Genomic DNA, 121,896 nt, shown 5'->3' with positions numbered 1-121,896 from the left:
TATTTCTGTAAGAATATAAATATATAATGAGGATTTCCACCGAGAGGCCATATTTTTGTTTATGTAGGAAACAAGTAAATTGAATTCTGCTGGAATCTCTCCATACAATGGATGCTCCAGGAGTTGACAGTGCACAGATTTCTTGCGAGTGCCACGTTCAGAGCAAATTAACACGGCATTAAAAGCCAGTTTCAAGACAACTCTCTCACAGACACGAGGTATTGGCTGTGAAACAGAACATGAGACATGAGGCATCATTTCTGTTTATTTGCCTTTCTTCAAGAACTCTAACTCACCATTAGGCAAAGGAGTGCATACAAGATGTACAAGAAAAAGATTAAAAGAGACCTCTTTATCACTGTATTCTGTGGCATGAAGGCCCACAGCCTCTGGGTTTTTTTGTATTTTTTAAAAGGATATGTTTTCACTCTGGCTGAGGTGTTATAGTTCAGAGAACAACCTGCTGTCTACAGGAAATCTCTTGAGAAAATTAGAAGTGAACACAGCTGTTTGCTAGGCTGTTTCACTGGACGAACACTACCAGCTGTACTAGTAGCATTTTACCAGACACTTGTCAGCTTGCGAACCCCTAAGTTTATAAAGACAATAGGAAATTCGACTGCAGAGTGACAGGGACAGGGAGAAGTGGTTGGAGTTTCTTTCCCCTCGCAGCAGATTCCTGCCTGCTGTAAACTTGTGTTTGTGTACTTCAGTACAGCTGTGATGACCTACAATAGAGGTTCTGCCCTAGGCATATAGAGCTTGCCCATAGTCCAACTCAGTGCGTTAGTAACTTTCATAGATAATATTAAAACCCAAGGTTTGTCTCCCAATGTCCTTCACATGATGCTCTGTCTGTTCACGTCCACATTGTATGCTGATGAGTTGGAACAGCCTCGGCCAAAATCAATAAAAATGCCTTCAGAATCAGAGTCGATCGACTCCAAAATCTGATCCACTATGTTCTCAGGGCTGGAAGAAGGAACTGGAATCAATGAAGGGTCCCTGTCCAACTCAAAAGACCTATGTGGGTCGTCCATCGAGCGGAAGAGTCCTTTCTGTTGCTCAACTGTGCTGAGTTTGCTAGAGCATTGAACTGACCCAGTGCTGGGCCTCTCCTGGTCTCCTGACAGCGAGCTTTTCGTGGCCGTCATGGAGCTCTTGGAACCGTTGTCCATGATGGTGGTGAGGTTGGAGTACCCCTGTAGCTCCAGGCAGGAGGTCATTTCCGAAACAGAGTGCCTTCGGATGCCCGTTCCATTGGCAGCCATGCCCTCAGTTTCATACTCGGCCACTGGTGTCAGCAGTGGATTGTTGTAGCTTTTCGATCGCACCACAGGGTTCTTGGCAAGGATGTCACCAGATTTTGAACGCCTGAAGAAGCGCTTCTCTGTAAATAGAGAAAGATCCAAAGACTTACTTATCTACAAAGTCTCACATTTTTGTGATACTAATAATTGCAAGTGTTCAAAAGAAAAGTCAAGTCCTAAATATTCATGAGGTTTTCTTGAATGACAGAAACTTTTTTTAAAAGAATACATTTTGCTGGTTTTATAGACGCATAGGATTCAGATTTCCTGGATTCCTTCAGCATATTGAAGACCCCAAACATATCATAGAATCATAGAATGGTTTGGGTTGGAAGGGACCTTAAACATCATCTATATCTTTACAAATAATAGCTGAGATGCCCTTATATTCATACAACTTCAGCAGCTGGAGTAAAACAGTAAATATGGTGGGAAACCTGATATACAATTGCAAGTACTTTCTTCAGACAAGAACAGAAAGCGCAATTCTGCTGTCGTTCAGGCTATTAAGTTTATCACTAACTTCTAGTAGTCGAAATCTAACTTTTCCACCCACCCTGGGAAAATCAGGTGTCTTCAAATTTGGGGCACAAGGGTTTAAGACAGGCAGTCTTACTAATAATTCTGGAAAAACTTAGATTCAAAGTATGGTTTGGAGACCACATAAGGAGAGAGCACCGAGAGCGTTTGGAAACCTTAACCAGAAGGCAGTGCCCACCGCAACGTTTCTGGGGAATGAACCTGCACTCGATCTGGCAGCGATTGTATGAATGTTGCTGTTGACCAAGCGGGCTCTTCCCAAAGAATGAGCGGCAGGTGGCAGCAAGCCAGCACGGAGATCTGCCACCAGTGGCTTAGGGCTGGAGTGCTCTCCGGCACCTAGACCAAAATGATCATCATGAAAACTTTTTGCAGACTTTGCTGTTCAGACTCACTTGTGCAAAAAAGAAAAAAAGTGGTGTGAATAATAGGTCTCACTTTTGAAGCTTTCTCCCTGCTACTCTCATTTCGGCATCGCCATGAAAGGGGCACGGCTGGAGAAGGGAACTGAGTTATGCTCTGGAAGTCAACTACAGCCACTGCATATAAACTGTTGGCTTTAAATTAGGATGCTGGTATATGTTCCCCTCCAAACCATGCAATTTTCTTTACAAATACCAGTCTCTTCTAAAACTATACTTATGTACAATTATGTGCTTACCTGGACACAAATTCCAGTCATATGCTGTACTACTAAAAAGCCAGTTTCTGTACTTAAGGTTTTATTTTGCAGTTGTTTCTGCATCAGCAGTGAAATCAACTGGGCCAAGTTCACTTTTGGACTTTTTCTTTGTTAGGAGTTTGACCTGGCAAACAGAAGAGGTTCCCTGGGGCTGCCCTACCACAGGAACTCTGGCTTTTTGGTCACACCAAGGCTTGGCCGGAGGAGAAGGCTGGGTGTGCTGGCCAGAGGGGGAAGAAAAGGGGTCAGAGGCCTCACCAGTCCCAAGGAAAATATGTTACAGCTGTAAATCATACTACCAAAATAGCTGGACAGAACTAGATGCGTTCGTTTAAAAGCAGCAGAGACTTATGCACTCAGCTCCCTTGGATCCAGGTTCACTGACTATACTAAGACCTATTCAGGGGTACTGCCACAGACCGCAGTAAGGGGAAGTGCTCAGTCCACCAAAACCTTTCTATCTTCTGCAGTCATATAATACAACATTTATTTTCTAACAACCCACTTCACTGGACTTTTACTCTCTTCGGGTGCATTTTTTCTGTCCTGACATACAGAAGCTTGTATTCAGAAAATGTCGGTTTGGGGCTCCACTTAAATGCTTGTGGCCTTTTAATGGCAAGCAACGAATACAAAGTAGTGATCCTGAACCATTTTCCGTAAATAACTGGCCTCCACTTACTCACATAAAACTGATTTGTTTCTTAAATGCCTACTGCAATAAAACCATTTTTCCATTCAGCTTTCGGGGAAAATCAACTACCTTATTGACCATTTCTGACAAGCAAACAGATTAAATTGACTGCGTAGAAAACACACAGTTGAACCTATTTCCCACTCTATTTTCTCTATTCAAGCAGGCCATCGCAGTATTTACATTAAAATACTCAGGTACTACCACATTTCCTTTTTGAGTTACGCAGGTACTATCCCCCTTGCATTTTCAACACATTGAATTATTACGTAGGATATTCAAAAGACCTTCATCTTGGCCAAATCCTGCCTTTACAGAAGTCACTGAATGCTTCCGAACTCAAAGAATCATAGAAAATAAGCTGAAAGGGACTCAAGAAGGTCACTCAACCCAGCCTCTGCCACCAGGCAGGACCACGTTTACCCACTTCGCTCATTTTGGATGCCTATGTATGCGACATGTCTGTAGGGCCTCGAGCAGTGAAGATTCAACAGCCTCCAGAGGAGGTTTATGTATCATTAGAGATTTTTCCTTCCACGTAATCTGAATTTCCCCTGCTATGTGTGGTCCACTCTATTTTTCCCATCTCCAGTGGGATGGAGAACAGCTTATTACCTTCCACTCTGCAGAAAGCTTTTACACGTTTGGAGGCTTATCGCTTAGTCTTCTCTAAGACAAATTCCTACTCTCTTCCCTGCTTTGAACATATGATCTCTGTCCACTAATGAACAAATGCTACTCAGCACTCTAGAAATGGCTTCTTGCTTCTTCCTCTCACTATCCATAGAGCATCCTTTGTTAAAGCTCTCTCATTAAAAGGTAGAATGGAAATGCTAAACACACTCTTGATTCACAGATTTCTTAATGAGCACTGTTATCATGATCTTTTTTCACCTTCTGCCACTGGCAAGTTTCACCGTGACTTTGCACATTGCAAAAAGCATGGCCTTGGAAAAGGAGCCTGACTGCGTTACGTCAATACTGACAGTCTCCTCTCGTGTGGGCCCTAGCCCTGTGTGGACCAAGATTTTGGTGAAGCCCTCTGTGCTGTGTCAAACAGAGACTCTGTTATTCTTACCCAAGATACAGGAAGAGTGTGTGAAGGGTCCGTCACTGGAATACAGACCATATGTGCCCAAGTAAGGAGAAACAACTTTCTGGATCAGAGATTCCAGTTTCAAATAATCTTCAGTCACACCTTTCGACTCGTGAACGCCCTGAAAGAGAGAAAATACCTAACATGAGCATTGTCCCCTCCAGCCACAGGCCCTCCTTGCTCACCAGGGCATGCAGAGAGGCAGCAAGCATTTTCACTAAGTTATACAGCAAAGGTGCACCGTGATGCGATACTGGTTTGTTACTGCAGCTGATTCCTCTTACTGTAAAGCCAGATGTGAGTCGAACCAGAGACTCACCATGCGGGCACTGCACAAATGCTCACAAAGAGGGAGTAGCTACTTCCAGGACACTTAAATCCAGAAAGGTACATCCTGCTTAGTGCAAAGGCACTCGGGGAGGATGGAGAATGCGGTCTCCGAAGAGGAATTAGAAACAACCCTGAACGTTTTGTTATTACAATCTTATACCGACTTCGTGAACGGACTACGGCTGAGTGCTGCACCAGCGGCTGGTACCACAGGGTGTCACTGCCATCCAAGCAATACCAACAGGGTTAAGAAAAAGGTGAAACTGAGACTCTCAGAAATATTTGTTCCAGGATATTTTCAACAAGAAATATTTATAGTGAAGAGGTTTGTATCTCTTTCCTCACCCCCTCCATGGCACTTGCCATCATCCAGGCAAAAGTCACATGAAAACTAGCAATGGTGAGACTCACCCATAGGCAAAATCTTTTGCTCTTGGCTGTTAATGCTGCACTTCCATTCATGAATGGGCTTATAAGGCTGCAGAGGTGACAGGAAAACCCTGTGGAGCTGTAGTCTCCCTTCCACTTATAGCTGCAGCATGCGTGCTCCTGCGTTGTCTGAGCAGAGCCCTATATACTCATGCACGGGATTCCTCTCGCAACCCAAAGCAAATTCACGTTTTAGTGTGTTGCTATGTGGCCATACGTTTTGACGTGTCTTGTTGCAGAATTAAGATCCTAAATGTCATACTCAGCAGGAAGTTTGCTTGAATTTAGCAGAATTCCAGATTTCATAATATGTCCCTGAATTATTGTAAAAAGAAACATGTTGGGATGAAAGCCTCCAGAAAGCAATATGCAGATCGAATGAGTAAAATTGCAACACTTCCTTCGGCATGTGAAAGGATCCTGATGTTCAGGATGTATTTGCTGCTCAGTGTGATTCACCAAACAGTGTCTACGGGTGACTATCAGCCTGCAACATGTTTGTGAATGGCTTACTTCGCCTCCTGGCTGCTGCGCTGCCTGAATGCCGCCTGGCGTTACTTGAGAAAAGTTTACGAATGGAAAATAAATGATGGCCAACAGAGAATGGATAGAATTTGGATTCCAATTCAGCAGGTTTTAAATAACGAATAATAATTTTTGGAGATGTGCTATGTCCCGTAGAACTTTGGGAGAGTCACAAATACACATACGAACACAAGGGCGTACGCAGTGAATCTGAAAGCTTGCAAACACCAAAGTAACAGCAGAATGAGCCCACAGATATTCAACTAAGTAAAACCAGTCAAAAATAACATAGGAATAATTCAGAAGACTTAGTGAAGGTGCACATATTATTTCAAAGTCATTGTTGGCCCATATCAGAGAAAATGTTTCAAATAACAGGAGGAAGGGTCTCAATTTTTATCATGGTGAGCTCTGCTACAGGGTTTCCCCTCCTGTGTTGCTGGGATTTAGCCAAGATCTTTTCAGCCCTCAGAAGGGCAACATGCCTGCTACCTTACTACATACTCACGATCGCATCAAGCTCATAACCCACTGGCAAAGGCCAGCGCATTAGGCCATCCACTCCAGGCTCCCTACGTTACCTCCAGAACAGGTCTCCTAAACGTGATATACAGTACTAGTGGCAAAAGCCAGCGATATTTAGCATTGCTCATGCCCAGACTTTGTGGTAAGGCTTTATTTACTTTTCTGCCGTTTAAGTATTTTTGACACTTGTGAAAGAGGGTAGCTAAACATCAGCTGTGGAGAATGAAACCCAGTAATTCACTAGTACTATGGTGCCCACAAAATAACTCTTACCGCTAGCAGAACTGCGACGCTGTACGAGTGATACAAGTGTCCTTGTCCAGTGGCATCGTAACACTGTCTGATTTCCTATCGGCCTTACGTGCCTGAGAAGTTCTTTTGGTTTCCCTCTTGGTTGTGAATTATCTGTTCTCCTATACACTCCTTCTTCCCTGATGAACACCTCAAAAGCCTGAGCTGTATTCCTCGTTGACTGCTGCTCTGGCGGGCAGGAGGCTTCCAGCAGCTCTCTTGGGTTGGGGTAGGCTCCTGGGGTGAGCAGAGAGGATGGAGACTGAACCCCCAAGCTCCAGCTGCTGCGACACCCCTCCATCACGGGGCTGGGGAGCAGCTGTGCTGGGGCACAGATTGGCCTTGTCCCCACCACCGCTGCCCCGCAGCTGCTGTGCCTGGAGAGCCCGATGGCTCACTGCTCCCAAGAAACACCCTCTTCTCTCAAAGACTCCTTCACCACTTGCATCAGCTTCTTCAGTCTTGCCCTCAACCTTCATTCCTGCTCTCCCAAGAGTGGTGCTAATCTCCACCCCCCTTTTCACGTCAGCCTCTTTTAGTTCCCACCTTTGAGGTGAAGAGGCCACAAAATACCACCTATACAGTGTACAACCACCCAGTATTAACACAGCCTGCCATTACAGAATCACAGAATAACTAAGGTTGGAAAAGACCTATAAGATCAAGTCCAGCCATCAACCCAACACCACCATGCCCACTAAACCGTGTCCCACAATGCCACATCCACACGTCCCTTGAACACCACCAGTGAGGGTGACTCCATCACCTCCCTGGGCAGCTTATTCCAGTGTTTCACCACTCTCTCAGTAAAGAAATTTTTCCTGGTATCCAGCCTAAACCTCCCCTGGCGCAACTTGAGGCCGTTTCCTATTGTCCCGTTGCTAGTCACTTGGGAGAAGAGACCAACACCCACCTCTCTGCCACCCCCTTAGTCTTATTCCTCAGTTCTGCGATTGTCCATGGGATGCTTTTCAAAACATACTGAAAAGTCATAAAACATCTGGTGTCCGCTAGAGCCGTGGTGACTTCTCCTCTGCTCCGCACCTTGGCACAAACGTGCCGTATCCACCTGCAACATCCTTCCTGCGTTAGCCATTGTTCCAGGCCTTCCTGCGGGCGCCCGATGGGGCAGTTCCCATAAACCATTTTCTCGGTGTGGAGTTTCTGTGAGAGCAGGAGTGTAACAGGCTGCAGACCATGTCCTGAACTTGTAAAAGAACGTTTTTCCTGCATTTCTTTCTGCTGTGTTGTTCAATGACAAACATCCTCCGGGCCTCTGTTTAACCAAATACAATTACATCCCAATATTCAGCAAGGACTATCTCAGCTTTCCAAACCCAAACTTTCCATATGACCTGAACGACACCATAACTTATTTACGAATGACCCCAGCCCGAGTGGCCCAGAGGAGTGTCTGCAGGCTCAGAGCTTCAGTGGGAAGGCACTTCTGGTGGAAGTTTAGGATGGAGCAAAGTATGGTTACGAATGCTTCATATATCCATATGTAAATACAGATAGATAGATGCACGTGTATAGACAGCTACACATCTATCTACATGGATATCTGCATATATAGTTAAAAGATATATGAAGTCCTTTTTAGATCCTTTCCCAAATTTGTACATGATTGTGATTTATAAAGGCAAAATTAGCTTTAGAGCAAAGCCAACTTGGGGTTGTTATCTGTGTCACAATAGTTTCTGAAAAACTGACAGCAGGACTTAAAAGTCACCAATAAAATAACTTCAAAAAGTATTCTCCTGTTATTTTGGCAGCTCATGGTTCTTCTTATACTTACTGCTTGATGCCTTACTAGTTTGGTATGTCACTATATAGCAATAAAGCAAAAGTCATATCTAGCAGGCTGGCTGCTTAGCTTGCAGGAAGCTGTATCGTAATTTGGAGGAAAAAAGAAAACTTGGAGCATTATCAGTAAAACAGAGACTCTATCCTTATCTTTAATGCAATATTTGCTCTGCAGACATGCAAAAACTTACTGTAAAAGATAGCCATGACCTTTCATGAGCCCAATTTCATTTCAGCAGGAGAGTTTCATGCTTCTCTGCAAGTGTGAGATGTATCTATTAAATTCTTTTCAAAAACTTTGCTTGACCTATTTATTTCTCAATTGAGGGCCAAAATAGCTCAATATTAAGTAGCTGCAAGTACCTCAGCACTTCTGGAACAGTGTAGCTGCTGGATCAAATCCTCATCTTGGTCACGCTGTTTTGAAATGCGACAAGAGTCACCTCATTATCTTTGGAAGGATTATAATGTAATATCATGACAAGAGTCTGCCCTACTCTCAAGGCATGGATAATGGGGATTTGAGTCCTGAATATGTGAATACCATTGCAAATGGAAAAGGTCTATACTCAGCATCAAGAACAGAGACATGTATTTCTGCATGTAACACAGTATCCAAGTCCCTTTCTTCATTAACCTGTAATTCAATCATTTAGAAACAGAGAATTGTATATAGTAGTTCAAAAGCATTAAAAGGACCCTATGCACTACTATTTTTGGTATGTAAATCTGTAAGCACTCCCAGAAGGCCCATATACCCTAAAGACTACAGGTTATTGAGGTAGCTACTTTATGAAGTTACTGCCCCATCTGCTGAACCGCAGCACCAGCCGCCTGTGTGCCCGCCGTTGCTGCACTCCAGCATGTTGCTGGAACAAAACATTCCTTGTGTTTGGGAACAAAACCCCATCAGTGAAAACCAGAAGTCATTCCAGTGAGAACGGACACACCGAACTGCTCAGGTTTCCATCCCTGTTAATTCCGTAAGTTAACCACAAACTCCTGCTGAGTTTTTAAAGGGCACAAGGGCTTCTTATGAAAGCACAGAGGAAAGAATAAATTCGTCTTTCAGCACTGTGAATAAACAGATAAGTTCAGAAGAATAGCTGTGGGTTTTGTAACCCCACGTAAGGCCACAGCATCCTTTTTCAATATATAAGACTTCTCTAAGCCTCGAAGTGGTCCTAAAGCGGAGGCCACTCCAGGCAGGCATTTAAGGACTTGAAGAGTCCTCCTCAAACACAACCTTAAAACCTGCCTGAGGCTAAGGTTTATTACTTCAACCTTTTGCATGCTATACAACAAAGATGGAGTGCTTTGAAGATTTTTTAATGAACGTATGTTTGAACAAAAAATACTACTAAGCTATTATCAACATCGTATCTAAGCACAGGCTACATGACTTGCAAAGCTGCCAGAAACCTAAACCCTATTTTGGTAACACTTACCACGATTTTTCTTTTTTAAAAAAAAAAAAAGTATCAAAGGTCCTTGCTTTATTTTACAATGGCAATGAATAACCACAATCACAAGTCTTTATTTCTGTATCCTGTTCTCTTAATTTTTAACACCCTGCTCTTCTCTTCACAGGCAGTGAACAGTGATAGCGGCACGCAGGCGGGCAGATCTGCCATCGATCCAACTCGGTGTAAGGCATAAGCCTGCCTGCAGCCCCTGTCCCTGTGCAACCAGGCGGTCATTGCCGCATACTCCCCAAGGCTCCGGCTCCATCCTTCTATTCATCACCATAACTGAAACCCTTTAATTTTGGGGAAAAAAAGACACCTAAAATACAACCAGATAGTATCAGCGCTTCCGAACGAATGCTCTGAAATGACCACAAACCTGGCTGCACCAAGCCCAGCCCATCGGGGGGGCATTCAGGCTCTGTCTTGCAAAGGAGCCCAGAAATTAATCATCCGCCTCCCACCACTTTTCACCTGCTGTTGGCTACTTCACTTCCTCAGGCTCTGGTAAAAAACCCAGACATGAAGCAATCCCCAAAGACAGTCACAGCAATGAAAAACTATTTAGGCTGCTGATGGTCTGGTATGTCTCATTAGGCAGCCCGGCAAAATCAGGACACAGAGTTTTAGGCTTCCCATGCTCCTGCGAGCAGATATAGGACATCTTATGGAAAAGACCTGGCTCGTGAAACCCTGGCATGTGGCAGAAAGGGAGTTGGTTTTGTGTATCGTTTGCTGCTTATGCCTCTTGCTTCTCACCCCAAAAACTGGATGCAGAGCTGCATGTCTCCTTTTTACCTGTATTAGGGAGCAAAGAGGTGGCAAAACCTCACTGTTTTGGTGGCAAAAACTGGTGGCAAATCCCCACTGTTAATAGCCTGCCCAGGGAGACCAATAATGAAATCCAGCCCTAGGGTAGGGGCAGAGACTGCTCCTGGGCCACGGAAGGGGCTGCACCAGTTTCTGCCCTGTTGCTTTGTGAACGACAGCCCGCTCACAAGTGCTTGCTAGCACAGCACTAAGTAGAACAAAGATGAAATTTTCTTCCCAAGTAATCCTGATGGGCAGAGCAGCCACCAGCAGAAGAATGGTATATTCACCACTTCATCCAACTGTCTTGAAATCTGGGGAACTGCTGGGTTACATTGACTGAAAAATGATTTATCCTAAAAATCCTGCAATGCATCGCCCTCTTAATGGCAGGTGAGGCACCACACCAGAGAACTGAGCACATAAATCACAATAGTTGGAGACAGAAGAGTTACAGCTAAAGCTGCCATGTTCTCTGGCTATCAGGCACACCCAAAAGGGATGTCTTATGCATGCCAAGAGGCTAGAAATAAACCTAGCTGCTGGCTGTTCTTTTTGCTACCTGCTTCTCCTGGCTGCTTTTCGTTGATTCTTGGCTCATGTTATTGCACTTCAGTGTCTTAGCTGGAGCTCCACGTGGCCATCACTCTCTTGGGCCTGACTCCTTTAGTTTTAACCCTTCGCTTTGTCCCCTTGACAAGTGCTGTTTCATAATACCCCACATCCATCCTGACCTCCTCTTTCAGGCCCTGGGCAAGCCCCCTGTCATCTGCTGAGCTCCTCTGCTGTATGAGCCTCTCTGTATTCATCTGTACCACAGGCTTCTTCAGTTCTGGACAACTGCAAGTTGGCCCAGGTAACCCCTCACTCACTCATCTGTGTCTGAAAATAATCATAAACCACTATTAAACACCAAACTGCTTTTAACTGAGCCGCAGTAACTTAGTGTCTTGCTGAGTACTTATAAAAGGTCATAGATCCTTTACAGTTTCTAGTTCTGACTAATAGCACCCATCACTAGTGACATCCAGAAATGGTGGTCTCACTCAGTTGCTTTTCACTTCCCTCTTTAGCACAGAGTATTACAGGACCATTTACCTAATAAATTATACATGAAAAAGATATCTCCAGTGTCTAACTGTGCTCTAACAACTGGACATAATGGTGGGAACTACTTCACCCCCACCTGCAACTGTAGATGTGCTGAAGTATACACTGGTCATTGATTAAATGATGTAGCACTCAACTTTAGCTTTAATGTTTCAGCTGATCAGCATGTTTACATGAGTAAGTACTGCTGTAGAAGACTGCCTCCTATTTCAGTTGACAAACTGATGGATAGCTTTTAAATGAAAAATAAACCAGAATAAAAGAGAATAAAGTAAAAATAAAATAAAAATAGAATAAAATAAAAATAAATAAAATAAAATTAAAAAATAAACCAAAACAAAATAAACCAAAACAAAATATAAAATAGAATTTGTCTTCCCCCAGGTCAGGGTGAGCAAAGCAAGGCAGCCTTCTGGAGCCAAGGCCAGCACCCTGCCAGGAGCAGACATGGCACCGAGGGAGGCACAGCACGTCTCACCGCTTGACGTGGGAGCAGCTCTACCACAGGGGACACCAAGCAGGCACAGCCGCGAGCCAGATCCGCGGTTACCAACTTCTGGACTCAAGAAAGAAAGGAGTAGAAGCCCGACTTCTAGACGATTTAATGAAGTCATTTCAGCAGTCATTACTCTCGGTGACTCGATGACCCAGAAGAGCGACGTCCTCTGCCCACAGGACAGAAAGCAGCCGTATACGGCTCAGCTGATGGCCAAATAACACACCCTGAACCTCAGTCCGCTGGGGTGTCTCAGCCTGCGTCTGCTGAGGCGTCCTTAACGGCTGGCCTCCACCCTGGTCGACCAACAAAAGCCAAGACCTACTGCTGAAGCTGTCCTGACCTGGTGCTACAAGAAACAAAAGGTGCTGCAGGAAGCGTTTACAGGGTCAAGCCCAAACACGAACTGAGGTCCTGGCCTCATGTACTGCCCCGTCTTAACCACACAGGAAAACAGCTAAGAACTGTAACTATTTTCTGCTTAAAAGCAGCAGATTCCTTGGATGAAAGAAAAACGGATTAAGAAATGCATTTATTTCTTTAACTGGCAACGGGTCAGATCAACATGACTGAAAGAAACACATGTGCAGCGGTGATAATCTGTCAAATCCTGGGCAATAATAGGTGCCCAACTACTCCCAGGGAGAACTGAAATTAAAAGTCACAAGACATACTATTCTGTGTCTGCCTTGCGGTATCTGTAGCGAAAACACACATAACTCAGCCAATGCTGCTGGTGGAGAATTGATAAGGGTGCGCAGACTGCAGCGCACACCCTGGTGACCACATAAACGGCACGATCTGCTTCTTATTTTAGTCAAAGAGATAGCAGCAGCCTTGCTTGTAAGAGATTTGGAAACCAGTGCCCTTACAGGGCATGACTACTTGTTATTCCACTTTGGCGCATGTAACACCTTTCACTGCATCCTATCTAACCTTCTAAAACTTGAGCAATGCAGAGCAACCCAGACCCAGAGCAGGCATGAAATCACTGTGAGGAGGAACTGGGGAGAAATGGGCCACTGGTCCTTGCCACGTGCACCACTGGCAACACAGCATGTGCTCCCAGGTATGTTATGGGCCACATTCTGGATTGAGGTCTGCATCCCTCCACCTTACTTTGAATAGACACATGCACATACTTAATAATATCTAATACCTAATCATCTAATGTTTACTGATCTTGTAATGCTCACACACAAACTTATAGCAGCAAAGTTATGTTTTGGATTACTTGGTTGAGAAAAGGCTTCAGGAGTGGTCCCCAGATGTGTAGAATTTTAGTTTTCTCTAAAGCACTGTGGCATTTTCATTGACCAAGCCCACCCAGCCTCATGCTTTGGAGGAGACTACATTGGCTCTTGGAGCACGACTGTTGCCCAAACAGCCGACGCTGTCATCCTGCACACTACTGTTCAGAGCTGCTGCTCTTACTGCACTGTGGAGCATCATCATGGGAGTCTCCTGCTCACATTTCTTCCATCTTCAGCTGACTTGCACAACACTCTACTGAAAAACTCAAAGATCTTGCTCTTACATCCCCTGCAGCAACTGCCTGGGCTCCAACACAACATCAGGAAGCCCACGTAGGTGGATACATTGGAAACCCTCACCCCCAACTGCCTACCTTGTTCCCTGGGAATCAGCTCTGCAGAGCAAATCTCCCAGTATTATACAAATGGAATTCCATTCGTGGAGCAGCATCTGCCCTCCATTTACACACGGAGTAAATGCAGACTCATGAGTAAACTCATGGAGGTATCAGATGTGATAACAGATTCTTCTCAGCCTTTGCAATCTTGACACTGAGGGTAACACAGTGTGTAGAATCAGCCATACAGTGTCAGACCAAAAGTTAACTAAATTCAACATTTTCTTGCTAACAGTGACAGTAGGAGAAGTCATGAAAAAAAAGAGGAAATAGGGCACACTCAGCGCAGGCTTTCCTGTAGGATATGTTGGTGCTTCTGGCAAATAGCGATGTAAAAACTTGCTGCATGGGACTTTGCAGTAGCCCTTAAGCATAAACAATCTGTACTAGAAATTATTTAACCAACAAGATGAAGATGGTCAATAATTGATAGAATAACTAGTTTCCAGAAATAAAGAACCAGCCTAACTACGGAATCCTCTGAACAAAGGAGAGGATGGATTTCTTTGGTACTTTCACTCAGTGCTTTCCTCGTGTAGTTGCAGCTTTCTTATTTAGGAGGTGAGTGAGTGCAATGCTGAACTCTTCTGCTGTTCAGGACCAGACTGTTAGCAACAATTATTCAGCTTAACTCTGAACATTAATTGAAGTTAGTGGAACTATGCTCAGTCACATCAGCTGGTGGTCCAGCCCAAGCCAGAAAGGGTGAAAACAGAGTGAAAACATGAGACGTGGAGACACTGATTAATTTTTCCACTTACACTGATGAAATCCCGATGTTCACAGAATCACAGTATGGCTGAGGTTGGCAGAGACCTCTGGAATCATCCGCTCCAAGCCCCCTGCTCAAGCAAGGCCACCTACAGCCTGTCGCCCAGGTCCATGTCCAGACGGCTTTTGAATGTCTCCAGGGAGGGAGACTCTACCACCTCTCTGGGCAACTTGTGCCAGTGCTCGGTCACCCTCACAGTAAAACAGCGTTTCCTTATGTTCAGACGGACCCTCCTATATTACAGTTTGTGCCCGTTGCTTCTGGTTCTGTCACTGAGCACCACCAGAAAGAGCCTGGCTCCATCTTCTTTAGATTCCCCCTTCAGGTATTTATAAACATTGATAAGATCCCCCTGAGCCTTCTCTTCTCCAGGCTGAACAGTCCCAGCTCTCTCAGCCTTTCCTCACGTGAGAGATCCTCCTGGCCCTTTATCATATTCATGGCCCTTTTTTGGACTCTCTCCAGTATGTCCATGTCTCTCTCGTACTGAGGAGCCCAGAACTGGACACAACACTCCAGGTGTGGCCTCAGGAGTACTGAGTAGAGGGGAAACATCACCTCCCTCGACATGCTGACAGTACTTTGCCTAATGCAACCCAGGATCCCATTAGCCTTCTTTGCAGCAAGGGCACGTTGCTGGTTCATGTTCTTCTACTAGCTTCAATAGCGTTTTTGAAGGACTCTCCATCCAAAAGCTTCAAGTCCCATAAAAACGTTGAGTTAAACTCTGGGAGCTCACTTAGAGGGACTACGAGATCAATTGATCCATTTTGAAGAGACATCTGGGTAAGAAGAAATGCCCTGCATCAAACTAACCGGGAGCAGAAAGGGGTCAAGGTCTGGGAGTTTAACCTTCCTGCCCCTGCTTCTAGCCCATTGGTCTGTGTTTGCCAGGATAGAAAGTTTCAGGTACTTCCTCCTGGTTTCCCTGATGATTCACGCCACTTGCATCCCAAGCAGACACCTCAGACATTTTTTAGCCTTTAAAACAGACTCAAAAGAGGTTCAAAACTGCTTCAAGCAGGGACTAAATTTTGCTTTGTCTAAGCCTGTGTTGACTAAGCTGAACCTGATCCACTTAAACTATGTGTGCCCTCTTCCCCATGGGGGTTTCTCTGCAGCAGTCCAAAGGCAGAACGAGAAAATGTTCCTGGGCTGGGGGGAAAGGGAGAACACACCTTTGCAGACTGGAACAAGCTGGAAGAAAGCAGTTTCCCCACTCTGAGGGGTATCTCAGCCCAGTGGAGGTGGCTAAGAATTCATAATGGACTCCTTTTCAGTAAACCTCTAAGACTATGCTATGTGTGTTCACAAACAGGTATATCTCAAGGCGGGAGGAAACGTGAGAAGTAGGACTTTCACATCAAATTCTCAATTGCTTTAAGTCAGAATAAACCCTGTTAGGTTAATAATTTTATACTGGTTTACAACCACGGGAGGCTGTGCCCTATGCCTACATGTCCATTCCTAGGCACCGGTATCTTTTTTGCGTGTGTTGGACAGATGCAGCTGCACAATTCATGGTTGTATCATTATGAGCCCTTGGTAGTGTCACCTCACATCATTTTTTCCTGTCTTCATTTTATCCTAAGCCAGTGGCATACTGGTAAAGCCTAGAATATTTGAAGGGTTAAATCATGTCTCGTCTCATCTCTGCCTCTTGCTTTTGTCATAGCAACAGCATTCACGGGAGGGAGAGGCAGAGAGGCTTGCCATTGCCGTATTGACAGAAGTCAGCACTTCAGATCCCTGTGACTGCTTCAGAAATAAAGATCTTGTCATACTCACTTTAATCTCCAGCAAGTGCCAAGTTATGTCAATGTCAGCGTGAAAAGCTGCTCTGTCTCTCTCTTCCTTTCATTGGTGGCACTGAGACACAGACAAAAGATAAGGAAGACAAAACCCCCAGACACGGTTTGTGTTAGGCTGGTGAGAGTGTTTCAAATGGCTCGGCTGCAGAAAGATAGCAATGGGATTTTTCTTTCCAGAAAGGATGAAACACTAAGAACAGGCTAGTCTTCCCCTGACCCACAGAAATCCCATGTATTATTTTTCTTTAAATGCTTATCAAATATTTTACATGAGACTGCAAAAGACAAAGCAGAAGACGAAGACTGACGATAAGTAAAACATATGAAACGATTACAAGTAAGGAAGTTACTTTGAGGCTTTAAATACAGTGCACAGGATCCTGCAGAAGCTGAACAGCCAGTTTGCTAATAAAGATCTACCAAAAATAATGGTATGCATTTCTGCCTTTCATAGTTTTAGGGCTAGAGGTTGTCTGATTCCCGGCTAAGCGACTCCCCTGGGCACAGATAAGAGCTGCAATCATCTCAGTCAAATAAGCTAATGTGACTTTGAAACAGCCCACCATATGAATCTATGCAGAGGTGAGTGTCTCTGAAGAGCTATTTATGGAATAAATTTGAACTGGAGTTAGTTTATCTGCATTTACAAATGCTTTGGCACTGCCACATTACACTCATGGGCAAACACACACGTGCACGGAAGCGCATGTGCAAGCCCATGCAGAGATCAGCCTGCGAGTTACCAAATAATTAGATGTGATGTTTAATGTCCAAGAGAATAAAGCTTCTCATTTCTTTTTAGGCTCCCTCCTGAAGTTCTTGCTGATCTATACACATTAAGCTCATCTAACCTTGCTGGGGAATTGATGACTTTTAACTCTGAGCATTCAAGTCTTTAACCTAGTCTTGGCTCTGAGTGTTTTCTCATTTAAAATTTATTGCAAGAAAATCCATCTTGCATTTATTTTCAGGTGGGTACTCAAACAGAAAAAAGGATGGCAGAGCCCTCCCTCAGTGCATCCGGGCTCTTTTGAAGAGACGTCCAAGAAACGCTTTTGAAGAGCTGCAAACATTAAGTCGACTGCTGTTACCTACTTGTGAGGATTTCTGGTACTGCCTTTCACAGCCACACTCCCCTTTTAAATCATTAATGAACAATCATCCCTCAGCATCCTCCATGCTGCTTCATCCTTTGCAGGTGACTGAATCTACTCCACGCATTTTCTTCTTTTCCGAAATACTCTTGAACAGACTGAGCAGCCGTGTCAGCTGTGCCTTCTGGATTTGTTAAATTTTTGCTATTTCTGCTAGTGACACAATTTTCACCATCACCAACTCATCCCTGTGAGCCAGAAAGCAGCAGGTCATCTCCAGATCACCCATCTGTCCTGGCTTGAGAAGATGCGTGGTTCAGACATCGTCCGCGGGCAGCTGCCTGCTCGGGCAACCAGCCACTCCGGGCAGCTGCTTGCCCTCAGCCTGCTGCTTGTGCAGGCAGGGAGCCACCCACCAGGACAACTGGGAACTGAGCAGCTCCCTCCTGAGCGAGCGCTTCGTGGTTATTCTCTTGCACAAGGAGGTCGAGCTTCCATCGATCCCAGAACATACTAGGTTTGGAGCCCAGGTGCCCGGCAGCCTGGGCCTGCGGGAGCCCTCCTGGCTTGCAGCAAAAGCTTTGCTGAAAGCAACACATTGCTACAGAACAATTCAATTTCAATTAAAAAGGCTTTGCCAATTCAAAATACTTGGAAAGCAAGTGACTGGATCTAGAGCGGAAACCCTCTCTCAGCAACCCAAGGTGTAGAGGATAAAAGGAAACAAAGAAATACAAGCATGCAAAATCTGAGCTTACAGCCAGACAGCACTGAGCAGTGCACTCCCCAAATGCAAACAGTACACGGAGTAGGGACGTGACCACAGGAGTGACTCTAAAGGGCTGACCTTCCCTCCTTCATCCCCATCACCCGTCAGGGACACGCACACCGGCAACTCCACGTTCTGGCAAAATTCAGCAGCGTTCAGCAATTCCTGCAACAACCGTGGTAGATCTCCATGTAATGGAAGTCTGCGTGGTTGAAACCAACAGACGCCCTGACCTACCTCTTGTGGATATGATCATGCTACTGAAACAAGTGTCTTTTTTTCCCCCCCCAAAGCTGGCTGATGCTTTAATTTAATTCTCATATCACACAGAGATATGAGACCTCTATAGACTGACTTCTCCTTGCTTCTGTTTTAAATGTTAACAACACTGCTACATATATAACCATATTCTAGAACTTCCCAGGCAAAACTACTGTCCCATTCCCCATACATGGGTTTTAGCAGAGCTGCATTAGCTTCATACTGCCTAAACATCTGTCCTCATGTGCTTCAGACATTTTGAGAAACAATGGAAATACCCCACCGCTTCTTCCAAGGTTTTGTTCTCTTCAACTAAACAAGGAAACTGCAAGAAAGACTCGTGAGTGGTACAGGAGGAATGAGGCATTTATTTCTTTTCTTGGAGCCCAACAGGCAACCTACAACCAGAGGACAAGGACCACATTGCCCTTATTCTCTAGAGGACATTCGGACCACTGAGGCCGACATTATTTGTCAAAAAATCACTTCTAGTGTTTGTCTCCTTGTATTCCCCATTTGTCTGTCCTGATACATCTACTATCTCTTGCATTAGGCTGCATGATCTTTAGTCCAGAGACCATATTTTTACTGTGTTTGTACAGTGGCCAGTGCATGAAGGCTCTTACCTATCCACGCTAGCAAAAAAGGAGGCTTAGAGATACATGGCGGCCAGTAATAGAAGCAGCTGACAGCTCTTAGCTGCTCAAGGAGAAGAAATTTAATTGCTTTTATGTGAGAGCCACTCTGAGTGCAACAGCTGTATTTTACAAAATACCTTTCTGAGAGATTTCAGTCAGGCTCAATGACAGCTTTTCCTCTTGCCAGCATCGGCTTGATTGCAGCGCACTTGCTTTTTGCTTTGCATTTGGATCAAAGAGCACTAAAGAGCAACCCCCTGCCTAACGACTTCAAACCAGAGGCCTCTCGATCCATTTTGAAGAGCACAGGAGTCGGGAGCGGTCCCCTCCCCACGCCCCTGGCTTGCCGCACCACAGCTCCCACCCTCTTTCTGATGGATGGTCGCTTCTCAGCCAAACCACACCGCCACGGGCAGCCGGTTTGCGTGCGGCAAAGCCGTAACATACTGTGGACGCTTGGCGCAGCTGCCCGCACGCCTGACTCGCAGGCGCAGCCTGTCACGTCGTTGCCACATCGCGCTGCAGAAGTTTCGCTGCAACCACTCGGTAGCTCACTGGCAACAGGAGAAGGCTCCCAACAAGTAATGGTTTAAATCAAAGAATGTGGTCTGAATCCTGCTCTGTCACACGATTAACTGTTTACCTTTTGATTGTCTGTAGTAATTGGGTAGTGGCAAGTTAACGAACTTCACAGTACATGTCGCATATCACCGTGCCACATAGTTGTTTCTTCTGCAGCTGCAGCAGAGCTAAGGGCTAGACTGTGAAATTACCGATAGAAGATAATTAACCCCGTCCCCTCGCCATGGGAGAAAGGATGCCTCCGAGAGACTCCTTCAACCACTCCCCTATCTTTCGCAGATTGCAACGCGCAGCCTTTTTTTAAGAAATACACCACAAAGCAGTCACCCTCTGCACAAGTCCCTGTGCCATCAGCCTGGTACACGCTGTCCCCATGGGCTGCTGGCTCTGGTGCAAGCAACCGCAGACAGGAAGAGGAGAGGCTTGGGGACAGGGGTCAGGTGGCACTGCAGAGCAGGAGCTTCCATACCTTTCACAACTCTTTCCCTTCTCAGTGCATCTTCTGGGGAGAAGGCAGAAGCTAGGACATTTCATATAATTTGTTTTAGTCACCCTGTGGGCTTCAATGGAAACACGTCTTCCCATAATAATAAAATTCTATAGCATGGACGGAGAAACAGGCAAACACCAAAACCCCAGGAGAAACCACTCCTGATGGAGAGCAAACAGCTCCCAGAGTTGCTTCCAAACAATTCATACCGGAAAGAATTCATTTTGCTCCTCTCTAATTACAGGGGACTCTTCCACGAAGCTGCCATTCACATCGGTGTGGGGAAACCCCTCCGTGCCTGTGGTGGGGGACACCCCCTTTCTGGGAAGGAAGTGCCTGGCCATGCCCCCACACGAAACAACCCTGCACAGTCTTTCTGTTGGAAATGTGGCTTTTGCCGTTCTTCTCATGAGCGGGGCCAGCTGAATCCCAGCAGGGCAGAACGGGAGGTGCTGCACCAGCGACCCCGACCACAGCATCACCTGGTCTTTGCTACGCACACGGAAACAGCTCGGTCAGAGAGCATACGGTCCTCCTTCTTTGTGCAGGGTGCCACCACTGCCGTAGCTGGCAGATACCACCCACGGTGCTGCTGGCACCTGGGATGGCTCCCAGGTCTGTGGTCAGCCATAACAGCCGAAAAGTCACTGCCACCTCTTGGGGACCCCCCCACTGTAGTCCGCTGGGCAATTCAACAGCCGCGATTCCCTGGTGGCTTTGACTACCTGGGGACACTCAGGAAAATGAAATTATATTCACTAAATTAAGAACAGAAAGCTGTTTAGATAAATTGTGCTCATGCCTCTGATGTAGAATGCCTCCCTTCCTACCCCTTTAATTCTCAGAATGAGTGTCCATACAGAGTTTTAATGAGGTTTAATTAATCTTGTTTAAAAGGTAGCTCAGATTAACCTTCTTATGTTCCCCCTGTAGACAACCCATGAATTACAGTATTAAAGCACCCTGCCTCAAAGGATTCTTGCACCGTGGGGATGTTTCCTGCTCAGAATTTTTCAATAGCCAAAATTTCTATGCTATCTTTTACGCCAGTTTTAGTCTACTGGCCCAAATGGGTCCACAAAAGACATTTGTACAAACTAATGCAATTAGTTAAAACCTTCTCTCTCTTACTCGATAAAATTATAGGGTCTGCAGGGACATTCTAATTCAAGTTAAGAATGATTTTACTGATTCAACTCTATTTTGTTAAGGATTAAGGATTTGTCTACCGATGAATTTGTACTGGTTTTAATAGGGCAGTTTCATTAATGGAGGCAAACTCCAGGAGACAGACGTGTATTTTAGTATGGTTTAGTTGAGGTTAAACATGTATCTAACTGACTTGAGCTCACACTTACAACTCACACTTAGGTTGCACAAGTAAATTATTGTGGGCTAAAGTAGTCTCAGGTGCTGTAGGCAGCAGCTACACCATAACTCCGTGCAAGCCCACTCTAGCCCCAAGGTAAGCGTTGGCTAATGTGAAGGAGGACATAACATGTAAGCACTTCTCACCTACCACCGTGCAAGACACCACATGGGCAAACTGCCGAGCACCCGATGGACGCTAACAGCATAACTCAGGGCAGTCTAGACAACTGCTGCGGCGTTTGACCAACTCCACCTGAAGCCCTACCTTTGGTTAACTAACTGGTATCCTTCACAGAAGTGACATTTTACTTAATGCGAGGTGCTCTGAAAACGCACTACAAGCGTACGGCCAAAGGGAGTTTGCACAACGCAGACTGCCTTCTAAAACAATTGTGTTTAACTGGGATGGACGAGGTTGTGGTCATGTTCCCTTGAACACCGTCTTTCTGTTAAGAGGAGGGACAAGATGCACATTTGAATTACTATGCCATGGTGTTCATGAAACAGGTTTATATATAACAAAGCAAAACAACTACAACATTTTATGTTGCTTTCCTATTTTTCCGCTGCTTAAGGTTACAGAAGTGGCAACACGTAGTGTTGTCAAATATGTTGAGAGCTAGTTTTGGAGAGTACTTGATATCAAAATAAAACCTGTTCTTTTCATATGGCAATGGACTTCCATTGGCCTTAGTTACAAAGAGCAGGGGAATTGCTCTTGATTGACACGCAAGCAAGCGAAGGCGGTACTTTGGTTAGTACAAATAGTGCATTTAGCACTCCCACCTGGCACCATGAGCCAACCAAAGTATCAGCACCTCTGTGATGTACATTTAGACCTTTCTGGTTCCCCTGTGTTGCACTCAGGCTACTGCCGCTGCCACTTTTTTGAACTCTCCAGTCAGTTCCCAGCTTCTTGTCTTACTACCACAGCACATCCCAACCTGCTTGAGGCAATATCCCAAGATGTAGATTAAATAATTCTAGCGTTTTTGCTGCTTCCATGCAGAAATGATTCCCAGCACCACAAAACTAGCACAATAATAAAAACTATATGAAGAAATTAAAAATCAAATATGGCAAGTACTCCTCACTAGCAAAATGGTCAAGATTTTCTTTCAAAAGGATCTTTTTCCTCCCACAAATGAATGCTATGCCTTGTTAAAAATCATGGCAATACAAATTCATTCCAGGCTAACAAACCTGTGTCAATTTAATTACTGCAAACTGCACTTGCTGATAGAGACAATAAATAAGACAGAGGATATTGCACTGTTTCTACAGAATACCCTGAGGTGTAAATCTTGAGGGCCAGATTCTCAGTTTCACCTGTGTCAATACAAAGCAGTGGAGGACTCTTCCCTTTGTGTCAGGCAGAGTCCTGGCTGTAAGATTTCTTACCCAACTCCTTACATGCCTATGGGGCTGATGCAAACAACACAGACAAGCCACCCTTTCACCAGGAAGGAAGAAAACGCATTTATGCACAAGCCAGGGGAAGCACAGGTTTTTGATATGGTGATTTATATTTAAATAGGGTCTACAGTACAGTTATTTATGGGTTTCCATTTTTTGTGTCTTATAAACCAGGAGTTCAGAAAAAGGTAGAGGAATTAAAAGCATCTTGAAACCTCACGCCCGCACCGCTTTGTTCAACCTATGCTTCACGTCTCAGAGACTTAGTAAGACAACCTCTCAAAAGCAACCACCAAATTTGAAACCTTATGGCCATAAAGAATTGACCCCCGTTGACACACATTGCAGTGTTAGAGCAAATCTGTTCTTCCGCAGGCAGGACCCTGCAGTTTTCCAGTAGCAAAGGGTATTTTGTTTTTAACCACTATGCTGTCTTTGGTTTGCTGTGTGGCTGCTGAGACGGAAAACCAGCAGTCTTTGCACTTGCTTTCAGTTCTTGCAATGTGCTTTAAAGTGCAAGGAGATAAACCTACATTTAGGAACTTTCCAGAGATAACAAATAGGTCCCACCAGACAATTTTACGTATTTATTTTGTCTTCCTTTACAGAGAAAGACAACAGGCAAGAGAGTTCATACGAAGCTCAAAGAGGCCAAAAAGGAAACCACAGGTTTTATTTTTCTCTTCAGAGCTTATGTTTAGCGAGGCCTCATCCCTCAGCACAAGAGACATTGTGCTGTGCTTTTCTAGGGTTTTGAAATACCTCGGGTCACCCAGAGAGATTCTGTGAACTCAAATAATCCTGATGTTAACCAAAAGATGCAGATAAACACTCTGAATCTTCTCTTCCTACTTTCTCAGACCTCAGGAGAGATACCTGGAGATAAGATGTTCCAGTTTCAGTGGCAAAGGTCTTCTTTGACAATATGTTTTGGGAAATAAGTCAGATTGTTTATCCTCCAGTGATAGTTCTGCGCTCTCTGGTTCACAGAGCATAAGGGAGAAAATTCTTTTCTAATGTTTCCTTCTGTTTATCCCTCTCAGTCCACCTTCCTAATTCCACCCAAAGAGAAAGGTCACTAAGGTGAGACTGACAACTCAGTGTGGTTACGTGAGCTCCTGTGCATCTCTCTGTGCTCCAAACCAGTTTTATTTCTTCTTTTACTTCTCTCAATCATGATTTTGTTCTTGAAGGCCCTAAAAGTTAAACAGGAGCATCCTAGAGGCACTTAAGCTTACGTTGACTGTAAGCAGCCACAAAGGATTAACGTTTCAGTTTGTGCTTTGTAACTGGGTCAGGCTATGCCAGCAACAGAAAGTTTGAGTGGTGTAAAACCCTTCTTCCACACCACGGTAAGACTCCCACTGACTTCAACAGCATGGGAATATCACTCCTTCCCCCAGCTCTGGGGCACTGCTTCTTTCCCAATATATTACTGGTTTGTAATTAGTCCAGGTTATAGCACTGGTGAGATGCAGAAGTGGCTCTGCTGGATTGAAGAATCCAAGTCTAATAATTAACCTGAGGATTAATTTCTGATCCTTTAAATGAGGGGTATCCTACAACAAAGCTTCAGATATACAATCTGCTATTACAATACTTGTAACAGCTTTATCCCAGAAATGGAGGTTCTTCTTTCCTTCAAAGAGGGACTGGATAGAGAAGGTATGAGATTTTCCTGCTGCCCCCACCCCTTTTTAAAAAGAAATCTTTGCTGTCTTAGATGCAAAAAAATGGAGGTATCTGGCTCTCTGGGCAAATTGTGAGGCATGTGTCAGGTTGGTGATCCCTTCTGTCCCAATGTATATCCTCTATCATGTCACTGTATGCCAGAGGACTGCTGTGGATGCTGTATCACATGCTAGGGTATTAAATGCATGGCTGGCAAGCATACCTCCAGCAAATAGTTTACTGTGGACAGAATGAAAGATTTGATGCAAAGAAGGAAAATCAACAACCCAAACAATGAAGTAAGGGGCTCAACTTCATTTCAGACCCTTTTATTCAGGAGGTCTTTGGCAGGGGCTGTTTTATTCTCCTTGCCAGAGGGTGGCCAGCTGAGCAAGCAAGGAATGTGCACAACTTGCAATAGGTCAGTAACTTCACAGATGTCAACGAAATCACTCACATGCTGGAGCCAATGAAGCCAACCCCCGCTCAGGTAAAACGTGTGCTTCCTGAGCTTTGCTGAATCAGCACCTACCTCCTGAACAAAGTCCAGGGACTGCTGCAGCTTCCATTTCCTCTTTAAAAAGCTTCCCTTCCCCTCCATAAGGAAAGTGTCTTCTCCTGACAAACGGACAGAGCTCTTCCCCTACACCGTGACAAGCTAAAACATGAGCAATACCAGATGCACCCTGCATTAGTTACCAAATCTCTGCTGCTTTAATCCAGTCTAACAGGACAGACTGGTGCATGTCAGCATGGATCTTTGTCAACCTGTGACCTTCAGCTGACATTACAGCTGCTGTCTTGAAGAATATGACCTGCTCCTTAATTACGTAACACAGCTGCACAAGGCTGTCACGGACAGAAACGGGGAAACTTAGCGCCAGGTTCAACACGTGGTCCAGGGTCAACATCGCTAGCTATGGGAGTCTGGTCCAGTGTCACCGAGTTTGTTATGGAAGAGATATCCACAGCAGACAGAAATAGGGATTAGACAATGTCCACATCAAGACTTTGTCTCTCAGTCTGGGAAATCCATGCACAGGAGCCCGCCATGTGCTCTTTGGACAGCTGAAATGTCATCTCTCTTCCAGCCCTATTCACATGTTGAGTTAATCTAAGTCAAGGAAATTCCATTATTATGACATAAATGTATAAAATTTGCTTTTGTTTAATGTGACATTTGAGTTTGGGAAAAAGCCTTTGCTCTGAAATCCAATTATTGACTAACACTGCTAAGCATGTAAATAGCTCATTCCCAGATCCTCTTCTGACCTTTTCCTGTAATTTCCATTAGATTTTAAACCACAAGTTTGGCAGAACTATTGCCGTGAAAGGACTTTCACCAATGCTACCAGACAACCGTAGGTAACATGCAGAAATAAACGCCCACGGGCAAACTCCCTCTCACTTTGTTATTGATTTCCATCAACAGCTTTGCAATGAGAATAGATTTAGCCTTTTACCCTAAACAGGCATCCACCTTGTTAACACCTCTGGTTGTTGAAGAAAGCAGATTTGCAAAGAAACTGTTTCTTGTAGCACTACTCTTGGCAAATGACTCCACATCACCTCCTATGAACTTTCTAAATCAGGCTGTTATTGAGTTCCCAGCTCACCACTGAATTCATTCGAAGCCGGATCTTGCTCACAGCCAACACAGACTCTCTAAAGAAGAAACCACAAAAAAGCTAGCAGATCTGTTAGCGACAACACTGCTGAAGCCTGGTTTAGAATGTAGAGTTTACCTTCCATCTAAGAAGGGATAAGGCCTGATAGACAACCTTCCTGTGATTTAAGGTTTTCGTGAAGGTACTCTCTCATGTGGAGTCTCTGGTGCCTATTAGCACAGCTGGGTTCACAGTGCAATTACGTGAATTGTTTGATGTCTCATTATGCAGTTAAGCCCATGCTCCCGTTTCTCCCTGAGGCTCCTCTCCTCTCTCCACACACTAATTTCTATGAAACTTCTAGGAATCTTAATATCTCCAATATCACTGTCATTGTGCCACCATCAGCCAGCAGTTTCAAGAAGCATTTGGCAAGTTGGAGGTTAGGGAGAAGGAGACAAGGAGCAAGCAGGCAGTCCTATCGCATTAAGTATCTTTTTCTGAGAAAACGAGGTTAAACACACCATTATAGACTCCAACAAATGTACCCTGTGATAGCAAGGATGAAATACCATTTCTTGACCCAGTAGAGAGAATCTTACTCCTTGCTCCATTTTCATCACTGGCCTTTAGATTATCCTGCTCTTTAAAACAATTTCAGACACAAAACTAATTCATACGGTGATGAAGAGCAAAGAGTCATTTTAACGGTATCCTTTCATTTGCTGTAAATCTAGTTGTTTATTAAAAAAAAAAATCACTGGCCAGGAAAATCTCAACTTCCTCACACCCTTAAGAATCCACTCCTGGCTCTCTCCCTCCCTTCTGCCTCATCCCCCTTCTCCTCAACTCAAGCTCATGCTTTTCTTTAATTAAGCAAAAAAAATTAATATCTTAAACTTGCCTTTTGCCTGGAATTCCTCTCTGTATTTCTCCTCACTACTACTAAAAAAAATAATCTAACACTGAAGGCAAATACCAGTATCTATCTGGTGATAATGTTTTTGTATGAACAGCTTTGATAGAATTTGGTTCCAGTGACCCAATATGACCATGATTCAACCATAAATTGCATATTCACTTTGCTGCCTACTCCAGATGTGAAGCTTCATATCCAGAACCACTAATGCAGCAACATGCAGCATGTCATGGAAGTCGTGTTATTACCACATACACTGGTCTGCTTGCAAAACTTCCTATTTCAAAGCCCACAGTTTCAAAATGAGTCTTTACTCTCACACCCTCTGGATCTTAAGGCATGAAATCTGAACCTCTACAGTCTCTACTTTTAGATATTAGGACCACATTTAATTGCACAGAAGCTCTGGCATTCCGGGTAAGAAGTTTTCAATAAATGAGCAAAATCAGAGCCTGCTTAAGAAGACTTCAGCAATACAGTACAGAAAGACAGATAAAGAAAACAGCCTGAGAAAAGTAACCAATTTACCTGGAGTATTAGCAGCATCTGAATAATAGAAGGTGGAACTCTGGCTCTGGAACGTGATAATGCATCTTCCAATTTAATGTTGAGGGTAATTATATTCCTAAAGTGCAGAAGAGCCAGCTGCCGAACCGAGGGCTCCTTCCCCTTAGAAACAGAAACAAAGCAAGATGGATTATGAGCAGTGTGAAAATGAGTTTCAAAATCCTCTGTCAAAATTCCTTCCTCCACTTCTGAGGGATTACAAGAATGGTAAACCTGAATGAAAAGCAGAGGAAACATAACAAAGGACACAGAGCAGCCTACAAATATGCACAGTGAATTTGATTTGGCAGTAATGAATGCTGCAGACAATGGCTGAGTCTGACTGTGTATGAAGATGATGAGGGGTTGAGGTGGCATGTGGGGGATCATACTTGAGCACAGAATATATACGAATATTTTGTACTTCAACAGAAATGAAATGTACCATATGTTCAAAAAAAAAGAAAAAAAAAAAGTTGGGTTGAAAAAGAGTTGAATTTCTATTATTTCTCAAGAATTTGAGTACTGGCTGGATACTCTCTTCAAATTATGGTGGGAATCCTGACTCAGCCCACCTGTGGATCCTCCTTTTCTCTACGGTTTAGGAGACTTCACTATAAGGCAGAAGCAGAGCTGAAGTTTCATATTGCATTTTCAAAGACATCTTTTCAAGCATCACTTCTCATTGAAAAAAATCTCATCTGAAGAATACAACGCCAGCTCTGCCTGCAGAGGTTAACACCACTTGCCTTATGCTTGATGAGAAGTTGTGTAACTGTTCCCATTACCAGGGCTTTTTCCTTGGGTATATATGGCTGAACATATGTATTCTTGCCTGTGGTTCTGAGTGCTGCCAGACAAATATTAACCCTTCTGGAAGGGCTGATGTTCAGCTGGTATTGGCTTACATTAATTCAGAATAAAAAAGCCTGACCCCACCCCACCCATTCCTTTTTACTTTGTTAATTATTTGTACCGAAGTAAAGGTGGCCAAATCTGCTTCAGTTGCTAATGAACAGAATTTACAAGAGCACATAAGCACCAGCTGGGCTTTTGGAAGTATCCTTAGAACATCAGGCACCTAGATCTACTTGAAATTACATGGGACTTGGCATTCTTACCCCCTCCAGGCTCTTTTGAAAATTCAAGCAATTATTTCCACCTGAAAGGTGAGGAAACTTGTGTTGCTAAATTATTTTCAAAGGCCTCAGAAACACAACAGTGAAAAGGGGTATTTGGTGCAATTTTCAAAAACATCTGAGTGAGTTCTAATTTAGTCAAGTCAGCGTGGAAAAACAGCTTGAGAGCCTACCTATATCTCTAGGTTCCCAAATGCCTTGGATTTAAATTATGTGGCACTTAGAAAAATCTCCCATCGTGTTCTAAGAGGTTTTTAATACCATATTATGTCTATTGTTTTAGAGTTTCTGCTGGTAAGACACAAGTCAATAGGTGAAGTAGCCCTGTATGTTTTTAGAGCTCTTCTCTTTCAGAATCAAATTCTGTGTCAAGCTGCAGCTTTTCCACTGAATTCAGATTTTATGCCTGTAATTAACTGCAGATGCAAATGGTAATATCAATACCATTTGGACAATCATTTCAGGTATGAAGTCCACTTGGAAAAAACTCCACTTGGAGAAAGTTTCCAAAGTTTCCCCAAATATGTTTAGGCACCAAACTCCCGCTAAAATCTGTAGGCATCTAAGAGCAACTCCAGAACGTCACTTATACCTATCTGGTACAGATTTCCTTGGGACTTCAGTGATAAACAACACCCTGTGGCCATCACTAAGTTAGAAGAGTGAGCCTCATCCAAAACAGATCAAGTACCTATTGTGGATTTAAAATTACTGGAGTCAAATTCTGTGCTCAGGTAAACTGGTATAACTTCACTGACTATTGCTGGTCATTTATAGTAGCACAGAATTTGACCTTGGAAATACAATTCCTTTTCAAAAGCGGAGATACTTCAGAGACGAATTCACATCACAGAGAAGGAAATGTATACATTTAAGTCAACACAGCTCCACTTATTTCAATGTGTGCATAGTTCAGTTTATCATTTGTAATTTTTTTGACTTTTAGTGTGAGTTGACAGAAGGACTAACCATCCTCCCTGCACTCCACTCCTGTTTTCAAAGTTCCCCTTCATCTTTTTCACCCAAGCACTTCAAACCGCTGTTTGCATAAATAACTTATTTGCATGACACAGCTATACAGAACAGCTGCACTGGGAGGCTGGCCCAAGGAGAGAGAGTTAAGGATTGCATCAATCTGTTGATGAACCAGTAAAGTTGCTTTTTCCAGTTTTTCAAGATTCTGTAGTAACAGAGTAATATTTCACCTGCACAGGATAGAAAATAGCCTGAAGCATGGGCAGGACATCACTGAAGAAAAAATCCCAGGTTTCAGCTAAGGTATCCAGTAGTTTCTGCCCTGCAAAAACACAAAATAAACTAGTGAACCATTTAGGTTGCAGTCAGTTAACTGCAAAGACTAAAACACGCAGAAAACAATGTGGATCTGCTATTACACACAAAGATGAATCATGTAACAGCTACTATTAGCAGTATGGAATTAGTATTCCTTTCACTGTATCGGATCATTCATTATTTGTGTCTTTGCAGATGACACATTTAACATTCTTAGTAAACTCAAGAGACTTTGAGGTGAAAGCTTACTCAGAAAAACCCCGTGAAGAATAATAAAGAATAATAGCTCAGGTTACCGCCTCCTCTTCTTGCCTACTGGACAAGACTGTGGAGGAGAGCAGTAGGATTAGGACCCAGCAGGTTAAATGTGGAAACATTCCTGCAGAGAAATCTCCCCCACCATGCTCCCCTCTGCCCTCTAAGCCATAAGCCAGCAGAGCAAACTGTGCTCTGTGGAGGTCCTCCACAAACCATCCCCTCAGACTGATCCCTTAGCTTCCCTTTATCTCCACTTACGTACAAAATCTCACCCAAGCTCTATGGAAAAAGAGAATGGTGTTGCGGCTCTACTTTACACTGTAACTTTCAAAGGATGCAGTCAAAACCTGCTATGATGTGAGTTCCCCATGGTCCTCGCAGCAAGGCCACCTCTCTCTCTATTCCCTCCCCAGCTGCAGCCACCTGGAAGCCTCCCCAGTGGAGATCGGAGCAGCTCTGGCCAGGTCCTACAACCGAGTGGGACACGGAGTTCCTCACAGAACATTTCGTAAAACACAGAGGCAAACGAAGGAGCTGAGATCTACGGGAAAGGAAGTCTGGCTCCACAGCTGGATGCTGGCTTCAAATCCCTGTTCCCCAAAACGGCCCGTGGGACCTTAGGCAAGCTCTTTACTATGTCTGTGCCCCTACCCCAACTGTGAAAGGAGAGCAATGCCACTGCACCTCCACCAGCGAGTATTATGGAGATAAATACATCAATGATTATGAGACATTCAGACAAGACAATATGACCTATAAGAAAGCAAATTCAATAGCAATCAATCAATATTACTATTGGTGTCAGAATCATATACTATTCTTAACTTTTGTATTACAGCATTACTTAGGGCCTCAGCCAGGGAACATTTTGCCCAGAATTACACACGCATCACAAAGAAACTCTGCATGAAAGCATCTACACTCCAAGTTAGCAAGTGCCAATCATTTATCACGGGATACTTGATCTCCCTGCGTTTTTAAGCACGTGACAAATAGCATCAGCTCTGGCCTGTCTGCAACTCCTGAATTATTCCTGGGTTGACGACTTTAAGTGCTTTCAGTGACGAATGTGGATCACCATGCTACACTGCAGCTGCTGGCCTGTGAACCACGCCGAGGTCTTCGTTTCTGCACCACCAGGCAGGAGTTCCTTCTGTGTCTGTACGCACTCGTGCACAAGACTGAAAAGGGTGTTCTTGTTTTCAGTTTTTTAAAAGTTTGTCTTGCATTAGTTCTAGTGAAACACAGCAGGGAACCAGGTCCAAAATTCCTAGCAGCTGTAGCAGTAATAATAATACATACCGTTGCATTATAACCTCCATATACTAGTGTTTGAAACACTAAAGTGTTTCAAAGGTATAAATTTGAAGCCCAACCACTCTATGCTTTGAGGGCAGAGTTTTAAAAAGAGTTAAATACGATAGTTGCCCACAAGTTGAGGTTAAGTGGAAACTAAGCCCTTACAAATCTGGCTGCAAATGTGGGTGCTGAACACTGGTCCTTTTCAAATCTTGCATGAAGTCAAATTACCCTGTTGAGATAAACATGCCTTTACTGTCACATGCTTCTTTCATCTTGTGGGCAGCTTGTTTTGTGAAGTGATGGGTTTCTGTGCAGCAGCTCAGAAAGGCTGTTTCACCAGGCAGGCCTTTTACTGGGGGCTGCGGAAGAATTCCTACGGTTTGTTGATGATGAGCATGTTTCACCCGGAGGAACGTGACTTCCGTGTCCTTTCAAGAATATGTTTGTTTTACTGGCAGGCAAAGATTCCTACATTTACCATATGCATTTGCCAGATTCCAGGAAACTGGGTTACTCTAAACGCTCATTTTAATGAAGCACAATATAGTCAATTTTGTATGACATAAACACGCATATAGTACTTTTCACAGTGCTTCTAAAAGTTAATTGAAACTCCTGAAAGAAATACAAGAATAAAAAAATCGTTTCAAAACAAAAGCTAAAATTTTCAAAACCTCCTGCGGGACAAACCCCCTCCAAAGCGTGCTCTGAAGTGATCTTTTTTCTCTTTTGAAAACTTCAACACCACCTGGATAGGGAAACTCAAACCATGGGATGCGAGACAACCTGAGATCTGAGGGCAGGACCGCAGCTGCTGCGGACCCAGGAAGGGAGCCCGCCCTGCTCAGAATGGCAGCTCCCTAGATTTCCATGTTCCCAACATTGTCTCAGGTGTTTTGGGAGCCATGGGATCACTGACTAGGGGATGGACTCTGGGATGCTGCTGCCTCTGCTGCCAGGAAACCCAAACTCCAGCCTTGGAAACTCACATCCATCAGCAGCTCCCCCTGCAAGCTAACAGAAAGCTGTCTGTCAGAAAGAGCTCTGCCTCTGAATCAGATTCCTAAATTACAGCTACCCTCCTGTAACTTGCCAGTTTTAGTGAGCCGACATTTCCGAGGACGGACTTGGAAAAAACATGACCAACCTAATCCTCACCTTACCAGCATTTCTGACCATATTTTAAGGGACAACCACAAAATAATACACCAAATTCAAAACCAAAATAAACTTAACAGCTTGCTGAAATTTTTTATTTGCTGAACATGCTCCTACATTTGAAAGCCATTTAGTGGTCTCACATTTCAGTTTTTCATCTCAGCTTGGATCTCAAACATCAGAGATGGTATTTTTGATTTTCAAGCTAGTAAAACCAGAAGAAAGTGGGTTTGGACTTTGGTAGGTCTCTGCATCTAATGTCCTGATTCATAATTAAAAAACAACTTCCTTTGTGATTTACAAAGCAGCTATGAAGGCCTCGAGAGCCTTACAGCTCCCCTTTTGCTCTCCAAGCTGTTATTTTATATAACTGAGGAATTCTGTGTTCAGCTTAGAAGAGTTTGGGTACTTTTTTTGGAGTATTTTTTTTAATGTGAAATTTGTTCTCTTTTTGCAGTCTTCAGGGCTATTGTTTTTTCATCAGAAAAGCTGGGTCCCATACCACCATCTTAATCTGATCAACTGTACTGTCAGTAATGAAAAGTCACATTTAGGCTTTATAGATAGCTGAAACTAATGGAAACAGTTGTCTCCAGGCTACTGCCTAAACAGTATATTTAGACTAAGTGGTATTATGACTGCAGCTTTGGAAAAGGAAAGACGCATTTCTTTATAATTGCCTCAAGACTCCCCAAAGATCTTTAGACTGTTTACATGGGCAATAATTCTTGAAGATACTGCGAAACCATTTCAGCCTCTGATGACGTATGCCTATGTCTAGGACAAAATGGCATATTTAACAGTACATCTAAATGGCGCACAATAGCATAGGACACGAAATGAGGGTGACTGTAAAATGACATATCAGGTAGAGGTTATCCTTGATGTTTACTTCCATCATGTCTGACCTCATTTATGTAAGCATGAATCCAGAATAACCCTTAAAACAACCTGCAGCATTAATTTGGACTTAGCCAGACACTTCAACTAACTGGGATCTTAGTGCTTGGTTTTTTGTTCATTAAGATATCTCACTCTATTTTTCCACTTTTCCTTAACATTGAGCAGGCTATAACCGAAGGAGAAGGAAGCATCCATGCTGGAGGTAATCTTTCTTTTAGTCCCTCGCTGCTGCTCTAGGCCCTTACCTCTCCTTCATGAAAGCCAATGGGAACACCAAGGCGGGACACAACAACAGATAGCAGGAATGAATTGATACAAGCTAATCCATAGTCCCAGGAAGATAGTGGAAAGCATCACACTGCCTCCAGAATGCATTTGCTAAAACTCCTGTGACAGACGTAGATAGCCATGCTAAAATCCAAGTTACCTTCATAAAACCGGATCTTGTCCCTTAGGATCACCATGCCTTTTGTGAGCAGCTGATTCTGTAAATAAAATATAGACTACCTTTACTCATTCTGTATTTCCCTACACCCACCATATTTCACATTTTTTTCATTCTTAACTTTTGACAATAAAGGGGGTCTTTTCTTTTAATAATCAATTATCAAAGGACTCCTCCTGTGTCCATCTTGCTTAAATGACTTGGGACACTCGTCAAATGATGATATAATCACCTACTGCTTTCAGGATACAGCACATATTCTGTGTGGTACAAAGTGCATCTCAAACTTCAAATGGCTGACCCACAAAGCATGTACTCTGCCTTAGAGAAGCACAAGGAATACTGCTTCAATAGACAGTGTGTACTTACTGCTAAATGTCTTTCCTACTAACTATACTACAATTAACTTAACTGGTTTACTCAGGAACTTAAATTTTAAGTTAAAAGAGAATGTCTAAAGTCTACTGAAAGACAGCAATGTCATACAGAAACACAGTGACTGCATAAATCTATTCCACGGCTTGGGCTTTCACTATCTAACTATATAAAATCCAAACCTCATTAGTCCGTAAATGTCAGAACACAGAGAAGTTAGTGGACATCTCTGTATGGTTTTAAGGGGCTCCAGATCAGCATTTAGAGTGGGTGGAATGTTTTTGCTCAGTAGCATATAACGCAATCTGATTTAAATGAAAGAAAACACATGCCTACCTGTAGATATTCAGTGAAAAAGGATCCCAGTTCTGTTTTCAATAATTGCCTGTATTAAAAAGAATAAGAAAAGTATCTGTGTAACAAGCAAATCGTATTAGCTGTGCACTGCATGGAAAAGCAGAAGTCACTAAAAGCAAAATATGTTCATATGAGCACAGAGCCTGTCAATAACGCCTAACTAGAAATTGAGCAAACGGGGTCAATGATACCAAGACTTCAACCAGCATTTCTATGTGTTGAAAGATAATCTGCTGCATTTTTAGATGGCTCAGTTGCAGAAATACATATGAAAGGACATTGAGACTTGACGAAAAGAGGATGCTTTCCATCCTACAGCTAACCCTTCTAAAAATGCTCGAGTTGTTCTCCTGCTGTGCTGGGGTTTCACCAGCACCCGGCATTGCAGACGTGGGAGAAGTCCTGGCCCTCTCTGCCCATCCACAGGCCTGAGCCAAAAACCGAGCACATGACTTGGCTGACATGTTCAGAGCCAAATCATCCCTGTCTTGCGTAAGGTTGAAAAAAAGAGCTATGACAAAATGTTTAGAGAGAAACCTGAAGCAGGATGATATTCTGTGGGTTTTGTTGCAGGCATGAAACTTGGCCAGTTTTCATTGTAAGGGTCACGATATTCCAGTCAGGAGACCCACAGCAGCTGAAGTTTCATACGGTTTTGGTGAAAAAGCAGGTAGGAGTTTAACAGTTTAGCTCTGCCTTTCATGATTCCTCTACACTAAAACCTACAAGCAATCTCAGAGAGCAAACCAATCTCACATGCAGAAGATTCCCACAAACAAATTCAGAAACTGAATTCAACCCAATCCGCCAGCCCAACCTTTGTATCCAGATAAAACTCACTACATTGCTAAAGAGCTGTATGTCATTTAAGTCTCACATGTCGGATGCTAGATGTACTTCTCTGCACTCAGGTCGCTATTTAGATGCGTAAATGAGAGCTCGGACCTTATGAAAATGTAGCCCCAGCTGGGCTTTCTGAACATTTGCAAATCTGGCCTGGAGCTCTTTTGAAAACCTGTCTCTCTGGGTGACCACCTCAGGTCCCATGAAGAAATGAGGTCAATTTCAACTTAAAATCGAAAAGCCCACTTCAATTAGGGTAGTTATGTAAAAGTTATATATTCAGTGGCATGTTACCATCTATCCCTTTGGGTTATGTCTTTAACTAACAATAACTAATTAATCAAATTATTTAACTAGTAAACAAATATACATCCGGTTTAAAAAGTCCAGCATATCCCTACGCTCCCTAAAAAAGTCTGCAGGAGTTAGATCTGATGTTTTTAACACCACATGCTTCAGCACAGCCTCTTGAGATCTTCTGAAAGTTCAGGGAAAGGAGGAGCAGGTCAGTCTTTAGGAGGCCGAAATACAGTATCTTATTTATTTATCCTTAAGCACATGTCCACACTGACCTCATAGCACTCCGTGGAAACACTCTAGGCATAAATGAAATAGAAAATAAACAAAAGGAAGGGGTTTTCAGATGCTGCTAAGCATCAAAACCCTTTTCTGCTAGAAACCTGATTAATTCAGACAAACTATCTATGGACAAAAATTTCCAAAGCCAGCTCAGGCTTTAGCCATAGGTCTCTCATTCACATAAACGGCCACTTTACGGCTAGACCCCTTGGCATGATGTTGCAACATATGGGAGAGGACAACCCTTGCAGTGCCCTGAGACTCCATCCTCAATGGTACCCGCTGACAAGCCCTTGGCAGGGGTTAAAACCCACCTCCCCCAAAGACTGTTAACGTCTTAAAGCCTTAAGAGTACGTCAGTGAGTACAAGGATGCTCTAGCCAAATCGTGCCATGCTGGGGATTTACTGTCCAAGGGGTGTGATTTTTTTATGGACCGCAAGCGATGACACTAAAGGTTTTTCTTACTTTGAACATGGATAGATGAACCATTTTCAGGTTAAAATAACAAGAAAGTTGCAGTTTTGAATTCTCCTATGATAGAGACAATTTGTTCCCAGATATCTCTTTGTGCCACATTTAAAAAAAAATACTGATACTTTATGCTGACAGGTTTTGCTTAATTTTCTACCCTCTCCTCAAGCTAGCAGGTCTTTGAAGTCTAGTCCTGGAGTCCTCATAGTCTTGAACAGCTGATTTACAAATACTTTCTCTTTTCATATTTTAGGTTCTACTGATAATTCCTGGTATTTAGAGTAGGAAATACAAAATGATGCTCTACTTATCCAATAACTAGCCCTCTGATAAAACAAAATCCAACGACATTTCCATTTTTTCAGCTGTGAATGAACTGAACAACCAGTTTGTAGTTAATTATATGCACTGGACTGCATCACACCAAGGAGCACTATGGCTACACCAGCATCTCTGTTTACAGGGTGGAAGAAGAACTGACAGCACAATTAATGCATCTTGCTCTTTGAATCCTTAATAATACCGATACTTCACGCTGCTTTATTAATTTCTCGTGAAATAGTGAAGCCCTCAGGCCACATCAGAACACTGGTGTTTGCTGTTCCCTGCACCCATATTAATTTAAAAGAGATCCACAACAAAACTGGATCCAAGACATTGCTTGCAATTTTGTTTTCATTCTTGCTTCATTTCCTTTAACAAAAATCAGTTAGGTTGTCACCTGTCAGATCCTGGATAATGCAGATTACTGCATAACCTTATCTACATATGTGGACATCATGGTGGAAACCAGGTAAAAATCTGATCAAACTTAAAAGAGAGCCCTGATCACATAGGAGATTTTGTTTCAAGTGCGTATGATTTTGAAGCTAGCAATTTTGCACTATTATGAAGCTTGTATATCACTGGTATCAGGTCTACATTGCCTATTTAATGACTTCATAAATTTCAGATGATAATATAAATTCACATAAAAATATGCTAAAAGAGCTCCTGACTTTTTTGTATCTCCCTGCTGCCGCTTCTTTGGTTCATTTTGAAATTAACTGTTGTAACATTACTCAGAATGGAAAGTCTAACACTGTATAATATTTGATTTTAATTTTATTAGTTAAATCAAGTTAAATGAAGCAAATGGAAACAAGTGATTTTACTGGCTTTGAACTCTTGCTACAAAGGAGGAAATGCCACTAAAATGTGCTTTGTTTGCATTAAGCCAGTATCCTGAAACTCAGAAAAGAGGCAGCTATAAATATGTATTAGCTTTAATACAGGACATCCTGCTTCCACTGGGTTTCCTTTTCCTTCTTTTTCTTTCTAGATTTACAAGTGGTGTAAATAAAGACTTTGAAATGACCTATGGTGCATGAAATGAAAAAGAAAAAAACACTGTATGATTACAGTATCACACACATGCACCAAGAGAAATACTAAACAGGAAGTATATGCATATAGATTTTTACTATCTGACTTTTGAATCAATCCCCTATTAAATCACCTAGTAAGGGCTCAGAAGTAGTAATGTACAGGCCATACAGTGGTGATATTCCCAGATACTGGAGTACCTTCTCACCTTACTGTACTTCATTCGCTTTAGCAGAGTTAGTCAGGAGTTACAGCGATATGAAAGAGACTGAAGTCACACACCGATTTTATTGGTAGCGGGGCTTCTGAGTGCTACAGAACTCCGTATTTAAGGCCACTTTCTAATGCCAGAGGAATGCAAGAAAGGTGTCAAAAGGCATCAGTGTAAATGAGTGGCAGCTTTCATGAGCCAAACCTAGAAGAAAAGTAAATGGTACTGTGCAGATTTGTACCCAGGGATGTTTTCTTAAATAATCACTGCATATATAATCAGAGTTCAAAGCCTTGAGATGTGCGCTCGGAAAAGGAAGCTATACGTATTTGTCTGCACGTAGGTGACATACAGTAGTTGAATATACGTGACATTCCTGAGTCAAAACGATGGTGTGCAAATATTGCGGGCATAACGTAACTGTTCAAATATTTGCACTTGGTCTGTGAGTCAACTTGGATATTCAAGGTTTAATTATGAAAAGTATCCCAGAATCTGCTGTAATTAAAGTGGTAAAATAAAATAACTTCTTTTACTGTCCTGTAACTGTTGAGAAAAGTTACTGGTACTAGCCATTTACCTGAACGCTTGCTTCTACACTCAAATTCTGCCCAGTGGAAATAATGGCTATTTGTTTCTTTTTGTTTAAGTACTTATGGGGAAAATACATCTAAAACAATCGTAAGGCAAATATACACTTGTTCCACTTCTGAGGTCATGTTTATGAATCAGATACTTTTGCATTCAATAATAACATTGACCCAAAGAAAGTTACTTTGAATTAAGGAACAATAGTAATAAGCCAAATATTTTTGTTATGTGTCAAATCAATAATTTCTTAGTTAGGTTTTGAGCTGAATTTAAGTGAGGCAAAAAGGCTTTGGTTGCAAATAGTCGTGAGGCCCTAAAACATTGGCTGTGGTCGGCAGTAAGATGAAGCACACAGCAGGAATGCAGTAGGTTCTGGGAAGAGGCCGTGGCTGGACGTGTGAACAGGCACGTTTAAAAAATACCACTACCGTGCTCCCCTCTAGAGAGAGATCTTTCAGCTGTTGTGTCCTCTTTGCCCGCTCGCAGTTTTCTCATCTTAGCTTTTTTCTACGAATGAAGCAAGCAGGACACACACGAGAAGCTTCACAAAAACAAACTCAGAGTTGTCACCGAGAGGACGGACAGCTTTTGGCAATAAATTAGAAGGCTGTTCCGGCCAAGTCAGAGGCAAGAGGGAACAACCTCAAAGCCGCAGCAAAGAACCAGTCTCAAAAGCCATGCTGCATCTCACCAAACGCTCGCTCGTCCCACGAGAGTTATGGTGCTGATACTTCATTTACAACAGCAGCTTTCTAGCTCCGTCTAGATTTCACAGTCTTTCGTCCATCAGCTCAGGTATGAGTCACCAAGTGTTGTTCTCCAGGAAGCAGAGCAAAACTGAGCCATCAGCCAAGATAACAACAAAGCAGCATTATCCTTACCCTTAGAAAAAGAAATGGGTCTATCATGTGGCAGCAAATCCATCATAAAATGGAAAAAAAATCAGTCTATTTCTAGTTAGCTTGCCTGTTCAGCTGCCTAGGATGTTGCAATAAATTCAACACAACTATATTAGCAAGCATCATCATGGTGCAGGGTTTATACCCAGGTAAAGTAAAATCTGGGCACAATTTACCACATAACATCCATCCATCCATCCATCCATCTTCTATTTTTTGGTTCATACAAGATTGTATTTGTCTCTGTCACATCAACAGATAATTTTTCCTCTTGTCTCCAACCAGCAGACGAGCATCCTGAGGCAAACGCATTGGGCCAGGAAATCTCAGCCCAGAACTACCATTTTTTGTCATTCAGATAAAGCTGAAGAATCCTAACTGCACTTACAGTAATAATGATTAACCATTATTCCAATAACTAACTCAAAATGATTGATGGATCATGCTAACTGACAACTATCCCAGAAAAGCTATTCTTTGTATGTCATTTTCTCCCCAGAGAAGTAAGAAATAACTGGAGAATAAGTTTCCTTTAATTTCAAAAAGATAGAGAGAGAGGGAAAAAGAGAGATCACAGGCCAAATGTCATTCACCTGGACTTCTCTGAAGATATTCCCACAACTAAAGGAACCAGAGGGGACCACCTATCCCAGACTGGGAACCAGACAGGGACAGATAATCCCAGAATATCTGGATATTCTGTGGGTTTTGTCAGACTCCAGTGCCCGGATGGAGTGGGAACAAGCAGTAAGGGAAAGGGAATTACTGAGGCTCTTATCTAAAGACAGCCAGGGAATGTAATAGGCTGTCTGTCTTTTTTAAGTGCAGCTTCTTTTCCACCATTTATTCTTCAAAGTGTTGGGATAAACTTCTGAAACGAAATCTACTACCTTGCCCTTGTCAGTGAGAGAGGGTTTAGTAAGTGAGAATAAGTGCTAGAAAAAGTTAGTAAAAAATAAAGTGCTGTAAATCCAGGTATCAGCTTATCTCTTGGTAAACTTTTCTTTGCAACTGTAACTTAAATAACTGGAATGGTAGGGTTTTCACCTTCTCTTTTTTTTTTTTTAGGAAAAAAAAAGTTCATATTTTGTAACATCTACAGCATATTCAGCCTGCATGGAAGGAGCAGCTAGATGTAAGGGACCATCAGGCAGGACATCTTTCCTTGCCATGTCACACTTGGAGGCTTTACATCCTCCACGGATGCAAGGGAAGCACCAGAGCTAGGCCTGGCACCTATGGAAAGGGTAGCATCATTGCAGTGGTATAGGGCTGCATTAGTAAAGGGGTCCAGGTCTCCCCGTGCTTTCTTTCAATCCAGTACAGCAAGACAGACTCTGAAATAATCCATCCTCCTCACAGCTAAATACCTCCTCTGCAGAAGGAGGAACCCAGCTCTCGCTACACGGCGAGGTGTTGACACACATCACCAACAGCTATTCACTGCGGCCAAATTGACTGTACTGGTTGAAACTACCACTGGGAAAAAAACCCCATAATACTGCTGTAGAAGCTTTCAAGCGAGTGCTAGCAAGCAGTGCTGTGCATGCTGGCTAATAACACCTTGTGTAGAGTCGAGTCTCTTACCTGACTCCTTCATTGAGGTTGTAAAGTTCATGGTCTGGGAGACCCTTACGCTGGAACACGGCTATTACTCCATTGTGGATACTGAAAGAGGACATTAGGAGTCATTAGCACCCGACATCATTTTAGAAGGGTATCGCTTCCACAATAAGCTTAACACCTCTGCCTAGACACTGCAGGACCTTTTTAAAAGTCATAGATGACTTCTGGTACCCCATCCCAGATGCCTTAAAGGGAATTATTGCCTGGAAAATAGATGACATCTTTGAAGATCAGTTCTTTTTCATTTGTTCCAACTTGGTAACTTCAACAGTTGCACATCTGAAACCAGCAAACTTAGGCTTATATATTTTAGGTACTTTAAGTATATTAAGTATAACTTTTAATATATTAATATATTAAGTATATTTGAAGTCTTTTAAGTATATTTTTGTCTCTGTGGCTCACCACAGAGACAATTAAGAGCTTCACTATGAGATCAGTCATGATATTGCTGGCATTGTTGGCGTATGTTTGTCTGAGCTATGGTTACTTTATTTCTTTAACAACAAGTCAACATTTATCCAGGCTGGACACCATAGCTGAAGTTTAACCCACAAGTATAGCATCCCTTTACTAGAAAGGAATCTGAAGAATGGTTAGTTCTTAAAAAAAAAAAAAAAAACAAACAAACCCCCCCCCCAAAACACTAGGCAATTATTTATTTTAAGTCAATTTAACCAATCCATCATTCATTTTCAAAAATGAAACAATAGAAAAGGGGCAATTGGTTAAAAAGACTGTTTCCTATATACCTTTTACTCATTTCTCAAAGATTTACGCTGTTGCTCCAGCTGAAGGAAAATCAAGGCTGTACTGAAAGAACAACAGGTCTAGAGTTTCTAAGGTGGACAGAGAGAGAGGCAGCGATGTGCTAGGCATAGGCAAACCATCTGTCCTACAAAAATGCTCCCCTTTCATTTTCAACGCCATTTGTAACTGTTCTGCAAGCAGATGTTGCTTAGAGGCGGTGACTTTCTGCTGCAATCAGACGCAAATCAAGACAGGATTGAGACCACAAAATTCTCTAGCTCAACAGAAAGTCACATACCCAATGCTGTCCGTCCCTGGACCACCAGCCCCATAAATTCTAGGACGCTGAATGGCAAAACCTGCCAGGTACTGCAGGTACCTGGCAATCCACGTGCTTAGCAGGGATGCTTACCAGTCCCATGAACTTAACAAGACTGCACCGCAAAGGTGAAGTGAATACTGAAATGAGTATGTGCTTCAAGATGAAACTGTGAAATGCTCCTGAAATACCCATGACACAATTAGTGTCATGACACATCAGCCTAAATCACTGAGCTTAGGTCTGAGGACAAAGGTAAAGAAATGCCAGTGAAAGGTGAGACCAAACCTGTTCCAGCATTAGTAGAAGGGAGCAGAAGTCTCCTTCCCCTTCCCCAACCTGGTGCCACCTTTTACAGCCTCACAGCTTTGACTCCAAAAGGAAAGAATACTCATGCGACCAAGAATATACTGCAGGGTGAGCTCAGCCTTTATTCGACACGCACACAGATGCTTCAGCTTCCCGACACTAACACACAAGAAAGGAGCCTTTATCCGCTCCGCTGCTCGTACTACTGCTACTCAGTTTCCAATATGACTGCTTTTACCAAAATGACCATTCCCACCACTGGCAGTGACTGCAAATTATTTCATTTCTGTCTGACTCAGTTACCCCATGTGTAAAATAAAGATGATGACTCTTACCACTAAAGGATGTTTTAAGACATTTTTATGAAAATCATAACAAAAGCAATGTGATTATCAATAGCAGTATTACATGCCATCATTGTCACTGTTTTTTTTTTTCTTCTTCCCTCACAATCCTACGAACCGCAAAGGAAAAATACAGATTTTGGCATGAGGCTCTTCCTATTCAAGGTTGCACCTGAGACGGGGAGATGACATCTTAAGGCATATTACAAAAAACACAGGGCAGAAGTCTTCCTGCTCTGCACCACCTCCCTGGGTGTCTCTCATTCTGCATGCCACCTCCCAGCCTGTACTCAGCAGAGGCAAGGAACAACAACCACCAGCCTCAGGGAGGCTCAGGAGGGGTATTTAAGAGCCACCGACTCGAATCTCACGCCTAGAACATCTACTGAAAAGGTCTTCCAAGAATGAGAAGCTACAGCATGCACATCCCTCCTGGGGATCTGGTTTTACCAGTGACTCCGCAATATCGTTTTTCAGAGCTTTGCAGCCGACCTCCCCCTGGTCCCACTGCGCTGGAGTCTGGTGCAATGGAGCAGCAACCAGCTTCAGAGCTCTGGAAAGCAAAAACAGGACCAGATTTGCCCATCCTGGAGGTACCAGGATTTGGGGTTGCCCTGTCTTGTGAAGAAGAGATAAAGGCAGTATCTGTTTGTAAGGTCTCAGGAGGGAGGAAGCCTGATTCCTACTGGTGGACAAGCTTGGCTGGCTCAGGACCAGATCCAGCCACATACCTCCGCCCCGGCTGCAAGGGGATGTCATTGCAGGCGCTATGGCAGGTGGCAGTGGAGTGTGCCTGGGGACCTCAGGCACCCACCTTAAATCGCCCCGACCCTGGTAAGACAACCCCTTTCAAAGCTTGCTGGGAGCAGAGGACTGGGCTGGAAGGTAAACCCGACGCTATTCACTGCGAGATTCGAAATGCGGGCACACAACATCGCTGAACAGCAAAAAGATGCACTGTTAGAAAAGCTCAGCCACGTCCATTTGTGGAAAAAGGAAATTAAAAGTGGCAGGTGAAGGATATGACCCGCTGTGGAGAAATGCACGAGCAGATAAAAATAGGAACCATTATCCTCTTCTCTCGCTTGCTCCTTTGACGACGTTTTCAAGGCGTTAAGCACTCCCCGCGCCACGGTGGTCCCTCTTTCCCCCCTACACCCACGTGCACAGACATACACTCATGATCTAACCCAGCTTATTTTGGCTGGCTTGAACAGACGCACTCAATTTATGATTATTTGAAAACTGGCAGCTAAATGTCTCTGGTATACAGTGAAGCGACTTGGGTATTTTAATATTATGAGTAATATGTGAAGTACGATTAACGTAGTGAATAAAACAAGCAGTCTTTACACGCTCTTCTGATTCGGAAATGAACTTTGCAATGTTCCCTGCCAGCCTTCTGCAGAGAAGAATGACTAAACATCTCTCCTAGAAGCCAGTGCGCTCTTCTCTCTAGCACTCCTTTCTAAATGAGGGGGAGGTTTTCTCTTTCCAGCTTAACAGGTCCATTATTATTCCTCAAAGAAATAAGAGAGCAAGCTTTTTTAACAAGAACTTAGGGGTACAGGTTGTGAGCATTTAAGTTATTGCCCATGTAGTAGAACTGAACTTACATAAAACATCCTGATCTTTTAATCTGGCTGGGATCTTCCTTGTAGTGAGGGACAACTGCCTTGTCTGGAAAACAAGTCTTGGCCCTGCTGCGTTGACCAGCTGCCTTTCCTTCCTATTGCAGACAGCAGCGCTTGCCTGCAGGTGCAGGCATGCAGTCGCAGGCTGCAGGTAGTGTGGGAATGCCACCGTCATCTGGCCCTCCACACTTGCTCAAGAGGCAACAAAGAGGAGTCGGAATAACCAGGATGCTATCAAGTGGCGTAAGGTGGTGTCAGGATAATAAAAAGCTAGCTTAAACCTTCTTAGTTACCTTAAGCTAATGAAAAAAACCAAACCCAACCCTTGCTTAAATCAAAGTAATGCTATGGTTTCTACAATGAGTGACTGTTTAAAAGCGTTTAGTCGGAATGATACAACCTTTGGTGTGAAGAAAAACTGAGCTGCTGCTTACACAAAGTCCTGCAAGATGTTTGAGGTGGGTGGATCAGCTTTGCCTGTGCCTGTGCCCAGCCTCCACTGAGGCTCAAGTCAATAATGTATGTAATTAAACTTATATTTTAATAGTTAACCTGAACTGGAAATCCCTTGTAAACTCCCTTCTGTAACTCTTTTACAACATGACAGTTAATAGTGGGTGCACTCATGCACTGATATTACTCTGAACACCTTCCCTGTAGCTGCTGTGTGCGTACATGTGCGCACAAGAACACAGCACCGCAGAGAAGACAAAAAAGAGCCCAAAAGACACCAAAACCCAGGTCAGCTCCTGAATTGCCCATGCTCAGTAGTGAATAAAGTTCCAGTCTCCAATCAAGACCAGACCCCATACTGTGCGTCCAGGGTTATAAATGCTTCTGGTTTGCTGTGTTGTACCAACAGATACATTTTCCACAGCAGCGCAGATGTAACCTCCTACTCCTGCAGCACTGCACTTTCTCCTGCTTAAGGAAATGAGCAATTTCTAACACTCCCCCACCAGTATCTTCTGCTGGAACAAGGGGGACCTGGAAGCTCTGTGCACCTTTGAAACAAGCTACAGCCACCCTCACGCTGCGAGAAAAGGCCAATCTCTGAGTTACGGGATTATGGCATTTCTTGAAAGCACAGCACCAATTCATTAGCCAGCTCCTCAACTGGTATGAATTGGGATTAATTGCTGTGGCAGTATTATTCAACCTGAGTCCAAGCACTAAGATACATTTTGCTGGCACTTTTCCATAAAAACATATGCCGTGGGTCACTCTTGGTCTGAAGACTATGGTGAGAAGAAGACATTTTGAGAGACCAGCAGCGGGGTAGAAAGAAGCCTGGGAAGAGGCTTCCCCCAGGTCAGTGGGTGGGCAGGGAAGAGAGAAGCACGGCTAGAGCAGGCTGGCTGTAGGAGGGGAAACGAGGATTGGAAAACCGCAGAGACCAGGTTTTTTGGGGGGGTTGCCTTTAGAATTAAGACAAAATGTCAGATGGCTCCAGCAATGCATTGTACTTATCTATCCCACGGTGGCCACAGACTGCCAGAAGAAAACTACCTACACCCAAGGCGGCACTCACAGCAACAAAAATCAACCCAGCAGCCTAAGAAGCTTCACTTCTTTGGACAGACCACTCATTCTAGATTTGCCCGATGCTCCAGAGGAGACAGCGGCTCCAGGACTCACTATTTGGCCGCCTGAAACACGGGGAATGACAGCTCCAGCACACAGAGGGCAGACCTTCCCCACCATTGCCTTTAGCACAAAGGGATCTGGAAGGTGTAAATCCCCAAAGTTGGATGCTCGCTGACAGCACTCCCAAGGAGCCTAACATCATGAAAGCCAAGACGAGGAGGGTGGGGTTTATTATTCTGATTTTTGTGTAACAGAAAGCCACTGCCTAAGTAGCTCAATACTATCAAAACATGCATTTCCCTTGAGTCGCTAGTTGTCCACCCAGACACCGCTGCCTTTGGTGGGTGGGAAGCTGCCTCCCCCCCCAGCACTGAAGTACCACTCCCATTCTTTCATTGATGTTTTTAAGAAGCCAAGAAGGAAAAACTATTGTGATTAAGACACTGGTTTCTGCCAGGTCAGAATCAGTTTGTCCGCAGAGCTGAGAAACAACTGCAAAGTTGGGTTCGCAAGTCTCTGTCTGAATCCTGACGTCCTGTTTGCTTCGACCGTCGCCGTGGCCCTCCCTCCCGGCGTTTCCTGGAAAAGCAGGCGGAGTGGCCCATGTTTTCACTCGTGCACAGCACGCAGGCAATTTTGATTCTCTGAAGTAGTCACTACCTTCGCATGCAAACAGCATGGGTGAAAATATCACAGCCTTTTTTATTTAGTGTTTGCAAATGCTCCAGGTGAAGTCCACGAGTGAAAACAATGCTGTGTGAATAATCACACCCTGCGAGTACCGGGTAGTTATAGGCAACATTTTCATTTTCAAAAGTGACTTAGTGACTTAGGGCTCATTTCCTCTGGACAGTTACGGGAATAGCTAATTAACAATAATTAACCTGATATACTTGCATCAAAACCTCCTTGAAGACACCCTCGCTCCAGAATAAAACCTCTTTTTCCTGAATTTGCTTAATCCAATTGGGAGAAGCCCATTTTCGCACAGCTTCAGTCCAGCTGCAACTCCACAGGCTTTCCACGAGGCCTTGACCCTTTCAAAATAAGCTTGCAGCTGCTAGTCCACTTACGTTTCTGAAATGTCTACCGAAGGTAAAGCAATCTGCAAAGAGGGATAGGCTGCAATTACGCACTGGATCATATGAGTGAAAATAAGCTGGTCTGCAAACCTCTGTCTTCAAAGAGTTTTAGAGGCATTAGTTCACTAACTTCACCAACTATAAACACTACTCTTACATATGAAGAAGTTGAGACAGACAGGTGAAGGGACTTCCCTGAAGCGTTACCAAGAGTTAATATCTCTACAGAGCGTAGGACTAAGGAGATTTTGGCTTCCAATTATACCCACATTCAAGCAAGTAAAAATGTGTTTGGAGGGCTACGGGGAGCAGCAATTCTCCATCCCCACCACTTTCTATTACTGTAATCAAGGCTGGCACATGCTCCACGGTGCAGTGGTGGCTTGACCAGCTGGGAAGTCCCCTTCTACCCCCCTGCCGCCCCTCCACCCCACCCTGTAGCTCAGCTCTGTCTCCCCCCATGAATGCACACGGCCAAATGCTCCGAACAGGGCTCCAAATAAAGGATCAGGAACAAGAAGGTGATCCTCAGACAGGCAGAAACATTTCAAAATATTTCAAAATAAACCCTAAGTATTGGAAGAAAGAAAATTTCCGAGTAGAAGTAGTAGATAATTATGCTGGTCTAGAATGTTTTCTCCACTAGAAAAGCCTCCCTGTGATCTGAAAAAACATTCATTTTTAATTAGAAGATGAAATATGGATCCCATGACTGTAAAAATTATTTTACAGCAAGTTATTGTGCTTATTACAACCCTGTAAAAATTAGCCCAAACCATAAAACTCTGATTCCTTATGTCTCCCTGGATTTACTGATGATCTCGCTAACGTCACAGGCATCTCGTCTGTGTCTTCTTTGCCTGCTCTTAGCTATCTCCTGCTCCTTCACGTTTCTGTGAATTTTCCCCATTTTCTTACACCAAAGAGGATCTAAGTGCCTTTGACTAGAGGCTTTCCCACAGCACAACTCAGACAGTATCAGCTTCTGATTAGGCGGTCTGTGCTAGCTCAGTCAGAATGAAAACCTCACGATGGATTTTATTTGCCCTTAGAGAGGCCCCCCTGGCTTGCAAGCTCAAGATTAAAAACCCTGGGTTTCTCAGTCCAATTGGTTTAGTCAGCATTCAGCCCTCATTTTTTGCCTGAAGCAGAAAAGGGGGGGAGAAAAGGAATTGAAGACAATGCTAGCAAAAAAATCTAAGCTATTTTAATCCCATGCAAATTCTGTGAGCTGTAACGAAACTATATTGTTCCACTATGTTGCTGTCGGTTGCTAGTTAACGCACGCTGCCGGTGTGTTGCTGTACAGATCTTTTGGGGTTCATGGGAAAGCAAGCTCAAAAAAGCCGTGATATAAAGTCTAATTTGCATAGTAGCAGACAGCAGCTTGGCACTGATTTCCCTTTGATCTAACAGTGTCGAGAAGTTTTACAGCATTTTAGTTTGGAGGTGAAGGAAAATTATCAGGGAGGAAGAGACCTTCCTTGCTAAGCCCTCAGTGCTATGTGGCCCCTGCACACCAAACCCTGCGATTAAGCTCCTGCAGTTTGCCCTCCCTTGGTGTCAGAAAGCAGCAAGCATCCTCTGGTATAAACAGCCTGAGGGCTGAGACCGGTCTGAACAGAGCGGAGGTGGCGGCGGAGGGGTCGTCGCTGGGCAGCCAGGCTGTAGCCACAGAGAAGGACACAAGGCGACTGCAGAAGGGGAGCCGCACATCCTCCTCGGAAAAAAGCCCACAGTGACGGAGCTGCTACCTTGATGCAGATCCCACCAGCAAAACTCCGGCTCTGCAGCGTTTCGGCGCGGTCCCCGGCAGGGCCGAGGCAACATGCTTGCTCCACCTCAAAGGGCTGACTTTCAGCGCGGGATCAGCAGGCTCGTGTGGGGCAGGGCTGGCCGTGGGGTTGTGCTTTACCTCTCCCCACATCAGTTTTGATGAACCTCTCAAAGCCTCTTTCAAAAGCAGATACACACATGCCACACCCAGGCACAGCTGCTAACATTAGGCAAGAAACCAGCCGACATTTAAATATGGAACAGCCAGGCTTGGTGAGAGGGAAGAGCTCGGCTGCTGCACCTCGACTTCCTTCATCAGCAAGCTCTTACGCTCGATATTGCACAGAATGAAACAGCACAGGCAATCCTTTCATTTGGAAAAACAAATATTCCCATAAACCAAAGTATGGTATGCTAGTCCTCTGTTGGGGTGTTTTAATTTTGCAGGGGAAAAATAAAAGACCTTCCACAGCCCAAGATTTTCAAAACCCACCTGAGATTTCTGGTGAGTCAAAGTTTAGACACCCAGTTTGCCACGGTCTCTCCAGGAGAGCTGAACACCAGCTCCCCCAAGACCAGACCCTGTTACCAAGCCAGGATGAGCACGCACTGGTGATAGGCAGAAGCTACAGTGGATAACTTCTTAATCCGACTAATCCAACATCATTTAAGCCCTGGCTTTCCTGAGGATAAGCTCCAGTGAGGATACAAGTCTTTTTGCACCTGAAAGAAGAATTACCCTCACTCTCTCTTCCACTCAGGAGAAAGCCTTGCACTATTAAATAAGAAATGAAGGGCCTTCCCTCTGCCCATGCAGTGCAACTGGCTTGCAGTCTGCACTACTTGCCGTAGCTTTAGGCAGCTGTTAGCACAGGCATGCGATGCCCACTTGACTTGCCACCGCAGGTAGCACCAGCCTGCCACCGCATGAACGCCGCTCTGCCAGCGCTCCCAAGGTGTTTCGGAGGCACGTGCCATCACAACAGGGACGGCCTGGCAATCCCTGCACAGGGAAAAGGCATCCCGCAGCAGGAAAGCACCGTTAGGCCTGAGTTCACACGAAGCGGCGACAGGATAACTCACAGACACCTATTCCAGGAACAGGTGATGGGACAGTTGTCTAAGCGTTTGGATGAAATGCACAGAAGTCTAGCTCGCTGATCAGCAACCACTTCTGGCCAGAGCTATGCCTGTCCTGTCTGAATTAAAAATAACAAACTCTTGCTCCGGCTCACTTAGGAAAACCCTCTGCTTTGAGTATCAGCAGCCCGTAAGACTGGAGCTCTCCTGCTCCCAGCAAGCCTGGTGCCTGACCTGCCCTCCATTCGCATCCACCTCCACGGCTCCCTCTCTGCAAGCAAGACCTGGAAACGCTAATCCCTGCCAACAAAAGCCATCAGCACACCATCACAAAAAGACTTTGGGGACCGTATACTGTCACCTTGATTCACACCCAGGAGTATCTCACTCCCTGCTGCTTCCCGTGGAGCTACTGGCCAAGTGAAGCCCCGACTGGCACAAGCCAAGGTGGCCCAATCTAGCCTTTAATTACCACCACCATACAGACCTCAGGGGCAACACCGGGTCACAGAAATAGCATGGTATTTGAGCAGAAACTCGGTCTTTGTGACCGGTACATTCTCAGTGCTTGGTGGGCTGCTGGCACTAAACAACTAATTCATAATGCAGGCATGAAACCACAAATCAAGCGGTGAAAGGGACAGAAGATGTGGTATTTTGTAATTTTTTTTTTTTTGCTCAGTACTCAAATACCTTTAATAAATATGTCTACAGTTCACTGGTATTTTTCTTCCTACAGCTGGACCGCCATACAATTATAAAGTATTACAAATGATGCTTTCCAAGCTGTGACCCAGGAGATGACACTTCATTTTCAAAAAGGACATAAGAATGTAATTCCTAACAACTTAGAGACTTAGACTCATCTTTAAGAGTGTCACCAAAACGGTCATGAAGATGCTTTCTGAGTATCTGTGCTAAGTGATACATTCTCAACAAAATGTTTGCATAGGGTTTTTTTGTCAAACAGTAATAAAATTCAGATGTATAAACACAATAAAGAAAACAATCAGGGCTTATTTTTCCTTGTCCAAAGTGCGTGTGCTTGCATGCGCACATAGACACGCGCACAGAGATACTGGTGTTGATGTGAGTAAATGGAGTAGACTTTGTCATATCTGTATCAACAACCAGCAATATATATAGTTATGCAGATAAAAAGAATGTATTTAACAGTTGTGTATATATACATTTTTTTAAACTAAAATAAATCAAATCAACTTCAAATGAGAATATTTAGATAAACACAAAGACATATTTGTAGCTGGACCCTGCGAAATAAGTCCTTGTCCGTCACAAGGAAGAGCAGGCTGAGCCATCTGCAGGAAAGGCTCTTTGCTATCAGCCTTCGGAGAAAGGTTAACAGCAATAGGAAAGAAGCCACTCCTGTCTTTTACTCGAACGCGAACTCCGGTACGTGTAACGCACTAACGCAGAAGCCCGACGTACTGCAATCTTGTTGAGCTGGGAGCAAGGCAGCCCTTCCTGCAAGCTGACAGACCGGCTACCTGCACGTTAATCACGGCCGCGGGAGCATGGAGAGGCTGCAGAGGGGTCAGCACATCGTGCGAGACCTTACCTGTTCCAGGTAGCGTTGGAGCAGGCCCGTCGCTGCTGGGTCCCCCGCTCATCCAAGGCTGCCTGCTCTCTCTTGCCCAGATCACTGAGGCTGGGCGAACTCATGAACTTCAACCTGCGAAGAGTCCTCATGGTCAAATGTGTGTTTGCGCGTGGCAGCTACAGATACACCATCCTGTTTACACACACACACACGCAGCTGGAGCAGCGGCAGCGGCAGCAATGCGAGCAGTTCCCTCCGTTTGCTGTTCAAAAAAGAAACTTAAAAAAAAAAGAAGAGAGAACCAGTCTCTACGGAGCACACCTCTGCCAGCAAGAAAACAAACCTTTAATCAGATCAACTCTGACGTCATCAACTGTGGTTAATAATTTCTCCAGTCCTTTCAAAAAGTAAAAGTCGAACTTCTGGCTGCTGCTGCAGCACTTTGAAGGGGCCCCTTGCAACCAGCAGCTGCCCCGAGCGTGAGGGAGGGCTTCCCCTCCCCCTGTCCCCGGGCACCACGACCCGACCCGGGAATCTCGCTCAGCGCCGCGGCAGCGTGCTCCACCTGCCGTGGGAACCGCTCGGCTCCTCCAGTGGCTTGGGGGGCTCTGCTAGCATTTCTCAACCTCTCCCTCTCTCTCTCTGCACTCACAAATGGAAATGAAACTGGAGGGCAACGGGCAGAGAAAAAAAACCCCAAGCAACCACTACTGACGCACTGAGACTTTATTGGAAAGTTTCATAACTGCCTGTGCCCTGCCACGTTACGACACTGCACACACGCGCTCTCGCTCCCTCGCTCATACATATACATATGCACACTCCCGCACTCCCTCTCTCCCGTACGCACACAGCACAGCCTCACGGCTCGCCTGGGAGGCTGCTTCGGCTGGAAGTGTCACATAAGCCACGAGACAGAAAGTATTTGCAAGCAACACAACTGCAGAATGAAAAGTGCTGGTTTGGGTTTTAGCATTTTGAGGAATTTTTGGCGGTGCACAGAAGAGCCAGATGCCTTGTCTTTCTCTGCCCTTTTTTTTTTTAAATCGAGATAACAGCTGCACAACTCAGGGCATACTTAGTTTCTACAAAAGCCCCAGGTGTCTTTTATCTTCAAAGGAAAAATCTTCTTTCTCTCTCTGACTGCAGCACTGGAGCTGAAGGCTATGCTGCTACAAGATTCCAGCCCGTGCTTAGCTCGCTGTCACTCACTCGCGGTTCTGTTTTAAATTCAGGAGTGCCTGGCTCATCTGCTGGGAAGCAATGTAACAAAACAGCGATTAGCTTTCTCAGAAAAGAAACTGTTTGCAACAGACTGAGCCAGAGCGTAAGAGCTGCTCTTCTGTTGCTACAGCATTGGTCTGCAAACAGTCTGGTAAAAGCCACGCGGGCCCCTTGCAGAGCAACCTTCCACTCACTGGAAGGGGGACTGCACTACAGACTAACTAATCCTTTCTTTTTTTCCCCACTTTGTACTTACTCTTTTTATCTGTGATAACCTATTGTCTAGATTCAGGCTATAATTGGATTTGTTTGTGTCCAAATAATATGGCAAAGCTTACATTACAGGTGAAGTGAATTCCTCACAGTGAGGTCTGCCCTATGTGCATCATTCACTGACATATTTTAGTAAAAACTGATTTCCTCTCACTTCTCGCCCAAGCTCAGCTAAGCTTACTGCATATAAATATTTGCTTCCAAAATTTGTATTTGGTATTACCTCCACGGGAAGCAGTTGCAGAACTGCCTAGGGAAATAAATCCATTTTTACCTTGTGCTAGTTTTACCAGCAGTAGTTTTATCCAGCTGCTTGGATTAGCATTATATTGATTGTCCTTCCCACACCAAAACCCTCAAGTATACAAATGAGCATCACAGTAGATGGCATATAATATTTCACTTTGAAAGGGAGCTGCAGCTCCACATCTAACCTATGCACAAAGACATCGCTATCCCCGGTCTCTTCCAGATGTTTAAATCCCTCAAACAAACGAACAACAATCCACTATGTACACAGCAGCAAAAGGAAAACAAACACAACAATATACGGCTGTATTCTAAGGAATGAGATGGCTTCTACAGCATACAAATCAGTAACCAAAAATAGATGCAGCAGAACACTGCTTTGCTCAAATCGGATGAAGGGCGCTCCATTTCTGTGGACAATATGGCCCGGGAGAGCAGGGGAGCACAACTCGGTCTGAGCTTCTGCTGAGGGCTCAGATAAATGCACGTCTACCCTGTTAAGTGAAACAACTAGTCAGATAAACCTGTGGCAATATAATTCCATCTAATTTCATTTTCCACCTAACTCTGTTGCTTTTCTGCTTCTCACTTGCCGTGAATTTGATAGGCCTTGCAAAATGTACTTATACTGGATTAAACCCTTGGAATTTTTAACTCTTTGATCCCTCAGCAGCACCAGACTTTCTAAACTGTACCCTGATGATGCCAGTATGTCAGCAGCTACATGATAACGTTTCATCTGCTTTTTTTCCTAAAATCCTCAACTTGCTAATTGACTGAACCCAAGCAGCTGCTGTGTCAACCTTGGATACGCCAGGCAATGCTGCAAAAAGCAGTACTTTGCTTCCTCATAAAACGCCGAATCCCAAGAGAAGAAAAAAAAAGGACATGTCTCTGTCTGTATGTTGAAATATTACACCTATACAAGTCAGACTATTTTTATGCCACCCCATCAATCTCAGTAACCAGTCCTAGATTCAGAGTTGACACATGCACAAAACACATGGGAGAGGCAGCATTCCAGTTTCCTGAAAAATTTCAGACTGAGGTAACAGAGGACAGGCTTTCTCTATACTTCTTCCTCCTTCCTACAATTCCACCTGATCAAATGTTGATTTATGATAAAATAAATAATTTTCAACAAGGGTTACCTCCACCCATAATTACAGAGTAATACTTCACATTTACATTGTGCTGTGCGTCCACGGACATCCTTGACTTCACGGCATTCATTAACTCAGCCCTGAGCAACTCTTGGGTATGAAGGCAAAAGATACGATCCGCACTTCAGCATTAAGAGTGAGGAAGAGAAAGGTGATGTGACTTGCCCAGGCCACCCTGCAAGCAGGTGGCAGAGATGTCAAGAGATCCCAGGACCTCCACCTCCCGTTCCAGCACGCTGCTGAGGGGACGCTGCAGGGACTGGGTAGCCGGGGACTCCCTGGGGCCGGGCGGCCGGAAGGCGATGCAGAAGACGGAGCTCCTCGCCAGGGCTTGCAGCGCGGCCGTTCCTCTGTAGCCACTTGCAAAGAGAGTTGTCGCAATACAGCACTGCTTCAAGATCGAGAAGCTAAGCGGCAGAGATTGCTCGCTATTGGTCACGGAGAGGGATAAGAGCACTGACCGGACTAATTGGGAGGGAGGGGAGGATGGGGGATTGGCGGGGGTCCTCCCGTAGGCTCGATAACGAGCACTACAAGCTTCTTAAATAGAACAACTGCACTCAGCACATTTACAGAGCCAAGACTGTAAAGTACTGTTATGTTAATTCATTTAATCCCAGCATGCCGTACACGATGCTAATACCACTATTTCACTCACAAGAAACCTGCAGCTCAAAGGTTAAGTGATTTAATCAAAGCCACACAACCACCTCAGTGTGGAAGGAACATTCAGCCCTAGCTCCTGCTCCCTCCCTTCCCCTCCAACATCTCTCCTCATAAAAACAGGCCTGTCTCTACTGGAAACCGTTCTTTCATCTGTGGGGCCCACATCCTGCGGGTGACTGCACAGCAAGTCCCGGAGCTGCCACGGTGCCGGAGACATAGGGGAATTCTGCTCACCTGGGGTTGCTTGCTATCTTGAGGCCTAAATCAACGTACAGTTACGTGAATATAGGCTGACAGCCCAAGAGGTTTTATGCTGTTATTACAAGACATTAGCATGCAGATCCAGGACCTCATAGCAAACATGGCTTTTAAAATAATAACCAAGGGTAACTCTGTAGTTACCTACTGGTATGCCTGTAATGCCTGCAACACTCTCACTGGGAGCTGTGGTTTGAAGATTGCATTGCTGCCCCTAAAAAATGTTAAAAAATATCCAGGCAGACCTCCCCAAGCATACACTTGGTTTCAAAAGAGTGAGATTTGCTAAAAAAAAAAAAAAAAAAGAAGAAAACTCTACATTATATTTATGTAATGCTATGTTCATTTTTACAGTACAATCGTATTGTCTTCTTACAAGTTTCTTTTTGACTGTGATGAGAAGGGAAAGGAAGCAAAAAGTAACGTTGATGAACAGGAACATTAAGAAATCCAAAATATATTAAATTCATAATAAAGCTGCCAACGCTACGGGTCAAAGTGTCTTCGTTAAACCATTCTGCTACTGCAATGGCAGGTTAACACTGCAGCAATATTGGTGCCAGTGGGAGGATACAATCAGCAAGAGAATTTGCTGTCTCAGCTTTATTCACCAGAGCTTTGCCATGTAAAAAACAACTCAATAAATATAAATTTTCATTAGGGACAAAAAAAAGCACCCGCTACTTCACTTTATCTCCCCTCCTCTTTTGGAGAAGAGAGCAGAAATCCCTATGGAAATGCTGAATGGTGTATGCTCTGCAAGCAAAGAACAAAGAGGTAAAGTGTATCTATGGCAGAAAGGAGTTAAAAACCTCCGTAGACAAATGCACTTTAGTTTTTCATAAGCCACACCACAAAACTTAGGGCATGCCTCAACACATGCCAAAGCTCAGGAATTAGACTTCTGAAAAACCACACTTCTTAAAGGCACAGCACGTCCTGCTGCGCCAGCAGAGGAGGGGCAAGGCGGGAGGGAAGAAGATGTGAGTATCAGGAGAAAAATAAAAGGAGCGGAGGGGGAAATGAAGATGTAAACCCTATGACTCATCAATTCCTTTGCTACAATATCCACATAAAGCTCCTTTATCGTCAGAAAACAAAGAATAAAGAGAATAAAGGAAGTATGAAACCAAACAGGCACTATTTATACCCTTCCCCCTCCATCCCACTGACTCTGCAACCTCTGGAGATAAAAGCACTCTCAAGGACAGTTTCTGCTTGCTGTTTGTTGAGGCTGGTCACAGGACAGCCATAGTTTTGCTAGTCCTTTGCTTTATTTCTGCCCACACCACTGCCAAGCTCTGATTTATAGGAGGGGACCTGGGCTTACTGGGCCATCTCCCCAACCTCTGAAACACCTCCTGTGTACTCCGGTACTTCTGCAACCTGTGACCAATGGTGCCCACATGACCACAGTTGCCCCCTTTAGACAGTGCCAGGGTTTTTGGTCCTTCAACTGCATGTAGGACTCACACATGGGGTTTCTTTGTCTTTTACACTGTGAAAAAGACGAAATGCTCAAGACAAGTGTGCCCCTCGTAAGCAAGCAGAAGGCGACACCCAAGAAGAGTCCTTTCACTACCACTAGGAAGGGATGATCTGCCCCCCTCGCCATTTCTGCAGTAACACCTGCAAGCGCAGTCCGTCCTACAAAGCTTCAGACCTGAGCTGCAGGCAGCACGGCTTCTGCAGTTCCACTGCCTGCCCTGGAGATACGCTGGCTTGCAGCAAACACGGACACCTGTAATCACTGCAACCTGCTGAGAATCAGGGCCAATTTCTTGGACCGTCCCTTCCCAGTTTTGTTTGTTGTGAGGCACAACAGCATGAATGTGCCTAAGAGACCTTCTCAGCAGAAAGAGAGACTTGCATCTGAGCAAAGGACCATCTGGACTGCAGCAACCATCCGTGTCTACATTCTTTTCACAGTTTTCTGCTGGACGACATTTCTTATCTGTTCACTGAGTGTTTGAGCCTCTCAGTCTCCCCACCTTGCTCCCTTCCTGCTTCTCCATCACCCTTTGCTCTTGTGCTCCCTCTTCCTTTCTTGGTTAGCTAATTCTTCCTCAGGCAATGTTTTTAAATATAAAGGAAAGGGAAAGGAAAATGAAAAAGGAGACCAAAACACTGGTACTAACACAGCATTTGCGAACCACTCTTCGGCTGGCTCTAAGTGAATCAAGTTCTCATCTTGCCTGTTTGGACTGTGAGCTCTTCTGTAGCTCTTCTGTATTTTCTTCTTTACCCTTTTCACTCGGTGTTTGTACTCCAGCTACCAAAACAGGGCCCTAAGCTCAGAATAAGTCCCCAATCACCAGCCTAATCTAACACAGATCATGGAGCTAGCAATACCTGTAAGGAAACCCTTGCTCAAAGCATCCATGAAATCCCATCCCCTTTGCCAGCAGCAGTTTTCGGTTTACAGAGCATAACAATGTAAGCAGTTCTTAAAATACAGTAGACAGCTAAATCTTTTGTCTTTGTCCTTCAGGAGATAGGAATTAGGAGAGAACTATGATCGGAATAGGCCTGTTACACCCCCCTCCAAAATACAAAGCTTTCCATCAAATAAATGGCAATTCCCCTAGCTCGCAGTATTGTTCCTCATTATCTCTCTATAGTATCTGGGAATTAAAGACAGCACAGTGATCTGAATGAGCATGACGGTTATGTTGGAGGAGGTGAGGATCAATGCTCTGGATTACAGGTGCTGTGGCATTACCATCTTTTCTATTCACATCACCTCCCGGGAAGCAGGTGGGTTTCTGAGCATCAGACCTGCCCGTTCCAGGTTTCACTGTTGCCCGCTCACCAAATTCACAATCCATTGCAACCAGTGTATGCTCCAAGGCAAGCCCACAATTTTGCTGCTAAATGGAAGTCAAACCTATAACTGTGACTTAGAAAGTAAGGTCTCAGAGTCTTGAACAATAAGCAAATCAAATGTTTAAAATACTTTGTGCTCTTATTACAAGATCATGCGATAGTGGAAAATTAATCTTACAAAGTAACTGAGCTCATAACGCATATGACTCTTTTTCCTCTCTGAGCCCTATGTGAATTCTTTCCTAAATGGCCTATCTTGCATAGTTTTAATCGGATCCCAGAACACCATGACCTTGATGCAGCAGCTACAGTATCTCAGTGCTGTCTTCTACTGTTATATATGGTACAGCGCCTTCCAAATCTGTGAACCCTGGGAGATCAGAATTGCGTGCTGCGCAGTGCTATTTTTCTTATATCCAAACATTTCTGATTCAAGGTCTTCCAAGACGGCTCTTGATTGCTTTGGAAGGTCACCAAGATAAAGAACCCACTTCAGTAACTAGTAGAGTTCCTAATAAACGGCACTGATGGCCTGCTGCTAGTTACAAGTGGTAACTCTCAAAGCCAGGATATCGCTTGTGTGATATTCTCTCTCTATGAGAATGTGAGCGTGGCTGGAAACATGAACCATGCCTTGAAATTACTGCCACCTCCTGTGCATAAGTCAGGGAGGTCACTTCAGTACTGAGCAATGCAAGAGACAGCTCTGCAAATTTGGGGGATCTTTGACTCTGGTGGTACCATGCTGCTGTTACTCAAACGGTACTATAGCTCTCTGGAACTAATCTTGTAGCCCTATAAAAGTCACAAAAGCCTGGCCTTCAATACAAATGGATTCTTTCAGAGAATTTATCATCCTCCCTTGGCATCACAAGGATATTTTTCTGAATGGAAAAATCACCAGAGATGTTAAAGATAATCCAAAATTGCAACATATAGTTGGACTCTGTAGCATTCAGTGTGGTTGTGCTTTCATTAGGAACTTAAATATGGGAACCTTTTGCCATCTTTTCATACACACATGCTAAGACAGTTCCTGCAGACTGAGATACCAGGCAGTGGAAACAGCAAAGGTAAAAAAGGCCTCCATCACACAAATTATTTTACATTTTTACCTTTAAACCTTCATTTCACCAGGTCATCACGTCCAGCACTTTGACCTCCCAGTATGTATATGTCAGTGTTTTCTCAGGATGCTCTGGGAAATAAGTTATCTCAAAGGGCAGAGTGCTGGAATTTTTTAGATTCCACAGCAAGGTTTGGAAAAACTCCTTTCACTCTCACTCCAGCTCATTAGCCAGCCTCACTCTTCAATCAGACACCAACATGACATCACCATTTGAGTTATCACCTGGAAGGAAAGCCTCATTATTGAGGAGGTAAGGCAAATTCCATTACATTTCCTTCCAGAAAACATTTTTTTCCCTACAAGGTAGCAACAACTAGACAACTAGTCAAAGTACTACTCCCTCCCTAAAGTCAGCATAAACACCAGCCTCGTCAAGCTACTGAGGGATGTGGTGGAAGAACAGAGGTGTCATTCAGAAGGTTTGTGCGTCTTCAGCAGCTTTGCGGTATCTTTCCTGTCCCTCTTTCCTGAGGAGTCCTGCTGCTCCAGCTTTCTTGTTCAAGAGGCTTCCTTTAGTCATTTCAAATGATCTGTTCTCCAAACTCAGGCTATATTAACTTTTCATTGCAAAATAGTTTAAGTTCTCTAAACATACAGAAAACTAAAATTCCTTTTCTTTTTTTTCCTCTCAGAAAACTGCTGGGACCACAAAGGTTTTAGGCCTGATGGCATCGGGAGCTGTGAGCCATCCAGGGTCTTTCAGGCTTGCTGCTCTAGGGCCAGCAGTTTGAAAGCCCATGCAGACTGAGCTCCCCCACTCCGAAGCAGAAAGGCTGAAGGACTTATCTTGAGCAAGGCTCCTAGATGCTTTGCTGCACTGCTGTGATCCTGGTACTGAAAGCTCTAAGCCATGTTTCTTGCTTGAATTGCTTCCTGTGGAACATACTCCATTTTGGGAACGCCATTGGAAAAAATAAATTGAAAAGCTTTCATGAGCAGGGGGAAGCCTGGACTGCGGTCACCTCCATGCTCAAATCTCTCTCTCCAGTCCTTTTAAGATACTTTGCTCTTTATAAATAGGTTGGTACCAAACTTCACCAACTTGACATTTTCACGGTGAGACAGGGTGATCACTGAGGGAAGGACCACAGGAGGCCGGACAAAGCTCTGCCTCACAGAGAACCTGAAGCCTTTGCTCACCCTGACTCTTAAAAACTGACAAACCCATTTGTGTCAGCCAGCTTTTTTTTTTTTTTTATTTCAAGCCCATCTGAGCCACATACATGCCAGGTTTCAGCCTGATGATACCTGAAGGACTGAAGACCTGAGGTGATGAGGGTGCCGGGGGGGGGAGCTGGGCCGGGCCGGGCCTGTGTGTCCCCCCTCAGCAGTGCTGCAGCAGCGCTGAGCACCCCCACCCACCAGGTGCATGGAGAAGAAGCCCTGAAAACAGCCATATAAACCATAAAAAAACCCATTAAAAAGGCACCATACGTCCGCGAAGACATGCTCCCAGACACGTTGCTTTTAACCAGATTTTAACTTTTTAATAGAGCCCCTCACAACTTGTTACGGCCTCCTTCGGGCAGGATGCACGTAACCGCCGCCCGAGCTGAGGAGACGCCGCCAAGGAAGCGGTTTTCTTACTGCTCGCCACAGGCGACCGATCGCCCCCCGCGGGCCCCGCCCGGCCCCGCCCTTCGCCCCGACGCCGCCAGCGGAGGCAGCGCGGGAAATACCGGCCGCCGCCGCGCCCCCTGCCGGCCGGGCGGCCTCGGGGGCGGCGACACAAAATGGCAGCCAGGGCGGCCCGCTGAGACCCCGACGGCCAAGTCGGCGGCCCCCTGCCTGAAACACCTTAACTCCCGCAAACGCTTATAAATCGACTGCTGTTCCGTGACGCGTGGGTTTTTTATAAAAGATGTCCATCTTTTGGTTTTCCAGATGGCACAAAAGGGACAGAGGCAGCAGGGGAAATGCGGTAGGCAGGGCCCACCCCGCTCCCCTAGGCAGCTCCCAGGAGCAGGGGCCTGCCACCCCCTTATTCAGAGGGGGACAAAAATCTGAGGCCAGCTCCTGAGGGTCCCCTTGCACCCCTCCTTGGCGGGAGATGCTTCCCACAGGACACTCCCGTGTCCCAGGCGAGCAAATAAAACCTCCTTGCCTCACACTTCTGCTCTGTTCTCCACAGCCCGGCATCAAACAGGGGGCAAATCAGCATTAGTTTTTCTTGTTGCCGCTCTTTTGAGCCACAGTCACCACAAGCAGTGGTGGTGAGGTGGGTCGGAGTGGCAAGGTGTACCGGCGGCTTCAAAGCAGCCGGGGCATCCAGGCATTTCCAGGCAGCCGCAGGGGCTCCTCCACCACACTCCGGGCGCGTACCTGAGAAGCAGCCGTAGGACTGCGAGCCCTCCAGTTTCACCGTTGAGCTGCTTTTCACCGGGACACGCATCCATAAAGCTTTAGTTCCTGCTGTGGTATTTTGGTGTCTGCAAATTGTAGGGCACCGGTCAAAAGATAGCGGGAAGCAACCTTTTTTTTTTTTTTTCTTTTCCCCTGAGACTCAGAAAGGTCAGATTTGGCATTAATTTTGTCCTGTGTAATGTTTTGGCTTGGTTCGTATTTATTCCAAGTGAGTTCCCCCATTTCTACTGCAGAAATAAAAGGTCATGAAACCAGTGAATTCTCTCTCCCCTAAAAGGGGTGAATCCCTTCTAGGGAGTAAATCACCAGTGAAGTGTACCAGAAGAAAAGAAAATGCAAAAATACATTCTGTGGGACTGTAATCACAGCTGGGTGCAATTATAAAATGCACAAGGGCACTTTGGATGCCATTTGCTTGCATCAATTTTTAAGCCGTCTGTTTAATTTGAATGATAAACACAGGGGGGGGAAAAAAGGTAAAACAAAACTTTATACCTTTTTGGTAAAAAAGAAGGAAAAAAAAAAGCCATCTTCCTTTCTGCAATATTTGGCTATGCAGCAGTAGGAGCCAGCACAAAGATTTGGCCAGACTGGGAAAAGGGAGGAGGACAGGGAAGGGAGAGTTGAATCACTTTATACATAAAATAAATATAAACCAATCCTGGCCCTCAGCTAATACTCCCATGTCAAAAAGGAGATATGTGCGTATCATGATGTTAGTTTTATTAGTCATCTGTTTTAGAGATTGTCTCCAACAAACTTTTGGATCCAGATTTGAACACTCTCAGGAAGGAGAGTAACCAGAATCAAACTTTTGGATCCAGATTTGAACACTCTCAGGAAGGAGAGTGTCCAGAATCAAACTTTTGACTCAGACTGGCATAAAGATAAACAAGTTGTTTTAATCCAGGTTTTTGGTTCATTGACTCCATTTGGGTTTCCTTGGTTTTAATACAAGAATTTAGTGTGTCATATGAAATGTAAATGCATCTAAACTTATTCTGCTGGAATAAAATAGAAATTTTCACTGTTCATACAGTGAAAATAGAAATTTTCACTGTTCATACAGTGAAAATAGGTAGATAGGTAGATGAATAGATAGCATATTTATGCTTTTATCTACACTTTACTACTGTCTGTATTTTACTGAGATGGTAAATAAGTAACAGGAAGAAAACCGGGAATAACATTTGAAATAATTTGTTCCTTTTGATTAAATTCTTCCTAATTGCTGTGAAGAGAGAGGAGACACTTGTGACTACAGTGACAGCTGCATGGTGACCTAGGAGGTCAGAACTGGAAGGTGCGATTAAGATGCTGCTGTGGTAAAATTCAGTCACTCTAGCTTGGCCTTCTCATTTTTTTAAGCTCATTCAGCACTAGCTACTAGGAAATGGGGTAATGGACATCGGGAGTGGGATGTGTGAGATATGTACAAGTACAAGCAGAGATGCACAGGAAAATCCAGACCTCATTCTGTAGTTGCTGGAGAAAACTGGGCACATCCAGGGCACGCTTCATCATGTCCTAAATATCCTAAAGGATATTTAAAACTGCTCAGGTAAGCCACACTCAGGACGTGCCTGTTCTCTCCACCAACTATAAAGAGAACATAATGTGAGTAGCTCACATACGGATACGGTATTCCAAGCTGTAAATACCTAAAATTAGATGAGATGAATGTCATCCCCAGTTTCTTAATGCCTGGCTGATCGTGATACAAGTGTAAATAATCTGGCATCCAACTAATGAATGCTTCACTTCCTCAAGTACGTGCTCTGACCCTAGATGAGGCGACCTTTGGGAGATGTCTTTGGGTCAGCTGGTATTTCAAGTAGGGAAATATTAAATTAGGAGTATTTCTAGGAGAGTCTGCTGCTGACCAAAGGCATGGTGGGACTGAGAGAAAAGGGCAAAGTTTGCAGCCTTCGTGGGACAGCCTTAACAGACAGGCAAATGGGATTTGCTGGTTAAGAGCATCTTCTGGCTAGGGAACCAGCTGAGATTTTAGGGAAGAGTTGAGCTGAGAGTAACACCCACTCCAGCAGTGGACAAGGAGAATTAAACAATAAATAAAGATACTGTCAGGTTCTCCTCTTTGTATTGGAGGAGGAGAAAAAAGGGAGCAAACAAAGAGTTACAACTTTGCCAGGAACTTCTCGTAATACTAATTACGAAAAGATGGAGTGCTTATCAGCTGTGACACAGTAAACATTGCTAACCTCCTTTATTATCTCAACACTCTCCTGCTGACTTCTGTCTCCTTGTAAGCACAGCAAATACATTACTTCGCTGTTTCTGATTAGGCCCCTGCCACGCCAGGGCTTCTGTATGTGCTGGATTGGAAACCTGTGATATTTCCATGGAATAATACAAGACTCTCCACATCCAGAAAGTAAAACCAATGTACAGCCGTTTGCAAAGATCATGGCCTGCAAATGTAAACTAATGGGGGCCTGAAACCTTCCATACACATTTTCTACGGTCCCTGTTACAGTAGGACCAGACTCCTAAGACCTTTAAATTATATCATACCACAATGAAGAGCAAATAATAAATGTAACTGTGAAAATATGCACACTGCTGGAACATAAAATTTGAATACAATGCTGCACTTAAAACCATAAGCATCACTTAAAGTCTATTATATTGCCAGCAAGTGAGAAGTTACGGCTTTTGCAATGAAAAAACCCCAAGGGTTTATAAAATGCTGTGTTTCAGCAGGCAGGCAGTGGTTTTTTCATAAGGCATTGGTATTTCCAGTCAGCAAACACTCTGTCAGGGTGGTGGCAAGTTGCTCAAGGCGTAATGTCTAATACTGCCTCCTTGCATGGTGGCAACTCAGGCATAATGTCTAATACTGCCTCCTTGCATGGTGGCAACTCAGATCTGACTGCCCATCGTAGTGAAGTTACAGATTACATAGTAATCTGTAAACAGTTTACAGTGGGATAGCTTGCAAATGCTCTGCTAGAAACAGAAGGCATACACATGTCTCTCTGTTTACCCTGAGGGGCAGTTATTTACAATACCAAGAATAAAAAGTTTAACAACAAACAAAGCAAAAGATGGAGTGTTCACAGAGAACTTTTCAAAATATTTCAGTGAAGCAGTAGAGCAGCTTTTAGTTCTGCTGGCAATGGCTGAATCCTCCCAACAGCCATATTTGGAGTTGCTGCTGACAGAACTCATGTTTGGTAACAGATTAGTTGGTAGACTGCTAAGTCAGTTAACAGCAGATATGGGTATTTGTTTTAGAGAAGGCTGTAGGGTTCAGGAGCAGAAATTTTCTGGGTATGCTTGAAATAACATAGGAAGAGGCAGCAGGGATTTCATGACTGAGATATACCCAGAGTCTTCCCTCAACTTTTCCAGAAGAATCGCTTATAAGAAGAAAACCGATGCCCAAACCCATACTCTTCATGACCTGGGACTATCAAGCTCCCGTTGTACAATACCCTCTCTCTGCTACTGGTGCCGCTAACTCACTCCTCGGGGAATCCAGAGAGGCAGTAGGTAACACCACCCTGGAAATCCTTGGTGAAAAAAGTACAGTGCAAATGAAAATGATTTCTCTCACTTTTAAACATCTGTGCCCAGTTTAAAGACCAAGCTAAATTCTGCTGTAGGTCACAGCCTTGCACTGGATTATGGTGCAAGGCTCCGGTGGGAGCTGCAGATTTTAGAGGACCATTTACCCCTGCAGCCTGAGGTGAGACCAAGTAACCACCGTAGCAAAATCCAGCTACCACCAACGAAGTAGCATGGAATAGGCATTCCCATCATTTACCGCTTGATACAAATTGGGAAGAAAGCATGCGTTACCACCAAGTAAATCAAAACAGAAGTTTTCAAGAGCGAACCCTCTAGAAAAGGCCTCTTTGCTTAAAATACACAGAAAAAAAAAGTTGATGCCATGGCAGAGGTTAGATTCTGCAGGTTGGTGATCAAGTAAATAAATCTTTAAGAGAAAATAAGTCTCTTAATATGTTCAGAAAGAAAATTCTTTTGGAGGAGGAAACTGGCAATTGTTTTCTGAGCAAATTTCTAAGTTGCTTTGAAAAAAAAAAGGGGTACTACATGTGATGATAATGTTAAAAGAAAAACAATGTTAAAGACAGATTAAGCACATTTACTTTCCTTTCACATAAACGCGCACACACACCCCCATACACGCTCTCCATTAATGACTAGCGTTTACTAAAAGTGATTTCAAGAAATCTGTAAAATCTTCTCCTCCCTAAAACCCTTGAATCTCAAACACAGATCCAATTCTAGCAATGAATATTAAGGAACTCTAGAGGGTTGTGCCAAGCACCTCTGCAGAAATAGCTGCAGCTGTGTAAGATACTACTACTGCTCAGCTGTTCAGTGCCACTTCTTGCCACACCCACGTATACATCAATCAGATATAGGTCATTTCAGAATTCCCCATACGCGTCAGTGCACAGTCAGCCGGGGTGGCTTAATCTGTTTCTGCAACGGTTATCTGAGTACAATCTTGGTGAACAGTATCTGAACCCTCTCATTCAGCTTGAGGTTGCCGTGGTGGCTAACACCCGAGCTTTTGCATCACCCATGCTGGCTCTCTACTTCAGGGCTTTTTTTTCCCCCAAGGACATATTTAGAGGCTCCTCTCAGACAGCAGAAATTTAAGCAATTTTCTGTATTGCTTGCTCACAACCCTGATTCAGCTGTAAATAGATTCACAGCTGAAAGTCCATGCATACCATTTTTTAAATTGCACTAAAGCAGGGATGCAGACTGACAGGAGCTGATGTTAAAAATCCCAGAGTACTGCATTGTTATTCAGATATTTTTCTATGGCAGAAAATACAGTTGGTTCTGTGGGCAGTTTTGGAAGAGAGATGTTAACCCTAGTGAGTCCAACAAAATGAACTCTCCAGGTGTCTGAATTTGGAAACGTTTTCTGGTTGCAAATAGTGTTGCAGAAACATGTGCTTACCTGCTAATGGGAGAAGAAAACAGGACTGAATAGCAAATAGGGAAGACTCTGCAGCAGGTTTTCGAGAGTCACATGAAAATTCTTGACAGGTAATACAATTTGGTTGAAAAAAGTCAGCCCCTTGCAAAAGAGACAGCCCTGCAACAGAAGATGAACAAAAAGAATAGCAATATTTGCAATAGGAATTGTTTATTAAGAGTACACTAATAAGCCCATACATGACACATGCAGAAGTAAAATACACACAATCATCAGTACTGTTCCACCTCAGCATTGACAGAATTAAACATTCCTTCTCGCACTTTTCCCTCTTCTGTTTTGTTTTCTTCGAGGGGAGCGACTCATTGACACCAACGCTAAGAGCTACACCTATCACTAAAGAAGGTAAGAGAGCTTCCATGAGCACACACAGTGCAAGTAGTTCTGTGTTCCAGCACTAAAGAGGTGACAGAAAAAGGTTTGAAATATGCTGCATGATCTGCGGTGATCACCTTTGGAGAGCAGCTGTCCTATAAGGCCCAGAAAAGTCTTAAAATGCATCATTTAGAAATACTGGAAAATCTTTCTTTAGGGCTTCAAAAGATGGCCGTAACATCATTGCCTGTCCTGAGCTGGTCTTGAAGGGCCTCTCTGAGATAACTATTAACACAATAAACAACCCCAGAGTGGGTATCTTGGTGTGGCACAGAATTTATAATTATATGACTTCTAACCCCAATACACACATCTTCATAATTTAAAGATTTTTTTTTTTTTTAAATCACTGGTCAATAAATATAAAACACTCTTAGAAAAAAAAAAAATATATATACACACACACAGAGCGGTATTCATACACATCTGCATCCACATTCTCAGTACGGTTCTTCACGCCTTGCACTTTGCATAGTCATTAGTACCAGCTCTAACACACTGCTAAATTTAACTAGGAATATATAATGTCCTTTTTGGCTCAGTTTATCCTGAGTACAAACTGGTCTTGCTTTTGTTTTGTGGTATTTCATACCCACTTTGCAAGGATGTAAATAACTGCATGTGTTTAAAAATATGTATTTTAAGGTTAATCTTCCCTGCGTTTGAGAGAACTAAATAATCCCCTTATACTCCCACCTTTTGGCTGCTCTATGGGTGTGAGCTTCATTCTGTTACCACTTATTTTAGTCAAAATCAGAGCTGTTAGTTTAAGCAACAGCGTTGAGCGAAGTCAGTGCATTTTGACTGCAATGCGTTCAGGAGCGCACACATAAGCAGCTCAGCAGACAGCCTGCAGAATGGGAGAAATTACCCGCAGCTGTAGGCTACAGAGCCATGAACTGGTATTTGGAGTACCTGGGGGCAAGGTAGGGAAAGCAACCTTTTCAGCGACACGCGTGGATCTGGGAGATGACACACAAACAAATTTGAAGTGAGGGATGTATAGCAAAAAGAACAAGATATGAGCGTAGTACACTGGATACGAACACGCTAACTCCCCAAAAACTCCTGTGGACACAGCTAGACATTATACTAGTATACAAAAAACCACTCTAGGCAAAGCAAGCCCTACCACAGTAGAGCTTTCTGGATACAGCTGGGTTTCTATTAGGAGCATCTGCCAAAACTGCTGCAGTGGTCAGGACATTGAGGTCTTCCAAAAGCTATGACCATCTGATCCCAGCTGGAAGTGGATACTATCAAAGTACGTATCTAAAATAATAGGTCTTGTCATGAATTTTGGCTTTTTTCCCCTTCCCGCTCAAAAGGCAAACTGAAGAAGATTCTTAATCTTCTAATTTAAAGGATATGAGAAATCCTACCGATTTTAGACAGAGATTATGGACTGAAAGTGTAATAATAGCTCTTTGGTTCTCTAAAGATTAGATGCTTCTGGGTATGAAGACAGTGTTTTGCTTGGAGATCTTGCTTTGACATTTCTATGCTAGCAGATAAAAAAAAAATTCCTCCATTTTGCCTATAACCTGTGATAATTTGATTAGCCAGGATAATAAGCCAACATCACAGGGCTATACTTCAGGATTTGAGAGGGTTATTTCAGAATAAAACTCCGCTGCCTTTTTTATTTAAAACAACCTAACTTTGATGATCAAAGCTCAGCTATTCCGTTCAATGCATGCATGAAGTATAAATTATTTTTTTTTTAAACTTGTGAATTACATTTATCTTGCTATCATCTAATATCCTGTATATCTTAAACTATTTCTACGTTCAGGGGAAAGGGAAAAAGAGAATGCCTGAAAAAAACCAATCCATGATGCTGTTGTACAGAAGTTTCAGGAGACTGCAATTAAGCATATTCCTCACACCAGCTGAGCAATCCTTATGTTATTTTGGCAGGTAAAGCAAATCAAGAATTCATACAGCCTTTTGCTATCAAGTATTGATACCATGCCTTAAACCAGGCATTTCCCAGAGCAGAATTTCAGAATTGCTTTACAGTTTTCTCAGGTGCATACTACTTACCCATCCCTCCACCTCGCTATAGGGAAAGCAGCAATACAAGTCTCTGAGGGGAACCATGCTGAATGACCCAAAATACTTTTGCAGACATAACCGTCACGTTGCAGCTTTACAGACCTCCTGACCAGCATGGAAAGAAACACGACTCCAGAGGTTTTTGGACCCCAAAGCTGCCACAAATCCAGATTCAGCTCAAACTGTTCTGAGCCACAGGGCAGTGTAATTTCCAGGTACATTCTGCATGTGTGAGGCAGAGGAGGAAAAGGTGTAGCACGGCTGGTGATACTGCTTGAAAGAACAGCTATTTTAGAATTCGCTCAAATCCAAAATGCTACTGCTGGCAGAGAGGCCAGTAGTCCGAATACTACTGAGTATTCAAAAATACAGCGTAAAACACAGGATCATGCATCACAGGTGCATTATAAATACCACATTAATATGACTGCCCTCCTTTTCTAAGTGACTGTACTTTAACTTACTTGCGAGTGTGGGTGAAATTCATTTCTCATACAGCATGAACTGGCTCCGTGAAGGGAATGCCAGTTCCTCCTCAGGACTGACAATGAGAGCTGCTGTAAATCAGTATTTCAGTGGAGCTGACACAGTTGCCCCACTTATACCTACTGCTTAGCCAGCTACAGCCAGAGAAATCAGTCACACGGACTCTAATTTCAGGTATTACCGCGTATGTCTTTCAATTCAGCCGTGAGTGGCCAGGAAATAAGCTCTATCATTTCAGTGACTGCAGTCTACAAAGGTGCACGCCAAGAATCAACACGGTGGCTGGAAATGGTGATTGCAATTAAACTACAATCAGCCTGGCAGGCTGACGTGATCAAGCTCTGTTGTGTGAAAACCCACAGCAGCACCAATACAGAGCTTTTTCTATTGGAAGATTTTAATCTGGGGCTGCAATGACCAGCAAGAACATCGATTGCTGGAAATTGCAAAGCCTCGGTCACTACCTTCAGAGTTTTCCAAGCTCAGCTCAATCAACCAGAAGTGTAGAAAAAAGTACATGGGAAGAATGACGTGAAAAGACATTGATATAAAATGTACCATCTGTACTCTTGGCTTTATTCCCCGAGTTACATACGTGTAGATTTTCCTTTGGGCTAGCCAAGCCTTGCTTCATAGACTGAAATAAGTGGCCTTTCGTGCTCTTGGCCTTCCCCTCCCCGGCCATTTAACAAGCCAGTCTACAACTGGTCCCAACAAGCAAGACCACGGGGTTCAGCCTATGCTATACCTGGCTTCCCAAGCACCTTGGTTCACTCTTCTTTCAGACCTGTGAAAGATTTGCAAGTATAATTTTTCTTTTTTTTTCCCAGTGATAAAAAGATGGCAGAATGTCTTCGGGGCTTTATTTCCCTGATCTTTCTCCTTTAAAAAAAAAAATTCACTTTAATAGAATTAAAGCTCATACTATAAATTCAAATTATAAAGGATGAATTCTGATGAATTCTGGCTACAGAAATGGATAGGAAAGCTCCCGTTGACCTTCCCTGGAGCAACATTGTACCTCAGACAAATAGTAAGATTGTTTTTAATGCTGACTTCTTGTAGCTGAATTTTTTTTGCTGACAGCTTGTTTCTGTTGCATGTATTGCTGAGTTTCTTTTCTGCTGCAACCGTGACACTTAATCTGCTTTTATATCTCTGAGGACATAAACGTATGAAGAGAGAAACCTAAAGGTGATAATTTCTCCTGAAAATCCTTGGTGTCACTCTTAAAAGGCGGCGGATGAAAAAGTTATAGAAAGCTCTGCATTAAAAAGTGTCAAATTTAATTCCATGGAGACAAAGAAATAGCTAGAATATACCAAAAACCAACATGAAACTTTAGGGGGCTAATTACAGGATTAACCTAGTCTAAAAGCACCGAAAGATCTCCCCTCTTATCTCAGATTATGACTTTCTCCACCCTCAAAAACCTCTCTCCACACTCAAAACTCCAATAATTCATATTTAAAACCTCTCTCAATCTTTGTTTCCCATAGGCTGAATCTTAAACATAAGGACTAAGCGATGGCACGCACAGGTGGTGCACAGATGACTGCGAGTGTGCTTGCACAGATGTAGGCAGTGGTGCTCCAGTTCACAGAGAGCACCTTGTGAACTGGATTTCACAGCACCCCAAGTTTCATTCGTATTCAGCTAAGTGAAAACATCTCACAAGCAAAGCTTGCAAATGCAGCTGCATCACTGCCAGCATTTTCATGCTGCAAGCTGTGAATTTAATCGTGGAGGTAGAACGGTAACGCATTTTTCAAGGGGTGACTACCGTTTAACAAAACAGACAAAAAAAATCCTTTACATCTTTCTGCGCTGCCCTGCCTGGCTCGGCTTTAATGAAAATTACAGAAAAATAGTCAACAATTTCAGCAGGAAAAGACTGGAAAATCCTATTCGTAACGTGCATCATTTTAAGCTAAACTCCTATTTGATATTAGTGCCTTGGTTTTACAGGCTGCCCATTTACAGCTCTCACATGAAAGTCAACATCCCCCAGCAATATCAATAAAACATCAAAGCTTCAGGTTACTCAGGGAGAAGAGTTCTTGGATGGGTGAATGCAGCATAACTAAACACTAAAAGTTCCCTTTGAACTTTCCACGGGCCTTTTCAGGACGAAACAGAAAGGTCTCTCCTTTGCTTCCATTAAAGCACTCAAACACATTAATTTTTGAAGCGGCATTTGAAGGTTTTACTGGGAAAGGATGCAGTGAGTGTAAACCAGGGCATTGTGGAAGAACTTCACTTGAGCACCCGCTGGTTCCCCTTTGCTGGCTCAGCCGCTTTCAGCAATCTCACAGATGGGGACTGTCAACTGCTCTACCCCTGTATTTGAAAATTGAGCAAATCCAGGCAGGATTTTTTGCCCAGCAGCCTGGCACTATCTCTGCAGCAACATTTCTCTAGAAAGAAAAAAAAAAAAAAAAGAAAAAAAAAGGAAAAAGAAAAAAAGAAAAAAAAAGAAAAAAGAAAAAAAGAAGAAAAAAAAAAAAAGGCATTCCTCTTCAGCTGCCTTTCCTTTTGACTAAAACGCCAACATTTCTTATTGGCCTCCTTCCTCATTCCGAAGAACTGTGGGAGGTGGAAAACCAAGAGGGGAACATTTCAATTTGTCTTCCTATTTATAAGCAATTCCTGCACCGCGGGGAGGTCCTGCCCGCAGCCATCCTCACCCCGGCCCCTCTCCCAGCCCGGTGCTCAGCCTCTCTCTGCAGAGGTGTCAGACCACATTTAAGGCAGCTGCTTCTGAAGCCTATGTGAAAAACATCCGTCGTGAACAGTAGCTTCCTATTAAGAACAACAGCAACCCTCTATGGAGGGATTAAGAGACTGATGGATCCTGGGCAACTGAGACTCATAGCCAGCTTAGAGAAATAAATCACACCCTCCTCAGCTGATCCATCGCTCCTGGCACAGCCAGCGATAAGCAAGCTTTGGAAGAGGCAACAGGAGAGGGAGAGAGAGGCATCTGACGGCTGAGCGGAGCCAAAAGTGACTTCCAACGCAGCAAGAATTTAAAGTCTGCATGGCAAAAAGGAATGACAAGGTCACGACCCACAAACCCCCTTGACAACTTTATCTGTCTCTTATTTTTTTGCTTTTGCCATCTGTAGACTTTGCTGAACATGCTCTAAGGCTCACCAACATTAACGTGAACTCCTCCACTCAAACCACCAAGCTTCTGGCTCAGCACCTTTCAGGCATACACCACAGCAAAAGCCACTCACATTTCTCTATTTTCAGAGCAGAGGTGGGGTTGCTGATGTCCACAGTCGGGACAACCAAGCCTAACGATGCCAGCATTGGCACCAGAGTAGACACGTATGCAGGACCTGTAGCAAAGTCTTACAAGAAAAGAGATGCTCAAGAAGGCCTTGGCTGCAAAAGATAATTTTGGCTGGGTGGCATGGATTGGGCAAAAGGAATGTGAAACATCGTAATTCTCCATTTCCAGGATCACTATGACTGTGGAGGGGGGGGAAGACAGTTCAGTCCTTACATGGGTAGCACTCTACAGTCATACATCCTGAAAGCAGAAGTAATTGCCACCTGCATTTAATAACGTGAGGGAAAAGGGAAAAAAAAAAAAAAGAACAATAAGAACAATAAATAGGCAGTTCATCCTAAGCTCATTACGGATGGTTTCCAAGTCTGCAAAGAGAAATTTGAGAAATGATGACACTGCTACCCCTTCTGCCTCTTCCCCTGCTCTACCAAAGCAAAGTTGGCAGAGGGGATGTGTTATACTCTGTTTCTGTGCAAAACCTGGCGGTGCCAGCTATGCTGCCAAAGGTGAGGTTCCGGGGAAGCTGCCAGATGCAATACTGAGATACTTTCAGCCCTACCAGCCTTGCAGATTTTAAAGAAAGGTAGCAAATAGCTGGAGGCAGCAACTTCTTGAATTTCCTCTGACATTTCTACTACACTCTCAGACCCAGCTTCTGACTACGCATGAGACGGCAGCTGCTTAGTCAAAAGCTTCCCAAGGAAGCCCAGTAACACGAGACTACAGCTCCACAGCCTGCATCTGCTGCCATTCTCAAAGCAGGTACTGCTGCCTGAACCCCTTGAGAATAAAAGGAGAAAACCATATAAAAGAAGTTTTTGACTCCTCTCTAGAGAGGATGATATGCCTGGATAGCAGAGAGTAAAGTACTGCTGGGAGGAGACAGACCGGCTCTCTAATCTCTCAGTTGCCAAAGACTGGGGAGACGTGAATGTTGGGCTTGGATTTATCATAGAGAAATCAGCAGATTCTTGGCTCCATCAATCCTCCATCACTGAAACCAGCCAGAGGCTAGATGTTCAGCAGTGTCAGGACTTGGTGTGCTGGAGACAGTACGTAGGGAAGGGTTCTGTGGGAAATAAACTGACTGCAAAAAAGAAGAAGTAAATAGCAGTAGCAGCAATTACAGGACTATCACAAAAAGCAGCTGGATTCAACTCAGCTATCATTTTGTGCTCCTGACATCAATAATCTTCAAGTCCTACAACGCAAGCATTAGGGGGCTTTAATGTCACCCCACCATCACCTCTCTGAGCAGTTCTGAGAGACGCATTGAGCCTCTAGACAATACTGAATTTTTCCGTAATGACTAAAGCGCAGAGCTACTCTTGGGGATTAACAACTGCCTGAATGGTCCTTCAGGCTCAGGAAGGGACACTTGCCAGTGACTAACCTCTGGAAAATCTCTATGATCGTTAGTAATAACAGGAAAGGAAAACCAAAACCAGTGTTGTGCTGGATTTTTTTTTATATTGGGTACACAAGGTATTTTTCTACTGATGTCAACAGATACTGGATCAGGACCTGGCTTTTTATGAGACCCGCCCTGACAAGCCTCCAGGAGAGGAGAGGTGGACCCCACACACACCTTGTGCTGGGGGAACCCCTCAGATACCTCCTGAGTGCCTGACAGAGATTTCAAGAAAGATATCTAAAGCCATTCACAAAAGCACACTACACCCTTGGTATTTTTGTTTAGTTTCTCTCATTTATTACCTTGAAGTCCATGTTAACCATGTTTCCACAGCAATAGATGCAAAATACATCTTCTTCACAAATAAAAGGAGGGCATCTTCCACATGCTTCTGGAGCTGGGACTGTCAGAAACTGTGCAGCCCCATGTAGCAGATGGAGGCCCTGAGCTAATGAAGCATTTAAGCATATCCTTAACTAATTTTAAGCACAGAATTAGTCCCACTGTAGCTCTAACTGGCCATTCCCCTTTGCTTGTAGGTAACCTTTTAATGTTCTAAAACCGATCGTGCTGCATTCAGAGGTACGGGATTTGATCCAGAAAAAGCATGCGGACTGAAATTATATTTGGCTCCCAAATTCTAGGAAAATCTTGGGTGGAGAGAAGGAAGAAATGAGAGAAGGAAGAGGATATTGAAGGTTTTCAAGCAGCTAGAGGCTCTGCCTCCAGGTACAGTTTATTCTGACCAGGCTACTTACTAGTATTAATCTTTGGTGGTTTGTGTTCACAACGCAAGTCATTTGGCTGTCTGCGCTGGGGGGAGAGACAGCAACCTGTCAATGGCAGAGCAGCTGCGCGGGTCGCAGCGGACAGATGGCGAGGACGCAGCTCGATTCCCTCCTCCCTATATTCCCCTCCTAGATTTTTCTTTCCTCCCCCACACACCCCGATTCTTTCAGTGGGGGGACGAAGAGCTACTTGGACCTCAACGTGTTCGAAGAGCAAATTAAATTTCCCTTGTAATTACTTCCTGAGTCTCTGTACTAGCAATCTGTCCTCACCCCAGACAGATGGCAGCTGCTGCTGCACAGCTGGCCGGGCACCGGCCAAGCCGGCGGATGAACGGCAGGCAGGTGTGCTGCTGGTTTGGCTCACCAGCGGCAAAGAAATCAAGAAAGAAAACCCAGCCTACCAGCTAAGGAGAGCGGGATTTGGAAGGGTTCCTGCAGGATGGCTGGCGGTTTAATCAGAGAAAAATCTAATATATACTTGGCCATTAAGACTTGGGCCATGCCAGTTGACACTGGGCATTTATCGGAGGACTGAAGGAGGCTGTAGCCTCCTCACTGGTGCTGGCTCTAGGTATCTTCTCACTCCAGGGAGTTCTTACCAGACCTCTTATTTTTTATTAACTTAGAATGTGTGTACATATATACGTGTGTATATATACATGCATTTTAAGTGTCTATTTCCGTGTACTTACGTAAAGTCTAATACAATGGTTCTGCTAATAAGTTGCTTAAGTATAATCGTGATGAAATAACTGCAACAGCAGCAGTATCACTAAGAGTCTCCCTTTGATCATTCTACAGCCAGAATACGATGTCACTTTGTCAACCATCACAGCACTGCTTTCTCCCAACCTGCCACTGTTGTGAGCATACAAACACAAAAGCCTCAAGACAATCTTGAGGGCTAAACTGGTATCAGCTGAACTGAGAAGAAACATCCTTACTACAAAAAGAAGAAAAAAGAAACCCTGATTCATCAATAAAAAGAAAAACCTAAAATTTCTTCCCCATTCTCCTCCACTTGGTAAAAGCAATGAGTTATCCTGAACTACCCAACTGGTTCCCAACCTGGCTAAAGTTCTGTACAACTTTAAACTTTTTAAAATAAGACCCTTTTCGGTCTGGGTGGTGGTGTCTTTCTCTTCCCCATTTTAATTTGCCGGATTGTCCTGAGAAACTTTCATTGTCATGTCTTCATTCCTACCAAAATTTCCATGACCGTTGAGATTTTTACACATGAACGGATGGATGGGTTTGTCCTCCTTCCAGCAAAGGAAGGAGTTACCACCTGCTGAGAGACCACGGGCAGCTTGCTACCTGCACGGCACTCTGTGAGCTGTGGGTGCATCTGCCAAGACACGTGGACAAAAACACCACTCATAAATGAAAGCCCCAAGTGTCAGCCTCTCACTAGGCAGAGGAGAGGAAGAGAGCTGCTAGAAAAAAATACTGGGCAATTTAAAGATGAACATTTCACAAACTAACATGTTATCCAGGCTCACAGGAACACTCTAGTTCTGCCAAAACGCAATTGCTGCACTAAGGTTAAATGGATTTACTTAAACCAGTCTAAGCTTCTGCTTAGATTCCGTCACACTGCGCAAACAGATCCCTTTGCGGATGCAAGCCAGGAGGGTTAAAGCGATCCCCAGGTCCAGCCATCCCTCCTGCCTGGGGCAGAAGGAGGAGCAGCCACACCAGCACTAAGACAGCCATCCTCATTTAAGCATCTCCCATTCCAAGTCTAACCTGAGCTTTCTAGTTTCACCTGAAGTGGGTTAGGGAGTGCTCACGCAGTCTATTCTGCTAAACAGACACATGCAAGACTAACCGCTGGCAGAGGGGCAGGGCCAGTATCAAACAGCTGGGGCAAAGGGGCCTCTCCATATTTTAACTGGAAACAGCAGTTTGCAAAGTGGATGGCAGTGCAGCATATTTGCTGTGCTTTATCTGAGTCACCCAGCAAAACCCTCAATGCACTTTTCTGCCAGTGCAACGAGAATGCAAACCTATGAACTTTTTTAACGCTATTTCCACAACCCTTTTGTAAGCAGGTAACAACCCTATGCAAGTAGGAGTCATTTAAAACCTGAACAAAACTGCTTCTTCAACAAAAGATGACATAGTTGGAGAATTTTCAAGCTTCCATGAAAACAAAGAAAACACTGGAGATCCAGTATCACAAGTAGTTGAAGGGCAACACGATTTAGATTTCAGATCCAGCAGCACAACCCAACCGGAAGATCTTGCTACACACGAAAACAAACTTTGGGAAATCTGATGAAAGCTCTGCATTCCAATAGCAAAAGTTAGGTGATAACCAAAGAGAAGGAAGAATGTGGGTATCAAGGAACACTGTGGAACTTGTCAGATCTGTGCTGGTGGACAATACTGGCTGGTGACTGCTTTGATGACAAATTTACCTGGAGTCTTGTTTGCCACTGTTCTGCATTATACAAAGACACCATCGTGTGAATACCACTTACAATGAAGAGAGAAAAGAGAGGCTTTTGCCAAGGCCACAGTATTTACACTGGAGCATCAGTTATTCCACTTATGCAACAAAAAAGAAAAAATATACCAAGAAGAGAGATCCTGAAGAGTGATGGCCTGCTTTGGTAGCGCTTACCTTCCCCGAGTAAGAAACAGGCACGTACAACGGGGAGGAACCACAAGCTGAGGCACGTGGCGGGGTGGGTGACTCTGAACCTATCCTCAGCAGGCGTCTCTAACCTTCCCCAAACGTTATCGCTCAATCTCTGCTGAATTAGCGGTGAGAGAGCACCGCTCCTCTGCTTGTTCACAGCAGGTCGGAGAACAATGCTGGAAAGCTGCCAAGGGTTCACACGCAATGAGAACGAAGAGAGGAAAACCCCCAAGAACCAAACCCCAAACCTGAAAGCTGCTCGAGAGACTGCACAAGCCGAAGCATCATTTCTCAGACTTTTTATTTGAGGAAAACGCTCTCCGAGCTTCAAGGGCAATCGCACCTCAATAAAAATTAACTACAAGTCAGACGATTCTTCCTCCAAGCTTTATCAAGCAGGCCTCTAAGTATCTACAAAGTAGCATAAAAGTAGTTGTATTTAAGGATTCTGAATTATTATTATTTGTTGGGGTTTTTTTGCATTATTCTCAAACTGCGGAGCCTCAGGCATAGACTTACAGACCAAAATCTGACTGAGGTAGGTGCTGTGGGAAGGCAGCACAAAAAAAGATAATTAAGCATAAGCAAAACCAGAAGCATATGTTCTCTCGGGATATGTTCTAGTCACAATCATTCATGGGTAACTAAAGAGTAGCAAAAGCATTTCCACATCATCTCATAGCAGCAAGCCAGATGACTCAAAAACAAAACTGAAAATTCCTCCCTGTTTCCCTTCATTTTCAAATGATGAGGCAGAAAAAGGCTTTACAAGACGCCACAAAAGGCTGGTGGACACCATTTCTTTCACACCGAGTTGGTATCCGACTCTGAATACTGAAGACTTCACCGAGACGACTATAATGCAGCCATCCCCAAGAAAAGATGGTCTGGATCACTGCTGCTCCATTCCCTATGCAGAGTCAATGCAGCTTTTTTTACACCTCAATGCTCTATTTAAAGGTAATTTAAAAATTACTTCCCTGCCTACAAATTAATTCTAAAGCCTCGACACAAGTTGAAAGCCTACTGTTGATATTGTATGATTGCTATAAAATCCCGCTTCTTCCTTCCATTTGTTTACCTTATATATACACCAAGAATGTCTTGGTTTTGCTGAAATATTTGTGGGATGATGTTTGGTAGCTCTCATCTGTTGATTAAAGGGCAGGAGAAGAAGGATACTCTAAAAAGTTAGTTTCTGATATGATAGTGATGCTCAAGGAAGTGAAAAAAAATACACAAAAATAACCCTCGAAAGTGAAAACCAAAATCAAAGACAAGGGAACGCTCCCTCCCCCACAGCCCCCCAAGTGCATTTTCTTCAATGCTGGAGCAGTCTGCAGGCAGGCCTTCAACAGCTGAAACACTTACTGCCTTTCTAAGGTTGTGGGATTTGGCCAGAAGGCTATAGCTTTTGCTGAAGGAAGAAATGCAAGAGCCCCCCTTGCCTTGCCTGACTTACTATGGTCATAAAGGCTTACAGGCTGGGCTGAATCTCACTTTCTATTACTAAAAAAAAAAAATCAAACAGAAATAAAGAAGGGCATAAGCCCATTTGGTTCCTTTTTGCAGTAATTTTAATGTCTTGAAAGCTTGGGTCAATCCCCCCTTATATATATTTTTTACTAAATTTGCCTTCCACTTTGGGAAAAAGCAGAGAAAAAGGAGGCGGCCAGAGGCTGGAAGAGAACACGGAATCGCCTGGAAAATGAGAGATTAACACAGATGCCTTTGTGTTAACAGAAAACATACAATGAAACACGACAGCGGAGAGCACTGCCAGGGAGCCACGAGAGCACAGCAAATAAGACGCTGCAGCAGTCAGCTGGCAAATGCACCAGAGATTTCCGATTCAGGAAAAACCTCTGCTTATTTCTATTTGAATGTAAATGTCCTCTGCGGAGCCAGAGGACTCTCCAGGCTTGGTATCCCTGTAAGAGGAAGGCTCTTCCCCCAAGGAGGCGTTAGCCAGACTGGCTCTTTAAAATAAACAGCTGGAGTATCACCCTAAGGGCCAAATACAAAGGGGGTTTGGTGGCTGAACCAGAATTAACTGAAATGAAGACCAGATTTCTGCTCTCCGGCAAGGGTGGTGGCTTGGCTCGGTGAGTTTTTAAACTGCTTTAGCTTCAGGGTGACTTCACATGGCCCAGGTTTTCCTGGGAGGGAGAAGAGAAAACTGGAAGGTCATTTCCCTTCTGTCCTTGTTCCCTGCTGCCACTGTCCCCCATTGCACAACCCTGCTGGGAGAAGGCACAAGGTCGTAGCTGCATCGAGCAGTGCTGTGCCAAATGACCATCTTCCACTTAGGTACCAGGGAGCTGCACTGCGTTTCACTTAGGTGTACTGAGGTACAGCAGGGCTGGCAAATCTGCATCCTCCCCTGACTAACTCCATGCATAGAGGCTGCAGTAAATATTTCCCTTGTATTTCTTCAAGTTTACAATATTTGCTAGTCAACTTAGTAGAAACTAAAAGCCCTCAACACGACCTAGTATCCTAATTCACACGGTCTTATCTTTTAGGCTGTTGCACAGCTCCATTCGGTAAAATCAGCAACAGATAAACAACAGATAAGCAACAGATAAACATAACCCCAGAGAGTAATAGGTTTACTGTAGTAATTCACAGTTCTTAAGCAGAATAAACTGAAAAGTAATCGGAGTGAGGGGGAAGAGGGAGGGATGGGAAATAGGACTGCACACAAGACTTGGCTGTCAGCACTGCAGGCATCAGCTACAACGTTAAGACAGTACCATTTGCATGGAAAAGCCCCAAGGAGAAGGGCATATGGTGCTGCTTGTGGACCTAATTCATACCTAAAAACTCAATGCAAAATAAATTCATACCTTTAGCTACTCTAAATGCATGGGCATTACTTGACTTCTCTGCACTTGTTCACATAAACCCTGCACTTAGATTTCTTACTCAAGTGCTGTCCCAGAATTTGCCCAACTCCATAACACGACAGCATAAGCCCTGGCGCAACACAGCCCGCTCGGCAGCTACAAAGCAAGCCATGAGCACTGAGATTTGTTTGCAACAGCACCGAACTCACCATTCCCAGGCACCTCCTGCCACCACCCAAAGCGCCGCAATCCATTTGACTTCCTCTCAGTAAGCAAAAAACATAATAAATTAAGAACTAAACTGAATGCTGGTCTGAGAGGGACCTGCATCACTAGCACGCTAAAGGTTTTGTACTTTGTTTCCAAGGCAGGAAGATAGGGGCTTTGCTGGAGAGTCAGCAAAACAACAAGGTGTTTTTAAAATATAAGCAAAGTGAATCTCTCTTAAATTCCCCACGACTTTGGGCACCCTGACCAAGGGCACCACCATCCTTCAGCTTTATTCCAGCACACTATGCAGAGGTCAGAACTGTCTTCAAATTCCACTGAATCCACTGTTATTTCCTGTTCTTTAATCTATCAGTGCAATAAATCTGCTCCATTACTCTCTCATTTGCAGAGGCAGGCAGGAGACTGTGCAACACAGCAAATGCAGGAGTATGAAAAAAAAAAAAAAGGCGGGGGGTGTGTGGAACCTAAGCAAATGGCTTTTATTTGCTTATATCTGGGATCTCTGAATGTGTGCACGGAGCTGCTGGCGCCAACCAAAGCATTAGCAATGGTTGCCTAAGCTCCCCATGCCCCTCCAGGAGAAGTTCTCCTAATCACCGTGGCCATCCCAAACCACAGACTTTATATGGGATCATACAGTGGTAGAGAGTTGGGTCATACCCAAAGATCAAACCACGGGAGATCCTGCCCCATGTTATGTAAATACTGCTCAGTAGGACTCATGGATAAAAAGCCATTCTGAGCTCTTCAGGACTCTGCCAGATATATCTCACTGGGCTTTGGAAAGCTCAGGTTGCAAGAGTAGGAATCCCGATAGATGCGTCAGCTGTTTCACTGCTCTGCATGACCACGTAGCATTCCTCGCATTCCCTATGAGCATGAAGCAAGGAGCCTTAAAGGGTACGTCCTAGCAGCATAAAGCCACATCCATCCTTCCTAGCACTTGCTGGTGATGGGATCACCGCAGAGAGGCCGTCCGGAGTCTGTCTGGACATGCCTTCTCCTGGATCAGAAGAATGGCAAGCCCCATACGCTTTTTCCATCAGCTGCACCAATACAAGAAAGGCATCATCTAGCTAGCTGGCATGTCTTTCCAGGAGTCACATTCCACATAATGCCTCATACGAGGTTACACGGGGCACCAGGGACAACACATTGCAAAATGTGCAGAGCAGTGGCTTCCGTTTTAAGAGCAGTGGGTCAGCCTTCATGCTCAGTCTGTTAAACACAGTGCGTCTGCATGTGTATCTATATATGTCTATGTACATATAAGCACCTGTATGGAAAACCAAAGGAAAACCAAGGAATGCTTAGAAGAGAGCCCAGTTCAGTTAACTGCCCTTTGCTGCCTACAAAATCACACTCCAGACTGTAGTTTTCAGAGGGTACAGAGCGCTCCACATATAGTAGTTTGCGCTCAGCTATGCAATGATTTGTAATTTCAATGTGCTTTTATCGTTCTTCTTGCCATCATAGATTTTAGGACCTGCAAGAAACCTCTCCAGTTTGACCATTTATGGGGGAAGCAGAACATCCTTCTTCACAGGATAATGGGATAATAGAATATCTTCATTTTTAGCGGTGGTTTTCTTCTCCTGTTGTTTAACACTGAATAGAGAAGCTATTGAAAGAAGGCAAGCAAACAAGACAGACAATAGGAAGGGCACATTTTGTCTAAACATTCATCAGCCCATTTGCTTGAATGACAGCAAAAGCAAGGCAAAGAAGAGAGGACGGAGCATCGCATTTTTGCCTAAGCATATGGATGAAAGATAGGCTTTATAAACTTAAGTTCTTTACAGCTTCCAACAAGCACAAGGCTTGGTTTTGCCATAGCAGTGCCCAGTTTTAAATAGTTTTCCCTAAGCTGGAGATTTACTTTCTAGGATATCTAAATGCTGTTGAAGTGATAACTGAGAGTACAGATCAGTAAAGAGGAATCTTCCTCATTTAGTCATAAAAAGAAAGTGTTAATGTACAGGGCAGGGACTGCACTTTGTTTTGTGTTTGTACTCTGCCTAGCACAGGGTGGTCTTAGTTCCTCAACCCACAGGTTTAAAGGCAGGGGAAAAAAAAAAAAAAAAATCGAATCACCAATAAACAATAGATACTAAGGCAGATAAATGGGCGACTGGAACTATTTGTTAAAAAAGCATGACTAAAGCCACCAGAATTAGCATCCACAGGACTTCCCATGTGCTACAAAATAATTATGAGGGCCAGGATTAAAATGTGAATGATCAAGAAACCTTCATCGGAATGCAAGAAAGACCTCGATGTATTCAGGGTGAGGTAATACCTCTGCAATTCAGTTGCATCTCTCATTAAACATTGTTAAAAACTCCACAAAAGGGAAATGGAGTTAACTGAATTTAAATCAGCTAATAAAGATTCTTTTGGGTACTCTTTTCCCAACAAAAGAGTAAAAAGGGATGATGCCAGTAGTGTATTATCAATGTTAAAATCTTGACCCTAAAAAACAGCAAAAGAAAGAGGAATTTACTGTACATGAGTATGCTAAGCATAAATCTTGCATCTTTTTCCTGGCTGGGACCATTCTTCAAATTAAATCTTCTGGTAAACTTTCAGAACTTTAGGTGTTCAAGGAACGCATGGACATGGCATTGTGGGACATGGTTTAGTGGGCATGGTGGTGTTGGGTTGATGGTTGGACTTGATGATCTTACAGGTCTTTTCCAACCTTTGTAATTCTGTGAGAAATCCTTGATGACTGTAACAAGGTACATACAGTGCTGTAGATGGGAAAAATTTATCTTCTAACCTCCATTAGTGTTTTCTGTTCTGTCTGTATAATCGCAGACAATTCTGGTAGTCATATAAACACATACTTAAGCCTGAGTATCCCCAGGAAATTGTTTAATAATGATAAATGAACAAAAGTCATGCAGAATGAAATGGAAAATCAACTCATGCTGGAATTACACACTACAGAATTAATTTGGGAAGCATGCTGTAATGCCAAATTTGATCCATGCAAGCAAATCTCAAGTTTTGGCCAACATCTCGCTTCTTATTTGAACTTTCGAAGCTGCTTCTCAGTTATACAAAACTGGCTTGGATGTTTTACAAGAACAAGCTCTCTCTCAAATTTTCCAATACTTTGTATCTTCAGGGATGCCAGAATTACCACAAGAATGTCTTTTTCCTGGCACTTTGAATTGGGCTGATTCAGACCTCACTGATAGGATATACTACAGGATAATTTATACCAGGAACAATGCTTTATTTAGGAGTAGAGGTTTTGTTATGCCAAGCCAACCCCATCATCCGTTTAGTCTGATAACCTGCTGGACGTGGCCTTTGGCTAGTCCTCCAGAGCAAAAATTAAACTAAATAAACAAACAAACAAACACCCCACCACAAAACCCAGCAGAACAAACAAGCAAAACCACGATCACAAAGTTACGGTAACCACCAGTGGAGCAGTCAGGAGTGAAGCAAGACTCTCTGCACGTAATCATTAGTGCCCGTGCTTTAACAAGGAGTTGATAACTATAAACTCAGGTCACACCCATAAACTAGTGCAGACAGCAGTGGGTGTTCCTCTTACAGGGACAATTGGATGTGAAATTAATTTACTCAGCAGAATCAATGAAAATCACCCATTCAACCAGTTCGCTGGAATTTCTCTAGATCGAGATATAAACAGTTAATCAAAGGAAGAGAAGTGGCCCTCCATTCTTCCTGGAGAGCGCCCTGAAAGAATATTTTACAGAAAAAAAAATTAATAGAGTGGTGAGAAGAAAACCAGCAGTACTGGCTTACGGAGGCGCTGGATGAGCACATGCAAGCTGGGTTAACGCATTTTCTGGAAGACTGTTTAACTTCTCTCAGCTTTCTGATTTCCTTTGCAATCAAGACAACAAAATGTCATAGTTTCTTTTCTTCTGACTTTCCGCTTCAAATGGACAATGCAGGAAGTAAAAACCTGGTACCAAGTCACCAGATGAGGATATTTTGGGACTCAGGTTACACTTCAGTAAAGGAGAGTCATCCTTAAGCCAGCATTGTAAATGTTTGTCAATGTTTTCCCTGCCTGCCCTCCAATAAACCATTCATGCTGAAGATAGCCAAACTGTCTCCAATTTTTAAAGCAGCCACTATGAATCAGAATAAAAATATTCCTCCCTATCTAGCAACAACATACCATCTTGGAGCACTTATAACTCCACCTGTTCTGCAGTAAGAGCATGTCTAATTTATACAAACGCTGGTTTATTCTGGGATACAACAAGAAACCCAGCGGAGGAAAGATTCTATGTTAAGACATCAAACCAACCAGGAGAGGTACGTTATCATACTATCATACATCATACTCTTCAGTGGTCTCTTTAATCAGAGTTTTCATGAACTGACCCACCTCGTATCTAAAGAGAGGAACAGGACAATATCACTAGTATACAGTAACAGCATAAAACTAATTAACTTCTAAATTGCAACCTCTTTAAAAAAAAATACCTTAACCCCAAAGAAGTTGATTAAATCCAAACATAAGCAAACATGAGATCTTGGACTGAAGAACTGCTGGAGCTGATCCAAAGCAGCAGTCTCTCCCCCGACTGCGGTGCGTTTTGGATCATGTCCCTCAGCCCTTCTAATCTGTTTGTGCATCACCTACGACTTCAGCAGAGCTGCACACCTCTTTGAAATTGCTCTTCACATTTCGGCAAGTACACAACATTGTGTCTATTACAGGACTCAGCACAAGAAGAGGTAACTACTGTCCAAGAAATTTTTTTTTTTTTTTTTTTTTGCCAATAATGGCTGGAACTTAAAGCAGGAAAACACGCCGAGCCTGTTGCTTTCTACCTTTTTCTCAAGAGGAGGATTCAACATGGGTCCAAGGACACAAAATAACAGAGTCAATGTAAACCAAGCAATATTCCTAGCCCGGCCTGCTGTGCTCACCACAGGGAAGTGTCTTCCATCATATCCCTCCTATCCTCCCTCACTGTGCGACCAGAAAGGCATATGAGATGCCATAGCATTTGTTTTACGGAATAAAGGCATGCATATCAGCTGCCAGCAAGATAAGCGTTCACGTATTTCCTGCATCACAGGCTCCTATAAGCTGAAGATGGAATAAGATCTATTAATTCATCCAGTCCATCTCCCTCCCTATCGGCATCTAATCCAAGCTAGCAGAGAATGACTCTCCCTTCCAGCAGACCACACAGGAGTTCAGAAGTTGACTCCCCGCTGAGGAGTTGGCCTGCCAACTGAAGAGCCGTGTTTCTAAAACCTCCACCCTAATCCCCAGGCACAGTTCAGCCAGGGGAGATGTGACCCTGAGCTGCCAGCCCCGCAGAACATTTTCCAGGGCTCTCCTGAGCTTTACAAAACCCCAACCAACAACGCTACCAGCATTTTTCATGGAAGATTATTTAGCTTCATTCCATCAAGAAGCTTTCCTTGATGTTCAAGTTACCTTCTCTTTTGCAGCCCGTTAGGTCTAGTTGCACCCTCTTGCAAAGGCTAAGTGATTGTCTCTTGAGTAGCCACACCTGAAATTGTTGGTATCTTTGCTTCTTAGATAATTTATCCGTATTAAGCATTTTTAACCATTCCTCAGAAATCAGTCCCTTTGCTCTCCTCATCAGCTCTTTTCCTCCCCTCTCAAACTTTCAAAGGGCAGGTGTCCTATATTTAAGCCAGGGAGCCAGATGCATCCACACGGCACACACAAAGCCTGTTATTCTTCCATTCATAACCGGGATATCCTGGACAACTGAGCTGCCTTGTATCACTGTTTCCCTGCAGCACCCATGCTGGACCACAAGCCCTTGCTTTGTTCCAGCCCTGTGACTTTGCCTGTGCTCTTTCACACCCAATACACACCTAGCATTCATTTTATTTTCCTGTTTCCATCCCCCAGTCTCCTCAGATTGTTCCGCACCATCGGTCTGTCTGCCAGTAACTGCAGACACCCAAGTTTTACACGTGAAAAGGTAAAACCCACCGAGCTCCTCTGATGCCTTTCATGTTCCTTCCTCGGTTGTCATCGTCCTGGCTTCTACATCACACCACCACTGAGCATAAACACATTTTATTCTTGTACAGGAGATGCATCACCAAATTCCCCAAGAGATGCTGCTTTGTCTGCTCGCGCAAGCGGCATAAAGGGTACCTCCCTGGTGATACGCAACACCTTTCAGATCACAACTGTGCCCTGAACCACTCATCAGCCTCCCAAGCAGAATGAATTTCAGCCTGAGCGACACAAAGGCGTATATTGTGTCTAGCTGATGGGCAGGAAGGGATTTGGGGTTTACAGTTCCTCTGAGTCTTCCAGCAGTCACAGGGTAATGCGACAGAACGTAAACATCTTTCAAGTGAAAACAGCTCAGAACAAAATTGATGTCCCATTTTCTTTCCTGCGCCTGTCTTTGTTTCGGATCCATAATCATTACAAGAAACAAGCTTCAACTCAATTGTCCAAGCAAGGGAATGCCCAGCATCATTATGTGGCGTTTTCCGAGTTAGCTGTCAAGTTTTGTTTAGCATTCTGCACCAATCCTACAGCTTGGCTTGCCTGGAAATTTTAAATGCAAATGTATTTGCAGGGTGGCAGGGTGAACAACATCACAATTTTACCTCACACCACAGCTCCTCGCTCGACTCCCTTTTCCTCCCTGCCATATACACAGGTTGTGCAGCTACTAAGAAAATGGCTTAAACAAGAAAATCTTTACCTATTATTTTTCCTTATGAAAGCCTTTCCCTGGCCTTTCTGCTTCAACAGACCTAAACCACAGTTTAAACAATGCTTTAAAATCGCCTACGACTCCAACTTGAGATGTAGAGCAGGCAAGCAATTTCTTTAATAGCAGGAATCACAGTACTTAATTCAAATCATCCCCATACAGTATTTTCCATCTTCCAAGGGCTAGATACGCTCTAGCTAATCAATCACGGTTTTCTCCACACCCCAAACTCGCCAGTCTTATCCCAAGAAACCAGGGGAAAAGCAAACTCCACCGAGAGGACGTGCTTCTGGACATGCATTTGTCATTTTCTCCTCTTCTTTGTGCTCAGTGTCAATGAGTCTCGGGCCACAGATGTAGGCAGATAATTACCAGCTCTCATAATCCAACAGTTCCTTGAGAGGCTGCGGTCAGGGCTATCCGAGAGGCAAATTTTTCATTGACCTTAATATGAAGGCATTTTTCTAGCAGTGATGTTGAAACACTTCCAACACTGTTAAATGATCAGAACCAGACCTCAGTGCTTTCTTTCTGGCGTAAGGATGCTCTTGCCCACGCGTGGGACCGACCGCTTGTTTAAATCTAGGCACAACCTGAATGTAGCTCAGCACTTTGTGCTGAACTACGCCAGATCAGAACACGTTCCAGAAATCACAGTGCCACTATTGTGCAGCAAAAAAGCTCGGATTTTCCCTTTAAAAAACAGCTTTTTCATTTGCATTTGTGGTTTATTATCAAACACACATGCAAGAGTGACACTTTAAAGGAAAACAAAGAAGTAGGCCAGAAGGTCAGCCAGTACGAATGGTCGGAGCCTCCGGCTCTGGACCAATCTACCTTGTTGCAGTTAATATCCATTACAATATTTAACTCTATTGTTGAGACGGGAAATACTATTTTTAGCCATTACCTATTATTTTTGTTCAAAGATTAAGTGCCACTTACAGTTCTATTACCGATCTTGCATTTTATCATGTGTATTTACGAAGCTGTTCGTTAATCCTGCTGGCTTCTACGTTAAAAAAAAAATTGAAGTAATTTTACTGGCTTGCTTTATTGTAGCTACATTTCACAACTATAATTCTATCTGCCGTAAAAATTAAAAGGAAAGGCCTCTAGAATGGAAAGGGGGGAGGTATGACCGTAACCCAAGGATCAGGTATTTTTTTAAGTGCTCAGCGCTTGATTTTCTGAAGTGTTGAAAGACTCACAACTTGGCTTATAGATACATTTCCCTCAAGGTCTCCCAAAGAGCTTTAGTTTGAGGACTAACAAGAAGGAACTGAAACTCTAGAAATTTACTCTGGAGCCTAAACACCAGCCTAGGAGTGTTCAAAATCTGGCTCTGTCTTGGGCGATGAGTACTTTTGGAAATTCCTCTTACACTGTCTGCTTTGCAGTGCCTTTTTTACTGCATATCTACTGGGAACGTGTCTTAATTCCATATTCCTTCCAGAGTCTTCCCCTAATTTGATTATTAATGAGAAAAAGAAAGATGAAGCATTAAGTCGTTCAATCAATGGTGTGTATTATAAATACAAACTCCCTGTCAACACATGTTTCATAGTAAGTCACATATTAACAGACTACCATAGGGAAACTAGAGTTACATGCAGCATTCACCTGACCCCCAGAACTAAGTTTTTTTAGATAGGCTATTGGCTACGGGAGAAATTATGAACAAAGAAGAGTTTTGCTAGGCAGCACCACAGCTCTGCACCCAGCCACGCACTAGATGCCACGTGTGGCCATTATTCTTTAGCCGGCCTATGTTGAACTATTTCTTTTACTCAAATTGTAAGAAAGCTGCCTAATCATCACCTACGATTCTTCTCTTTCCTGAAAGTGAATAGATGTGTGAAACGGAAGAGATTAAAGGCATCTATTTTAAATGAAGCGTATCTATCTTTCCATTATTAATCAACATGCTGGTAAATGCAAAAACTGATTGTTTCCTGTAATTTAAAATGAAATGCTTAAAAGTACGCTGGCTGGAAATTATGAACATTAGAAAAGCTAAATCATTTCCTCAATCCTTTTTCTAAGGCTGTCTCTCTTGTTGCTTCTACAATATTAAAACACTGGCATACATCCACCTTAACGTATTCTTGAAGAAAACGAAGACACCGGACCTTTACCAACGACCACTTACGAGCTGCCAAAATTAACAGCGACTGCACACACGCAGAGAAATTGAAACGGACAAGCCCGTCTTCTGCAAAAGCTATCAGAGCTTATACGCTTCAGGGTGGAAACATGCAAAATCATTCTGAAAAAAAAATGTAAAAATCTTACTCATGCATATAGATCTTAACTTGCGTGAATAAGGCTTACAGCAGTCAACCCACAGGAATCACATTTAGAGTCAACTCCAGTTACCTGAGCGAGCTATTTCAGACTGTAAAAAAAAGGAGATGAGTGTCTGCACGAATACTCATTTCACATTCCCGTAGTGTGCAAAACCTGCGAGCCCGAGCTCTGGAATTAGCAGAAATCCTCTACAAGGCTACGAGGGCTGTATTTCACCGCACTTCCCAGGAATAAACAAAGCCGGGAGCCCCCGTAGAGACCGCTCGCTGCCGGCTGACCCACCCCACCGCCAACCCCGCTCCCCACCGCCGCACGGCCCTTGGGGGGCAAGAGGGGTCCCCCGAGCCGCCCCCCACGCCCCCGGCTGCCGGGGGACCCGCCGCACCCCCCGCAGGCGCCGTGCCCGCCGGGGGGGCACGGGCACAGACCCACGTTCCCTTCCCCAGTTTTCCGGGGCGAGTCCCAGGCTGGGCACGGAGCCGGCGGCGGCGGCAGCGGGCGGTCCCCCGGGGGGGGTGCGCGGCCCCCGCCGCCCGCAGGTGCCGGCCCCGCCGCCCGCCACTCACCGTGCGCCACCCCGGCCGGCGCCGCCGGGGGAAGGAGCCGGAGGCCCGGTGCGGCCCGCGGGGTGGGGTGGGGTGGGGGGCTCCGGCGGCCCCGCAGCGGAGAGGGCCCGGGGCCGGTGCTGCCGCCCGGGGCAGCGGCGCGATGCACAATGCGCGGCCGCGGGAGCCGCGCCGGCGGGGCGGGGCGGGGCGGGGCGGGGGCGCGGTGCCCGCCTCGCCGCCGGGGGGGGCAGCGGCGGGGGGAGCCGAGGGGAAAACAGAACCTCAGACACCCCAAACCCGCCAAGCCCCACCCGCCCGCGGGCCGCCGGGGAGTCCCGAGCCCTCCTCCGCGCTGCGGCTGCGCCTCTCCGGCCCCGGCCCCGCTCCGCCGCCCGCTCGCCGCCGGGGCAGGGAGGGACGGACGAAGGGTCGGACGGGGGCCCCTTCCACGGGGCGGGGGGGGGGGGTCCCTCGGCGCCGGGTCGGGCTGGGCCCCCGCGGCCTCTCGCCAAGCCGGACCCCGGCGGGCCGCGAGGGTCTTTCTCGGCGGCCCCTTCCCTCCCCGCCCGCTGCCGCTCGGTGGGCAGGGTCCCCCCGGCCCCCGCCGCCCGGGAGCGGGGCTTGGCGGCGGGTAACCGCCGGTGCCGGTGCCGGCTGAGAGCCGAGCGGCGGCCGGCTTGGGGCAGCTCGGCGCTGCGCTTGTTCGTGCAGCCTGCGGGCTGTTTGGCGGAACGACCGCCGGGCTGGTGAGCCCCTCGCTGCCCCGGCGAGCTGCGGGATGGCGGCCGCTGAAGGGGAAGAAAAGGGAGCGGCCCGCAGGCGGCAAAGCGATCGTGGGATTCCCCCGGGAAGGGTGCAGACTGAGGCAGGAGTGTGATGGAGGCAGGAGGACAAACGAGCCCGTCCCACGCGTGTCAAGCGAAGGTGTCATTTCCCGAGGAGAGCCCAGGCTCCGGTGCCGGAGCTGGAAGCCCGCTGGGAAGCATCGCACCTTCTGCCAGGCATCGGCACAGGGACTGGCCGATGGTCTCCAGAGGTCCCAGGCGAGGGTTTCGCCGGAGCGTGGAATCCTGCCCAGGGCCGGCGTAAGGCTGGCTGGCTGAAGTTTGCTTTATGGCTGCGTATCAGTCAGAACTTGCGGTTTCGCCTGGTCTGTAGTTGGTAGTTTTGATCTGAGTTATGGGATTTAAACCAAAGGAAGTTTTATACAAATCAATTCCACCACGAGTTTCAGCCACATCAAATCGTAGCTCGTTTGGGGTATCTGGCAGGCACGCTGCTTTGGTTTCCTACCTGCTTCGGCTGTCCCGCCTGAGGGAATGACAGCGCCAAGAAGCGGCCTCAGATGGTGGCTGTGTTTGGGTGTTAACGCCACACTGTCGTGCCGCAGTACCGTAGGCTCCAAAATACGTGGTCTTCTGAGCTCAGAAAGGGCTGCTCGTGCTTCACTTTCTTCCCATTTCAGTGGAAGCCGGACATCAGTGAGTGACTGTATTGATTTGATCCGGTTTGTGTTCAGACTATAATTACTTTGAATGGTAACACTAGAAGGAACCTAAGAGAGGAGAAGTAAGGATCGTACAAAGGAGTCCTCCTTGGCAGTGTTCAGGGCAAATGACTACACTTCAAAAGCAATTAATAAAGTAGACTGTTGCCTGTCTTCTGACTGCAAAGACAGCAACAGCAGTGCATGACTTGTCACTGGGTATTTATACCTGCAGAATTCATGGTGTCCTTTGCAATTAAATGCTGAAACAACCTAGTTCATGACTAAGTAGCCCAAGAAGTCATGTAACCTATAAAACTATGCTCCTGTGTAGAAGAAAGCCATGATTTCTCACCAGCTTAGATGACCCTTAACTGAAATCTGGGGAAGACAACTTTGCCCTTCTAAACCTGTGGTGGAGGAATGAAAGGAATCTCCCTGATTGCCCTTGTCCCTGAATGCAAAGTAGAGTTTGTCTGAGGACTGGGGAGCAGTTTCTTCTCCAGATCTGGCATTTTGTCAAACAGTAGGTCTCTAGGACAAATTAAATCCCTTGGAAGAGACATTTTCATCACTGTCTGTTTTCTTTTAAGTTGTCTCCATTTCAGAAAATCTAAACCAAATATTAAAACACAATTAATTAACACGGAAAGGAACCTCAGTTGGGTCTTTGATCCGTAAGTGTTACAGAATCACTGTTAAATGATGCTTCTTTGGTAGGAACTGGTACTGAATTTGTCATCAGAAGCCTCAAATAGATTCATCTGTTTGTTGAACAAAGCAAAAACCTACAGGTTACATTCTCTCTGGAAGTTTTCCGGAAGCTTTGCTTTAAAAAATGCATACTCCCTAGCAAGCACAAAAATGAGAGAATTGGTACTTAATATTTATTTTACTGATGACTCAGCCCCAGGATCACAGCTAGAGCCAAATTAGCAACCTCTCTGCACCCCTCCACAGCCCAGCTGACTTCCATCAAAACTAGCATGGGCACAAAACCCCTTCTGTTAGGAACCTCTTGCGGGATCAGAGCCTTATTTTGCAGTATTAGTTTGTGATTACCCCCAGTTAGGTGAAATAGCACACTGATATGATATCCTGGAGTGAGCAATATTTAGTTCTGCTTGGTTTTCACAACAGGAAAAAATACCAAAGGATTCAAATTAATCTCAGGGCCGGATGGAGTGACATCAGTCAGAATACGTGCAGATCTTTTGCTAACAGCCAAATGCATCCAGTTGCTTCAGGAAAAAACCCCACATTACTAGCAACATCTTCCTACTAAGGTCTAATTTGTATACCTACACTTTTTACTAGTAGAAATACAAGAGATGAAGGGCAGAGTTTAGTACAGCATAGCTACACCAGTAACAGTTCTAACATGGAGACAGCAACAGCTCAGAGAAAGTGTCAGCTGATTTTATTGCTCCCCATCAGTTCAATACCGATATAAGTGCAACAAGAAGCAGACTAGGAGTGGTATAATTGCAGTCAGCCCAGGTGCCCAAGGCAGCAAAACAGTCTGGTGTAGAGTTATCAGTACATAGGAACCAATCGTTAATTTTTTCCCCTGTCTTAAAGGACACAGCCAGAGAGAAAGCAAGCCCTCTTCAGTACCTGCATAAAATGGGAAATCAACAGCCGGCTCAGCCCCATTCTCTGTGGTTCAGGTCCTCCCTTCCCAGAGCCAGTTTTAGATTCCTGTCTGAAAATGTGCTTCCAGCAAAACAGGAGGTGCGTGGAGCCAGACAGCTGGGGCGGTGACGCAGGAGGATCCCCTCTGCTCTCCACCTCCTCGCAGAGATGGCTTCTCTCTATCCGGAGATGTGGATAGAGCCAGCAGCAGCTTTTAAGTTAGATCAGCAGGTTTACGAGCTCCTTTTCCCTCCTGCGGGAGATGTCACTGAGGAGACTTGATTAGATGGCAAAAATCATCCGGAATATTTGCAAGGAGCAGGGCCACCACTGCCAGCGGCGTTAGTCACCCGGGCAGCCTGAGCAGCAGCAGTAAAGGCTGAGGCAAGCAGCGAGAGCATCTATATAAGCCACGCTGAGCCAGGCTGCCAAGCTCCGAGACAGCTCTGCAAGAAACATAGTCATCCAGGTGTTGTTGGAGACTGGCGCTCATATTCTCAGGCTGCCAAAAAGGCAGGAGATTGGTAAAGTTAATTTTAAGCAAACATTTCCTGGTGCCTAGTATGCTGAGATGGCATGTTTTTTAGATGTCTCAGTTATAACAGCAGAAAGAATACGTAGGGCTTTGGGAAATGTAGGGCGTTAGCTGTTAGCACTTTTTTTTGGTGCCCTCAGCAGTTCACAATTATCAAAACAAGGGCAAACCTCTTGCCTCCTGAAGTAAAAGCGGCACAACAAAGTTGTGGATGGAAGGAAATTCACACTAGAACAAGCACAGGAAACCACAGAGCTGCAGAAAGGATGAGTTAATGGAAAAAGGTTCATGTCCTGATACTGGGTAAAAGCTGCGGAAAACTACCAGCTCACACTGTCAAAGAGTATGACTGCCAGAGAGTGTCCTCAGTTAAGCCGTAGCATGCCCACTTCAGGCAACTTCATTCCACAGACATTACTGGAGGCAGAAATTTCCCTCCATCTGCCAGAACAATGCCTCGCCAACCCGTCATTTTTCTAAACAATCAAGTGAGAGCACAGAGAAAGCTCAGTTTTCACCAGCTGGTTAAAATTAATATGAGGCCGGATTTACTTTATTGCACACAGTTACGGGTTTTGTGTGCACGCTTGTTTTACATGTCCTTGCTGTAGCATCTCCTCAAGTTACACAAGGGATTGTTGTCAGAGGAGCCAAGGATGGGGCGCTCAGGGCAAGTGAAGATGACCCATAATCACAAAATTCATAATAGGGCTTGTAGTACAAAGGTAGAGTTGCAGACAGTGGAAAAGGAAACCTACCTAGGCAACCAAGGCACAAGTAGATGATGAAATTACTTTCTCAGCTATAGGTCAGCTGGGATAAAGACCTCTAACTTCTGATTCTTAATGGAGCCATAGGACTTTGGCTTCCTTCGTAGCTTAAGCAGCTCAGAAGTGGGATGTTCGTCTCAGCCTTCTTCCCACACCCCTTCTCTAGCCACAAAGTAATTACACCTATTTAACTTAGCATGGGAAGACTTTTCTTTATTGTTTCTTGGCTAGTGAAATTGTTCACTGCAGATGTCTTTTTCATCTGAAAAGGAAAGATCTTCGCTGATTAAGGATACCCTCAGGCAACTGTATCTTACCTTTTTTTTATGAGCTTGTTGGTTTTTGCTATCAGCCTTAGATAAAGCAAGTACTTAGGAATGGAGTGGAATCTGATTTACAACATAAGGGATAATAATCTGGTTTTCTGTAGTGTCTTTTATCCAAGAATACCAAATGCTTCACTAACATCAATTAGCTCTCTCAAAGCATCCAGTTGAGACAGATAGCTATTTTGCAAAATAGCTGCAATAGGTAAAACACCAAAATACATGTAAGCGTAGTTACACCAAATAGATGTAAAAGCAGGTATGAGTTGCTGAAGCGCATGTAGCAAATCAGCTGTATACCACTGATATGCGCCTTAGACGTCCTATATCCCATCTCATATTGCTTCTCGGTGGTCCAGGAACTTTCCAACCTCAAGATATCTCCAAGTGTTCTGGTAAGTTAAATGTAAGTGCAGCAATAGATGGCCAACACGAAGGATTCCGCATAAACTGACAGGTTTGAACATTAGACACATTTTTTTATGTTAGAGTTGTTTTGGATAACATTGGAGGATATAGGAAATAAACCAGAGGTTTCAACTTGACAGTCAGCAGAGAAGGAAAAAGAACTGTAGTTCAGCTGACATTTCAAAAACCGGCATCTGTGATGATGCAATTTAGCGGAACGTTAGCCCTGAGCACAACTACTGGTAGCATTACTGCAGTACTCTGCAGAGAGGCTGACTGGGATCTCTGCTCTTTTTGCACTTGGCATTGCTTAAACACCCACTGGGGTGAAGTCTGGCAGGAGCCCACAGTCCCAAACCCCCCATCCCAGATATGAGATGGCTATGGACCACAGAGGGGAGAGGAAGACTGTCCTTCCTCCTGGTTTTATCTTACCTTGTAAGCTAACCAGGATTGGGTAATTTTCAAAGGAAGCTTTCTTTAGGAAGAGAGTCTCAAATCCAGACTGAAACTGTTGATCCAAGTCAGTGAGGCTGCCCTGAGAAGACACGATGCCCCCGAGGACTGAAAACACTTGTCCAGGATGCCAAGGACCCAAGCTGCTGCTTCGATTCAACTGTTGAATTTGCAGGCCAGTCTCCCACAGCTTCTGTAGGAGCAAAACTACAGCTGTGACTTTGGCTGCTTGAGGGAGAACCTGTCTGTCTTGGCTTTGGAACTATTCAACTTGGTGTGAACTGTTTGCTATGAACCGGGCAAAGAAACAGGCTTTTGCCCAGCGACCTTCCTGCTGCTCATCAGGGAACTGCACAGTGATGACATGAATCATGGCAGTACCTCCATCCCTAGTACATGGGATCTGCCAGCAAAAGGAATCTATCAGAGAAGCTATTGCTGCCCTCTCACCCTATTCCCACGGGCTGTGGAGAGGCTCACTCTCCCTTACCGTGTCCCCTCCGTCCCTCCATTTCCCAAACCTCCCTCATGCTCCACATAGGCTGCCCCTGCCTCTCACGGGTCAGCAGGTACTGGTACTCTCCTGGCCATGCAGAGTATCTGATAACCTCCTCAAAGCAGAACAGCTCTCACATAAAAAAAAAGCTTTGAATCCTGGAGAGTGTTGCAGGAAGTAAAAACTGCTTCCGCACTGCTCTGCTGCAGGGAATGGTGCAGGCGGTTTCTTGCTATTATGCTCTTGCCCTTCCAAACCAGTAACTCGCTCTGGTCCAGGGAACTAGATTATAGGACTTCCCTGGCCAGCCTTTCTAAGATTTTAGGTGATGAATAGATTAGGACCACCATTTATTCCACTGCCAGATCCAATTCAACTATTCCTTCCATGACCGTGATGCCATGTAGCGCATTTGCCTTGCTACTACGCAGTTGCCACACTCCATGCCAGTGCTGGCTGCATCTCCCTGATTGCAAAAGTGATTCTTACACCTCATAATATCATGAAAAGTTTAAGTGCTAAGGGTCTTTGTCAGAGAAGAGATGGTACATAAATATCATGATTAAATTTCCCAGAACAATGAGACACTCAGAAACAAGTGTGAAATGACACACAGACTTTAAGGAAAAATGTTTGGCTAAAGAACCCACATATATCATTTACAGTGGTTTCAAGTTCTTACAAAAATATTTTCATTTTAATATTTTTCCCTTTATATTTTCTGATGTGTTTTTTAAACAATTTGTTTATTACACTGTGAGGCTCTTAAGAGAGTCTGTTTTCTTTTTTAAGTACTGTTTTTAATACCCTGAAGATCAAACTCACAGTAGTCCTATGTAACAGATTTTAAGTATTTATAGCAGCACACTAGTAATGCTGTAGGAAATAATATCAACTTCTTTAAAATCCATATACCAAAATGACTTTAATAAGTAACATTACAAATCTGATGCTAGGCTAAAAGTAATAAAATTATAATTCATACATATTTGCTTCCTTATACCCACTGCTGCAACAGTTCTTTCAAAAACATTACCATAAAAAGATCTAAAATCTCTGTAAGACTCCAACACCATATCCTATTTGTCTTTGCACAGCCACTACTGTTCCCAAATAAAAAAAACGTTTGATCTCTCTTAATGTATCCAGATACATTGCTTGCATAATGACTGACTGCCCAGGACTGTTTAGGTCTGCTCCACCTCATTTATACTTTGGCTCACACTTGTTTGCAGCAGCACCCATAGCTGACCTTTCTCCAACTGCAAATAAAAATTAACCCAAGTCTCACATCTTTGTGGGTTAGGAGTTTCTTGAGTTTAAGCTGCTGGCCTCTACTTGGCTACATAAGGCAACGGGGCATCATTACAGACACCTTTATATAGCTCACGTTGGGGGAGAGGAGCAATAAAGTTAGACTGAGAAAATTCCAGCTCTTCATGAGCATTATCTCTTTTGGGGAATGGCTGAAGACTTTGGGAGTTGTATAAATCAGAATGTCAGTAGGTAGTTTGCTACTCAGTCAAGATCCAAAGTCTGCAGGTTTTGTATCTTCAAAAGGTCAAGTGGCATATCCATACGGATAGGTACATACATAGGTATGTAGCATTCCTGCTTAGAGGACAGCTTCTCTATCATGAAGAACTCAGCTCCCTGGTCAAAACATCACATTTCCAAAGAACAGCTCTGTGGAAGAGAAATATCCTTGATCATGGAGCAATGCACAGTCATTAAGGAGTTTTTCTTGTTGATACCTTGAAGAGAAACAGTTCAAGGAAATTTTTAAAAGAAAAACATTTATCCACACAGAAAGATGAGAAACCTATGCAAATAATTGGAAGAAAGGTTTGTGTGCCACCAGGATGGTAAACACTGCCCATGTAATTCAATTCCTTTGGAGAAGGCCTTTTCTCCAATACAGCCATTTTCAGGCAGCCAAAACATACACAGGTACAAATAAAACAATCCTTTCTGCTTTCATCAAAACCGGGGTTTTCAGTCTCCTCTTAGCTATGCAATTGTAAAGCCTTCCAAGTGACTCTACAGCCTCCTACGTGCCAAATGCAAGCCCACTCGCCAGCGGGATGGCTTTTTGTTTGTACCTTTGGGCGGACCCCTTAAAAGCAGAGGCACTCAGGAGCCCATGAGAAAAAAGTGAAAGGCACCAATTTAAGAGGCTGCCCCGCAGAAAAACAAGGTAGAAAAGCACAGTATGAGCAACAGTCAGAGATGAACAAGGTGGGTGGAAGCAGCAGTAGAGCATTTGCCAGCTCCTAACTGCTCCAACAGTGGAAATCCTCTGTGTACTCCTCAGGAATATGTTGTCCCTGCCACTGAAGGAGCATTACCTGCCGTTCACACAAAAACAAGGTGTGTTCTAAAGAACGGTTAGAGCTTTTTCCCTGCACTGGAGATGTTAATCTATGCCACGTGCTGCAGTTTCTGCTGTAATAAATACCTTTGTTTAATGAATAATACGTAGAGGAAGATGTCATGATGTAAAAGACTGGTTAGACCAGCTACAAACCCACTGAAGAGTTTCAGAGTGATATTGTATAACATTTTTCAAGTTGAACTGTGCTCTGATGATTTTTTTTCCTGTGGGAGGTACCTATTTTCCTTCTTTCTCACATGGACAGTGCGGACTTTATATACTCCAGCATGTTTGTGAATACTGGGCAGAAAAGAGCTTCCTCCTTCTTCCCAAGAAATTTTCTTCTGCCTTTGCCAAAGCTTAAGGCTGGTGATAAGTCTAAACCCAGAGAGGGGGATGGAGGGTCTGGAGCACCAGAGGCAAATCTTGTAGCTCTGCTGACTCCTAAAGAAGCAGGGGAGGATGTGCTTCTGCCTTGGTCAGGGCAGGTTCAGTCCATACAGACCCATGGAGAAGGGAAGGGAGGACAGAGCTACTGAACCAACCTTCAGAGAGCTTCAACGTGCACTCCGGCCTCACAGGGTTTGATTTGCTGGCGAGTGTCTGAGAGGGGCAATATGGCTAATGCATCCACCTCGCGCAGCACAACAGCGGTACACCTGATCTGCCAAGGGCAGAGAAAAGAAATGCTCCTCTCTCTTCTTCAGAGCATCCTCCAGCAGCCTCAACCCAGAGCGAGACCATCAATCTGCATCGTACAGTCACACAGCACAGGACAGTTCCTGCCTCAAGGGGTGCCGGCTGAACAGAGACCCGCAGAAGACAAAAGCCACACAAGGAAGCGTTATTCTTTCCATCACACACTTCATCTGACCATTAGACCAAGCCCCTGCCATTGCCCTCTACTCTCCAGGACAGAGGAAAGCATAACCTACCCCAAAACCTTGCAAAACTTGAAGATATATTTTGGGGAGGTGGCTTCTCAGTGTTAGAGACGAACAATACCCTGATGAAGGAGAGAACTGAAGCATTCACTGCTCTGCAAAGATGAAGTCGCTCCACCCAGGCAGAGGCAGCCCAACCATGCACCTCAGAGCAGATGGGCAGAGACCAGGCGCAGAGGATGGAAAAGCACCTTATCTTCATGGCGATCTGATGATTCAGTCTCGGCATTTTCTGTTACGTCTGGTAACATGAGAACGAATTGTCATTTACTACTATGATGATTCAATTCATATCAGGTCAGATTGCTAACTCGTTTTATGAAAACCACCAGATTGTGTGACAGGATCCCAGACTGGCCCAAGCTTTGATATGAATCTGTCAAGATCTTTTCTTTCACCTGGAGCTCCTCAAAGACAGTCTAGAAGGCATTCAAATTTAGAAAAAGCCAGGCTTCATTAGACCAAAAACCTGGCTTGTTAACTTAGTAGATCAGAAGATGCCAAGTGAGGTAGGACAGATCTGACAGTAGGTAAGACAGAGGAGTAGTTTAAAAGGTCTATAAATAATTTTTCCCCTGCCCGTTGTACCCTAGAAAGGCAGGCCATTGTTCTCAAGCTATATTTTGGAGACTTCTAGTGGGTTGCAACTATCTGCAGCATCCCCTCAGCTCTCTAAGTTTTTTCTTACGTCAGCACAGAGCTCAAAGCGTGCTTGCTGCTTCTCAGCAGTCTCTCTCTTCCTCACTGTGCTGCAAATCGCTGCCTGGCTAAAACCTTGTTGCTGCTTCCTCTGATCCACCCTGGAACCTGGAAGTCTGTCTCCCTTGGGCAGATTCAGTTGCTCCCCAAGGGAAGGAGCATCTCTTCTCCTTCCAGAGGCCTCTTCGCCCAGCTACTCTCTTCTTACAGGGAGACAGATAATCTACGGAGCGAGAACAAACAAAATAGATACTGTCTGTCACAGATAGCTGTCACTGTTAGTCAGCAGATGGCAATTAGTATTTATTACTCTCCGAACTGCGCTAGCCGATCCGGTGACACAACTCGACTTTCCAGCCTTTGCTTGTGGTAGTGACACAGGCGCCCTGGCACAAGGTCCCGCTCACAGGACCAGCGCCCAGCAACTTGCTTTCCAGCCTTATTAGCACACACAGGCGGGCTAGAGGGGTGCATGCAGTGAGGGATCAGCCGTCACATCTACAGGGCAGGAACAACTGATATGCTGCCAATGAAGATAAAAAGAGAAGACGTCATCAGATCCTCCTCCCACAAGCTAGACTTAGTAAGTCTGAAGAGGAACTTTCAGCATGCAGAACTTGGAAAGAGGACATTTCTAAAGAAAGCCACTTGCTCTGACAGTATTTTGGGGGTGGTGGGTGTGAGATTCACAGTGTTGAGACACTGAATTTATCAGAAGATTGGGAAGATGCTTTAGCCAAGAAGCCCCAACAAATGTCTGTTGGGAACAGACTCCTTGTCAGATCTGAGTGAAGCTATCAAAGGAGTCAACTTTAAAATGGTATTGCCATATCTGCTGCCAGTAAGTGCTCTGGGAGAACGATATAAAACTAAAATGTATATATTTAAAAGTAAAGGAACACAAGACTTACTCTATTAGATCTTATTCTCTGTAACATCGGACATCAGAGAAGGCTGCAGAATCAAACACAAGCACAATCCTCATTTTTTTCAGGAGGTTGCATAAATGTATGGTCAATCATAGTGTGAGTTATGCATGCCAAAATAATTATCAACAAAAGCCTGATGGCTGAAGGAGTAAAGAACAGGCTCCTCCTTGTTCTGCCAACAGTTCAAGATTTTAGTACTTCAGAGCCCATTTTTTCCCAAAAGCACTTTTTTTTAACCTAAGCCATACTTTTGCATGAGGAAATAGTTCCCACCTAGGCAGCTACATCTTTCCCAATGCTTAACTACACTATGAAGATTTCTGGAGCACCACCATGATAACTGCAGAGTGAATAGAAGCTGTTCCACATACACATATGCCATGTTGTCTCATGTTAAAACTGAGACTGACCGGAGTGGTCAGGAATTCTCCACTCTGTTGTCCCCAGAAAAGCACCCCTGTCCATCAGTAAACCCTGTTCATAAACAGTTCATGCTGCCCGAGGGAAGAGGTTCTTGCTCAGCCTCAGCAGTGAGACTTCTGCAAGGTGCTCTTGAAAGAGCAACAAGACACAAGAACCTGTTAGCATGCATGGACTGCCCCCCGACACGTGGCTGTCCTTTAAGCTGAGTAGGCTCCTTCTGCAGTCCATGGGGAGAGGGCATTATACCCATGCTGTAAGCTTGGCAAGGTCAGGAAAATCTGGAGAGAACCACCTGAAGCAGCCAAACTAAAGGTGCCCAGTCCCCTAGGACAATGTCTGGTGACAAACAGCCACTGCAAGATAAAGGCAGTGGAATCTTGCAAGGAAAAGTCTTTGCACCACAGTACCACCTCCACGTGCAATTGGTTCTCAAAATTTCTGCTGCAGTAGCACGTTATTAGCACCGACAACCAACTGCCAGTCCTGCCAAAGTGCTGTGACCTTCCTCCTGCCCCTGTGCCCATTTCATCCCTTTCGCCTCCTGTGGTTGTGCAGCTTTCCAGCGGGAGGGCTTGTGGTAGTGCTTTTAAGGATGCATGTAACTGCCTACAGGCCTGGAGCAAAAAACCCTATGACTAAATGAAAACCACCCGTGCCAGGAATCGAGCACACCTGAAACTCTGAGGCTGAAACCAGGGACTTTTGTGAGTTCCACCTATCTTGCTCTTCTAGCATTTTCGCCCAACAATGCTAAATGAATTGAGAAAGCTTTGGGGAAAAAACCTAACTCAGCAGTGCACAACCTCACTGCAGAAAATTATTCCTCGCTCAGCAAAAAAAGAAAAGGAAAGTGAATAAAACAATGCAAACGATTTATATCATTCCACTTAAACAGCTTTTCAAAAGGCAGTGTGTGGGCACAGCACAATTCTTCATTTTTAAGCTGTTTCTCACTACTGTTATGAAGTGGATTCTGCGAACTGGCTGCAGCACCGTGGGGCTGAACCCGCTGGCTCACGACACCCTCGCCTGCCTCGTCTCGGAGAGAGCCTCTCTGAGGTTAAACTCGGAACATCTCGTCATTATATCATGTGTCTCATTTTCACAACAAAAGCAACTGCTATCATATCAACAATGGCATTACAGCTGAAACAATGAGCTGCGGGCATTTTGTGTGCAGAAATGCCGGCCTCAGCTCTCACAACATCCAAACTCAGCTTTTTATATCAGGTGGCCATAAGATACGGGGATACAAGGCGAAGTTTGGACTTTCAGAACTTCCTCAACCTACTGAACACTTAAGATTGTGACAACACCACAGAAGAACAGAAGACCATGGTCTTGAAAAGATCTTTGTTTTAAAAAATCTTGCCATGTATTTGATATATCACATAGATACAATTAAGTACATACATGTGCAAGTGGCTGGACCCAGAGAGCTCAGCTCTCAGCAAAACCAACAGTGAAGAATATACACACCCTTTTGAGCCCCTTTTCACTTCTGGAACAGTGTTTAATAGCCCCAGTTTAAGCCAAAGTTTTCTCTTTTCCTGAACTGCTTGGGCAGTAGGTCACAATATATGTTCTGTGAAGGGTGGTGAATATTTAATTTTCCTACATACAAACTTGAATATCACTCATGGGTGTCTCTGCTCGATAATCTGGAATTTCTGTAAGCACTTTCTAATGAGCCTTTCTACTAACACAGTGCAGTTTTCAAGCATACGTGAAAGAACTGATCAGAATCTTATATTTTTGCTTGAGCTTTAACTGATATTTTGCTTATTTAGAGCATTCTTTCATTTTTGAATTTTTTTCAAAATGTCAAAGCTGGTTGCTTCAAAGGATCCTTTCAATCACCCCTGCAGGAAGAGAGAAAATTGCTCAGAAAGATTAAAGAGAGCATGAGAGAGGGAGGTGCAGACAGATAGACAGAGTGCAGAACAAAATATCTAACGAAAGCCTGATCCTACTCCCACTACAGTGAATCTGCAGAGAAAGCAGAGAGATAAAATATAATTTTTTGCATCTAAGACACATTCATGACAATATACGAGAACAGTAAATGTGACATTTGTGACATTCATGAGATATTTTGGATGAAACTCCTCTCCTTCAACAAGGAAGATCATAGCAATTCCTAACTCCAGGTATCAGATTGCTGATATGCACTTCCAGCTCAGAAGAGCTCCAGAAAAGCCAATTTTAATTCTGCATTCTCAATTCCTTTCTTCTTTCCCCCAGCAATTTAACTTAAATGGGACAGGCCTTAAGTCACAATACCTTTTTTTCCCAAATACACACCACATATTGTGTTAAAGCTTTATGATAGAAATGTATTATTTGACATATTTCTGTAATATGTTCATGCTCTGCAGTCACTTCAGTGTGTTTCAGTTGCAGGTCATCCTGACAAACAGAGAAATGTGTAAATATAGAAGAATTCAGAAGAATGAAGTCTAGCTGCATCATTATGCACATACCAAAACCATCAATCTTGCTTCAGTCTAGGCTGCAGTGAAGCATCTATGTATTTTAACAACTGAAGCTGAGGACCTGGTGCTTCAAACAGTCAGTAAATACAGAACCACTGACTTCAGTGGGATTCCGCATGGAAATAAGGATATCTTTACACAACGCTGCACCACACCATGCAGATTTATCCAAAAGGGAAAATTCACACCAGCTTCTTCAGGCATTTAGCTTAAGCTCCTTTCATATTCAGAGTAATGCTCATGCTGCCTATGTAGTTGGTGAATAACAGAGGCTACTTTTCCTGGTGGGGGGAAGGGATGATTCAAAGCACTGAGGTTTAATGCCAAAAGCAGTGATTTGATTACGCTTTCCCAAAAACATTCAACTAAAGTTCTGTGAAGGACCAGGATCTTTTAAGACACTAAATAGACACAGAGAGCTCCTAGCTTTTAGAGGAAGAACCTACCCACTTTAAAAAAACGTTCTTAGAAAAACACATCTGCATTCTATCACAGAGACCCAAGCAGATCTAAGAACCATGGGTATTTCTAGCCTAAGTCTAGTATCATCCAAATACCCAGACTCCTGTGCAAAAGGAAAAGACAAATTCAATGGCAAAACTGAAAAGGTTCAAAGATCATTGCCTCTTGCCTTTTCCCTTTCCCAATTGCAAGGCAGCAGATTATCTGCTGGTATCCGTATTTCAAGAGAAGTCAAAAAAAAGTATAAGGATAAGATGGATGACTTGAGGACTGGAAAGCCTACCTTCATTCTGTCACGCAAGATAAACACTTGAGGAGACCTGATAGTGATCTCTTAACAAGCTCCATCCAGAAAAGACTGTGATACTAGATGGATAATTAAGCTAGTAGCAAATAGTACTAAAAGATGCATTGATTGGAAGTTAAAAAAGTTCAGAGCCAGACAAAAGACATCTATAGTTTTTTTGAGATATCACACCATTGAAATGGTGACCAATAAGGGAACTACTGCACTGACATCAACTCCCAGGTCCCTGCTCTGTAGTGACCTAAACACACTCCAACCCCAAACACATGATTGAGATGTGATTTGTTTGACTTACCATTAACTTTTTGGATGTGTTGTATGCGTAAACATACGCATGCAGTCACATAGGCACATGCACAGAAGTGTCACATGAATCTCACAAGACTACTGCTTTTCTTGACTCTAGCCAAGGAATACAAGAAATACATGGTCTAGGCAAAGTAACAAGCCCACTAAACATCCTTGCCTCAACTTCCTTGCTCTCTCATGTGTTCCTTAGTTTGGACCCAGGTCCCCTGGAGAGCCAGGGCCTCCTACTCATGCTTTTCTTGTGACCCATTGATTGATCTTCCATTTCACCCGAGTATTCCTGGTCCTTCAGCGAGGTCACAGGCAAAAGTCTTGACTCAGAATTTTTATTTCATTCAATTTATTGCCTATTAACACAAACTTCTGATGATTAATTCAGGTAGTTAATTAGAGGGGAAAAAGGAGTGCAAACATTAAAGACCTTTTCTTCTTTCTAGGGGTGGGCATTGTAGCAATCTGAACATAAATCTGTTATACACTCCACCCCTTACTCCTGTCAGCTACATCATTTGGATTAACGTTATCATAGTACCTACTGCAAACTTTGCACCTTATGCCTGTAAACATACAAGCAAGAACATCAGTCCAGTTTAAACTATTCACTATACCCTAGCATAAAAAACCATAAATCTAGTTCAAAGATTAACATAGCTACTAGAGATACTAGTAAGTTTGTAAGTCCAACAGGGCTTTGACCGGGTCCCAAATGGATGGCGACCACCGTTCACTTGATAAACATGAGCCTCTTGCGTTTTGGGGGGTAAAATGGTGCACTGAGGGGTGCAGCTCTCCTGGAGCTTGCTCCATGACCTGTAGCACTAACTGGACTCTCACCTTGCTCCAGCACTTGCAATCCCTTAACCCTCACCTCAAACTCTGAAGGGCTTTTTGTCTCACTTCATCATACCCTCCCACTCTTCCTTCAGGAACCTACATGAGTCCCTACACATTAAAAAAGCAAAAAATACTAGAACTGCAAAATATTTGCTTGCATTTACAGTTCCAAGCAAAGGAGAGGTTGGAAGAGAGAGCAGCAATGGTGTTGCATTTTACTTCTTGTTATCCACTATTAAGCTGAATGTGCTAGAATCACACTTGCTTTATATAGCCTAGGCTCTGTCTCATTTGACGTGCGTTCAGAAAGACGTGTGCACATTTAGTTAACATTTGAGTTAAACCAAACGGGATGTTGCAGACGAAGCTCTGTAGAAGGCTACCCAGGCAATGCGATTAGATTTAATTAGGCTTACAGCAGAATAAAGCTACATAGGCACCACACACAAACACACATGCAAAAATAGAACAATAATGGGGGGAGGAGAGAAAACACAGAAAGCACATCAAAAATGAATGGGAAGAATCCGGAGGGAAGGGGTGAGCAGGGCAGGCCTGGAGCTTTGCCTCGTTGAACACTACAGGGAGGATCAGGCTCATTCAGAAATATTCTTAGGGCAAACAAGAGCCTAACATTACCAAGCAGCAACATCTTTAGCTCTTCAGGGAATTTTGGGCACAGAATGAAGACAGATTCCTGGCTGAGATTCGTAACGTGTCTAATCTTTACATCTTTTTGGCCTCAAAGAATTGCATTGAATGTACAGGGTAGGTTTGCTAGGTTTTCTCCTTCTGCTAATCTGAGGATAGCACACTTCTCACAAACTGCAAAAAACCATAAGAGAAGCAGCTGTAGATTATCTAAGTAGTAGCTGTTAACTTGAAAAAAAGTGAGGCCTTTTGATGCATTCTCTTGCTGCAAAAACTTAGGCTATTTTGCTTGGCTGCAAGACCTGAAACCATCTGCAGCCAGAATGGAAAGTCTAATGATATTCCAGTGAAATAATCATTGTTTGCTCCATGGTTACCTGCATTTGTTTCTGCTAAGGAAGGAGACAAGTAATCAGTGGGGGCAATGGGCTTCATAAAGCATTTTCTAAAAAATCTACATGGTTGAAAACACAAGTGCACCAGAAGAGAAGCCAAGAAAGGTATTTGTCCTAAAAACCTCTGTAGCTATCAAGGCAGAAACCCTTTGCTGCATTTCTTTACTAGGCATGCACTTATGGCAAGTGACATTCTTAAATCTTTGCTACACTTCCCAGTTCTTTACATGTGCCAGCTTTTTGCTTTTTCCTGTATTCACAGGAACTCTCTCTGAGGCAGCCCTCTTTCCAGCATGCCTCTTTTAGAAAGACGAAAGGAACATTATGTATTTTTAGGATACCTACATCACTTCATGCAGGGCTCCTCCAAAGTCTCCTAAATCAATGCATTCTTCATCTGAGCTGTTTGTCATTAGATCAGGCTAAAAACAAATCCAGAAAAGCAATGAAGAAATGTGATCACGAATGGGAAACGCTGACTTCGAACTGCTTGCAAGGTTGCACTGTTCATCCCTTGGGGATACTTAGATGACCTGAGGGTATACCGATTTCTGTGAGGAGAGGCAAGTTTGAGGTACATGGAATCTAGATATGAGCCTAGATTATAACAGCAACAAAACCACATACTGATACAAAACTGTCAAGAATTGCAAAAGAAAGGAAGTCTTCTGTTCCCTGTTTGGGATGAAATTCTGTATGAAATACAGATTTCATACAATGAGCTCACCCAAAAGGAAGGACATACACTTTACATAACCTTTCCTTTTTTGTCTACTTGTAGCTTGGACTTTAGATTGCATTCTGGAAACCACCATTACAAGTAATTAAATAATGAATTACATTAGTCACTTGTTATTAACTCTTCTTCCATTTCTTAGTCTCCTATTCAAGGATTTAGGAGCAACTCAGAGCAATTGCCTCTAAACCTACAAATAATGTCAATAATATCAGTGGAACTTAGCGGTATAGTTTAATATTATTCTTTACCTTGTCTAACTGCAGGCGCTGGTCTCTCCTCTCTTGGCTGCACCCTCCCACTATTTTCATTGCATCAAATACAGATTTTGCAGAAATAAGAAAAGGAACTTCTGGTCTTCAAGATGAGTGAGGTGATCTCCTGCCAGTGAGACTGCAGACCACCATATTCAATGCAGAGAGGCTGATGGGGACAGAGCTGCCCTTATCAGCACACCGTAAATCAGAAGGGGTATGATGGGAAATCATGGCCCCTGATATCCAAGGAGGGAACAGAAATTGTTATGTGGCCCACCTACCACATCTTTCATTTCCATGAAAGTAGCAATGTAAATGCCAGGTACAAATATTAACATCAACAATCAATAAACAGAAGGCTGGCAACGTAAGCTGCAGAAGTTATTTGGTGAGTAGTTATGAACCACTGAGCCAGGGCTCTAAAATTGAAATCAGTTTGTCAAACATTTGGAAGCCAGCAGAAAAAACAAACCCAGGAAGGATTACTTTGGAATGCAATGCATTAACTAGAGTCAATCTGTTTTCAATTATAAACTCCTTAAGACATCTAGTATGTCTTGTCCTATTTGCAACAGAGCAGTGATCATGCTATTAGTTTCAACAATATCTAAATGATAAGCATGAAATTAAAGCAATGAGTGAACTAGACTGGAGTAACAGCTGTAATCACAAAGAAATAAAAAAAGAAATAATTGCAGGTAAATTGTCAGGGCATAATTCAGAGACAGGTATGGATCTGCCATGTAAAATGCCAACACATTTTAAACAGGAGGAGCTTTACACTTTTTGAAGTTGTAATGATGAAAAAGATTAAATAAATATTACTGTGCAATAAAATAGGGAATTTAACTGCTAAGGAATAGCAACAATCTTGCAGTATGCCAAAGATACTGAAGTTGTAGGAACTGGAGACCTTGATTCAGCAGGGACCATGGTGAATAGGGACACCTTTACGCTTAAACTTACCAATTCTTGCATATTCTGAAGCAGTTTTTTGTTAAACTGCAGTCAGTGACCAAAACCTGTATTCAGCAACCTGCCACTCTGAGCTACAGCACACCCAGTAAATACACTAATAAAGACCATGGCTTATAATAAAAAATATTAAATACCCTTTTTTGGGTCACAGACATAATGGTTATAGCCAATCTGTATTATTGATGATAAATTCATTTATCATTCATCTATAAATTGACATATAGAATTATGTGTGTAGTACATTTCAGAAGAGATGCACTGAAAGTAAATTGCTACATCTGTTTGTGTGACTTGCATGCAATATATGCAGTTAAACATTTTTCTTTTATTAAAAAAGCTTTCTAGAAATGCCTTTTTCTTTTCAGACCGATTTTTCTAACAGTTAGTTATTACCGTATCAGGGCAGTCTGGAAACTCCCACACAAGCACAGACGCACTTAACAATAGACACCCATATGTACCTAATAAATTCCACATGATTAGCTAGTTTGTGACTTGCATTAATTCACTTTGCATTGGTCATTGTTGATGTGCTCTGGAAGATATTCAGCTGCCCAAAGTTAGAGAGCTGAAGAAGGTAAGTGTCTTTATCCACTTTTCTTCCAAAAAACATGAGCAAAAAGCAAGTCTAGTAACATGCATTCATGAGTAATTCAATTTTACTGCCTTGGCTGAAATTCAGATGATTTTTGGAAGGGTGGTCTGCCTGCATCCCACAGAATGATGATACTACATCATAAGGAAAGTATTCACAGGACACAGTAAGGTACAAATAGTGTATCAGTATAGCTGTGGTTGCATCAACTACATTAGATTATCACTGACAGATCTTTCCTGTGTCTGTACCCACGAAAAGGAGCTGGCTGTGAATACCAGCACTACTAGATAGAACCACCATGGCAACATGAAATGTCCATAGACTATATACGAAATGCTCTGAGGGTACACGTGATGCATTGCATTCTGACTAGCGATAGGTACCTGAGACCCCAGATTCCCTTTTTTACCACAAACTTTTTCCATCTGTGAAGATGATCAGGCTGTGGATAAAAGTTTAAGAGTTGGCTGGTGGGACATAGTCCTCTGTTGAAGCTGTGAATGTTACTCATACTGTGTAAAGGAACAGCGGGCTAAAAATCATTTATTCCACCTCTGTTGAAAGGCAAAAGCCAAAGATGTTAGAACTGAACGCTTGGCCATAGGCTCAGCGAGCCCTCTAAGACAAAAGCCAACTGAAATGCAACACTGGGATCATGAACGGACTGTAAGTGATGAGCAAGATGCTTGACTCAACTCAGGCAGAAAAAAGTGAGGAATGGAGAAGTTCAGGAGGTAAACAAGATTTCAGTTATAGCCCTACTAAGTGAAAGTAGACCTCTATCTAGAGGAGAAAAAAATCTGGACTTTGGTGGTGCCAGATTGAGTCCTGCAACCCAGCACGAGTGTCGAGGCAGTGGTTCTGCCTCACCCTTTTGCTCATTTCAGCACAGCATTACACTTACCTCCTTTAACGCTCCCTTCACTCATATTTACAGCAAGTAATCAAACATTCCCAGCATTTAGCTGGATGGAGCTTTCTGCTGTTCTCAGGATGTCTCTGACAGTCATTGGCACTTCCTTCCACAAGTGTCTGGAACAAGCATTTGGCTAAACATCAAATTTGATGTCTGTCATCATTAAGACAGTGCGGTGGCTGCTGTTTTAACTGCTTTTCTTGACTCCCATGGTTTCACATAATGTCTACAGCTGACCTCTACCAGACACATGGCCCCGTTACTTGCAAAACACAGATGGATTCACTTCATCTTCTAAAGTGTAAACAGTTATTTGGAAGGTAAAAATGAACAGCAGTGGCAGGAGAAAACAGCTACATTTGTATGACTTGGTACAGAAATGTCATTTGTAGCAATAACATTTGTTCTGACAGAACATATGGAGAATGAAGATAATATCTTTGCATTGCACCAACATTAATAACAACTTTGGTACCCTATAATTACATAGTGAAATATTGAACCAGAATGAATTCTTCTGAGTCACCCATATAAGAGTTAGTCAGCAATACTCAGCAGAGCTGGCTGGAGCAGAAATAGGTGGGGGAAGGGAGAAAGATGAAGATATAACAGTGAAAACACCTGACAAATCCATCACTCAAGGTTTCATCCCTTCTTTTTTCTAACATGATAGGAAACATAGGATGCTCTGAAGCCTCAGCTGGCCAGGAGGTAACATCTACAGAAGCTGTAGGAGCTCACAGTCAAGCCTCAACATGACATACCAACTCTGCATAAACATCAGAAGTATCGCATGGACTGATTCTCCAGACCCTTTCCCTGTACAAAGGTATAAATCAGTTGCAGAAAGGGAATGCAGGCTGGTTAGACCACAGTACTATCAGCTGGAGAGTTTATAGGAGATAAGTAGGAGCTGTATACCCAGTTTGCATGTGCTTCATTACCCATGAGGTGCCTGGCATCCAACCACTTTTAACACCTTTGACCATTCTTAGCTAGATAAATTGTTTGAAAACTTGCCACAGTCACTACTGAAATACTTCCCCTGAAGGAAAGTCAATTGTAGAGTAAGTTTTCTAAGCTGTTCTCTTAGTACACCTACACAAACTTTTTGCCAGGATTTCATTAGAGGCAACAGCTGCAGATCAAGTTTTAAAGCATCACTAACACAACGCTGGCTCAAGTCTCATCCAGAGATCTGGATAAGTTAAGCTAAACAGTCTAGTTCCAATGATTTTATCTTTTATTCAAGAGCCCGTCCTAGCCCCCATGGAGACCAAACAGGCTGATAGACAACACCTAATTCCTCAAGTACAGCTGTAAGTGTCCCAGAGCTCTCTCCTCTGGAGAGACAGCTGCTGTGATCCTGTGATCAAGTTGTTTCCTTTCCCAACCCTACCTGTGGGAGCTGCTCTACAGCCTGGGACTATCAAGTGTCACTTGATATCGAGACCTGATCCAAGATACCACCAGTCTGGTAGCGTGAGCTGTTTCTCCTGTGCTACTCACTCCTTATTCTGCCAGCCCATCTCTCCCAGGGGTATCACCAACTGCAGATCCACAGAGACAAGGCAGGTCCCAGGTCAAGCCAGGAAGTCGGTCCGTGGGTTGAGGTCCACCAAGGGTGGCTGTAGCAGTAGCTGTGGACTAGCACTTCTCCAGCATAGTTCAGGTAGGAGCAAATGTCTCAGGGCTGAGCTTAAATAGAGCCCATGGGTGTAAGTGGAGGCCCCAGGTGAGTCTGGTCAGGGTCATTAAGGCCTATTACTGCCCTGACAGAAATCCTCTCAAATGCAGTAAAACCATAAAAGCTTTTCAGACCTTCTCGTCTTCCTCCAGTCAGAGCCCTGCTCACTTCTGGGCAGAGGGAGAGGACATCACTTCTCTTTAGGCTTCTGCTGAGGAGTATTCATGCTGCTGCCCAGCCTACCATCCACAGATCTGTGCACAGCTGTGTTCATACGTTTTAGAAATGCTTGGTACTGCTTCTCAACGGAGTAGTAGCTATCACAGAGAGAAGGTAAAACTGAAAACATTCCCTATATGCTGACACGTAATTCAAAAATAACAAGCTCTACAGTACCTTTCCTTTTCCCCTGAAGTGCTGCAAACTGGTTGCTGCTGGACATGGAGTATAGGAACAGCTGGAGCACATTCATGGTGCCCAGCGGATGCATACTCCGGTTCTAGCACAATTCCCCATTGGGTGAGGAGCATCAGTCCCCCTTCCCTGTGGGCTGGTACTCTGTTTCACATCTAGACCTACCTCTGTTACCAGGACTACTCCGAGAGTACAGCACCATTCAAAACATGAATGAAGCGTTTGCATTTAGAGCATGAATCACTGTGCCCCCTGTCACAGCCGCCTTCCTAGTGCAGCATGATGAGCCATCTCCTTGGTACGTCCCTGTGGGAACGCCTTGATGATCCCCTCCCTCTGCTCTAGCCCCAGGCTGGCCCTGGACGCAGTAGTTCCCCTCTCCTGTGAATCTCTTTGTACCTAACAAAGCTCACTTTTGGCCAGAAATCCCTCTCACCTCAAAACTGCTGGTGCTGTCACCAGTGGGAAAACAGGACTGCAGGTGAAGGACCACACAGTGCCACAGTGTGGATTTACTTCCCCCTCAGCTGAATGTGCCACCAACCCCTAATTACCTTCCCGACCACTGTGAAAGGGGAAAAGGACCTTCACTCTAGTGCTGAGATTCACCGGGGGCTTGTTTCTCCCCAGGCTCATCTACTTAACCTGCGGCTGTACTGCAGAGATGGGCTGTAGCCTCCTCATTCTGCTCTCCCCCGTCATGCCTATACAGAGGACAGAATGAAATTATACCCGCAAGGCAGTGGTGGTGTGGGGAAGAATTAATGCCGTCAATTAATTACAATTAACGCGCAAATTATTGGCTAAAGACTTTTTAAGAGAAGAGTGTTTTACCTCTTCTTCATCTCAATTTTCTGCTTTTTCTCTAGCAGGAGAGGAGAAAATGTGCAGTCTTTTGTCATCATCCCCTTGCTTTAAAAACCTGGTTTCTGCACCTTTTAAGTTTTTCTCCCCTTAATTCTTTCCTTTGCTTAGCAGCATGCTAAGATTGGGAAAAGATATATGGAGAGACAAAAAGGATATGAAAGAGGGAATACTAGATGGAAGACAAAAGGACATTTTGTATGAAAATGTTTGCAAACCTTGTTGGACATACAAAATTACTTCCTTTCAAAACCTGCAGACTGAAAATGACTTAAAAAATAGCCAATTTTTTAAAATTTTGAATTTTTCTCCCAATTTTGTTATCGATGTTTCCAGGGACACATTTGTGTAATAATGACTCTTCAGATGACAAAATCTTGCAAGAGGCAGCCTAGCCTGAAGCAGAACACTTCCAGGAGCACAGCCCAGCAAGGTAGATAACATCTTCATTGTGCTCGGGTTCTTATGTTCCCAGCTGTCACTTTTAATAAACATGTTTCAGATCAAGTCTTACAGGGTGTGAAATACAGGAATAATAAAGGAGGAGAAATCATCACTGGGGTACTTTTGAATATAATCAATACACATGAAATAGTGCATTGTGACAAGCAGAGAAGGGATAAAATGAAGGCAGCTATAATTTTTTAATAAACTGGTATTAGCGTACATGAAAGCAATATGAGTTACATTATCATGCAGAGTTGAACCATGAATCCCAAATATATATTTCTTCTCCTTGCATCAAGGTATGCTCAAACAGTCTCTGACACATGAAGCTTGTTTAAAAGGGCCAGAGCCTCAAGCAGCATAGAGTTGCCTCCTTGCGATTAATGGAGCTGTGTCAGGTTTTACCACAGAATATACGACCTTGATTTTTTTATGAGCTAGTAAAACAGCAAATGGCATTTAAAATGAGAATAAGTCCAAACAAACAAAAATATGCCTGTGTCTCTCGTTCTGATGTATTAAGATACGCTCATAAAATTGGATTTCTTTTTTCAAACCACAGTGTTTCCTTCTGGTTTTGATACTGGAAGTGTTAAGACATTCGTGGCCTGTATCCCCACTGTCTCTCCAGGGATCCTGGCAGTAGCGGAGCTGCCTGGAAGTGAAGACTGAACTGTAGCTTGTTTTCCAGCTGCCAACAGAGAGAAGAGGGCATCAGGAATCTGGTGTCTTTATGTCTTTTCTCCTCCCTGCCTGGATACTGGAGAGCCTGTACTGCATGTGATTTTCCTCTGGCACCCTGAAAACTTGTGTTATAGACTCCAAAAAAATTGTCACAGTTGTCAAGAAAGGAAATCAAATACCTGCGTGTCCAATGGAAAAATAATCAGAAAAGGCTGTATTGAAGTGGAAGAAAACTGTGAATAGCTGTTGAGGAGGCCCTACAGCAAAGAAGGTGAAAAGGTTTTTTTTACCGTGCTGTTAAACTTTGATGCGTATGCATTTGCAACAGCAGCAGGCAGAGGCCCCCATGACTGAATAAGCTGAAATTTTCTGTCTGCAGCAATATCATGTTACCATATTCCTGCCTGATGAAGAGCTACGTTGTGGTTCAGGAGATCCAAGCCTTCTGAAGAGACATGAAATAAAGTTCCTGTGGTTTGTTCTCCCTAAAGGTTCCTCAGGACATTTATTAAGGTGGCAGATGTGAACCAAGCCATTATGGCCACTATCACTTTGCACTGAATCTCCTCCTGTACCTAAACTTTATCGATAAAGATGTTAATTAAAGTCACATTACTGCGAAATATATGTCATAGTCCTGCTGCTTTTCAGTAGAGGGTAAGGGATGGTATACACGGCTCTACACAGACACACTTTTGCCTTTATTTGTAGCCCAACTGACTTATCCCAGTTGACATGGGACTACCTGTGTGTCTGAGCATTATGGTCAGTTGTGACAATCCTGCCTTCTACTTGCTTCAGGATCTTTCAAAATGAAAGATGTTACATGGTCTAAGATATAGCATAAACTTGTCCCTAAATTATTATGGGTTCCTGAGCAGGGAGTCTTCCAGGGACAAAAGAATGAAAACTGGACTCTGCTGAGCTTTGCAAATGAACAAGAAGCCATCTAAAAAGCAAGCAGGTCCAAGCTAATCTGCTGAGGAACTGCAGAATAAGCTTGCCTGGCGCTGGCATCGTTATTGGAAGGGCAACTGTTTGAACATCTGAATTTTTATGTGAGTGGAAGGAGAAGCCTTTTAATATGGATTATTGCCACTCATATGGAATTGCATAAAATGCTTTGGAATGAAAGCTAATTGAAGCTAAAGGGAGCAGCAGAGCTAGTAAACAAAAGTATTCAACTTCTTACCAAAAGAATTGCCCATTTTTTTGTCTCATTGGAGTTCTAATTCAAAGTTTTGTTTAATTCCAATTCCTATTTTTAAACCAAATTTCAGACAACAGCTTAACAGTCATTGAAATGTTCAGGGTATTGTTTGTGTAGGTGAAAGCCATGAGAAGTACCAAATGAATTCCTACTGGTGATGAAAGCAACTCAAATGAAAAGCAGCCAAAGATACTTGGCTGTGACAAAAACGGATGAATATCATTAGACAACTCTGGATTAGATCTGTTTTTCCCAGCTGAAGGTATGCAGTCAAGGACTCCCCTCTCCTTTTTTCCACAGCAGTTCAGTACTGATTCAACAGATTTGATTTGTGTGGTGTGGCATTTTGCCAAGTTTGGCTGCAACTTCTTAGCTACTGCCCTGGGTCCCAAAGATTTTGAGGGAAGGTCTCTCATTCAAGATCTACATCTGCTCATCTTCAGCCATCAGGTGTGATTCTGGTGTATTCAATCAGTATATTCAAGTTTGACACCCCTAATTTTGTTCTGTGGTCCTGACTTTGTGGCTCTGTCCTAAACACCACATTTTTCCTATCATCTAGTACCTTGAGGAGCTATGATCTCCCTTACCTTAGTTGCTGAGATCTAGGCTTCTCAGCTGGTTCTCCTCCTGGGGACAGTTAGTGAAACAGTGGCTGTGCAAGACTGTCCTTTCAAGAAAAGTGAAAGAATTACTGAAAGTGAGAAAAGGGAAGAGGGTATATACCTGAAAAAGACATCACGGTTCAATGGTGAGGTATACTGAGTTTCCCCCCAGTTTTCGTACTCTCTGTATTTGATCAAAACAGGCACAACCACCCTTAAATGTAAAAATAGGGCACTGAAATAAGAAAGTCAGTCTTTGGTCCAGACTGAAGCGTTTTGGCAAACTGGGAAAAAGCAAATGAATGAGAAAGCCAGTGAAGAGGTGGTATGGTTTTACTCCCAGGAACATTAAACATACTTGAAAAAGGATGTTGGAAAGATCAGGTCACGAGCTCAAACCGCTTACTAAACAAACTCAGCAAACGCATAGCTGAAGGTACCACTCCACTGAAATACCTAATAGGGTTGAAAAGGGAATAAAGATGGTTTCCAGGGAAAGATGGATAATCCATTCCTGAGTTCAGAACTGCTTTCCATCCCGAAGAGGAAATATTAAAACAAAGACTTAGGAAGTCACAGTCATTATAGACTAGAAAAGACCCACAGGAATGTTAAATTCTTCCTGGATTTTCCTTAAGTCCCAAACAAGGTTCTGGATCATGTGTATGCTTTTAAATGTGGTCAATCTTGTTAATCCTGTTCTCACTCAATACCAAACTGAAAAGAACAGAAAGTTGAGCATAAATGTGTGGAACAGTTTGGCTCTTGCCATGGCTTCTTTTGTCACTTTATATGATGGGTTAGAGGGTTCAGGAATAATTGGGATCCCAGGTAATCATCAGGTGGGGTTCTCCTTCCAGTCCTAGGAAGACCATTGCCTCACTCTGACATAGGACAAGTTTTTGATATCAGTCTGTGGCTCTGCCTGGATTCTCCTTTTCTCGAAGCAGTATTGAATAAAACCAGGATTGTTTTAGCTGTATTTGCCTTGGGATAACTCACCTGCACAAGCTTTTGCAACATAAACTTAAGAAAAGCAAATGTTAGTGCGGAAGACAAAAATATAAGCTATTGTCATTACAATTTTACAGAGGTACATTCTGGAATAGCCTAAACCCATCTTTGATCTCATAATGTGTAAGGTTCAAGCTCGTGCCAGCCTATCCAGTTGTGAAAACCCTGCCCCTGTCAACAGGGGTATCAGAGCTGTCTCTAGGATGTAACACTGAAACAAGACCTCTGGTAGGCAAAAACCTTACAGCTTTCTGGCATGAGGTCTTGGACATTTTGAAATCCCTTCTAGTGCCAGAAATAAACCCGCAGCTGCTAGGTGTGATAACTAACGCTGCTGAACAAAAAATGAGGGACTGCAGAGTAGTACCAGAGAGCTACAAGACACACTGCTTGCTGCAGAGGAAAAGAAATAGGCATGACAGTTCACAGGCTGCCATAATTGAGCAAATGAGAGCAACCAAAAGGAACTGCTTGGTATCGGACACCAACAAAGAGAGCAAAACCAAAACAATCCCATAACATTTTATCCAGGGGTGGAGGTGTAATCTGTCACATTCTGTGCACCACCACCAGACTTCAAAATTAACTTAAATTGATCAATTTTCTACAAAAATCTGGTGTCACTGAGATGAGTTTCTTCATCTGTGCCAAGTGCTTATGTTGTTTTCTTAAGTCCATGAACAGGCTCTTTTGTTATCTCTAAAGTATGCCAGCATCCTATCCAGCTTTGATTTTTCACCTCCGAGGGAACACAGGGCACAAAGTGCCATACTGTGAGGCAACTGCCATGCTATGGAGGAAACCAAGGCAGCATCTCACATCGGCTGCTATCCCGAGGTGAATGCCTTCATGGACACTTGTGATCGTGGTTCTCCAGGCTCTCCTAAGATCCACTTTTCGTTATCACTGCCCTGTCCACATCAGCCCTTGCCCTTGGCTGGGGATCGCCTTCCCTTGGCCCGGCACGCACTGCTGATGCTGCCTGTGGGACCTCTGGCACTGCCAAGCTCTGATGTTTGAAATATTTCCCAGCCATGGCCCCCACAAGCCCATCTATCCTCATGTAGCCAGCCGTCTGGCCTCGTGGCCATACCAAGCCTGAGACCTCAGGTTTGAGTCCTGATTACACAGGGAGGTGAATTCACCTCCTTATCACACGACAAGAGCCCAACAGACCAGCTGGGTTACCCTCAGGTCCCTCCGGGGCCGTGTCCGCAACCCCAACAAAGAACAGGCGACTTTGCCCTACCGCAGAGTCAGGGCAAAAGCCCTGTGAATCTGTCCGGGTGCAAACCTCAGCAGAGCTGCCTGGCTTGCTGCAGCTGCGTACAGAACCGGTGCAAATGTTTGGAGGAAGAGAAGAAAAGAGAACGTGACAGCATTATATGAAAACGAGGAAAGGAAATGCTCTGAACACCTCAGCCAGCATAACCGAACGTATCATTACTTATCTCAAGGTTAGGGTAGACAAAGTGGTAAGCGTTGAACACTTAGCCTGGTGCAGGTATCGATGGCCTCCTTTAATATAGCACAGCCCTCTGCTTTACATAGACCAGCCTGCGCAAAGGCCCGGGAGCTCCAGTCCCACTTTCTCAGTCCCACTGAGGTGGTACGAGAAGCCCTTTGGGCTGAGGCCTCGGGCCATGTGGCTTGGTCAAGAATGGTGGTGTGTCCTAGCTCATGGACACCAAGGCACCTAATGCTGAGGGGGGATGTTTCTTCCCTCCCCTGATGCCCATTTCCAGTGTGAAGCATCGTACTACTCCGGGCCATTTCATTTTGTCATTTACGACTGTGCTTTTGAATTTTTTGTTTTCCTCCTTCTCGCTCCCGCTGCCCCAGGTTTATTTTTCAAGGTGCGCAGAGCTGAAGGCAGACTGCCTTTTGCATCCGGGCTGCCTTTGGCAGTGACACAAACATACAGCTGTTTTCCTAACGGTCAGGAGGCAAGTGCATGAGGAGCTGTGCCCAAAGGAGAAGGCGGCTAGCAGGAACCCCTCGCTTTCCAAGCCCATCAACTGCTGGAGCGAGAGGCAGCACCGGCACAGCTTGGTGTTGGCCAGCTGCCGCTCTGGGTCACCACGCAAGGGCCATTCTCACCAAGGTGTGGCTATCTTTTTCCAGTAAAGGTAAAAAACAACTCATTGCTCAAGTCCTTTTCCAAATTTCCCTCATTCTGAACAGATGCAATGAAGTGGCCTGGCATGACTGACTGCGGCTGGGGAAGCCCTCTCGTTCCTGAAGCCTAGTTTTTACATCGTGTTAGTTCAGACTGGGTGACGCATTATGAATAGACTCAACCTCAATACAAACTGGTCCAGTGTCATTCATTTCAGGGTAGTTTTATTTACTGAACACTGGAAGTAAACGTATATTTGGGCTATTCAGACTGGAGACATATACTAAAGAGATGAAAAAAAAAGATCAGAGCTCTGATGGGAAAAGTTTGAGCCTCTATCACTATTAATACAAAGAGAAAATACTCTTTTTGATGGTGAAGGCCATTCACTTTTAGTAACAGCAATCTGCAACAAAACCTATTCTTGTGTTTGCAAACATCCAAACAACTCTTCTTAAAATGCAAAAAGTGCTTACAGTGCATGCAGTCCCACTCCTTTCTATGCACTCCCACACGTGCCTTGTGATCTGGACAAATGATTTTACACCACTGTTCAGTCATTCTGATTTCGAAAAGAATCAGACAGTATTTGCAGACTTATTTGTTCCATAAATGCAAGTCCATTTTCCTTTAATTCTAATGCTTCTTCGGGGGAAGATCTGTGTTTGCATACCATTGAAGTCACGTGCATGTTGTTCATAACAAATTCCAGGACACGATGCCTAGCTGCAGGTACCTGGACAAGCAGGCTCTCAGAATATAATAACTACAAGCTAAGAATAATACAACTTCCTATGCATGCAATATGCATAGAAAAATATGACAAGCCATAAACTGACTGTCCTGTAACTACTCCATAATACCATGTACAGTAGGTTGTTAAAATGGCCTTGAGGCAGCAACGGGTGTTGAGAGCCGTTCCTGGGCGATGTCTCTGTCCCCATCTGGGGGTGGAGGGGAGCCGTGGCAGGGACATGCCTGCACCGCCTCCGTCTCCCATGGGTGGATGTTGCAGCCCAGCTGTAAGGAGTGGACCAGGGGCGATACACGGTTGCCCTGGTGCCTTTGGCCTCATCCTCAGGGGGGTCCATGTCCACGGGTTGTGCGGTGGCAGCGGTGGCTGCAAGGAGAGTGGCACATCTGTCCCAGACAGTTTTCCCATCTTCCCTCTTCCTCCTCCCTTGCCAAAGCTGCTCTGCCTGGCTCACAGTGTGAGCCCTCTCTCACCACAGGCCCTGGTAACAGCTCTGGAACAGCAGGCAGTGAGGTCACTGGTGGCACAGGGAGCCATGGGGATGTCATGCCTGGCTTGGTCCCCCAACACCAGGGGTATCCTCTTGAACTCTGCCCCATGGGAGCATCCTCAGGGACAATGGCTGTCCTGCACTGGGAATGGGGGCTGAGGGCTGCCCTCCTGGGGACCCTTCTCCTGGGCCATGTCACTTCCCAGAAAGGCTGCTCCTGCGCCGGAGAAGTGCTCTTGGCCTCCCCATGGGGGTCATGGGCTCTTGCTCAGAGTGCATCCCCTACTATCTTGATAGTCATGACCAAAGACGTTAATGGGTACAGGTCCT

At 44.1% G+C, this 121,896-nt stretch overlaps 1 protein-coding gene across 1 annotated transcript; it reads right to left on the bottom strand.

Moving 5' to 3' along the window:
• Positions 1-839: 839 nt before the first annotated feature.
• PRR5 (proline rich 5) lies at positions 840-52,116 on the bottom strand. The gene is made up of 8 exons (XM_059816509.1): positions 51,986-52,116; positions 41,487-41,567; positions 34,918-34,966; positions 34,189-34,246; positions 30,053-30,144; positions 27,691-27,831; positions 4,305-4,443; positions 840-1,390 (listed from the first exon to the last, which is right to left on the bottom strand). The coding sequence occupies exons 1-8, from the start codon at positions 52,114-52,116 to the stop codon at positions 840-842; spliced, it is 1,242 nt and encodes a 413-aa protein (XP_059672492.1).
• Between the last annotated feature and the right edge of the window lie 69,780 nt (positions 52,117-121,896).

This window comes from Gavia stellata, chromosome 4 (genome assembly GCF_030936135.1).
Source record: "Gavia stellata isolate bGavSte3 chromosome 4, bGavSte3.hap2, whole genome shotgun sequence".
In the NCBI taxonomy this organism is placed as follows: domain Eukaryota; kingdom Metazoa; phylum Chordata; class Aves; order Gaviiformes; family Gaviidae; genus Gavia; species Gavia stellata.
This window is presented reverse-complemented; position numbering and strand designations above follow the sequence as displayed.

Coding starts and splice junctions, on each gene's coding strand:
- PRR5 (XM_059816509.1), bottom strand. CDS start 52,116: ATGAGGACTCTTCGCAGGTTGAAGTTCATGAGTTCGCCCAGCCTCAGT. Junction 27,832..30,052: donor CTATTTTCTATCCTGTGCAG/GTGAAATATTAC, acceptor TCTGTTTCTAAG/GGGAAGGAGCCCTCGGTTCG. Junction 1,391..4,304: donor ACACTCTTCCTGTATCTTGG/GTAAGAATAACA, acceptor CTCTATTTACAG/AGAAGCGCTTCTTCAGGCGT.